At 39.1% G+C, this 121,992-nt stretch overlaps 1 protein-coding gene and 1 long non-coding RNA gene across 4 annotated transcripts in view; one reads left to right on the top strand and one right to left on the bottom strand.

The window, feature by feature from the left end:
- Positions 1-10,747, top strand: part of LOC121400388 — a 10,837-nt gene extending 90 nt beyond the window's left edge. The window contains exons 1-6 of one of the 3 annotated variants that reach the window (XR_005965709.1): positions 3,594-3,638; positions 7,464-7,721; positions 8,477-8,617; positions 8,930-9,521; positions 9,601-9,741; positions 10,057-10,747. This is a non-coding gene — a long non-coding RNA (uncharacterized LOC121400388). Of the gene's footprint in view, positions 1-3,593; positions 3,639-7,294; positions 7,360-7,463; positions 7,722-8,476; positions 8,618-8,929; positions 9,522-9,600; positions 9,742-10,056 lie in introns of those variants that run through there. The other 2 variants (XR_005965710.1, XR_005965708.1) reach the window with 2 other exon arrangements.
- Positions 10,748-57,414: 46,667 nt separating this feature from the next.
- Positions 57,415-119,474, bottom strand: mospd2.S (motile sperm domain containing 2 S homeolog). Its single transcript, NM_001095457.1, is given in 15 exon segments — positions 57,415-58,443; positions 60,781-60,883; positions 64,116-64,245; positions 65,774-65,870; positions 66,577-66,673; positions 67,371-67,483; positions 81,049-81,201; positions 87,947-88,071; positions 92,141-92,179; positions 93,344-93,404; positions 97,555-97,709; positions 101,332-101,418; positions 104,320-104,475; positions 107,396-107,453; positions 119,452-119,474. Coding segments are annotated over 15 exon segments (1,530 nt in total). The 5' UTR covers positions 119,461-119,474; the 3' UTR covers positions 57,415-58,296.
- Between the last annotated feature and the right edge of the window lie 2,518 nt (positions 119,475-121,992).

The raw sequence follows: 121,992 nt of genomic DNA on the forward strand, positions 1-121,992 counted from the left end.
GCTCTGTATTTAGCAACTGTTTTTTTTTGCGGAATTACAATTAAGTGGAGCAATGAATCTCTTATTCTAGTTTATTTTGAAGTAAAGGGAAACTAAAGCTGCCCCTGAACATGTATCTGTGGCTGTGCATTGCTTGTTATTATACCCAGCCTGTCTAAGGGCATAATAATCCTCTTATTATAATATCTTTTATTAGTGTTTGTTATTCTGCCCCACTCATAGTTCTCATCTCCCCTGGATTTCCCTGTTCCCTTCCCCTCCGGACTTCTGTTATCAGACCTCCCAACAGGGCTGCCATTAGAAATCACGGGGCCCTGTATAACAAATGGCGCCCCCTGGGCCCCGCCCACCCTGGCCCCCAAGCCCCACCCAGATCTCGCCCACTCCACCTCACAGTTAAAAGCCCACACAGACATCAGCGCTAAAAAAGGTAACCCCTCCTCCACACACACACAAGTTATAAAAAGCTATTGATGGTCAGGGCCCCCTTGTAAGTTAAAAAAAAACTGTGGCGCCAGGGCCCCCCATAAAAGTTTTTTTTATAAAAAAAAATTGGTGACCAGGGCCCTCTACAAGTCAAAAAAAAAAACCTGGTGGCCAGGGCCCCCTATATGTTAAAAAAAAAACATTGGTGCCAGGGCCCCTATAAAAGTTGTGTGTTTTTTTTTTCAAAAAACATTGGTGCCAGGGCCCCCCTTACAATTTAAAAAAAAAATTGGGGCCCAGAGAATATTTTTAAAAGAAATAATGGTGGCAGGGGCCTATATTATTAAAATAAAACATTGGTGGCCAGCGGATAAAAAAAATAAAAAGAACTCGTGGCTTCAGGACTTCGCTTCGTTTCGTGGATTCTGGTCTTTTCACCACTTCGGCTGTTCGGGACTCTGAAAGGACGGCACGGCTTCGGCACTGTCAAGGGGAGCCCGGCTCTTTCAAAAACTGCAGCACTGCAGGGCCACTTGTACCCCCCTGATGGCGGCCCTGCTTCCCAACATATGGGAAATATGGCCACGCCCATTTCTGTGGCCATACCCCCTAATTAACCTGTTTATTTTACAAAATTTGGCAGGTTATGAAAGTTTGAACACATTTCTGTGTTTTTTTCCCAGTTATTAGTTTTGATAAGGAAGGTGAATTGCCCTTTAAAGGAAAACTATACCCCCAAAATGAACACTTAAGCAACAGATAGTTCATATCATATTAAGGGGCATATTAAAGAATCTCACCAAACTGGAATATACTGTATATTTAAGTAAATATTGCCCTTTTACATCTCATGCCTTGAGCCACCATTTCGTGATGGTCTGTGTGCTGCCTCAGAGATCACCTGACCAGAAATACTGCAGCTCTAACTGTAACAGGAAGAGATCACCTGACCAGAAATACTGCAGCTCTAACTGTAACAGGAAGAGATCACCTGACCAGAAATACTGCAGCTCTAACTGTAACAGGAAGAGATCACCTGACCAGAAATACTGCAGCTCTAACTGTAACAGGAAGAAGTGTAGAAGCAAAAGACACAACTCTGTCTGTTAATTGGCTCATGTGACCTAACATGTATGGTTTGTTGGTATGGTTGTGAGTACAGTGAATCCTATGATCCCAGGGGGCGGCCCTTATTTTTTAAAATGGCAATTTTCTATTTATGATTACCCAATGGCACATACTACTAGAAAAGTATATTTTTATGAAAATGGTTTATTTACATGAAGCAGGGTTTTACATATGAGCTGTTTTATGCAATATCTTTTTATAGACACCTACATTGTTTGGGGGGTAGAGTTTTCCTTTAAGCTGTGGGTCTAAGGTCTCCCAAGAGATATTTTTATCTTAATTGTTACAATTACTTATTCGCTTATTAGGGCACCTGGTGGCTGTTCTGGGCTCTCTGAAAAAAGTCAATTAAGTTAGAAACTTTGTATCTTTTTCTGGCTGTTCAGTGCAGGAGATGAGAGAGAAAGTCGGGACATTTCAGTAACAATTGGGGACTGGGGGTTGAGCTGGGTATAGCGGGACTGTTGGGAGGTATGTTGGGAGGTATGTGCAGGGCCGCCATCAGGGGGGTACAGGGGGTACACCTGTACCGGGCCCGGGGCTAAAGGGGGGCCCGGCTGTGCTGAAGACCCAAAGTCACACCGAAAATTTTATGTGGAGAAGTGCAAAGTTAGGGATTATCTGCAAATTCCACGATCAGTACACTCAATTTCAAGCTGTGACACAATGCACAACTGAAGTTTTCATTAGCAGTATGAAATTGGCAGACGATCCCTAACTCTGCAATCTCGCCCTGCCCCAGTGCTTTTCAGCCAATGACAGCGTCTCCCTTCCTTATGTCCCGCCCCTGTAAGCACACGGTTCCTCTTTGGGCTCTTTTCTCTATGGCACAGAGAGAGCAGAGTGGCAGCATCCTGGATCTTGCAGAGAAACAGAACATGAGAGAGACAAAGCAGTGCTGTGTATGTTGTGCTTAATATTTGCCTAACTATGACTCTTTGTAGTGTCATATATTTAACTACCACAGACCCTGTGTACAGTGTTTGCCTAGTGCTGGAATCAGTAGAAACCTGGATCCTGTTATATACAGTGTGTGCAATGCCAACTTTTTTCAACTTATGGGGGGGGGTCCTGACCACCAATGCTTTTTATAAAACATTTATGGGGCCCATGGTGCCAATAGTTTTTTTTTTAACTTAAAGGGGGGGGCTGACCACGATGCTTTTTTAAAAAACATTTATGGGGCCCATGGTGCCAATAGTTTTTTTTTTTTAACTTATGGGGGGGCCCTGACCACTGATGTTTTTTTAAAAAAACTTTTATGTGGGACCCCTGACGCCAATTTTTTTGTTTTTTAAATTATAAGGGGGCCCTGACCACCAATGGCTTTTTATAACTTGTGAGTGGGGGGTTTACCATTTTAAGCGGTTGGCCTTGGGGGTGGGCGGGAACCGGGGGGCCCAGAAAATTTTGCTGTACGGGGCCCCGTGATTTCTGATGGCGGCCCTGGGTATGTGTTATGCGGGCCGACCCGATACCCGCGGGTCGTCCTCGCACTGCTCCTCCCGCGTGGTGGGCGGGTTGAACTCTTCTCCTGCTCTCCCCGCCCACCACCTTCAAATGCCGGCTTCTGATTTTATAGTCGCGTCTGCTTGGGTCTAAAAAAGGACCCTGGCGCGGGCTGGAGCAGGGCGGGTTAGATGCGGGTCAGGAAAACCCTGACCCGCACATCACTAGTGAGCAGGGGTGCCCAAAAGGTACAGGGGGCCCCATGAGGTCTTAATTAATGAGTCATTAAAATGTATATTTGTAAAACAGGACAACCTCTGGATATTTTGGAGGCCCCAAAATTAATTTTCTGTAGGGCCCAGTAACATCTAGTTAAAGAAGAACCAAACCCTTGCTATTAAAAACCCCTACCCCCCCTACATAGAACCCCTTCCTGCTCCCCTCCCAGCCCAGGTGGTACCTTTGCTAAATGCCCCTAAGTCTTTACTTACCCCTCGGTGCAGATTTTGTCCATCGGAGTTCACTGGCGCCATCTTCAGGTCTTCTTCTGGCACTTTGGCAATTTCCGTGACTTTCGGAACATGCGCATTTGTCGCTAAACAGAAAATTGCTCCAACTGTGCAACGGGGTATCAGGTAAGTGAATGCAATCACTGGCCTAACTTTTGGCACACCTTTCCCCCTAGTGATCGTGACTTTCCCTCTCCTTTAATGATGCTGCTCTTCTTCCACAATGCAATTTTTTTTTTTGCACCCAAACTCACACATTCAAGTTCTATTTTCAAAAAGTTTAATGTCTGGTATTTCTGAATTTTAAAAAAAACTGGAAAATTCGATTGTAAAAGTTTGCCATCTAAAAGCTGGCGTGGTCATGTAGAAGTCAATGGGAGTTGTCTTCAAGCTCAAGTATTTAGTTGTTTTGAGGGTTTTTATCCAAAAACTTGATCAAATCGAGTTTTCGGGACATGAATTCGACCAATTCGAGTTTTTTTGGGACATGAACTCGATCATGAGAGTGTTTTTCATTAGAGTTTTTGACATTCTGATTTTTTCATAAATACCCAAACATTTGAAATTCGAGTTTATCCGAGGTAGAAAAACCCCTCACACAACTGCCAAATTTGATTCTTGAAATTTATGCCCCTACAACTCCCAGCACCATTTGGCATGCTTCAGTTAGGAGTGGGTCCTGGGAGTTGTTTAGTTGCTGGTTTATATGGTGAACAAAACATAAATAGGGTAGTAAAATAAAGTCTTAAGCTTGCTCACATCTAGTAACCTCTAGCAACCAATCACCAAGTAGATGAGCCCTGTATGCTGCCTGCTCATTGGTTGCTAGTATCTACTTACAATGAATGAATATAGGGTAATGTAAAATAAAGGCTTACGTTTGCCCACATGTAGTAAAACACTACAACCAATCATATGTTTGTTTTTAAACAGCTTACTAGTGAAATTTTTCTCCAGGTTTCTCCGTGAAAAAGACGCCCATAGACGCCAATGGGTGAAAAAAATTGTCGTCCATTGACTTCAATGCATTTGGCGAATTTTTCACCATTTCGTGAATATGGCGAAACAGGTCAGATTCACCCATCACTACAGCTGACACTTCATACTACCTGCTGATCGGTTGCTGTGGCTTACTAGACAAGCTGCAAACTTAGGACCACTTGGTACATTACACCGGAATGTTATAGATTTAACCACACTCACCTTCCAATAGGCCACCCCTTCTGGCTAAAGCCTAAATAAAAAGATAAATAATAAAAGTAATGAAAATAATGCAAATCTAGACTTAAAATGAAATGGATTAACCTGCTGGCGCTGTGGAAATAAACGATGTGTTTTTACAGCGATATAGTCGTTATGTGTAAAAAGGATAATTCCTTAAAGGATAAATAAACTTTAAAAATTAGTACATGTAAAATTGACGAGGAGGCTATTCTAAGCGCTTTTGCAATGTAATTTATTATTTTTTTTTTATTCCAAGATATACATGTACTGTTAATATGAATGAAATTTGTTACAACAGCACCACCTGCTGGTCAGTTTCCCACCAGTCTGACCAACAAGTAGTCAAGGAAGTTGTCAGGAGAAAGAAAGAGGCTGATGTTCTTCTGCTTAGGGAAAACATAAAAACCTTTCTCAAATCTTTCCAAAGCAGAAGAACATCAGAGCAGCCTCTTTCTTTCTCCTGAAAACTTCCTTGACTACTTGGTGGTCAGACTGGTGGGAAACTGACCAGCAGGTGGCGCTGTTGTAACAAAATTCATTCATATTAACAGCACATGTATCCCTTAATATCTTGGAATTAAAGAAAAACAATGAATGAATGTACATTACAAAAGTTATCAAAATGGCAACCTCATCAATTTTACACTCACTTGTTTTTAAGGTTTACTTATCCTTTAAAGGCTCAGTGGAAAGCCGACCAAAACAAGTCCAAAAAAGACTTGCTAGTCAATTGGGATATTGATATTGAAAAGGCTCAGAGAAAATACATCAGTTTGTTGCCATTATTTTAAAAGGTTGTCAGTAATTCTGAAATACCCAATGATCAGCCTTGCTATGTTTTGCAAAATTGTATCCTTATAATGGTAAGACAGAACAACAATTTGGGGGTAAACACAAAAGCAAATGATGGTTCCCAAAATGTTTAGGGAGGAATTAATTTGTCCCCAAACTGATGGTTAGTAGAGAGGATGATCCAAACCTTAAAGTGTATGCTTAAAAAGTTTGTGGAGGATGACCCTAAACTCTGAGATAGATGGTTACCCTACCTTCTTTTTGCATATAGAGAGGTACCCCAAGCCTCTTTGGGTTATTCACCTTTTGAATTACATTATGGAAGACAACCTAGGGGTATCCTTGACGTAATTCAAGAAAACTGGCTAAGTGATGAGCGTAGTCCTCAGTGTCATTGACTACATTGATTGTATAAGACAGAAATTGTACAAAATGTCAGAAATGGCACAGTAAAATTTAGCTGATGCTCAGTCAAATCAAAGTACCTGGTATAACAAACGTTCAAGGGAACAAACATTTAAACCAGGGGATGTACCTTTCATGTCTGTGGTGACAGGGAAGGTTTTTGGGATGCAGGAGGTCCCCACTTTTTCTCCATGTGGGGGTGACAACATCTTTTTTTTTTTTTAACAATTCTTTTTATTGAAACAAAATATATAGTCAGTTAACACATCTGTCATAGATACAATTTTTGTTCAATACTATTTGTATCATGTAAGCATTTTAGTTTTAAAAATAAAAATAAACAACAAAAGCAATAACATGGTGTCTGTGAGATTCTTCGGATCCTTATCATATCATTGAATGTCATTACAATACAGTTCTATCTCAGCATTCCTAGTTAACCACAGTGTATCTATCACCTTACAACAACCTTTATTACTTCGCAACATGTCACCGTTAAAACAATAGAAGTCTGTTCCTAACCCATCAGTTATTCACGTGATATTATCCACTATACTTGTTAAGTTTCACACAATGAAAAGATAGGAAACCAGCAGTCGGTCCCTTGACAATTGCATCTGCCCCCGGATTTTTTTTTTTTTTTTTATACAGGTTAAGGATATTGGGAACACAGTGTATTCAGTTAGTAAGTCAAGGCGGGTCTAGCTCAGGGTCCTGTTCAATCCACAATCCCCACACCTTATTAAATTTCTCAGGACAGCCCCTTTTCATATATGTAAGTTTGTACATTGGTAAAGATTTTTCCACTAGCTGTTCCCAGTCATGAACCCTGGGTCCACCCCTAGATTTCCAGTTTAGCGCAATCAATTTTTTAGCATACATACAGAGTATAGAAATTAGTGTACAGTATGCCCTCCTCGGAGATACGTCTTCTACCTGACTCAATAAAAGTACTCTGGGCTCAAATGGTAGGTGACAACATCTTTATGGGTACCCACAGACAGGGTAGCCAATGGGATAGTCCCCAGTGAACACTGAGGGGTGGGGCCCAAACCCCCAATAGATAGGACAGATGGTTGAAGGCAAGGCACTGTACTGTTCAACCCCCATATGCTGTAGCATGATTGGCAGGTTACCTGTTTGGTGGGAATTCAAATCTACTCTAGCCAATGGAATAGTCCCCAGTGAACACTGAGGGGTGGGGCCCAAACTTCCATGTGGAAACTCCCATAGGAGATTGGTTGCTTGGAGACTAGTTTTTTCATTTCTTGCATCTATTTTGCTTTTCTTTGATCGTTTTGGTTTTTCCTTTCTATTATTTTTTTTTTTTTACTTTTTATATGCTTTTGTACCATTGGAGTTTTTGTTTTATAAGTTACTTCATACAATATATTTTTTTTATCAAAATGGAATCTTCACATCATAGGTAAGTAAAGTTGCTTTTGTAAACTTGTTTATTTAGGACTGGTTTATAACTACCTCTGTTGTGTGCACAGTATTCTTACACAGTATTTTGTCCCCTTTTTATAGCCAAAATCGGGTTGCCCTAGTTTGTCCTCATTGTTTGAAAGTGGACAAAAACCTGACAACCCATCTACAGAGGAAATGTATGAGATTCAGCTCATCTGAGGAGATAAAAAATGTTGCTCAGACTGCCCGGAGACGCTTGTGGGACATCGCTGAGAAGGCTTCCATGTTTGATTTCCACGAAATCCAGAAGCTCATCTCACCTGTTGAATTCTCATACTTTTTGGAAAGCAAAGAATTCCTCATAATGAACTAACCCCGGTATGTAGGCTTCACTTTTTTTTCTAACCATCCGTTTTACTCCTGTGAGGAGAGTCCGTTTCACTCCTCCATAGGATTCTTACTGGTCTAATGATAATGTGTGTGGGCCAGTCTCTCTTCTGTCCTATTTGTTTCAGAGAAACTGGTGAACCGGTGGAATCGGTTCTTACTCTCATTATTTTACAGCGTGGTGACTGCAAAAGTGGTACAGCCTAAACGACCCATAGAAACAGACCATTCCCTTGCTGTGCCAGTTGCATCATCACCACAGCCATTGGTTTGTTTAGATGAGGAGAGAGGAGAAGAAGAAGAACACAGAGTGTGATCCCAACTTAGAGAAATATTTACTTGTATGTTTATGCTAGCTTAAACTTATTCATATATATCGATATATACTATGCTGATAATTCATGGAAAATATTAAAAGGCTGTAAATAGGCCTCTTTGCACTTTAAATGCCAGGGTTGGTTTTGAATCCCAGTCCAGGCCTGGGTTAAGCCATGCACTTTTAGATAGATCCACTCCCCCACCAGCCAAGGTTAAGCTCAGCTGCAACTCTCATACTAATTGGTTGAATATTGGTGGCAGTAACAGGCCAGCCACTTCTGGCCAGACCCAGAAACATGTGAAACTGCTAGAAGCATAGAACAAGAACTGACAGAAGCAATGTATTTACTTGTATTTTTGTTTTAGATTGTACTATTTCTTACATATTAATATACACTGAGTCAATCATTCCTTTGAAAATGATACAGGGCTGTGAAGATCAATTGGGCCTCTTAAAAAAGGCTCAAGATGAAGGAAGCTGGAATATACAATCGGCATCCATTGAACGCCCCACTCCTGACAGCGTTCACACATTTCCATATATTGGGTGTCACTAGGTAGAAACAGGGGTAAGTAACTTTCAAAACTGATGGTTTATGGTCTTCTACTTTTTAGACAAGCTAATCATTTTCATTTTCGTTTAACACCTCTGCTGCTTATTGAGGCCTCTAGTTTCATCAGGTTTTATTAACTTACCCTTCACCTTTATGGGGTAGCTCTGGGGAGGGGTGGCAGAGAATTTTGTCAATACCCTAATACTTTATTATGTGCCCTATTATCCAAGCACACTGAAGGTAATCTCCTAATGTCTTTGCTAATGCAGTTCTATGCCTCTTATCTTTAAAATATCTATTTTTTTCCCCGTGTTTTTTTATTTTAAGGTGGAAGCTGTAGCTAGGTTCCTGTATTTCATGAAACCGCAAGAAGTGAACCTAGAATTTGTGAAAAACCTACACAAAACCAACGAGTTTTTCACAAAACTGCAGGCGATTGTCACGCACCAGACTGTGTTTAATTATTTAAAGCATGTGTAGCGATTTGTCACCTTTCAGATCAACAACACAAACATGGGCTCGACTGATCCGTCCATATACACTGCCTGCAATAACTTTATGAAAGCCACGGACGCCCTCCAAAAAAGACTGAGTAAGGGAATATCACGGGAAGTTGTCAAGAAAAAAAGGAATATCACGTGACCTATATTAACATTTCCTTTCAGCCCTCTGCTTTTTTAGAAGCATTATAAGTAACTTTTTCTTTGATTATTGTCAAGTACAATTCCTTAACCGGTACAATGAAAACACCGGAAGGATGACACCATCTTTTGCACATAGCAAAAGACACATTCCTTAAAGCCATTGATGCAGCTAAAAAGGACAAAATGATCAAGTTAAGTTTGAGATCTCGCATTATCTTGAGGCGTTGCTGGTGCTGAAACACTTGCAGAGACCGGGGGTGGTTCAGAATATGACAGTAAGTAAATATTGCCATAAAGACTTTTGGTGACCTTTCAAAAGAGTAAATCATTCTCTAAAAAAACCCTTACTCCTAGGTCAATGAATGGAAATCAAGAATTCGCCACAGATACGTTAGTGGAAACATTCAGATCAATTTAAACATCATTGGCGTGACAGAGCACAAAACAGCCACTCAACAAGTGGCTGCTTTCTCATTGACAGAGGAGGAAGAAATGGTAAAATCTTTGTAAATTTGCATTGACATTATTGATCACAACTGTTGGATAGCATAGTGATTATATTGTTACATTTGGTTTACTAGTGGTTCATAGTGTATTATGAGCATGTAAGGTCAAAACTGGTGCGTGACGGATCTCCTAAGGACATTTTCTTCTTGTCAACAACTGGGATGAAGCTTTACAATGTTTCAAATGACCAGTGGCTAAACCACCAAAGGTGAATTGCCAAGCCTACACATGTAGAAGGTTTCACTGAGTAGTGTCTTATTACTGTGTATGGAGACACTCACAATTTATCTGTTTTTATTTTAGGTTCAACATACCAAATGTGTCCTCCGAGAGGCACCTTTTTGCTAAATATTTGGCACATTCCAACGCGACAGCAGAGCGGTCCTACCGAGAGAAAACACTGGATGACATATGTCATGCCTCCCTACTGGTCTCAGGAGCAGGTGCAAGCAGAAGACATGACAACCAGACACCTCAATGAAATACACACAGCTTCTGTTTGTCTTTAATTGTGTACCCATACATTTACACACAGAAACGTAACTTTTCTTTTTGAAGAAGTGTAGAATCCCCAACCAGGGATGAAGAACCTGCCATTACATCTTTCAAAAGTGAATGCGACCCAGTGGACCACCAAGAGGAAATCCAGTATGCCTCCCCCTGCAAAATCTGTCTCCTCTCTCTTTCTCTGTGGTGTCAATCACTGTATCCCTGGTGTTCCTTACTTTTCTCTCAATTTCTTTCTTTCTTAACTTAACTTAGTGCTGCCTATGGAGAACTGGAAGCTCACTGGCTGATGCTGGGCTGTAGCCTACAAGAATTGAAGATATTGTGGTTTCCACTTACATGATTTAAAAAGTTACTCCACCATTAGATTACGGCCCTTAATTCCATTGTGCCAAATATGCCTATGATTAAGGGATTGTATCCCGAAACGCGTAGGGCCGTTTGATCCCTGCATGTGCTTGCAATAAAGCCTTTTTTCCCTCTTCAAGTGGAGTGCCGTCCATTCCTTTGGCACAGTTCGAGTAAAGCGGTGGGGACGATGCGGACAGAGCACCCCTGAAGAGGGGTTGGAGCTGCCATAGGAGGGGGAGGCTGAGCGGTCTCCTAGGAGAGACCCTTAATTCCATTATAGTGTGGGGTCCTATCTTGTTTAAAGATACCAATAGTTAGATCCAACAAGTGGATCTTTGCTCAATCTTGCCACCAATGTACTGTGCCATATCGAGAGGATCTGATTGTTTTGTCCCCCAGGCTCCTGATTGGAACATAAGTTGGGTCTTGGGACACCCATTGGCAGAGGACCAATCATCAACCACTTCAGTCCTTGTCTAATGGGATTTTCTAACCCGCCTAAGGGTAAGGGCACCCATCTGCTAGAATTTAAATTGTCGGCAGGATGGCACTCAGAGCACTTCGTCTCACAAGGAAACTTCGGACGACTTTGAAAAGCCAAAGCGACCTGACTGCCATCCCTCCGAAGATTTACATTCTAGCCAGCAGGAAAGACAGTTCAGGGAGATTAGCCACCCGAAGAAGAAGTGATTTGTTGCTGGGCGACTAATCTCCCGAAATAGCAACGTGTGCCCTGGCCCTAATAGATATTTGACAGATTTTCTGGTAAATATCAGTTAGGCAATCTGGAAACCCCCATAGACTTTTTTTGAAGGGGCTAAGTGTGCAGTAGTAGCCCTTTAACGCTCACCCTTTGTAGGTTTAAAGTCTGTAATACAACTCGACATTCAGGCTTATGATGTCAAGGGTGCTTATTTACTAAAACTGTACAAGTCTGCCCCAGTGCAGTTACCCATAGCAGCTAATCAGCAACTAGCTTTCATTCGTTTACCATTCAACACAGAGAGCAAACCTATCATTGGTTGCTATGGGTTACTGCACTGAGGCAGCTTTGCAATGGTCCACGTGGAGATTAATCGCCTTCTACAAATCTACAGGCCACTAATCTCCAGTAAGGGTCAGGGCACACAGGCAGATTCGGGAAGATTAGTCGTCCGGCGACAAATCTCCTCTTCTTTGGGGCGCCAAATCTCTTCTTCGGGGCGTCTAATCTCCCCGACGGGATGGCACTCGGAGCGATTCGTTTTCCGAAGTTGCCCGAAGTTTCCTTGTGAGGCAACTTCGGAAAATGAATCTCTCCGAGTGCCATCAGGCAGGGGAGGCAGTTCAGAGAGATTAGTTGACACTTCCGGTGATGGCGCCTGAGAGAGCGGGAGGGCAGGAGTGAAGCTCTGCGCTTTATCACTTTTAACAGCTATTAAAAATCGGCATTGGACTTCAAATACTTACCAGAAAAGGTTGGACTGTCCTTGTCATCCGTGGTGAGTCTTCCGAAGGATTTTTGCTGTGGTCTGGTGCGGCTGAGGAGAGTTGCAATTGCGACTTGCGACCAGTCAGTGATTCGGATGGCGCTTGCAGCACAGTTTCGGAGATGGAGGCCTGAAAACCTGCAAGATTAAAGAGCACTGGATTTTGACAAAAATTTACGTAAATATAAGTTTATACTCATCGCTTTAATAAGAATTGTATAGCCCTATTGAAGACAAAATGGCGGACAGTTCTTTTGAGTGAGCATTTACCTCAGGATAAATTTGTTTGCCAAGCTTCGTGTTTTGCTTGGTTAGGAAAAGCTTGGAAACTTGTGTTATACCATATAACTAAAGAAGTAATACTGCAAAGTAAGTGACATTTTGTGAAACTGATAACATCTGTTGTGGAGACACGGCTATTGGATTAACGCTCGAATACTTTTCTAACAAGGAAATAGTTGGAGATTTACACTGTATAAGAGTCTAACCTCAAGTAATATTTTATTCACATGTGGATTTGGACTTTTCTCGGAACTTGGAGAGGCATTTCAGTTCGGTTCAGTCATTGTTAAATACTTTGCGACGGAGTGTTGGTGGCACAAGATGGCTGACAAGGATGTATAAGATGCATTTACCTCACGATGTCTGTGCTCTATAAAACTCATAATTCTAAGCGGGACTTATAGTTCATGTACTGCTAAAGTTACAAAACCCAGACTGCAGGTTGCTTGAGAATTCATTTGGAAAGAATATTTGTTTACCAGACAACTTTATGACGCAGTTGTTGGTGACACAAGATGGATGATAAGGATTTATAAGATGCATTTACCTCACGATTTCTGTGCTCAATTAACCCTGCAAGTCTGAGCATAACTTATAGTGTTTGCATTGTAGACACTACAAAACTTAAGTTATAAGCGAGCTGTAAATTTATTCTGAGAGACTTTTTGACCTTTGCCCTATAAGTTTGCTGATACTTCTACCTAGCCTGAGAGGTTTCTCTGCTATACATATAAATATCTCGCTCTGAGGTTTCTATACTTTGTTCTATAAGAAACTTACCGAATATTTCAATGAGGGAACATTGAATAGGAGAGTATATAAAAAAAAAAAAGACAAAAAAAAAATTAAAAAATTAAAAAAAAAAAAAAATATATAAATAAAAAACAACAAAAAAAAAAAAAAAAAATGGATACTTCTCCTGCTGCCTCTCTTTTCTCTACAAAAAGTAATGGGAAAACATATGAGCGAAATAAACCGAAATTTCCAAAAAATTCGGAAAATGACAATGGCACTAATAGAAATGTACAACAAAAATCTACTGAACATGCTACTCTAGCAGCTGAGGTTGCAAAACTACTTAATCCGACGATTGAAAATGCTATTCAATCTGCTATTGGCAAAGCACTTGAACTTTTACAGGGGACCATTCACAATTTATCTGAGGGTCTTACCTCCCAAACTCGTCAGATACAGGAACTACAACATTTGGTCTCGGATATTCATGATGATACGATTTCTACTTCGACAAGATTGGATGACCTTGAGAAGAAAACAAGGGATATGCAATTGAAGATAGATGACCTTGAAAACAGAACAAGAAGAAATAATTTAAGATTTATAGGATTCCCGGAATCTTACAAGATAAATGACATAATTTCATTTATTACTGTAACAATCCCAAAAAAACTAGGGATTGACCAATCTTTACCGAATATAAAATTGGAAAGAGTTCATCGTATTGGCCCATTGAGAGAACAGATGCCTCTTAGACCAAGAGCAGTTATTGCGAAGTTTTTGGACTATTCTGAAAAAGCCCTATTGCTTCAAGCCTATAAAAAAAATCATACTTTGGAGTTTGATGGTTTTCGAGTGCTTATTTTTCAAGACTACTCAGTTTTGTTATCTCAAAAGCGGAAAGAGTTCAGCACAATCTGCCAGTCTTTATTTAAGATGAACATTAAATTTGCACTTACATATCCAGCCGTATTAAAGATCTTTTTGGCTTCAGAAACTCACACTTTTGAAAATCCTAAAGATGCTTCAAACTTCATATTTCAACTCGAGAAACAACATTTACCTACTTTTAAGGATAAGCCGAAGGATTCAAGCTTTAGTCTTTCGGCTAAAGAAAGAAGACAAGAATTGAAAACTTATTCACGCCAGTCTCAGAAACTTCAAGACAAGACTTCAACTACTAACTTGAGATCTAGATCCAGATCTCCTATTTCGCAGGAACAATTGATTTCTGAATCTGCAATGACTTAAGCTGGCTTGATTTAATTATTTGAAGGTACTATTCTTTATAAGTGAAAAGTGATGCAGACTTTACCCTGTCACTTTTCTTGATAAGAGAGTTTACACTTTCTCTCTCTTTAGGAAAAAAGTGAAGTCACTTAACCTAATGCTTTTACTTTTGGTGCTTTATTTTATTATTTTAGGTTGGTTGTTAGTAACTGATGTAAAGGCACTGAGTTTTGAAAAATTTTCTGTCTTAAGAAATGTTCATATTCAAATTATTACTCTTATTATTATAAGGTATTTGTTTATAAGCCATTTATTCGTAAGTTATAGGTGGTTTGTTAAATTTTTTATCAGGATATTTTATGTTTTTTTCTCTACTTTTTTGCCATGTTTTTTTGAGAACATTGACCTGTACTGATTTTTTAATAATTTTTTTAGACCTGACACTTTTACTATTTTATTTTAAGTATTTTGGAACCTTTATTTTACTTCTTAGGATATGTTGCAATGCTTAACATAGTCACATGGAATGTAAATGGGCTCAATTCGTTCATTAAAAGAAAGAGAATTCTAGCTGAGCTAAAAAAAAATAAATCTGATGTGGTCATGCTTCAGGAGACTCATCTTTCAGAGGAAGAATCTCAAAAATTAAAAAAAGGATGGGTGGGCCAAATAGTATACTCTCCTGCAATTAAAAAAAAAGGAGGTGTAGCAATTTTGTTTCATAAATCCTTAAATTTACAAATATTGAATTCAGAAAGTGACACTGACGGTAGATTTGTAATAGCTGAAATACTGTTGCAAAATAAGAATTGGTATATGGGTTCATTGTATGCTCCTAATTCAAGTAAGGAAGAATTTTATTCTCAGATTGCGCAAAAAATAGGATCCTATCCGCAGAATAGGTTTATAATTGGTGGAGATTTCAATGAATCTTATTTATGGCCTCTAGATAAAAGTGGTCCAACCCAAAAACAGCCTTTTAGAAAGTCCAAATTATTGTCCAATTTTGAAAATCAGACGAAGTTAGTAGATCTTTGGCGAATGTTAAACCCAACAGAAAGAGATTTTACTTTTTTCTCTCATCCTCATGGGATAGGGACTCGAATTGACTATTTGTTTTCCTCAATTGATGTACTTAATAAAACTAGATCAGCTCATATTGGGAATATTAATTTGTCAGATCACGCCCCGGTCTTAATTGAGATTGAATTAGGCCCTTTACCGAAATCTTACATTCCCTGGTCATATCCTATCTTTCTTAAAGACAAGCAAGAGTTTAATGTAAAGTTGAAAGAGAGATGGAATTTATTCCTTCGAGAAAATATGCAATATCAGGATGAGAAAGCTAATTTACCATTATAATGGGATACATGGAAAGCTGTAATCCGGGGTGAGATCACTTCTTATAAAATTCATTTTATGAGAAAAATTAATAAAGAATTCATATTCCATTCTAAAGCTCAGAAAAAGGCTTATTTAAATTTTATTATGCATCCATCTAGACAACATAGTGAGGAGTATAAAGAATCTTTGGATAAACTTAAATATTGGACTAACCTGAGAGATCAATCTTCATTGGCTTATTACAAAGCTAAATTTAGTAATTTGCATAATAAGTCTAACAGATTCTTAGCTAATATGTTTAAAAATAGTAAGAGTTCTCATAAACCAATGTTGATTAGAAACCATTTAGGTCATTTAACTAATCTTCCGAAAGATGTGGTTAATATCTTTAAATGTTATTTTGAATCTATTTATTCCCCTTCACAAACAAATGACATTGAAAGCTTAACTTTTCTTTCGAAGGTCGATTTTCCAAAACTCTCTGAAGAACAGTTAGCTTCGCTTAATCAACCAATTACTACTCAAGAAGTATTATTAACCATTAATTCACTTAAAGATTTTAAAGCAGGAGGGCCTGATGGATTCACTTCTCCCTTTTATAAAAATATGAAAATGGAATTTGCCCCCTTTTTAACTGATTTATATAACGAAATTTATTGTCATGGGAAAATTTTAGATTCTAGTTTGGTCTCCCATATTAAGTTAATTCCAAAAGAAGGTAAAGACCTTTCTCAACCTGCTTCTTTCAGACCTATTTCCTTAATAAATATTGACTTTAAGATATTAACGAAAATAATAGCTGATAGATTATCTTTATTACTGCCTACTATTATTTCTTCTCAACAAAATGGTTTTGTGAAAAATAGGACTGGGGTTAAAAATATACGTACTTTATTAAATGTCATTTATAAAGCCAAGAAATCTAGGGTTCCATGTTCAATTTTGAGCCTTGATGCCGAAAAGGCCTTTGATAATGTTTCCTGGAAATATCTTTCTGAATGCTGTGACAGATTTGGCTTTAGAGGTCAATTTATTGGACTGCTTCATTCCATATATTCAAATCCTAAAGCGAGAATTGCTGTAGTTGGTGAACTTTCTGAAACATTTGGTTTGTATAGAGGAACTCGCCAGGGTTGCCCTTTGTCCCCACTTTTGTTCAATATTTCTATGGAGCCTTTAATTAGATTTATGGACTCTTCTGATTTATTTCAAGGGTTGATGATTGATGGCAAACATATTAGGTCATTAGCATATGCTGATGATCTTCTCTTAATTGTTAGTAATCCTACACTATCACTTAAGAACATTTTTAAATTTTTTGATTATTATAAAACTTTTTCGGGGTACTTTATAAACTCTAGCAAAACAAATATTTTAAACATTGGTAATGTCATTCCAAGACAATTACTTGTTGACCTTCACATTAAATCTCCTTCTGGTACATTGAAATATTTAGGATTGCTGGTCTCTTCTGATCTCTCTAAGTTATATTCATTAAATTATAACCCATTAATTCAAATAATGAATACTCTTTGTAAAAAATGGATGGATAGCCCATTAAATTTAATGGGAAGAATAGCATTATTTAAGATGTTGATCTTTCCAAAAATTGCATTTCCTATATTAAATCTCCCACTATTGTTAAAGCACTCAGATGTGCAGAAGATGGATCGAATTTTAAGTAATTTTATCTGGCATAACAAAAAAGCAAAAATTTCTTTATCTAAACTTAGGAAACCTAAATGCTTAGGGGGACTTAATGTTCCAGATTTTAGAAAGTTTAATGTTGCTGCAAATACTAGATATATTGTTGAATGGTTGTCTGGTAGAGAGAAATTCACAAATCTAGATTTGGAACAATTTTTAGACTCAAAAGAGCATATTATTTCTTCTCTACATAGAGGTTGGTCAGAGCAAAATATTGATATTAAAAGAAACCCAATATATAGAGATACATTCAGCACTTGGAAAATTTTGTGTAAACAGAATAATTTAAATTTTAATGTTTCACCTTTCTTATCTCCTTTTTTTTTGGGAGGTTTTCCTAAAAAGGGAAGAAATATTGTCTCTCATAGGTGGAGAAGATTTGGTATTTTTCAAATTAGTCATATTATTGATCCAGTTTCAGGAGATCCTCTTTCTTGGAACAAAATTATAGAACAATATGGTCTTTCTGAGAAAGAGAGGTTAAGTTATTTGCAAATTAGACAAGGTTTTCAACTAATTGATCACAAAACAAAGTCACAACTAAATCATCATCAGTTTTATGATTCCGTAGTGCAATTAACTGAAGATCTCAGACTAAATAATATTTCATGGATCTCATCACATCTTCTAAACCCTATTTCTAATGATTTTGATCCACTTGATAATTCCAGTAAAAAATGGTCCGTGTTTTTAGGGATAAACATTTCTTCCAAAGACCTTTTGAGATTGTTTCAAAATTTTAGAAAGAATGTACTTTCTGAGAGCTGGAGAGATCAGCAATTTAGATTCATTCATCTGGGTTATGGTCAATTGTTTCAAGAAAATAAAAATTCTCAGAAGGTTTCTTATTGTCCGAAATGCAAAGAGCAAAATGTTGACTTTTTTCATTATATGTGGGTATGTCCACTTATCACAACTTTATGGGAGAAAATTTCACGTTATATAAAAGGAGTGGTCACGTTAGATATATTGTTGAAACCCCAATATGCACTGTTAGATCTTAAAGATTCGTTTCAGTTATCACAGAGTGATTCTTCTGGGAAGATTACAGATGAAATACTGTCTTTCTGTTGGCTGGTTATGGCTGCTACTCGAAAGTCTATTTTTCTGTTTTGGATTAAAGATAAACCCCCTTCTTTGAAAGATGTAATTTCATATTTACATAAGCTATGTATGCAAGAAGCTGTTAGATTTAGGATGGATGATTCTATTCAAAGAAATAAAGTTAAAAACAGATGGTCCCTGTATATTTCATCTTTAGATGTTTCTAAAAAAGATTTTATCCTTAAACTGATGGGACAAGATGATCGCTAATGAATGAATTTGGTAATAGTGTGTTAAAACTATTTGTACTGACTTCCCATGTCTTAATTATTTTTTTTTTTTTTTTTTAAAAAGTACGGGTCTTTTTGTTTTTGTTTTTGTTTTGATTTGTTTCTGGTTATTTCATGGTTCAGATACATGAAAACATCTCTTGAATTTTACTCATATGAATTGTTCTTTTATTCCATAATATGATTGTTCATATATTTAATTCATTGTATTTTCATGAAAATTCAATAAAAAGAATTTTAAAAGAAAAAGAAAAGAGAGATTAGTTGCCCCAAAGAAGAGGAGATTTGTCGCCGGACGACTAATCTTCCCGAATCTGCCTGTGTGCCCTGACCCTGAATGCAGTAAAGTGAAACGCCGGTGGTAAAACCCGCGTTTCACTTCAGTCATTCGAAGACACCTGAAGTTCCCTCTTGAGGCAACTTCAGTAGATCAAAGCAACACATGGGTTTTACCACCGGCGATTCATTTACAGGAGAGTAGTCGACTGCAGAAGAGGAGATTTGTAGCAGCTGATTAATCTCCTGGTGTGCTATCACCCAAGCTACATGGGTCTAGTTTACTGAAAGCACAATGTATTGCTTGCTATGATTTACCTATGCTACCTCTTAGGGATATCCCTTCCAAACTAAAGGGGAGTTGTAATCCTATGTTCAACATGAGCCAAATAAATATTTTTCTTATAGTATTCTGCCAATTCTATTGAAACGGTATTTCTATTTTGTTACATCGGCATCTGTTTCTTTGCCTAAGCACAGACTTCTTATCTCTTTCACTTATGACACAGTCATTCCAGACATCCTGTCTGATAGGAAATAGACATAATCACCTGAGCACCAGGAAGTGGACTGTTCCATGCATGCATAAAAATTAGGGATGCACCTAATCCAGGATTCGGTTCGGGATTCAGCGGAAACCCTCTGCCCGGCCGAACTGAATCCGAAATCCTAATTTACGTATGCAAATTATTGGTGGGGAGGGAAATCACGTGACTTTTTGTCACAAAACAAGGAAGGAAAAATGTTTTTCCCTTTCCACCCCTAATTTGCATATGCAAATTCAGATTCGGTTTGGTATTCGGCCAAATCTCTCACGAAGGATTTGGGGGTTTGGCCGAATCCAAAATAGTGGATTTGGTGCATCCCTAATAAAAATTCCAGTAAATCTCGCAGAAGTATAGTATATTATTACTATTAAGTATTGGGCAGTGGGTATTTCCCATTTATTCAGCTCATGTAAAACAGGTTAATAATCCCCCTATAACTGCAGAATTTGTTTATATCGAGCTTACTATCTTTCACTGGACAAATAAATTTGTTAAGAGGAAGAGAAGATGTAATTTATAATGGAAAATAAAAAAAATAGGGATTTTTTTTAATGAAAAAAAATAGACAGTACATTTTTCAAGTCCTATTTCTTGTGTTTATTGTAAGCAAAGGTGTTTGTATGGGTAACTACTGTACCTTTAAGTATATTTTTGTTATTTAAAGCCAGGGACCCATCACTTGTATTTATATCACATTTTATACTGAAGAGAGACCGGGTGCAATGAGAAGAGCACCCCAGCTTTATGCAAGGCATATGTTTATGTATAGGGAGGTTGCAAATAGATAAGGGTAATAAAGTATCATTTGCATCTAGTCTTAAAGGGCCACTGTCATTTGGTACAGCCATCCCAAAAAATGCACTAACTCTAACTGTACACTAGTAGCCAAGGGCACTGGGTGAAATGGGTGCTGTGGCTCTTGATAAATATGGTTTTGCACAATGGGGGAAATTTTGATGGAAAAAATGGTCTTAAATGGGTGATTTTTCAAAACTAATTTATTAAAATGGTTCACTGTGACTATTCAGAGAGCAGCATCGTATCACATTTATTATTGGTTTATTTTCAGTGAAACTGAAGATTATCAGCAGGAACTGTGCCCCGTCACAATTTGAAAAGAGCAAGTTTAAAACCTGCAGGTACTTACAGAACCAATAACATTCATTATGTTTAGCACTTGTTTATGTTGGACTTTAGTTGCCTTTTCATACTCATTGTTCTGATTGTACAAGAGAAATGGTATTGGTTTTTGTGCCAATAAATGATTTTTGAGTCCTAAAAAGGTTTTATAAATGTAATGGGTAGGTGCTGTAACAGCGAAAATAGTGAAATAAATAAGCGACTGTTTGTGTGAGTGCAGAAATGGCTTCTTTCTCATCCCCCTGCCATACAGATGTTCTTTGTGCACATTGCGCTGAATTGTAGAACGATGTACAGATACACCTGCATCTGCAGCAAGATGTTCTTGCAGGTCTTTAGAGATGATCTTTGGGTTGTCTGTAACCATTCTCACAATCCTCTCCTGTATTTTTCTTGGCCTGCCAGACCTGGGTTTTACAGCAACTGTGCCTGTGGCCTTCCATTTCCTCATTCCATTCCTTACAGTTGGAACTGACAGTTTAATAAACCTCTGAGATGCTTTTTGTAGCCTTCCCCTAAACCCTGATACTGAACAATCTTTGTTTTCAGATCTTTTGAGAGTTGCTTTGAGGATCCCATGCTGTCACTCTTCAGAGGAGAGTCAAACAGAAGCACAACTTGCAATTGGTCACCTTAAATACCTTTTCTCATGATTGGACACACCTGCCTATGAAGTTGAAGGCCTAAGTGTAGGACTACACGAACGATTCCAGCGCGTCCCGACGCGCTGCGACAAAACGCATGAAACAAAAATAAGGTAAAAGAATTGACGCATGGTGTCATAGCATTGATCCGATGCAGCATGACTGTCATATGCAGACGCAGCGTGCAGCGAGCAATGCTGCAATACCATGCGACAATTCTATCTCTTACCTTATTTTTGTTGCATGCGTTTTGCATGCGTTTGATCTGCATCAAGTCAGATCGTGCCGGAATCATTTGTGTAGTCTTACCCTAAAAAGCTAATCCAACCACTTTGGTGTTGCCAGTAATCAGTATTGATCAGTTACATGCATTCAAATTAGCAAAATTACAAGGGTGCTCCACAGTTTTTGCACAGACAGTTTTTCACATTTGATTTAAATTTCATACAACTGAATACTGCTTCACTAAATATCTTTATTCAGAAAACACCCCAGTACTCAGATGTTCCTGGGAAATGAAAGATGTTTTTAAAGACATTAGGCGGGGGTGCAATGAGGCTGTGACCACAAATTTCATACAGACAAATACAAGAGTCCTCTGCACTCAACCCATTAACAATATATTTAATACAGAGACATTTTGTGCTTACAGCTACAAACAATATATATATATATATAGCATTTATAGCAACTCCAGGATTTTAGTTCAAAGCAAAAAATGTTGTATTTATGTGAGTTTCTACAGCTTCCTTCTTCATAATCCCTTCACTTCCACACAATGTAATTAAGTCTGCAAACTGTATCTTTTGTTGCTAATCTCCAAAAACAGCTGGTTCTATAAACTTCAGCTCTTTATCCCAAAAGCGCGGAGACGTTAATGAAAAAGTAAAGGCGTGAGACGGTTAGAGATGAATAAACCACTGCAATAAAACCAAACACAATGAGAAAGTGGGAAACGAGTTTTGGTGGCAAGTGTGACATCCCTCGGAGCCAGCAGATGGAGCCGGAATACTGCGGTCGAACTAACAAAGTCATTTATATGAGAAATAGTTCTAAAAAATCACTTATTTGTAAGTTAGCAGATTCCAAGCATATAGCGCATGCATTCCTTTAATAATCACAATGTAAGATCTGCAACATATAAAGACCTTATGAAGGTTTAAATTTGCAAGAATGGCAGTTTCTCCTCTATCATTCCAAAAAAACAGACAAATGAAAAGCACAAGTGATGTGGTAATTGCCTATTGACTCTGTTAAGTCGACTCCCTCCTTAAATGGATACTCGGTGAGACTAACGATTGGCCGCTCCACCGCATTACTGTTTGCACTTTAATCAACTGCCCATTTGGAATGAAAGTGATGCTTGACAAAGCCGGTGCCAGAATTCGCCCTGAGATGTATTGACCGAAGGATATCAGGCTGACTTAATGGAGAAGGACAAATATACCGCAGACAGGCAATCAGATACTGGATTTCATTCGTCTGGCCGGAGCAGTAATATGGAGGCAGTGTTGTCACATTACAGCTTCTTTATTGGGTCCACAAAAAGCAAAGATTTTCAGATCAGGGCTATTAAGGCACAATTCATTACAGTCTACAGTCATCCATAATGTTCATTTTATTTCACATTTTTTACAATTCTATTTGAAATCAATGTATTTATTTTAATGTTTAAATATTTGTCTTAAAACAGTCATTATTCTGACTAAAGGCCCCCATACACGGGCCAATAAGACCAAGTCGGCAGCTTATTGGCCCATGTGTGGGGCCATCCGACGGGCTTTGCCGAAAGTCGGGCGGATCTCGATAGGGCAGGATAAAAAATCCAGTCTGTAACGTCAGCGTATATACAATGCTGTATACAAGATACAGCATTTCTAGCCTTATTCTATTTTAGACTTTACTTACCTTTTAAATAAACCTGACGCTTCTGTGCGTTTGGGCCCTAGAGCCCACGATCGGATCAGCCCAATATTGCCCACTTCATGTGGGCATATCGGGGAGAGATCCGCATGTTTGGCGATATCGGGCTCATCTGAACACGGGCTCTAGGGCCCAACGATCGGATCATAATGCAATAATCTCTACGTCTATGGCCACCTTAATTTTGGGTATTATAGGTAATTTGAACCCTAGCAACCAGATTGATGAAACTGCAAACTGGAGAGCTGCTGAATTAAAAGCTAAATAACAAAAACAAAAAACACAAATAAAACAAAAAAATTGTCTAAGAAGATCAGTCTCTCCATCATACTGAAAGTTAATTTATAGATGAACAACTCCTTTAATATATCCTAGTATATAGTTAAAATCAGGATATTCCTTTGGTCAAAACCAGTGCTCTCTCCAGTATCTGTGACCAAGAGCACAGTCACTCAAATGGAAACATTAATTAATTGCAAAAAAATAGAGATAGCAAATATTAAATACTGGCTTGGAACAGCGTATAGGACTTGACTGCCCCGACTAAAGGGTCTAAAATGCCAACACTATGCCGTTGCCATGTGATAAAATGTATGAACTGCTGAGCAGACCTGGGCCTTCGCTTGAATGCAATATATGCAGCTGCTGAAACTGCAGTTCCCCTGGATGCATGTTGAGAGGGCAAGATGTTTAAGTGCTATAATTCAGTTGAATAAATACGGTAATATTGAAATGAAAATACAGTATGCACAAACGCTACGTGCTTATTGGCAGGCACATTTCATTTGGAACAAAATGTTGGGAATACCTTCAGCAGAAATCTGTGGCGAGGTCACGTATCTCCTCTCCAATAGCGGCACTTGCCAGAGTAGTACACTGAGCTCACAACTCCCGTAGATACAATACGCACATAAACTCTCTGAATTTGTGCTCACCAGAGAAACTCCACTGAGACCGCTATCCTCTTCCAATTCTGACTGTATTCAAGCACACATAGGGGCAGATTTATTAAAATGTGAAGTGGCTAACGCTAGCAACTTTTCGCCAGATTTGCCACCCGCAGGGACATCGGCAATTTACTGTATATACTCGAGTATAAGCCGACCCGGGTATAAGCCGAGGTACCTAATTTTACTTACTAAAACTGGGGAAACTTATTGACTCGAGTATAAGCCTAGACACAACTAAGACCATTAGACAAGCAGGTACCACCATCACCACCTCCAAAAATGTAAAATAAAAAATGATTTCCATTGGCTGCACATCACAGACTAAAGAAATGCTGCCCCCTGTCTCCCAGCAGTGCACATTACGCTAAAGCTCCAACTACGCTTTTCCTTCTGGGAAACGCAGGGAAGGTTTCTCTTTGTGACTATAAATGGGACAGAACCCATTGAAACACATTCGATCTCATACCCCCCCAAACAAACATCGCAACGGTGGGAGCAGCAGCGTCATCAGTGGGGAATCTACATCAAAATCCACATGATCTGTAACGTCAGCGTATACAATGCTGTATACAAAATACAGCATTTCTAGCCTTATTCTATTTTAGACTTTACTTACCTTTTAAATAAACCCAATAGGCTGGGTTTCTTCCAATAAGGATTAATTATATCTTAGTTGGGATCAAGTACAAACTGCTGTTTTTATTATTACACAGAAAAAGGAAATCATTTTTAAGAATTGGATTATCAAATGGCCTTTCCGTAATTCGGAGCTTTCTGGATAGCGGGTTTCCGGATAACGGATCCCATACCTGTACTTCTGTTAATTATGTATTGCACCAGGTTAATTTTGCGGAAACCAACCAAAAAGATGAATTACTGCCCTAAGTAACAAGACTATTGAAATAGACGGTGAAATCGCCAGAGGAATTCTCCGCTGGGAAGATTTATCAGGTTTATCAACTGTGAAGATTTCATTTTCCTCAAGCAAAAAATAAATTTCCTTTCTCTGTGCTTGCTGCTGGCTACATGACTAAAAGTGAGAACTCTAAATTGCAGAGTCCCCAATTGTGTGTCCCTAATAGCGGAGGTTGGTTTGAAGAATATAGTCAACAGCTTCAAACATATAATTCAATTATTTCTTGCCTAAGTCTATGGAGGAATAAGTCAATCCTTGCCTCTTGTCTGCAACACATTTCATTGTTCAATTTGAGAACATTTTGATTACAATCAAGTTAAAGAGCTGACATTATCTTTGACCTTCCTCTGAGAAATAGATCTGCGTCTCTTCCGTCTTTCACGATTCATCTTGTTTTACTTGCGCTTACAGGACGCAGCACAAACCAATTCCGTAAGGGCATCGTTAATCTTAGTCCTGGGTCACAAGGAAAATACTTCACTATAGTTACAATAGACATAAAGTAATAAAATAGTATTAAGGTGAAGAGGTGACAGTGACCTGACAATAAAGTTCTATTTAAGGGTAGGACTACACGGACGTTTTCTGCGCGTTGCGACAAAATGCCGGTGTCAAATTGCATGTGACCGAAATAAGGAAAGCGATAGAAATGTCGGATGAAGTCGCAGCGTTGATCCGACGTGACACAACTGTCAGATGCAGTCTGCAAACTTGCTGCTGGGTAAGTTGGGGGGGGGGAGGTGATATCACTCCAACTTGCAGTGTAGCAGTAAAGAGTGACATGTAACAGTAAAGAGTAACATGACTTGCAGGCACCTAGGAAACTAACAATATGTCTAGCCCGTGCCAAATTTTAAAATGAAATATAAAAAAATCTGTTTGCTCTTTTAAAAGATGGATTTCAGTGCAGAATTCTGCTGGAGCAGCACTATTAACTGATGTGTTTTGAAAAAACATGTTTTTCCAACAGTATCCCTTTAATAGCAAACTTCTTATTGGTTGCTGTGGATTACTAGACCTGGTGCACATTTTGTGACATTTATTACATTAAATGAAATATTTCCTAATATATGGCTGTGGTTTGCTTATCCTCTGTTACATAGACACCATTTATTTGTAGCTCAACACTTTCAAAAGACCCAGCCTCTACTTTTACATCAGTTTTGTTACATTTTACAAAGGCCATTGGTGCCATTTACGAGTGTTGCTCCCAGTAACATATACAGTATATCTATACCTATATGTCACAGTAAGATCACACTATGGGGCACATTTACTAAGGGTCGAAGTGAATATTCTAATTCAAAAACTTCAAATTTCGATCTAATTTTTGGGTACTTCGACCATCGAATAGGCCTAAATTCGACTTCAACTTCGATTTGAAGTAAAAAAATCGAAAGTACTGTCTCTTTAAAAAAGTTTGACTTCGACACTTCACCACCTTAAACCTGCCGAATTGCTATGTTAGCCTATGGGGACCTCCTAGAACCTTTAGCCAACACTTGGCTAAGTTTTTAGAAGTCGAAGTAAAATCGATCGATTAAATCGTTCGATTCGAAGGATTTCATCGTACGATTCGAAGGATTTCATCGTACGATTCGAAGGATTTCATCGTACGATTCAAAGGATTTCATTGTACGATCGAAAGATTTGACTTCGACTGAATATGGCCAAATTGGATTAAAAAAACTTTGAATTTTGAAGTAATGCAATTCGATGGTCGAATTTCGAAGTTTTTTGCACTTCAAAATTCGACCCTTGATAAATCTGCCCCTATTTGTCTGTTACCATTTTTCAGAGAGCAAAACATATCATTTACTAAGAAAGTTGTGGAATAACTGACGGCTAAGCAAAGTGTAATGTATGAAGGCAGAAGGACCAGCGCTGCAATTTTTCTTTTCTGGTTGCTATGGCAACATTGAATCAATTGTTTTTAGATTTCAGGGCACATAGTCATTCCCTGGGGCGCCTTGCAAAATCTCAGCATATGAATCATGCAAAAGGCAAACTCCATTTAAGAACCAAAAAAGTAATCTAAGTGTATTAACTATTGTGTTGTATTATACAGAATTTTCCGTTTTCATGAGCCTATTTTTATATTAATGAATATGGAGATGCAAAGCTCATGCATATTTGCTGCATGGGAATTCTAACTTTAGAATTCTAACTTTCAGATAATCCCAAATATTTAACAAGTTATTTCCCAAAAATACAAATAGATTCTAGGGCTGTGCGTTCTGTATATTATGTATGACTATAAAAGTCTGTATTGGATATTTGGTCTGAAGATGTTGGCTTAAAGGGATACTGTCATGGGGAAAAAATTTTTTTTTTCAAAATGAATCAGTTAATAGTGCTGCTCCAGCAGAATTCTGCACTGAAATCCATTTCTCAAAAGAGCAAACAGATTTTTTTATATTCAATTTTGAAATCTGACATGGGGCTAGACATATTGTCAATTTCCCAGCTGCCCCTGATCATGTCATAGGGATTGCTTCAAAAAAAGTTGACAAGTCCCAAAAAACGCTGGTGTCTTTTCCTTTTTTAAGGGTGATAGGCTGAAAAAGATTGTAAATTTTTTGGGGGGCAACCTCCCCCCCCCCCTACATTTCCTAACATATGGCACCTAAACTATACACTGAGCACATGTATAGGGCAAAATAACACCTCTATTTTATTTTATGAAGCTTTCCCAGGCTTGTGTAGTGTAATGTATTTGCTGCGACATATACGTCGATTGTACGTTAACTGGGCAAATTAAGCATCGCTAGCGTAACTTCGCTTTGCTTGACGAATTAACGCAAATTCACTACCGTTCGCCTCCCTGAGCGCAACTTCAGATTTTAATGAATTAGCGGTGCCCTGGCAAAGTGCGGCGAAGGTGTCGCTAGCGCATTTTCCCTGCTTAGTGAATTTGCCCCTTGAACTGGATCTATTTTTGGAAACTCTACCTATGATGTAGGAGACAGCACCCAGGCATGCCCTGATTAAATATTGGAGTGCAGCACATGGGACTGTATATAAATAGTGTGAAAGCTGCACTCTATTAGAGCTGGGTGCCAAGAACCAAAAAGAATCCAAAAAGATTCAATACATACAATGAAGGTGGTCCAAGGTTAAAATCGAAAAAGACCCCAAACAGGAGCAGAAACATTGGTGTAACTTATGGAATAAAGCTCTTTGAGTATTACAGATATTTGGAGAGTGGAGATGTATTAAATCTTTTTGGTTCTAGGCACCCATCTCTAAAGGAGTGCAACTTTCCCACTATTATATAATTTACTATACAAATGACCCACGACAATCCAGAACATTGATTAATCATTTCATCTATTTTTCAAACAATGCCCCACCCAGTCTATTCTGTTTAATGGAGCCTAAATAATATGAAGCATCTTCATGAGCCCTAATGTACGCAGGAGTGCAGGGAAAAATGGGAATTATATGTAGGTAACATATAGAGTAGCTAATTTTTAAATACTGATGTTTCTTTTCCTTAACCATGAGAAAGGCCCAAAATACTTGTCAAAGGATACTGTGAACTGAAGTGAAACCAACAATAAATTCCTAATTTATAGAACACTTCCACTGGGATCCCCAGCCTTTCTATATGGCCTTTCTACATTTCCATTCTTGAGTAACTCCAGACATTGACTGTTTTGGAGTAGAATTTATTCTATAGCCAAGGGGTTAACACTGTACTTTAATCCTAAGGAGCACCTTGCTTCCGAATCCAAAGGAATCGATATGCGATTGTCTGTCACAGGGAGGATTCTGTATGTACTTATTGTTCATAAACAGAAGTGACACATCAAAGCTGGAACACTACGGGGGTTATTTACTAAACTCCAAATGCTAAAATCATGAAAAGGTCGTGATTTTTTTTTTTTTTTTATAAAATCGGACTTTATTAAACCCAGAGAATGGAAAAGGTTGCATATAAGTCAATGGGAGAAGTCCCAATGATTTTTTGATGTGCGCTGGGTTTTGTGCAATACCCCGAAGTTTTAGGAGTTTTCAGGCAAAAATCTGAGTTTTTGGGTGAATAATCCGAAAAAATCATGAAAATCTGATTTTTTTTTTTTACAGCATAGCAAATTTTCGGGAAATTATAATAATAAATAAGTGCAAAAAACCCGAGCGGATTTGATCATAGTTTGTAGCAGAAAATATTGAGCTAAATTCGGACTTTGATAAATAACCCACTAAGGAGGTTATTTACTAAACTCCGAATGCAAAAATCATGAAAAATTCATGATTTTTTTTAATTAAAACCGGACTTTTAAAAAATCCCGAATTATTCGGAATTTATTAAACCCTGAGGATGAAAAAGTCAGAATCAGAAAATCCGGCATCTCAGACCTGACGAGGTTGCATATAAGTCAATGGGAGAAGTCTCAATGATTTTTTGATGTGCGCTGGGTCTTGTACAATACCCCGAAGTTTTTGGAGTTTTTGTGTAAAAAGCAAGAAATCTGAGTTTTCGGGTGAAAAATCCGAAAAAACCTTGAAAATCTGATTTATTCCTGGGAAAATTTAATAAATAAGAGTAAAAAAACCAGAGCGGATTTGATCGGAGTTTGTAGCAGAAAATATTGAGATAAATTCTGACTTTGATAAATAACCCACTAAGGAGGTTATTTACTAAACTCCGATTGCAAAAATCATGAAAAATTCATGATTTTTTTAAAAATAAAACCGGACTTTTAAAAAATTTGCCCATGGGCAGTAACCCATAGCAACCAATCAAATTGTTGCATTCATTGTTCTTTCTGCGGCTGCCTGAAAAAAAGTCAAGCACTGATTGGTTGCTATGGGTTACTGCCCATGGGCAAATTTGCCCAGTGTTGATAAATGAGCCCCACAGACTAGTGATGTGTGGGATGGAAAACCCAAGAGTCCCGCTGTGGGCTGAGTACCCCGAAGTTTTAGGAGTTTTCAGGCAAAAATCTGAGTTTTTGGGTGAATAATCCGAAAAAATCATGAAAATCTGATTTTTTTTTTACAGCATAGCAAATTTTCGGGAAATTATAATAATAAATAAGTGCAAAAAACCCGAGCGGATTTGATCAGAGTTTGTAGCAGAAAATATTGAGATAAATTCTGACTTTGATAAATAACCCACTAAGGAGGTTATTTACTAAACTCCGAATGCAAAAATCATGAAAAATTCATGATTTTTTTTAATTAAAACCGGACTTTTAAAAAATCCCGAATTATTCGGAATTTATTAAACCCTGAGGATGAAAAAGTCAGAATCAGAAAATCCGGCATCTCAGACCTGACGAGGTTGCATATAAGTCAATGGGAGAAGTCCCAATGATTTTTTGATGTGCGCTGGGTCTTGTACAATACCCCAAAGTTTTTGGAGTTTTCCTGCAAAAAGCAAGGGTGAAAAATCCAAAAAAAACTTGAAAATCTGATTTATTCCCGCAAAGAAAATTTATGGGAAAATGTAAAAAACCAGAGCGGATTTGATCGGAGTTTGTAGCAGAAAATATTGAGATGAATTCTGACTTTGATAAATAACCCCCTAAGGGTCAGAAGGAAACCTAAATATTCTTTCTATTTTTCTTTTTGCCTTTATTTATACCGTACTCTTGATCTCAGGAACAGAACTTATTCAAAATCCACAGGCAATGAAAGTTTCTAACGCAAATTGCAAGCATGTCCCCGTCACATCCAATCACTCGCATTACTGAGCATCTCGTTAATATCTGGGTTTTCTGTCTTCTCGTTTAGTCATGAGATTTACATAATGGACTCATTTTCCCATCCAGAGACTCGTCTCGGCACAGGAAAAATATTCTAGCTCCCTCCTGACGGGCCGGAATTGATTGATAATTGCGACAAGATATTTTAGGAGGAGTGTGAGTTGCTGCACATTGTTCTTGTTTAAACCTGTTTAAACACACAACTGCAAAAGAGATTAAGGGGCAAATTCACTAAGATTCGTAGTTGCGCCAGGCGTAACTTCGCCGCACTTTGCCACACTTCGCCAGGCGTAGTTTCGCCAGCGCTTCGCAAATTCGCTGAAATCCGAAGTTGCGCTCATAGGTGGCAATCCTAAATCCAACACTTTCCATAACAGTTACAGAAACTCAAAATAATTATCCCCCTCCTGTCATTTGAAGTTAGAAGTTGCTTGGTTCAGCCTGGTGAATTCATTTGGTTTAGTCCATTTGAAGGTTACACAAATGAATTACTTCACATAGTTTGTCTGCAATCTAGTTGTTTTTTTAATTGTAGTAAATTAATTAATGACGTCATTTCTGGTAAATGGATTTAAAAAGCCACGTGACACATGTAAGTACCATGCCTACGACTACGTATTGTGGATATTAAATGTGGCAGGAGGTTTGAGGGTTTTAACTGGCTGATATAAAGTTTATTGTTTTTACATACGAGTGGACCACGGAGTGATTGCCGATTTTGTCTTCAAGTGTATCTCACCTTCAGCTACGGGTTTGGGGCAATGCACCCGGCCACTCGTCCTATTGGGTGAGAGCTCTCCCCTTTACTACTATTATGCCTTTTTAAAGCGTCAGCAAACCCAGAATCTGGGGTTTATAAACCCAGGTGATCGTGGATAAGAGGCAGTGTCGGACCCACCAGAAAACCTTAGACTGTGGGCCCAATGGCAAACCCTATACTTTGGGCCCACTTTCCAAACTATTATTCCTCCTCTCATCACTCAACCTCTTTATTCTCCTAGTATTTTATATGTACTAACTATACTATTCTTCCATTATTAAGACTTTTTTCCCATAAAGAAATAGGGAATGACCAAATGGTTAGAAGCAGGAGGGACCACTGACACCTGGGCCCACCGGGAGTTTTCCTGGTATCCCGGTGGGCATTGGCGTAACTAGATATTACGGGGCCCCACAGCAAATTATTTTTCAGGCCCCCAAAATGTTTAGAGGTTGACTTGTTTCTCCAATATTTATTGAAATTGTATATGAATTAGGGCCTCATGGGGCCCCTATACCTCCTGGGCCCCCCTGCAGCCGCAGGGTCTGCTTCCTCTATAGTTACGCCCCTGCCGGTGGGCCAGTCCAACACTGATAAGAGGTGAGCAAGATACACTCATTTTTTGTAGCAGTTATCGCTATGTTATAACCAGTTAAAAGGAGTCTGTTTTATCCTGTAGATTATAAGAAGGGTAGCGTTTGCCACCCTCATATATGGAATAATGCAGAGACAGATTGGCATGGTTAAGCCACCAAACTATTGTGTTTCATCCAATTACTGTAAAAATGATGTGGAAACAGTTCAGGTTGTTGGGATATGACTTTTATGTATTCAAGTCCAGTTGGCAAAGTGCTATTTTGGATGGAATATTGACTCAGCCCACAGCGGGACTCTTGGGTTTTCCATCCCACACATCACTAGTCAGTGGGGCTCATTTATCAACACTGGGCAAATTTGCCCATGGGCAGTAACCCATAGCAACCAATCAGTGCTTGACTTTTTTTCAGGCAGCCGCAGAAAGAACAATGAATGCAACAATTTGATTGGTTGCTATGGGTTACTGCCCATGGGCAAATTTGCCCAGTGTTGATAAATAAGCCCCAGTGTGTCTTTCAGGTGTTTGTGATCCTGGCCAGAGCCAGGCAACTGGGCCAATGGCGCTCTCACGTAGAATAGACCGGGAAGATAGAACAGGGTCGGTAAGGGAGGGGACCGGACATGGGGTAGACGGCAGAGAAGGTACGTGCCTGGCGCCCCCCAGCTTTACACACTAGCCACATGCCTACTCTGCCTACCCCTAGTTCCGGCCATGATCCTGCCTTTGCCTACACCGGGGTAACTTGGAAAATAGTGTTAACATTATTTATAGAACAGAAACCAATTAAACCTGTCTTGTGATATGAAGAAAGAGTATTAGGACATGTTGTTCAGAATGCTCAGGACCTGGGGCTTTCTGGATAACAGATCTTTCCGTAATTTGGATCTTCATACCTCAAGTCTACTAGAAAATGATATAAATATTAAATAAACCCAATAGGCTGGTTTTGCCTCCAATAAGGATTAATTATATCTTAGTTGGGATCAAGTACAAGCGACTGTTTTATTATTACAGAGGAAAAGGAAATCATTTTTAAAAATTTGGCTTAGTTAGATAACATGGAGTTATGGAGAGACGGCCTTTCCTTAAATCGTAGTGTTTCAGATAACGGATTTCCATAAAACGAATCACATGCCTGTAGTAGCAGGTAGTGATGTGCGGGCCGACCCGTGGCCCGAGGGACTCACGGGTCGGGTGGGTTCGGGCCGACCCTTGGACAAAATGCGCGGGTGACCTATTACTGCCGGCTTACGACTCCGGAATTTTTAGACTTCTGCCTGCCCCGCCCCTTTTGTGACTTCACTGTGGGGCGGGCGCGGGTCTATAAATAAAGGGGAGCAGCGGGCCCGGGTCGGGTAGGGAGCGGGTTAGGATCGGGTGCGTCGACCCGCACATCACTAGTAGCAGGAGCCCCCAATTCCTTAAGTGAGATGTGTCTGTGTGTAAATATAAAGCAACGTTCCTATGACAGTTTTCATGTTGGGGCTTAGCGTTCATTAGCAATGGCGAGATTTGGAATTTACCCGTGTAAATGGTGCGTTTCCTGTGCAGCTCACGTAGCCCTTCACTCACCTACTCCTGAACGTTCACTTCCCTCACTACGTTGCACCACCAAGCAAACAAAAAAAAAGCTTTTTTTCATGAAATAATGAGATAAAACACAGCACTTTTATATAAACTGATGCTGCGTCTTTAAAGGGGTTGTTCACCTTCAAATTAACTTTTAGTATGATGTAGAGAGGGATATTCTGATACAATTTGCAATTGGTTTTCATTTTTTATTATTTGTGGTTTTTGAGTTATTTAGCCTTTTATTCAGCAGCTCTCCAGTTTGCAATTTCAGCCATCTGGTTGCTAGGGTCCAAATTCCCCTAGCAACCATGCATTGATTTGAATAAGAGACTGGAATATGAATAGGGGAGGCCTGAATAGAAAGATGCGTAATAAAAAGTAGCAATAATAGTAAATGTGTAGCTTTACAGAGCATTTGTTTTTAGATGGGGGTCAGTGACCCCCATTTGAAAGCTGGGAAGAATCCAAAGAAAAAGGCAAATAACTCAAACTATAGCAAATAAATAATGAAGACCAATTACAAAGTTGCTTAGAATTGGGCATCTCCATAACATTTACCTTAAAGGTGAACCACCCCTTTAAGTTGGTGGTGGTTCACCTTTAAGGTGAACCACCACCAACTTACCTAAGGACCTTCATACCTCCCAACTGTCCCATTTTCAGAGGGACAGTCCCTCTTTTGACAGCTGAACCTGCAGTCCCTCGTTTGTACTAGAAAGTCCCGAATTTCTTTGCACTGAACAGCCAGAAAAAGAAACAAAGTTTCTAACTTAATTGGCTTTGGCAGAGAGCCCAGAACAGCCACAGCAGCAGAGAAGATACTTTTGTGACAATTGTAAGATAAGCAAATAATAATTGTAACAATATAAGCTAACAGTTCCCTTGGGCGAAATAGGGTTGGGGCAGACGAGCGGATTCAGGGAGATTTAGTCGCCTGGCGACTAATCGCCTTTTCTGGGTGGCGACAATCTTCCCGAACTTCCTTCTGTCTGCCTTCCGTCTGCTTGAATGAAGAATCGCCTGCACTAATGCACTCGCAGCGCTTCGATTTCTGTAGTCGCCCACAGCAACTTTTTTGTCCCTCTTTTTATTTCCAAAATGTTGGGAAGTGTGCTAAGGTGGCAGTTTAAATTTAGCATCCAAGGGATGTCTGTCTTAAAAAAAAATTCCACCAGCCTGTCGACAGACAATTGTGACTCCATCTGGTGGCGCTGAGGGTCCTGCAACGGGATACCTTGCGGGTTGTAGCCACTCCTGATGATGTCACTTCCAGTTTGCAGCAACTGCACTTCCTGTTTAGTGGTGGTCAGCGGATTTACAGATGCGCTTGTGGGTCTGGCTCAGGTCCTGGTTTCAATAATTAGTTCCGCACAAGACAAAGCCGAGGGGGGACAAAATGAAAATCAGTTGAACAGTATTACGTATAATTCCAATTAGATTTCCCTTTAGTCGCTATTCATTCACAGGCAGGCACCTTTGTATAAACACACTTGAAATAATGATGTTTCGTATTTATAACCCTGACCCACAGATCTTCTCTCAGCAACTCAGCCGCCCACTTTCTTCTGCACTAATTTACTTTCTGTACATGAGAAATAATAATGCATTGAATTATACCGCAATTTACACATTTTATGCAAGAAAAACCTGTGTGAACAATACACGGTATAATGATATCAATAAGATAAGGGCGCCAGAAAGAGGCTTCCAGGCATAGAAAGGTCAGATACGTGTATTTATCATCATAATCAAGGGAAAACATTGCCTTATTTGCATCAGTTTTGACCCTGATTATTAGCTTTAAGCAAGAATTCTGGAGTCACTCCCACTCAATATTTCCTTATAATACACAAAAGCCATGAATATCTTGTAAATTATATAGTGAATAAAGTACCCCCTCTTGTAAAATATAAGGATATTATAAGTTACCGAGGAGTTTCATGACCATATAAAAGTACGAGGCCGAAGGCCGAGTGTTATTATACAGGTCATGGAACTCCGAGGTAACTTCTAATATCCTCATATTTTACAACTGGGGGTACTTTATTTATTATAATACAAGTTTCGGTGAGTCATGTGACAGAAATGACATCAGAACTCACCGTTTATAACTGATGACATCAGAACTCACCGTTTATAAAGATATAATACACAAAAGCCATGAATATCTTGTAAATTATATCCTTATAAACGGTGAGTTCTGATGTCATTTCTGTCACATGACTCACCGAAACTTGTATTATAATAAATAAAGTACCCCCAGTTGTAAAATATGAGGATATTAGAAGTTACCTCGGAGTTCCATGACCTGTATAAAAACACTCGGCCTTCGGCCTCGTACTTTTATATGGTCATGAAACTCCTCAGTGACTTATAATATCCTTATATTTTACAAGAGGGGGTACTTTATTCACTATATAATAATCCCTTACAATAATATATAGTGAATAAAGTAGCCCCTCTTATAATATCAGGATATTATAAGTTACCGAGTAGTTTCATGACCATATAAAAGTACGAGGCCGAAGGCCAAGTGTTTTTATACAGGTCATGGAACACCGAGAGTTTGGGATTCGGCCAGGATTCGGCCTTTTACAGCAGGATTTGGCCGAATCCTTCTGCCTGGCCGAACCACAAATTAGGGGTGGGGAGGGAAATCGTGTGACTTTTCGACACAAAACAAGGAAGTAAAAAAATGTTCCCCTTCCCACCAGTAATTTGCATATGCATTGCATATATCGGGTTCGGTATCCGGCCGAATCTTTCACAAAGGATTCGGGGGTTCAGCCGAATCCAAAATAGTGTATTCGGTGCATCCCTACTTTATTTATTATTATACACAAGTTTCAGTGAGTCATGTGACCGAAATGACATCACTACTCACCGTTTATAACTGATGACATCAGAACTCACCGTTTATAACCGATGACATCAGAACTCACCGTTTATAAGGATATAATTAACAAGATAATCATGGCTCTTGTGTATTATATCATTATAATCATTTCAAAACTGTATCTTTAAAAAGATGATTTTCTTAGGAGCCTTGCACCAAACGTAGCCCTGGAGATAGAAGCTATATATATCATTCTCTGCATAGTAACCACTAAACTGTTGTGCGCTCGCACTTTCAGCTCCTCTCTAGAAATCTCCCCGTTCTTTTAATGCTCCGCTTTGCTCGGGAAAATGTGTGAGATCGGCTGTCAGATTCCATCTGTTTAGATGAAGACGTATGGCAAGAAGTAGTGCATCACTTTAGTTTATTTATACTTATTATTTATGTTTATTATGTTAATATTATGTTTATTATTATGTTTAAGTTTATTTTCAGGTATTTGTGCAATTAAGGGTTTTTACTGTTGCTCCCAATGCTGATCATTACAAAGGGGTAAGGAGTAGGGAGGCTAAGTGAGTCCTAGGCAAGTCCTTAAAGGAGAACTAAACTCTAAAAATGAATGTGGCTAAAAATGCCATATTTTATATAGTGAACTTATTGCACGAGGCTAAAGTTTCAGCTTGTCAATAGCAGCAATGATCCAGGACTTCAAACTTGTCACAGGGGGTCACCATCTTGGAAAGTGTCTGTGACACTCACATGCTCAGTGGGCTCTGATTGGCTGTTGAGAAGCTAAGCTTAGGGCTCGTCACTAATTATCCAGCAGAAAATGAGCTTCCCTGGCTGTAATATAAGCTGATGCTACAGGTTTGCTGATTATTCAATTCTGATGCTAATTGCACTGGTTTCTGTGCTGCCATGTAGTAATTATCTGTATTAATGACTAATCAGCCTTATATTGTGACATTTCTATTCTATGTGTACTGTATATTGTGAGTGGCTCCCTAAGCTCAGTAAGTGACAGCAGCACAGAGCATGTGCAGTGAATCAGCAGAAAAGAAGATTGGGAGCTACTGGGGCATCTTTGGAGACACAGATCTTTACTGCTAAACGGCTGTGGTTGCCTTGGGCTGGTACAGAAGCACAAAACATAATGTACAACATTTCTACCTACTTCTTTAGTTTACCTTTATTTCTCCTTTAAGTGTGGCAGTAAAGAGGAGTCTGTAGGCGTTGTTCACCTTTAAATTTACTTTTACATATTCTGAGACAATTTGCAATTGGTTTTAATTTTTTATCATTTGTGGCTTTTGAGTTATTTAGCTTTTAATTCGACAGCTCTCCAGTCTGGTTGCTAGAGCCCAAATTGCCTTAGCAACCATCCTGTGATTTGAATAAGGAAATGGTATATGATCCTGGCTACAGGATCGGGTACAGAGGGTGGTTGTTAATGGGACATTCTCTACTTGGAGTAAGGTTCTTAGTGGGGTCCCTCTGGGCTCAGATCATTAATGACTTAGGGGAGGGTATTGTAAGTAATGTATCAGTGTTTGCAGATGACACAAAACTATCAGCCCAATTAATTCCATCCAGGATGTGGCACTTGCAACAGGATCTTGACTAACTGGCAATCTGGGCAGCTAAGTGGCAAATGAGATTCAATGTTGATAAATGTAAAGTCCTGCACCTGGGATGTAAAAATATCCACTTATACCCTTAATGGGACTGCACTAGGCAAATCCATTATGGAAAAGGACCTTGGAGTCCTTGTAGATGATAAACTTGTCTGTAGCAAGCAATGCCAGTCAGCAGCATCAAGGACAAATAAGGTCTTGAGTTGTATTAAATGGGGCAGAGAGTCACGGGAGGAGGGGGTCATTCTTCCACTTTATAGAGCACTGGTAAGGCCCCATCTAGAATATACTGTATAGTTTTGGTCTCCATCACTCAAACAGGACATTATTGTATTAGAGAGGGTACAGAGAAGGGCAACTAAGCTGGTAAAGGGAAAATCTTAGCTATGATGAAAGACTGGCCAAATTGGGGATGTTCACACTGGAGAAGAGGCGCTTAAGGGGTGATATGATAACTATGTATAAATATATAAGGGGATCATATAATAATCTCTCTAATGATTTATTTACCAGTAGGTCTTTCCAGCTGACACAAGGTCACCCATTCTGATTAGAAGAAAAGAGGTTCCAGCTAAATATTGGGAAGGGGTTTGTTACAGTGAGAGTTGTGAAGATGTGGAATTGTCTCCCTGAATCAGTGGTACAGGCTGATACATTAGATAGGTATAAGAAGGGGTTGGATGGTGTTTAGCAAGTGAGGGAATACAGGGATATGGGAGATAGCTCATAGTACAAGTTGATCCAGGGACTGGTCCCATTGACATTTTGGAGTCAGGAAGGAATTTTCCCCTCTGAGGCAAATTGGAGAGGCTTGAGATGGTTTTTTTTTGCCTTCCTCTGGATCAACTGGCAGTTAGGCAGATATATATATATATATAAAAAAAAAAAAAGTTGAACTTGATGGACGTGTGTCTTTTTTCAACCTTACTTACTATGTTACCATGTTATGCACCAGACAATGCCCCTGCCATGAATGTGTGCGCAAAAGCTGCTGCTGCGCATGCTCGAGCTAGTGCTGTTGCAGCTCATACATGAGCGAGCAATGATTCCGCGCATGCGCTCCCGAGTGATGATGCCGCACATCCGCGTGAGATGGGGATGGGGGGCGAGCTGGCCGGCTAGGCTGCCTATGGCGCCAGGTCGCCTATTCTTTCTAGTTTACAAATAGGGGTCACTGACTCGAGCAGCCAAAATACGATTGCTCTGAAAACCTAAAATTACTCTTTTGTTATTTTTATTTCTATTCAGACCCTATTAATATTCCAGTCTTTGGTTCAAACCATTCCTTGGATGTTAAGGTAATTTGCAACAAGATACAGTAGCTGAAATTGGGACACAAGCATACAAATGAGTCCAGTGATGTCACACACATGTGCACAATAAGCAAGCCGGGAGCTGTGTCATTAAGCACATGCATGTGATCATGTGATCTCATTGTTGGAGAAGCTGATGCTACAGGGCTGATCATTAAATTGTATTTCAGTGTGGTATTTCTAGAAAACTTCAGTTTTACTTTAACATTTAGAAGGGCAGTGTATCTCCTTGTTCTACACAAGTGCAATCAATAGGGCTTGTGCTAAACATACTTGTTGCCAATCTTTTTAGTCAAATAGGGAAACTGAAGATACTCCATGTTTGTTCCTTGCAAAGTATGCAACCAGTATACAACCCTCCTCTCATCTCTCTTTGCTAAGACTGTTTTGGTAGCATGGCAGGCCCGGACTGGCAATCTGTGGGTTCTGGCAAATGCCAGAGGGGCTGCTATAAAGTGCCATAGAAAGTCAGTATTTAGTGGGCTGGTGGAGGCTGTTTGGGCCTCTGTGTAGGCTGATTGGGCCTCTTTGTACCTGAAATGCCAGGGCCTATTTTGACTCTCAGTCCAGCCCTGAGCATGGGACCCTTATGTACGGAGATAATTTACCTTGAAAGGACCAAACATGGAGCAGCTTTAGTCCTTTTTTACGTTTTCTTGCAAGAGATTATCCTACTGACAGGCGAAGTTTGCCAAGAGATAAGGAGTCTTATGGGAAAATATATGACAATAGTCAAATAATTTCAGCCATTGTTCCCATGGTCAGAGTTGCACCCGTTGCAATTTCATTCAGTTCATCAAAACAGATGGGGCTGAGCTTGTGTTTTGATGCAAATTGAATGCAAGTTATGTCTAGCCAAGTCACTTCCAGAGTGCTTGTTCAAAATAGAATTTGCATCCAATTCTTTTGAGCCAAGTCTGGTGCGCCTATTCACACATCCCATCAGAGCACTAAAGCTATTGCCAGGCCCAGAATTTTGGTAGCTTGAGAGTTGCCAGGGTAGTTACACACCATTCATCAGAAGAAGCAGGCTGGATGCATCAGAACCATGTGGAAGTGCAGGAGGTTGTTTGGATACAAGAACCCTAATGAATTACATCAATGTGTGCTCTCCATTGAGCCTATTTTAGAGAACCGTATTTGCAAAAAGAATCAAAGAACAGTCTGTATCTGTATTAAAGTGACTACAGAAGCCTGAAACATGTCGGGAGAACATTTGACCCAATGAAATGTTTTCAGCCACTTTACTAATGCAACAGCCTATACTTTGATTCTTTTTGCAGGGATTACATGTTTTCCATTCTGCTGTGGGCACAGAGTGTTGTTCCATCTGTCAACTAAAGTCAATACAAATGTCATTTCTCTGATCCTTGTTGTTGGCAGAAAGGGAAGTTGCATTTTGTGGAGTGAAGAAAGTATTTCATTATGATCTTTGAATCAATAGGGAAATAGGTTCTTTGCAGAAACACCTCATCCTCTCAAGAGTAAATGAGTTGCAATTCATCTGAACGAATCCCAACAGACATTAAGTGCTAGTAGAATGGAGCAATAGAATCAATTCTTTTCCCTGGCAGATAACACAATGGTAGACATGCCGCTCTCTGAATTAGATTTATCCGTTTTTGTTTCGTTTTTTTTTTTTACAAAACAGCTCTTAGATTTTTTGTAAAAGCCATAGCTCATTAAAAATTACTAGGGGGCCGATTCACAAAGGGTCGAATATCGAGGGTTAATTAACCCTCGATATTCGACTGGGAATTAAAATCCTTCGACTTTGAATATTGAAGTCGAAGGATTTTAGCGCGAATAGTGCGATCGAATGATCGAAGGATTATTCCTTCGATCGAACGATAAAATCTTTCGAATCGAACGATTCGAAGGATTTTAATCCAACGATCGAAGGAATATCCTTCGATCAAAAAAAGTTAGCCAAGCCTATGGGGACCTTCCCCATAGGCTAACATTGAGTTGGGTAGCTTTAGATGGCGAACTAGGGGGTCGAAGTTTTTTCTTAAAGAGACAGTACTTCGACTATCGAATGGTCGAACGATTTTTAGTTCGAATAGTTCGATTCGAAGTCGTAGCCCATTCGGTGGTCGAAGTAGCCCAAAAAACACTTCGAAATTCGAAGTTTTTTTTACTTCGAATCCTTCACTCAAAGTTAGTGAATCGGCCCCTAGGTGTTACAGGTTTTACAAAAACATTTTATATATAGTATTAAAGTTTCTGCAACTAGGTACTAAGGCAGGGCCCCCAACTTTTTATATCCACCCTGAGCCACATTCAAATATTAAAAGAGTTGAAGGGCAACACAAGCATGAAAAAAGTCCTTGGGGTGTCAAATAAATGACTGTGGTTGGCAATTTGAGCCCCTATATGGACTCACAGCCCACAGGAGACTCTGTCTGGCAGTAGACCTGGTTTTTATGAAACCAAAACTTGCCTCCAAGTAATAATCCAAAAAGTAAGCAACTGCTTTGAGGCCACTGAGAGCAACACCCAAGGGATTGGTGAGCAACATGTTACTCACGAGCCACTGGTTGGGGATCATAGTACTAAGGGAAACTCAACAACTACATGAAGGCAACCAGTTTCAGGGCAAGGTCCTTTGTCTTGTTCAGTAAATAGACTTCAGGTCTTCAGGACATCTCAGCAAACCTGACTACCGTTAGATCCTTAGCAATACCCAGTTATGGGGAAATGTTTTTCAGGCTGTCCATAATACGGAGCTCTTTTGATAAGCAGGAACTTTACACAATATTTTTTTTCATCAGTTAGTTTTCTCATTATTGCACTAGGATTCAGAATATGTATTCAGTATTTGCTGTGATTTCTTCTGTCAGATTTTAGTGTTCTTCATTTATGGGTTCTGACAGTAAACTTGCTTATTAATCAGGAACTTGAATCAACTCCAATCTAATTCTGCAGCAAAGCTTAAATTTATTCTACTGGGGCAAATATAACACATTTAAAAGCTGAAAGACGACCAGAAGAGCGACTATTGGATTTCAGGTGCAGCAGATGTAACAGCTGTTACTACCGCGAGTAACCAGATTAAGTGCAAAACAAAACTTTAAATGGTGAGCTGAAACTGCTAGAGTTTCTGTCATTTAGCGGAGTGTGAGAGGTTAACTTTAGCTTCTCGGGCACTTTTCTGGTTCAGAAATGAACATATTGAGACTTTCACGAAGGATTTAGAGCAAGTAAACCATGTAAAACAAACTGTTAATAATAATAAATGCATAGATAACTTGGCTTCCAAAAATCAAATGCAAAAGAGAAAGGCAAAAGAAAGTTATTGTACACACATGGTCAAAAAACACAGCAACTAATCTTACCGTAGACTTCCTGATATAAGGGCCAATATACCTTTAATTATTCCTGTTAAGCTTAGTTGGCATCATCCGCCATAAACTTTTGGAAAATGTATGATGTCATCACTCTGATGGAAGATTCCATAGACAGCCGACCTATTCAGGTGTTCATGCCCTTCTACCCAGTAAAAACAGATCATGGCCAGTGTCCCATGTCTACATCTTCTAAGAGAATTAAAGCACATTATAACACAATTACAACACAATTATAACACAATAGAATGGACATGGTATGTCAGTAGAAAGATTGAGGTTGGCCAATGTGACCCACTTGCAGTTTAGGCAAAGCTAAAACCACAAGCTGAGTCAACACCACTTAAGCCAATAGGGGAAAACAACAGTACCCAGTAATATTTTTATTTTGCAAATACAAAGACAGAATTAAGAAATAAGTATGCTGGCTATTTAAAGTAATGATGCCAATCCTAAAATAAGATACAGTGTTGGCTGTTTGGCTTAAGTGCAGAGGTTCCCAAACTTTGGGGCTGCCTTCCCCGAGGCAATGGCAGTATAGCCCAACGCCAGTTACTGTGAGAAATAAGGAGAATAAACATTTGCTTTACTAGATGTGCCTGAAAACCAAGCTTGAAGGCCAGTTAGGGTAATTTTGGGTGAAAATGTTGCTCATCTTGATATTCTTGGAACCATAGCTGAATAACTGATGCACCAAATGAACTTGAACTGAAAGTGTAAAATAAACCCTGGTTTAGTGTATCCCAAGGGCCCATAGTTCTAGCAATTTTTATGAAAATTGAGTGATATATTTATTATTTTGTTGTGGAAGTGCAGTCCCTATACCTGCACCACTGGAGCCATGTCTACAGATTTGGTTTGTTAGGTGCCCTAGTTTTGTGCAGGTGTGCATACAACATAGAGAATGATGCATTGAGTACAGTTATTTCCATACATATAATAATACAAATGTAGGAGGGTAAAGGTTTTGCTAAACTTTAGGTCCTTTAGTCCCCTGGGCATAATTTAGTCAACTAGATTGAGTCCTTAGTTCTAAAAGGGAAGCTGTTTCCTTTGTCCTATGTGAAAATATTCTGGTGGCAGTTGAGTGACTGGCGAGTAGATGTCCCTATTATATTTTATAAAAGGCTAAAGGTTTTCCTATGCTCCAGTGAATGTGTTAGCCAGCTAGGCTGGGTCCTTTTTCCCAGATGGGAGGTGGAGTAGTTCTCCAGAGGTTATAAAAAGGTATGTCCACATGTTTGGCTACTAATTTAAAACCCTGGCTGGTTTTGAAAGTACAAACTAGCCAAGGTACGGATTTGGGCTACTTTTTGGGCCTTTGGCTGGTTTGTAATTTGGAAACCAGCAGGCCCGGATTTGCGGCAAGGCCGCATAGGCCCGGGCCTAGGGCGGCAAAAAAATAGGGGCGGCATGCTACCCAGCCGCACTATGGGGACGCGTGCGTCCCCATTCAATTACAGCAGCTGCGCCGGCGTTTTTTCGCCGGCGCGCTGGGAAGGGGAGGTGGGCGCTAGGACCGCGCGGCCGCCTGGTCAGACCGCGCGGCCTAGGGGCGCCCCACATTGAAATCCGGCGCTGGAAACCAGACAACGTTTTTTCTATCCCTAATGTGCCAAGCCTGCGTCTCCCAATGCCTGTTGGGTAATGTCGTTTTTGTTTAACAATATGCCAACTGCCAACTTTAATGTAAGACTACAATACCCAGCAAGCAATTCGTAGAAGTCAGGAGTTATCATATTTTGGACTCTCCGTTGACTTATATGCAACCTCGACAGGTCTGAGATGTTGGATTTTCTAATTCGGATTTTTCCATCCTCTGGGTTTAATCATTTCCCCAAAAAATCTTAATTTTTTAAAAGTCAGATTTAATTTAAAAAAAATCACGAATTTTTGAGTATTTTGCACTCAGGGTTAAGTAAATAACCCCCTACGTATGCCTATTAGGGTACTTTACGCTATGGCAATCACAATAAACGTTGCCTTTTTTTCTGCTCCAGCGTAGAAAATGTTTATGAACAAAGCAGCCAAGTCGTTGCGTTCTGCAATCTATTGCTTTGTGTGTAAGTCTCTACCTCCTCATTTTTCAGAAGTTTTGAGAGGAATATTTAGAATACCTAACGGATCTCATTAAATCTATTTAAGGGCCAATTATTCACCATGGGTATATTTTTCTAGATGCTCCATCTGTCACACGTTTCGATTTCATGATCATTAAATAAATTCAGCGGAGGGATTTTGTTAAAAAAAAGTTCTACCAGAAATATATTTGCAGTTGTAACCACTTATGATATATGATGTAAGTGACAGAAGATTGAGGAAGATGTCGCTTCTTTTTAGCAGTTCGCCAGGTCTGAAGTGGCAAAATCAACTCTGGCAAAAGAGGTAACGTTCAGTAAAATCCTCACTTTAGTGAATTTGCGGACTAACGACCGTTCGTCAGAGCAAAACGTCCCCCGGAGAGAGAGTGTGAATGACCGCTAGTGACGGTCTCTAGCCCGTTAGTAAAATGGTGATGTCCATGCAGGTTGTAACGCTGGCGAATTGTCACTAGCGTTAGCCACTTCGCCCGTTAGTAAATCTGCCCCCAAGTCCGCAGCTTATCTGCCCATGCAAAAGGCCCTCCAACTGGTCTACCTGACTGTTATCTGGCCAAAATTGGGCAGAAGTCAATTGGTCAGGTTTGATTTTCACATCAGATTGAGGATGGCTCCAGCTGGTTGATTCAGTTGTCACCCTGACAGCCCCTATTATGATAGTTGTAATCCAATCATTTGGCATTAGGACCCGATATTGTCTACCTTTGGCCGGTTAGGCTGGTGGAAGGGTATCGGAAACCAATCAGAAGTGGCTGCGCCTGCTGGGCCTCTCTTAAGAGTTTTTTTTTCAGGGGAGACCCAGGGCAAATTATTATGTTATACCACTGGCCCCAACCTGAGCTGCTGGTTTAATGGCTTGGCTGTTAGAATGCCTGGCAGACAGGGACAACCCTAGCAATGTCGTAACTTGAACGTGCAGAAGGGGTAAGGTCTGGTGAGAAAAGTTCTGCCTGACCACAAACCCACCACCACTGTCTCCCTCTCTGCCTGGATAACACTGCTAGTTTTCAGCTATATCTAGTTTTCAAACATTGGTGACACGATAAGATTCCGGGGAGATTAGTCGCCTGAAGTTTCTACATGAGGCATCTTCGGGCGACATCGCTCCGAGTGTCATCCCGCAAGCGATTTACATTCTAGCCGGCAGGAAGGCTTTTCTGGGAGAAATAGTTGCCCGAAGAAGTGGAGATTTGTCGTTGGGCAACTAATCTCCAAGGAATCTTCAATTCACTATAAAATCTGAATTTTTAGTGGGGAAAAAAATTTGTTTTTTTTTTTTTAGACTTATTATTAGGGATGCACCAAATCCAGGATTTGGTTCAGGCCAGTATTCGGCCTTTTTCATCAGGATTCAGATTGGGGCGAATTCTTCTGCCCGGCTGAACCAAATCTGAATTTGAATATGCAAATTAGGAATGGGGAGGGAAATTGCATGAGTTATTGTCACAAAACAAGGAAGTAAAAAAAGTTTCCCCCTTACCACCCTTAATTTGCATATGCAAATTAGGATTTGAATTTGGTATTCGTCCGAATCTTTCGAGAAGGATTCGGGGGTTCAGTCGAATCCAAAATAGTGGATTCTGTGCATCCCTACTTATTATACACTGAGAATACTCATTTATCAACACTGGGCAAATTTGCCCATGGGCAGTTTCCTATAGCAACCAATCAGTGATTAGCTTTTTAAAGCCAGCTGTAAGTAGAATAATGAATTCCGCAATCTGATTGGTTGCCACGGGTTACTGCCCATGGGCAAATTTGCCCAGTGTTGATAAATGACCCCCTCTATCATCAACCTGTTGAGGTCCTGTAAAAGTCAATGACAGAGGTACTATTTGCAATTTGAAGATATTATGGTCTGCGATGGGTATCGTACGATAATCTGAACATTTCAGGCTTTGATGATTTGATGAAAAATTCTGACATTTCAGGCATCAAATCTCAAAAAAATTGTGATTTTTTCACGATACAATCCAAAAAAGTTGCGGTTTTCATTCAACAATCCGAAAAAGTTGTGTATTTTTTATTTTAAGAAATACATGTTTTTTTTTAACAAAGAAATCGACAAAGACACAGTAAGAGATTCATACATACAGTATACCATACATTCAGCCGAAATGAAAAATTCAAGCAAAAGGAAATGATTAGCTGAATAAACAAACTTGTGCAACATAATGAGGTCTCAGGGTTCAACTCAAATGAGACAGAATGAAATATAGAGTCGGCTTCTGTCTCTCTCTAAGGAGGGTCTAAACAACCGCATGTGTCTCCCCAGCCTCCAGTTCCACTGCTGAAGCTTCTCTGTGGCCTGCACTGTTGGCTTTCTCTGTATTGACTTGATGAATTGTAGGCATGGGATTTACTTTGTGTTATGCTTTAAGGCTATTTGTCTTCATGCTCCTATTAGCAGATGTAGCAATAAAGCAGGATTGCCACCAAACGGCTCCACTTTAACTCAAAAATAAAATTCTGAACATCAGAATAAACCAAAATAGTAATTGTTCTTTGTTTGCCCAGTAGTACAACAATTTATTGTCTGTGTTTGACAAATGAATGAGGGTGAATCTTTGCTCTAAACTGTTTCTAGTGCTTAGTGCACAGGTAAAAACATGATATGGGGGCAATATGTTTGTTTTTTGGCTGCTGCTGGCTCAGGTACAGATTTGGGTGCAATATTGTGGATTATTTGGCTGCTGCTGGCACAGGTACAGATTGGAGCAATATGAGGGATTGGCGGCTCAGGTACACGGGGCACAGGTACACAGATGTTTGGGACAATATGATGGATTTGTGGCTCCTGCTGGCACAGGTACAAATTAGGGGCAATATGATGGATTTTTTGGGCTGCCGCTGGCACAGGTACAGATTGTGGGTAACAATATGATGGATGTTTTGGCTTATGTTGGCACAGGTACAGATTGGGGACAAGCAGAGGGATTGACTGTCATTGGCACAGGTTTTTTCTTCCAATAGACAGCACTCCAATAGTATTAAAACCGTCTTTATTGTTTATAGGACAGCAGCACAAATGCAACGTTTCAAGCGCCACTCCACTCTTTGTCAAGCATGTGGAGTGCCGCTCGAAACGTTGCATTTGTGCTGCTGTCCTATAAACAATAAAGATGGTTTTAATACTATTGGAGTGCTGTCTATTGGAAGAAAATATTTGTATGGTGGAGAACCCTTGTGAACAGGTCTCTGGAAGTGCACCCAAGGACTAATTGGCCAAAACAGCAGGTGCGGTTTAATTGTAATTGCATCTGCCATTGGCACAGGTACAGGGGGCAATATGAATGGTAAGGTGGAAATGGTAATGCAGGACCCGGTGGGGGCACTGATGGAAGACCTTGTCTAGGGTGCCAAAATAACTTGGCCCGGCCCTGATGGGAGAAGTCCCAATGATTTTTTGTTGCACGTGTTTTTGGAGTTTTCTGGGGCATTTCTGGTAAAAAATCCAGAAAAATCGTAAAAATCGGATGAAAAATCTGAAAAAAAATCATGAAAATCCGATTTTTTGCCACAAAGCAAATTTTTGGGAAAATGTAAAAATACATACGCGTTAAAAACAAGAGCGGATTTAATCAGAGTTTGTAGCAGAAAGTACTGAGATAAATTTGGACCTTGATAAATAACCCCCTAAATTTCCCAACATATGCAAATTGACCTAAGTGCAAGAACACTAGTGAATTTACAGTAGGGGGCCCATTTACTTAGTTCGAGTGAAGAAATAGAGGAAAAATAGTTCGGATTTTGAATGGTCGAATATGGCTACTTCGACCTTCGACTACGACCTTCGAATCAAACGATTCGAACTAAAAATCGTTCGACCATTCGATAGTCGAAGTACTGTCTCTTTAAAAATTTCTTCGACCCCCTAGTTCGCCACCTAAAACTTACCGAGGCCAATGTTAGTCTATGGGGAAGGTCCCCATAGGCTTCCTAACAATTTCCTGATCGAAGGAATATCCTTAGATCGATGGATTAAAATCCCTTCGAAACGTTCGATCGTAGGAATAGCGCAAAATCCTTCGACTTCGATATTCAAAGTCGAAGGATTTTACTTCGACGGACGAATATCGAGGGTTAATTAACCCTCGATATTCGACCCTAGGTAAATGTGCCCCCTAGGTGTTCTCTGCCCGGGAGGAAACTTTGCATTTTTAGTGAATTAGCGTAGTCATATCGCATTTGTGCCTGGCGAAGTGGTGCGAAGCTGACGCTGCCGAAAATTCGCCCGTTAGTGAATCTGCCCTATAGTATTTAGAAAGACTGTCACTAAGCACATAATAAAACAAAATAAGCCTTTAATTCATTTCACTCTGCTGTACTTACATGCAATCAAATGATTTCTTTTCTTATTCCTAACACATTGGCTAAAAAAAAGCTGTCAACAGCCTGAAGACATTTGGAAAGTAAATGCAGTTGGCACCAGTGGTTTTGCTTAGACTTATGATTAATTCTCTCTCTCTGAACATGTTAAGGTACAAGATGCACCTGCAGGATCCCTGCATAGAAACAGCTTCGGGCAGCGGTAGTTATCAACAGTCAATTCATTAGAAATCAAAAGCAGAATTACTCATTTCAAAGTCTTGGTCCTTTCCTTCTGGCCAAATACAATATAATGTTTTAAAGGGCATGTAAAGTCTAAAATAGAATAAGGCTAGAAATGCTGTATTTTGTATACTAAACATAAAAATGAACTTACTGCACCACAAGTCTAATCAAACAAATGATTTATGATTTCAAAGTTGGCCACAGGGGGTCACCATCTTGTAACTTTGTTAAACATCTTTGCAAGACCAAGACTGTGCACATGCTCAGTGTGGTCTGGGCTGCTTAGGGATCGTCATAAACAAAGCTGCTTGAGTTCTGCATGGCTGGGAAGTAAGGCGGGGGATGGCTGGGAAGTAAGGCGGGGGGCTCCCCCTGCTGTTCATAAGTATGATTGTTTCCCTGCAGAGCAGTTAGGGACTGTCTGACAATTCCTATCCACAGCAGTAAATGAAGGGAGAATTTCACTGCATACAGTCGGGTTTCTTATAAAAACGGTACACATTTTTTAATTAAAGTATATTGGAGATATGTTTCTTTTTCATTAAAGAAAGTTAAAATGGGGTTTTATTTTTTTGCCTTTACATGCCCTTTAAGGTGAGGAAAGTCTAAATAAAATATGAAAGATAAAGAAATAAAAAAAGGAAAGATAGAAGCAACGTGAGTTATAGAAATTCAGTTTGGACTCAAGATGGAAAAATTCCAGGTCACTAAAAGAGACATATCTACATATAGGGGTAGATTTACGGTTAGAATTAGAATTTTTGGGGTTTTTTTGTTGTTTTTTTTTAGTCAAAATTTACAAATTCAAATTTAAAACCACAAACTCCAATTTGAATGATTTTATCGACCATCGATAGGTGGACAATTCTCCACCTAAAACCTGCCTCGTTCATGTAGAAGTCAATGGCCGAGGTCCCTTGAACTATTTGAAGATGTTAATAGTAGTTATGAGCCAAGTTTTGCTTCAAAAATGACGCCCCATAGACTCCAGTGGGAGTAAAAAAAAAAGTTGCGCCTTTAAAAATTATTTTACTCAAAAAGTTGAGTTTGGTTTTTTTTCCGGGGGAAAACACGATTTAAATTAACAAATGCTAAAGAGACTCTGATGAGGCTTAATGAGGTAATAACAGACTACTAGTGTTGGGGTGTCCACTAAAATAACGAGGTATAATCAAAAGGGGGGCACAAGGGACTTATCCCCACACTACAAAAGTCTGAAGAGATCTATAAGCAAATAATACTGATTAAATATCAAAGTAACATAAAAAGCAATTTTTATTCACCACCATGCCATATAAATACATATATTCTATCTGAGAGCACTGAACGGAGCTTATAGCTGTCACTTTGATTAATTACATTTCACCTTATTCTCTGCCTTTACAGATACTCAGAAAGGTTACAGTCATTTCCAATGCAAACACAGAATTGATTTCTGCCACTAGGTAAGACATAGTCTCTCTTAGCATTTTAATGTCGCTGTATAGGTCATACGCAGAGCAACAATGTGCGCGCTTATTGTTATAGTTCATTGACTGTGAATAAACAGAAAACACACATACATTTGCATTACCATTAAAAAGCCTTATAAGAATTATATGTCTTATATTAGGGATCTTAGGATGGAAACAAGGTCTATGTTGGCGGTTTGTAATTTAGGATAATGTAAAGTGATGGATGTGAATTTTTTAAACTGTGTACAAACATCAGTTATATTATTGGACATGAAGCCAGGGCTGGAACTAGGGGTAGGCAGAAGAGGCACCTACCTAGGGGGCAAAAATAGGGGGCACTGAGCAGGTACCTGTTAAAGTGTCTTCTGCCTACCCCCAGTCTGTATTCACTGCCCTCTGGTGCATGCAAGGTTGGGTGCGCTGGAGTTCAGCCATGAATGGAATCTTTTGGCGTAATGTGTCAGCGCCTAGAGAAGTCGGTTCCATAGAAGAAGCTCTATATAGAAAAGTCCAATTTGCAGTATCCAAGGGATTAAGAAAGTTCATAGTTGTATCCAGGCAAAAGGATCCCGTTATGCAGCAATCAGCAGAGTCAAAGTAGGAGGTCAGGAAATGATGAATCAAGGTAAGATAGCAATTTTAGGAGCACCCAGGACATTGGGCCCCACCATCTTGTTGACCTTCTGAAAGCTGGAACGGTTTAAGTCAAATTTATATTACTGTTTGGGATCTATACGTGCTGGAAAGGTTTTAAGAAAGCTAACAAAATGCTAACATGATCTGGAACCAAAATGTTGCTCATTTACTGGTGTGTTTGGGGTCGTTGTCTTGTTGAAACACAACCATCTCAAGGGCATTTCCTCTTTGGCATAAGGCAACACGACCTCTTCAAATATTTTGTATTGATATTATGTATTGAAACTGATCGATGATGCTTGTGCCACCGGATTTTCAGGCTTCACAGTATACTGTGACTTCAATTCAGAGTGAGGGTTTTCTGACAAACTGTCTGTGGCCCCTAGACCCAAAAAGAACAATTTTGCTTTCATCAGTCCACAAAATGTTGCGCCATTTCTCTTTAGGCCAGTCAGTGTGTTATTCTGCAAATTGTAAACTCTTCAGTCTTTTTTTTTTTTTTTTTTTTAACAATGGGACTTTGCGGGGGCTTCTTGCTGAATGTTTGACTTCACATAGTTGTCCTCTAATTGTAACAGTATCACAGGGAACTTTACTCCTTCTTTCATCATCCTGGAGCTGATCATTGGCTGAGTCTTTGCCATTTTGGCTATTCTTCTATCCATTCCAATGGTATTTTTTCCGTTTTGTTCAACACCTTTCAGGTTTTGGTTGCCATTTTAAAGCATTTGAGATCATTTTAGCTGAGCAGCCTATAATTTTCTCTACTTCTTTAAATGTTTTCCCATCTCTAATCCACTTTTTAATCAAAGTACTCTGTTCTTCTGAACAATGTCTGGAAAGAGCCATTTTACTCAGATTTTCAGAGAGAAATACACTATAACCAGCAGCACAACATTTGCTCCTTCCTTTCTTAAATAAAGGCTGTAATTGACACCAGTTTTTTCACAGAATGAATGAGCTCACTAATTGAAAACAACACTGCTATTATTTGGAACAAGCCTCAAATAATGATTCAATTACACAGAAATATCATGCATGCATGTCATGACTGTTGGGTCTGTTGGTTTTCTATTATTCTACTACACCTACTAGTGAATGATTTGCCATGTAGGAATATAATTTCTACCAAAAACAGTTTTTGATCAGGTTAATGATGTCAGACTGTACACAACTGCATATTTAAGAGCCACAAATATAGAAGCCGGAGATCTTTCTTGGCACCATAATTATGCAAGCCCATAACTGTATATTATTATAATATATAGGAACATTTGCTGTATTCTTCGCTTTCTCATTGAACTGGGTACCACTTTCTTTTTAACAGCTTGGTTCTCTAGACTTGACAAATTTTAAATTAATGGGGGGGGGGCATCCTTATACCTACATCCCGATTTTATTGAAAGTGGAACAATTCACATTTCTGATAGCTGAAGCTGGCCATAGACTGAAATATCCGCTCATTTGTCAAGGTCGCCAAACAAGTGGACCCCTCCCCAATATGCCCACTTTGAGGTGGGTGATATTAGGCTGATCCCTAGAGCTGACTGATCATATCACAATGATGGGGATACAAGTTTTTGGGGTGAGGAGTGCACCAACAAGCCCATGCGGTCATCTCCTTAGTGAGATTTTTAAACCAGCCCATCAACATCGATTTCTCAGGTAGGTCTGTTGAAGTGTCCCATACACAGGTGATTAAGCGGCTCACTCAAACGAGCGGATCTATCCCTGATATGCCATTAACGAGCAAGGCTATATTGGGGGTAATCTGATCGTTCGGGCGTATGGCCGAACGATCCGATTAAAATGCGAAATGGGCTCTGGCGGGATCGGTCGGGTCAAAATCAACCCTGACCGATCAACCAAACGACCGATCTCCGCCGGATGAAAGATGTCGGCACACACAATCCGAAAATCGTATTAATCCTCGACCTATGGTCTTTGGTCTATGACCACCTTAAATGTTGAATTGAATGCAATGTGTGCAGAGCGTTAGACTATCTTTATTCTAAATGGATTGGCCATAGTTCTGTAGACAGAGTCCTCTCTTGTTACAAAAACCTCACAGCTACAGAAAAACCATTTGAATTCATTGGTGAATCAACAAGCTCTTTTCTCGGCTTTTACAAATAAGCACAATTAAACAAATGAGCTCTGACTGTCCATATGTCTGCTCCAATGAATGATGTGCGACTACTGAGAAATTTCAATATAATTGCTCTGAGTTTTGGCAGATCTTATTATTCTACAAGCGATGGAGATGGAAAATGATTTGCCATCAGGGCAATTATGTATAATTCTTTAAAGGGAAGTATGACTGAATGTCAGCTAGAATAAGTGAATGACTACTTATGTTTCATTTCGCTGTCAAAGTATCATTCTACGGAACGTTTGGATCTCTCCATTTTATCTTTTTAAAATTGTTCTCTTAATTTAAAAAAAGGCAAAGTTACAGATGTTTAAAAAAAAATCTATCTATCTATCTATATATATATATATATATATATAATTTTTTTTTTAACTGCGACTGTCACATAGGAATCAATTACAATCACAGTGGTGAGTGAGGAAGGAAGGGACAGGACATTTTCTTGCAATTGACACGCTTCAGCTATCAATATAGTACCTAGTGGTGTAAAAAAAATGCATTTATATGCAATAAATGCATTTTTTGCACTCTGCAGGCGTTTAAAAATCACACAAATCAAACAAAAGCGTAGTCAAGTTTCAGGCAGAGGTCGGTTTCAGGCAGCAAAGGTTCGAAGGTCCAGGAAAACAGGCAGAGGGTCAAACGGGAAAACGAACAACCAGGGCTTTAGTGGAACAGTAGAAACTGAAGCCAGCTTGGGCAATGAGAGGAGGAAGAGGAAGGTATTTAAGGGAACCAATTAGGAGCAGGCTGAGGAAGGACAGGCACATCAACAGCCAATAGGGGAATGGACGCACCATTACGAGGTAATTACACCTAAGTGTTTTGGCGGGAGTGTCTGTTATGACGCGCGTCGGCGTTTATGCACCGGCGCCTATGTTGATACGCGCCAGCACACGGCGGATGTTGCACCTGCTTTCTGTGCAAACATCACATGTTCTGGAATCTTCAGTGGTCAACTTCAAGAAGACTGTTGTTCCTGGGGCAGGTGTAGTCTAACTGCAGGATATTATGTTGAATATGTGGTCAATGGAGAACGGAAAGTCTTACATAGCTGTATTTCTGTATAGCCCTCACCCCCCTACCTGAACCACATCAGTTCGCCCCCTCCCCCATCCATCCTGTATTCCTTGCCTGTTGCAATAAGCAACTGTAACACAGTTGAGTTGAAAGTTACCACCTTGTATTCCTTAATATTCTCTGCCAAGTGACTGCAGACATGGAACATACATAGCTGAACCGAAGTTTGAATTGTCTTCAATTGTTCATGCTCAGTGTCGGTGATAGCTTACAGGAGAAAATTCAAAACAGAGCCCTTCCAATGGAGTGCTACCCTGTTTTTTTCCCAACAGGAAAGAAAATTAGACAGATTTGCCGGGGGGGGGGGGGGGCTGTTGTGAAGGTGAGAGGGTTCAATACAAATAATATTATGTGAACCTTTTGTTCTCCTGTAATTGAATGGTTGGGTTTAATATGCCAAGATCTTGGTTCAACAAATAGTTTAAAAAAACTATAAACACATTATTTTACCAAAGCAGCATCTTGACTTCAGCTTCAAACAGTACAGGTATAGGATTAGAACGCTCGGGACCTGGGGTTTTCCGAATAAAGGGTCTTTCTGTAATTTAGATGTCCTTACATTAAATCTTCTTAATAATAACTTTAACATTAAATAAACCCAATAGGATTGCCTCTAATAAGGATTAATTATACTGTATCTTAGTTTGGATCAAGTACAAGACAGTTTTATTATTTGTTGTTGTATTATCTGCTTAAAATGGAGTCTATGGGAGATGGCCTTACCATAATTTGGAGCTTTCTGGATAACGGATCCTATGCCATACCCTGTAGCTTGAATTGTGACGTCAGGTTATGCTTCCCCCCACTCTCGTTCTTAACATCTAAAATGGTGGCATTTCAAAATCTTTGATGGAGGTTTATTGGTAATGAACCTCACCCCTAATTATACAGGAGAATGTAAAAACGTGAGCCCTTTCTACACTACAAGGCCAAACAAGAAAACAAATATAAAGGGAACAATGTGGTCATAAAATCCCCAATTGCTTGGTAATTTTGCAAAGGTGTGTTTTAAACAAATGTTTTTACCTCCCAGCTGCCACCTCAGTCCTCCGTAAAGGACATTCTTTTACACTTTAGCAGTTCACTGGACGACTGTCACTTGAGCACCCTTTAACTGACAGTGGGCACATCTCCCTGTCATACTCGTGACAGTAACCATCTTGCTGCCTTCCAATGTACATGTTCTTCTGATTCAAACCTGGCACTTGCTTCTAATTGCTACTACGCAGACTGTTCAGGTTGCTTGACAGTTTCATCTGCACAGAAGAGCAAAGGCTTAGTCATAATACACACATATACAGGTATGCATGTCACAGAGTTTAAAAATGATATGCTAAAGATAATATCGTAGCACAAAAGTACAGTATAGATTTATCACATTCATTAATTTCCTTTTTGATAAGACACGGAGAAAGGAAAGGAGAGCGTATCAGCTATACCTTTATCGTCCAAATTACAGGGGGGAAATTTAGATAATTCGAAATTCAATGGCAACTTTAGGAATCAATACACTGAGACAACGGATTCAGTAAATGTAAAAAATTTATATTTATCTTTGTCCAGAAGTTCAGGATAGAGGCCTGCATCGGGTTTGTACTCATGAAAAACCAGCAGAGCAGTCGTTAATGTCCTTGACAATACAGGCAGTACATGGGTACCCCTGCCTCGGGACCCAGGTAAAGTGTGAGCTCTAATACACCCCTTAATTTTCCCCTGACCTGATTTATCTGCCTTTGAAATCAAATCCAGCCCATGGTGACATCACTTCCTCTTTCACAGTTCCTGGGTCGGTAAGAAGGTTAAAAAAATACTAATTAATAAATTGCATACTGATGTGATAATCAATAGCACATATGTAAAAAGATAAGGAGCAAAAAGCCCAACTGCACCCCTTAAAGGTAGCTTAAACTATACAATTTTTCTTATGATGGCCTGCCCACTTAAAAATTAAATAAGTTTGGTAAGTAGGTTAACCCATTGTGAGAAAAGGGTCTGGAAAATAGACGTAGAGGCTCGGTGGAACCAGGACTCTTAATCATAGTTCATTATCCCAGACTAGCCACATTAACAACTGGTTAGGAATATTGATTATCACAAAAGGCTATGGATAATGATCATTTTTCAAACAATTAGGTTTTTTCTTGGTAATTAGACAATGGCGTTGAGTGATAATCAATCCCAATTAGATTTATTCAAAACAAAGGCTTTTGATCAAATGTGAGTGGATTTATTATTTGTGATGAGAAATTCCGAAGCAATCGACCCATAATAACTTTTTGATGAATTCGCCCCATTCCCAGGAGATCCTCTTTAAAATATGTATTGAATCTAGACTTTTGTGTAACTTTAACCTGAACCCTAGAAGGAGCAGTTCTCCTTAAATACAAGTTTTATAATCATGTATAGTGATGACCAGTATTCCAAGACATTATCCTCCTCAAGGCCACCAATGACAAAAACACAGATACAGGTGTGAAAAAAATTTGTATCTCCTAGTTATACAAAAATATAAGATGTCATCCAACCAATCATAAATAAAGGGACCATGACACCATATAGTATCTTAAAAACATTTATTTACATTATGAGTAGCAGCAGGAAAAGGAGGGGCTGAAACCTGAGGTTATAATTGGCTAGATGCACTATATGCATTCATCCTTCAAACCAAGTAACAGCAATGTCCTATCAATACAATCCTTCTTAACAAATGGCCTCTGGAGGTTCCTGGGTTTTATCTATGAGAAGAGCAAACGAAAGCCAATGGCAACGTCACTAAGTTCTACTGTAGCACAGTATTGTATTAAAGCATCTAAATCCACTGATTCACGGGATCCCCACCATTGAGATATTCACACGGACTCCATCAAAGCAAATGTTCAGCACTAATTTATTAGTGATAACAGTGATTACACTGGACAACTGATGGCTCGAGGATTCATGGTATGTAAGAGCTATGGCAACAAAGATCAAATTTGGAAACTAGTATAGAGAAATAAGCAAGCTTGCTTAAAGGTGCGCAGTCGTCTACATGGTAAATTCACAGGTTCCATAAGAATTCTGTAGTGCATTCTTGTAGCCAACATCTGCTTAGAACTTAAATATTACCTTGAGAAGTATCCAAGGCTTATATTAATATAACGTTCAGGGTCATGACGGCAGCCGTTTCTAAGATCTGTATGGCCTTTATTATTAGAAAACAAAATCGTTCACATTTTTTGCAGCTACAAGTAGAGCTTCACAACTGAAACAACAAGCAAAGTTACACCAAATATTGGCATTATCGATACGTCTGGAGAACGCTGTAACTTCTTTATGAAACAGTTTTCTTAAATAACATAACACTGCTTCGAAGGCAACTTTGGTCATGTGGGGGGGGGCAGATCCATTATTCTCACAGGTGGTGTCGTAGGCAGCGGAACTGGTAGAAGAAGGACACATTTAACAGTCCTGGTGTTTCATCTTATACACTCCTGCAGCAACAATGGCAACCAGAATGGATAATAAGGCGGCTAACATATGCTGAAACCAGATACAGCGTCCAATCCGTGCTTCTAATCTTCTGTTCGTTTCCAACAGCTGATTCAGCTAAGGAGAGAATCAGAAATGGATTTAACATCAACCAATGAAAACGAGGATTTATTCTGTTAACTACCAATTCACTGCTGATGTGGCAACAGAAGTATAATAGACCCTACACTGTAAGATACAAGGATATCAGAAATAGTCAATGAGTTACAGAATGATATAAAGGCACATGGTTCCATGCTTAGCACTATTACCCATCATTAAATTTAGAGGTGACCTCTAATATCCTCATGTTTTCTAGGAATTATATTCTACAAGTGACAATAAGCATTAATGTAATGTGTATGCCATGTTTATATAGATATTAAGTGGGACATTCACTAAGATTTGTAGTTGCGACAGGAGTAACTTCGCCGCGCGTAGTTTCGCCAGCGCTCCGCAAATTCACTAAAATCTGAAGTTGCGCTCAGGGGTAGCGTTAGGTTGCGAAGTTGCGCTAGCGTTGATTCGTTAAGCGAAGCGAAGTTATGCTAGTGATGGTTAATTTGCATACGGCGCCAAATTCAACTTTCAATGGAGGAATATGTATAATCACTACAAATGCCTGGGAAACCTTCAAAACATCAAATAAAATTTTTATTTTGCCCTACACATGTGCCCACTGTATAGTTAAGTTGCCATGAGTCAGGAAATGTAGGGGGGAAGGAGGGGAGCCCCAAAAAATTTTTTCGATCTTTTTCAGCCTATCACCCATAATATAGAAAAAACGCCAGCGTTTTTTGGGACTTAGAAAAAATGTGAACTTTTTTTGAAGCAATCCCTATCTACTCTATTTCGCTTCGCCTGGTCTGAGGTGGCGAAGGAAGTCTGGCGTAAAAGGTAGCGTTCAGTACAATGCGCGCGTTAGTGAATTTGCGTAGTTACGTCCGTTGCGCAAATTCGCTAGGTGTAAGGGTGCGAACACTAGCGAATTTACGCCAGCGTTCGTTAGTGAATTTGCGAAGTAACGAAAATGCCCGACGCTAGCGAATTGACGCTAGCGTTAGGCGCTTCGGCACATAGTGAATTTGCCCCATAGTGACTTAGAGAGTTATTCACACCCTTGACCAATTCTACCATTTTATTGAATAACAAATCCAAACACTAAAGGTGGCCATAGAAATCTTTCCCCGATATGCCCCTAACGGCGTGGCTATATCGGGGGTAATTCTAACTTTCGGCTGTATCAAACCTTCCCGATCGATATCGTGGCCAGATATCGATCGGGAAGACCCGTCGGAAGCCCCCATATATGGGCAGAAAAGCGGTCAAATCGGTCCAAACGACCGATATCTGCAGCTTTATCTGCCCGTGTATGGCCACCTTAAGGGGCAGATTGATCAAAATGTGAGATAAGTGTTTACCACAAAAAAACTCACCTAGTTTCTATTGATTCCAATGGGATTTTTAGAAGTTCACTATTTGATTAATACACTTTTAAAAATTCCATAGGAATGAAAAGAAAGTGGGTAGGTTTTTTTGTGGGGAGCTCTAATCTCACATTTATAAATGTGCCCGTAAATGTTGCTCGCACTGCTGGGGCCAGCCATATTTTATTTGTTGCCTAAACAAGTCCAACCCAGTCAGCTGTGTTTAATGGAGCCCTATATAATACATATTCAAGAAATAAAGAAAAGATATACATCGCTGCAATGAACCCATCAGAAAACAGTTATGAATATGGGGAGCTGTGGATACCACTGGTTTGCAGAGATACCTATTTATACAAGACCTGTAAACTAGTGAGGCAATGGGCAGGACTTTTCCATTCCACAACGGTCTCTTCTCAACCAGGGCCTGAGCTTGAGAAGGGACATTTCTATCCAACCAGGGCATGAGCTTGAGAAGAGACTTTTCTATCCAACCAGGGCATGAGCTTGAGAAGGGACTTTTCTATCCAACCAGGGCATGAGCTTGAGAAGGGACTTTTCTATCAGTGAACTACGTCAGTTGGGGACAGCTTCAGCACAACATTATCCCACTAACAACTGGCAGGTGGTCAAGGAGACCAGATGCAACAAAGAGTTAAAAGTTATGTGTGCTGCAGCTGGTCCATAGAAACCTGCATCAAACCTTAACCCTATGAAGATGCGCATGCTACAGCCCAAACTTGAAAAATCCTCGGGTCTCATACCAGCCCCACATCACTGCAGTATCATTATTCCACTCCCAGGAAAAATATTTACTATGTATCAGGTGTTAAGTGTCTTGTTGATTTTGGATTTAGATTTTGTGAAATATTAAAAAAACAAAACAACTAATGATGAATATTTGAGCATTGTGTGCACTGTATCAGAGATGATTATGCATGCAGTGTGCAGTGATTGGTCAATGAACTGACCAATCTGAAGCATATACCTTAAAATGCAAATCGTCACTGTCTGATATAGTGTGGTTTAAGGTGTTTGATTTCAGGATTAATGACGATGGCTTGCTATTTTCAATAACATGGCATCTTAACCTGTGTGAGAGAGAGAGGGAGGGAGAGACAGGGAGAAAAAAGGAAAAATTCATTTATTTCAATTAAATACAAAATATACATTGAAAAATTAAATTGATTTCAATTCAATACAAAACTTGCCGTACATTGAAAAATAGTACAGATTTTAAAACTATAGGCAGATATCTAAAATGTGCACTGAAGGATCCTAATGGAATTGATTTGTTCCGACTGTCAGGAAAGTGTTTTAATGAAATGTCATATTTAAACACCATTTCTTGCTTAGACAAATGTGCCAATAAAAGGGCAACCACATTTGGGAGTTTTAACCTTGAAAGCAGAAAGTAAGTTGCAGGTAAAACTTAGTCCCTGTGCAAAATGTATAATAAAGCAATAGAATTCTTAATGAATCAGATAAAATTGAGCATAGGACTGGCCAGATATGGGATGACTTTGACGTAGTTGTTCAGCTTAAATATATTGCAATATATGGACAAACAATCCCTGATTTGTTTAAAGGGTAAGGCATTTTTTAGTAGCTGTATGCACAAAATGTCTCTGTCTTAAATATATTGATAATGGGTTAAATGCAGAGGACTTCTTGGCTGTATGGGTTAAACTACACAGGAGATTTTGTAGCTCAGACTATATTTGATCTTGCCATGCAACACTATGAAATTTGTTGAATCCTACAAAATCCAATCCCCTACAGCTATAATGTAAAGTCGGATGGTGTAGTTTGTTCATGCATCTACATCAATGTGTTTCAATTTCAGATTTTATATCGTCAGATTAAAGGGATCCCGTCATCGGAAAACATGTTTTTTTTCAAAAAGCATCAGTTAATAGTGCTACTCCAGCAGAATTCAGATTTTTTTATATTCAATTTTGAAATCTGACATGGGGCTAGACATTTTGTCAATTTCCCAGCTGCCCCTGGTCATGTGACTTGTTCCTGCACTTTAGGAGAGAAATGCTTTCTGGCAGGCTGCTGTTTTTCCTTCTCAATGTAACTGAATGTGTCTCAGTGAGACATGGGATTTTACGATTGAGTGCTGTTCTTAGATCTACCAGGCAGCTGTTATCTTGTGTTAGGGAGCTGTTATCTGGTTACCTTCCCATTGTTCTTTTGTTTGGCTGCTGGGGGGGGGGGGGTAAAGGGAGGAGGTGATATCACTCCAACTTGCAGTACAGCAGTAAAGAGTGATTGAAGTTTATCAGAGCACAAGTCACACGACTTAGGACAGCTGGGAAATTGACAATATGTCTAGCCCCATGTCAGATTTCAAAACTGAATATAAAAAAATCTGTTTGCTCTTTTGAGAAATGGATTTTAGTGCAGAATTCTGCTGGAGCAGCACTATTAACTGATTCATTTTGAAAAAAATGTTTTTTCCCATGACAGTATCCCTTTAAGACTCAGAGTTCACATCCGACAGTCCTGACACATGGGATGGAAAATGTTCCATGTAGCTTACACAGCTTTTTGTATCAGTCCCATTATAATTTGACCTATGTGACTAGATACTGTGTGACCTGTAGGATTAAATCTGTCGGTGTGACACAATCCTACAAAATCTCCAGTGGAGTTTAGCCCTTAGGGACAGAATTCCATTTGGTCAATTACTTTGCCATGCTTCTATTTATTCTTCTACTGTATCTATTTCTCTGTTCAAGGTGAAGTCTGTAAATAGGGAAACCATTTTTTTATGGTTTGAGAGGTGTTGACACCTTGCAATAATGTTTCCTTTACAAGGATAAAGTTATAGACAAATATTGTCCTTGAAAACATGGATTATCTTTATTATTATTCTCCCCCTCTCTGATTCTCTGTTATATCACCGATTGGGCAAAGTTGCCCATGGGCAGTTACCTATAGCTGCCAGTGTTGATAAATGGGCCCCAGAGGCACCGACGATTAGGCTGATGGGTGCAATGTCTAAGGACAAATCATTCGGTGATACAGGGAAATATAATTCTGCAAACTGTCCATGAGACCATACGTGATGAAAGCTGTTTGATATTTGTATTTGATGGAATTTTTAATTATTTACTTCAGTTGAACTATGGCCCACGTGCTCTTAAACCCCAAATTAGAGCTGCTTTATGGTTGAATATATCAGTGACCCTTGTAAGATGAAAGAGGACTAAATGGGAGACAAAATTAATTTTTCATCGGCTTGAAACTTTAAGGAAAACTATACCCCTCAAACAAAGTAGGTCTCTATAAAAAGATATTGCATAAAACAGCTCATATGTAAAACCCTGCCTCATGTAAATAAACTATTTTCATAATAATGTACTTGTTTTTAGGTATGTGCCATTGGGTAATCATAAATAGAAAACTGGCATTTTAAAAAATAAGGGCCGTCCCCTGGGACCGTATGATTCACAGTGCACAGTATTCATTTTGGGGGTATAGTTTTCCTTTAAGCAAATGTCTAATTTATAGGCTCACTAACCCCATATCAAAATTGAACTTTCTTGTCTTACTAGGAGCTATTATCAAAAGGTTGTATATTCTCAGCAACTTATCACCTTAAAAAAGGACACAGCGGGGTACAATCTCCAATTTGATATATTTTATTAATTTAAAAAGAGAAAAGAAAAGTACTAGGAGCTATGCCAGTCTTCCCTATGTTCCCTTTAAACTGAAAGGAGGAAACGGATCCATCATTTTCCCTACACTTACTGGCCCAGTTCTAAATGTTAAATTGTACTTTAATAAAAAGGGACAACCATGTCATGAGAGTATTGGTTGATTTTTTAAAAAACCTAAATCTGGTCGCCATTTATTACCCAATATAAACAAAATGGCTCTCCAACGCAAAACTATCTTGCTTAGACAAACCTTTTAACATTCAATTAGGAACCACAGGCATAACTAAGGCCCTAATTAATGACCAATTTCAATATATCTTGGTAGTATGGCTCAAATTTTTGGGGACCTAAACTTGAATTTGCTGTGGGGCCCAGTAACATCTCTGACTGAAACACACAGATAATGCAGAGCAGGGCCTTTTTTGGAGATTCCACCTATATAATCAATTAGTCCTGCAGTCAGTGACACAAGAAATCTAAGCAAGACCTGCTGAGCTGACAGTCAAATATTATACAGTATAAAACTTTAATCTGTAAAATGGCAAAAAAAAATAGCAACAATAAAGTGAACTCTAAAAAAACAAAAATTAGGGGGATTAATACTTCATATACAATGGAAAATATATTCATGACAATATATATATATATATACCTATGCTCCATAACTTTACTCCTGGGCAGCTCCTTCCAAAACTGTGCAAGTTCTTGTGTGCTGGCACTGGAGGGCTGTTCCATTTCGGCCGCCATTACTAAGAATCTGTCCTGAAGAGAGGCTACAAAGGCTGTTTTAACGACGAAAAAAAAAAAAAAAAGGAAATTCAGTGCTGGCGTTATTGTCTGTGCAAATTTATGAAAAATGATTACAAAGTGGTAACACATTCATCGATTACATCTGGATAGCTGAAAGAGGATGTGCTGTCTAACAACAGTGCTATCAATCAAATGCTCATCTTCCAATGGAAAGGTCCTGACACTTTCCACATTATTAAAAATAACGGCTAGGAAAAATAGCTCTAAACTTTCTGCCTAGTATTTTTTTGCATCAAAAGAACTTTCTTTCCAAAATAATCACACTAATTTGTTAGGGTGTCCATGAAGTGTCAAATAAATCAGCTGCCATATTCTGATAATGGCTCTACGTTTTACAATTCAATAAAGTAGTATAGAGTAGAGTAATAGAGTTGTTTTGTGGAATTTGGGTTGTATAAAATGTGAAATAATGGCTGAGCACAAGTATTTGTGTTACTTTTAGCCAGAAGCACCAATGTTCCAGCGAATAAAAATGGCTTGGGATGCTGTGCTTCAGACTTAGGGGCCGATTCACTTACTTCGAGTGAAGGATTCGAAGTAAAAAAACTTCGAATTTCGAAGTTTTTTTTGGGCTACTTCGACCATCGAATGGGCTACTTCGACTACGACTTAGAATCAAAGGATTCGAAGTAAAAATCGTTCGACTATTCGACCATTCGATAGTCGAAGTACTGTCTCTTTAAAAAAAACTTTGACCCCCTAGTTCGCCATCTAAAAGCTACCGAAGTCAATGGAAGGTCCCCATAGGCTTGGCTAACTTTTTTTGATCGAAGGATATTCCTTCGATCGTTGGATTTAAATCCTTCGAATCGTTCGATTCGAAGGATTTTATCGTTCGATCGAAGGAATAATCCTTCGATCTGTGCTAAATCCTTCGACTTCGATATTCGAAGAGATCTATTGTGAATCAACCCCTGTATGTGCTTTGCTCATTTAATGAACAGTTATGTCCCATGTGGCCCCTCTTAAAGTCACTGACTAACTAAGAGTTAAAGAGCTAAAAAGCAGGAAGTGAAAGATTTGGGTGAATACCGAACCTGAATTTGCAAATTAGGGGTGAGAAGGGGAAAACATTTTTCACGCAATTTCCCTCCATGCCCGTAATTTGCATATAAAAATGAGGATTTGGTTCGGCCGAGCAGAAGGATTCGTCCGAATCCTGCTGAAAAAGGCCGAATCTCTAATCGAATCCTGGATTCGGTGCATCCCTAGTTCTGTGAGACATCCAGTCACTCCAGACTTTATACATTACATTTTTGGCTAACTAACTATATCAGAAACATTTTTTATTTTGCACAGCCTATATATTTACCCAGATTTTATTTTTATACTGAGCTGTTCTTTTACTAAATGTGCCCTATAGCATATACCAAAAGCAACTCTAGACCTAAAACTGTACTACAGATACATTTCCAAAAAGACAATAGATCTCTAGATTATACTTTAAAATGCCACAACCATATAAAATGCAACAACTTTTGTGGTAATTGGTCAACTCACCTGCGTGCAGAGACACAACAATATCAACCGTCGATCCTGGTTCACAACTACTGTTACTTGGTTTGACTCTGTATTTTTCAGGAGCAGTTGTCCTCACCTAGGGGGTCGGGTTATTAGCTTGTGAACTTGTATATCTACTTTGTGAATACAGGCACAGTCATAATAAAACACTGATAATATATGTATCAGAAAGTAGTAGTAAGTGCCAGGAATCCAAAAAAAGTGCCCCCCAGGAATCATATGATTCACGGTGCACACAAACCATGGGCACACATACTTGCTAGGTCAAGAGCCAATTAACGGACAAAGTTCTGTCTTTGCTTCCACACTTCCTGTTACAGTTAGAATTACAGGGATCATAAAGGTAAAAGATGTATAACAACATTATATATATATATATATATATATATATATATACATATATATACATATATATATACACATATATATACACATATATATATACACATATATATATATACATATATATATATACATATATACATATATATATATACATATATATATATACATATACATATATATATATATATATATACACACAAACACACAATCCAGGAGTTTTCCGCATACCATTTATCCTCAAATGACCTGGGTGCTAGCCACAATTAGTAGGACTGAAAGTTGACCTGTTTTTAATCGTAATAATAAATATGATATTTTAAAATTTTTTTATAAAATGTCAATAAATAACATAACTTCTTAAAAAAAATCAACATATTCTGTACTGTGAAAATATAAGTGGGTTTGCTCAAACAGAAGGCTTCCAAAATCTACAGTACCTTAAATGCCACTGTGTTTTTTGTTACATTACTCAGCACGATGATACATTTTCGCTCCCCACTTTCCTTGGACCCAAAATGCAGCTCTTCTGCTGGACTAAAAGAGAGCAAACAAGATTTTTAAATAGCTCTTTAGATACAGCTCTATCTATTTGCAGATTGCAAACGTACTATAGTGAACACAGAAACTTGTGCACAGATTCCATCAACATGAAAAATTAGATGTATGTTTGTGTATGTTTAATTTAATAATGTTATATGTTATTGATATGAGTGTGTATGATAGGAGGATCCTGCAATGCCACTGATTATTGCTGGAATATTCTTACATTATAAACTATTCAAATGTGTGAAATTCGAATTTACTATTCCACCCTTAATCTTGCTTGGTTAGAATTGTTTTATTCTGTTTCGTAACTTTTTTAATTTCTGAGTATTTTGTCACTACATCTAAAACCTGCTGAGTTCATTTATAAGTCAACGGCAGAGGTCATTTTGGAGATGTTAATAGCCTTCCTGACATTCAAGTTTTTTTTCGGGAGAAAAACTTGATTCGCAAGAATCAAATATGATTCGAATTTTCAGGTCGGAACCATTCAATCGAATATTAGACATTCCAATCTTTTCTTAATTAACCTCCCAGTCGAATTGTGAGTATATTCGAATTTAAAAAAATTCACATGAATTCGAAATTCGACCTTTGATAAATGGGCCTCTGAATGAAAAAAAATCAAGAAAAATTAATTTTGATGAAAGTACATATATACACAACAAAAACTGTAAAGTCAAGATACCTGATATGCAAGAAAGGCCCTTTAAAAACTGTTGATGCCTTCCGGTTGTTTTTTTGCTTTATATCATTTTTGTCTAAATCCTCCTGTTTAATTTGGTCTTCATTGATGCTCATCTAGGTGGAGAAATCATACAAGAATTGCAGGTGTTCATTTATGTTCAGTATTGGCTTCAATTAAAGGATAAGTCACAGAAGATTAAACTCATCAATAAAGTAGAAGTACGATAAAAGTTAAATTTTCCTAAACCCCTAGCCACACATATTAATGTTTCTGCTAGGTCAGTTAAGGCAATGACACTTTCGGTCCATAAAGTGACTAACGTACTAATAAATGTCATCGGTGCTTTCTTTAGCAAAATAATTTTTGTTATGTTGGGCTGCAAAGAAAAGGTCTCCATTCACCCTTCATGGTTATTTACAAATTCCTTAAAGGGCACCTGTTGGGTAAAAATGTTATCCCCAACCAAAGGTGAGGGCTAATAGAGTCTGCATTCCCGTTGGGGGATAACAGTAGTTTTTTTTATTTTTAAAAATGCCCACCGCAAGCACTATGCTACTTGCAGTGGGAGGGAGATCCCGGTGCGAGCAGCCATATTGTGTCAATTGCCTGCGCATAAGGCGCATGTGATGTCGCACATAATGAGCAATTCGTGGCACAATTTCATTATGTGCATGCGGGTGATCGGACGTGGCTGCTCACACCGGAAAACTGATAAGCCCTGTAGTATACAGTATACGTAGCTTATCTGTTATCTACTATTTGTCTTGTGCTTGAATGGCTGCCCACGTGACTACACAGCAGCTTGTTTATATAAACTATAATAAACTTTCTGAAGCAAAGACCCCAGTTATACCAGTGCAGGGCAATAATACATAATTTATTAATTACTTAAAAAAACTTTCATTTTTTGAAGTTATTGTTCCTTTAATATCCTTTTTAAGGACTGAAGCCCAAAACTGCACTGCATACTCATGGGGAGGCCTTACCAGGGACCAATAAAGAGTCAGTTATATTCCATCCCTTGAGTCAATACCCTTTTTTATGCAAGACTTTATTTGCTTTAGTGATGACACTTCCTAGATTTACACAACTTGTTATCCACAAAACTCCCCATTTAGTTGAATATGCATCCAAACCAGAATGCGTACTTTCATTAATTATGTGGCAAAAGATACCATTATTATATGTGGCAAGGGATACAAACCACTTGCATATGTAACTTGGAGAGCATGCACAGGTTTCCAGCTGTAAGTACAATAGTCGAGGATAATGCCAAACTCTAAAAGGAATTCAGTCATTTCCATATTGTCCAGTTCTGCATCCATGTACACATGTACCCAATGTAAAACTTGCTTGTAAAAATAAGCATAAAAGCAATGTTTTCGCTCAAGGTAATAGGGTGCAAGTCTTTCACCACTAAACAAACTTGGGCATTCAAAGTATTAAAAACACTCCATATTTTCAAAATGAAAAAGTCTTTATTTAAACCATGGACATAAACCACTACAAAGAACCAACATTTTAAGCATCGGCAGCTCCCAACCACTGTGTCTGGACTCCCAATACAGTTTACAGAACAAACACAGATATGTCAAACTGCGTTAGCTTAAACAAATCTTGAGACTGCCCCTGAATTCTGTTTTGTGGTTAAAACAGCATAAACTTATTTGAGGTGGCAGCTATCTGCAGTGTTCAGAAGCTTCCAAGTAGACTTTGCCTTCAACATTCTCTGGAATTTGGTAGTGATAGATAAAAAGGGGGATTTCACACTTTCAGAAAACATATCAAAACATTAACTGTGGCAACTATGTAGAACAGAAAGCTTTAGGAACGACTATAATAACAAATATGTGGCCAGTTTACAGATCTGCCCGTTAGATCAAATGCATTCCCAGGTCATCAGTCCATGTACCGACAGCTTTAGACATGAATTTTTATCTACCAACTAAAAGTATGATGTATTTAAAATTTTTAGTCTGGTCTGCACAGCCTTCCTAGAATGCTTTGAAATAAATCTCCATTTTTAAAAACACTTTGCCAGCATTAAAATATAAATCATAAAACAAAACAATAAAGCAGTAGCACGTGTGTTTTTTTGTATAACGTGTTTGTGTTAAAACATTTTAAATTATTCTTCCTTTCCATCTGCATGTATAACAAGAAATTTTCAATGCCCGATGTAGGAGCAAAACAGGGCTAAATAATGCTATGTTATGGATGGCAATAGATACATTATTAGAGGTGTTCAGTTTCCTCTGTGCGTCAGACAAAAAAAAACTTGTAAGCGTTTTGGGGTGAAATATATTTGTGTATAGTGAGGTTTAGGGCATTCTATACCTGTAACACTCATGGTAACAACACTTAAATAATTAAGACCCCACCACCACCCCATTGCATTGTTTACCTCTATGAAGTAGTAGGAACATGTCTCATAGATTTTATGTTTTGTACTACTTTCATGAATGTTGCCCCAAAAACCATGCTGACACCACCCAGGAAACCTGTAGCTCTCTGTAGGATGCCAGCAAAACAGTAAGTAGATAACCCAACAGGGAACTACACTAGATTTTTTTTCTAGGTTTCCCCCTCCCAACATGGACCACTGAGGTCCAAGCTAACCTGGTCTTGAGAAAGGAGAAACCAAACAAGCATATTAAAAAACCTTCTATGACTAGTGTTGATTTGAGGGAAGATTTAGTAACTGTTCAGCAGTTTATATTTGGGTTGGTTGGGCCAAGATGGAAGGTAATGATGTAAATGAATAAGCAGAGTTTAGCAACCGTACCTCCTGATGTGGAGTTAATGTGTGAAGCACAAAAATATAAGCAGGGAAGAGGAGAAATGGTCAGTTTGGGGTATTTTCATGTTTCAGTAATTAAAGGCAGTTAAAACTATTACAACATTTCAAAACACAGCTGGAATAACATCCTTTTAGTGATGAAGCAATTTAGGAAAAGTTTGTGTGTGTGGTGGGGTTATTATTATAATAAATTAATTTAGCTGCCAGGTCATGCGACCACAACAGTCCGCTCAAAAGATACATTGCAGCATTGTAACTTTTAACACACTTATTAAGCTAGGGTTAGCAACAGCATGGTTCATAGCTCCCATCCATCTGCCAAATAACAGAAACCTTGAGTTTTAAAAGCTCACATGATCTGTATTTGCACTATGTTTAAATAGAGACTAATATTGCGTTACTTATACTCTTTTGTTTGCACACAGAACGTTTACCAAGATTTGTGTGAATTTGAAAGGGACATTAGATTGTAAGCTCCGCTGAGGCAGGGATTAATGTGAATGGTGTACAGTAGAACATTTTACAGAGGACCGTAAAAAAAAAATGGTTTGAAATCTGGGAAAACGGAAAATCAGGGGAAATGTATTATGCATAATATATAGGCAGGTCCACAAAGAAAGTAAAATGAGGAAAAATTGATATAAAATTGAGGTTTCACTGTATAGTATATGTAAAACTCTTTGTATGATGTTGTTGTTATATAATAAAGCTTATCATGCCCAGAACAAATAATATATGTACAACATAGAAACAGCAAAATATGAAAGTAGAAAAAAAGATTTTCATCTAATTTAGGGGCCGATTCACCAAGGGTCGAATATCGAGGGTTAATTAACCCTCGATATTCGACTGGGAATTAAAATCCTTCGACTTCGAATATCGAAGTCGAAGGATTTTAGCGCAAATAGTTCGATCGTTCGATCGAAGGAATAATCCTTCGATCGAACGATAAAATCCTTCGAATCAAACGATTCGAAGGATTTTAATCCAACGATCGAAGGAATATCCTTCGACCAAAAAAAACTTAGGCAAGCCTATGGGGACCTTCCCCATAGGCTAACATTGAGTTCGGTAGCTTTTAGATGGCGAACTAGGGGGTCGAAGTTTTTTCTTAAAGAGACAGTACTTAGACTATCGAATGGTCGAATGATTTTTAGTTCGAATCCTTCGATTCGAAGTCGAAGTAGCCCATTCGATGGTCGAAGTAGCCCAAAAAACACTTCGAAATTCGACGTTTTTTTCTTCACTCGAAGTTAGTGAATCGGCCCCTTAGTCTCTACTGAGTACATACTATACATATTAACCCAGGAGGCACATATGTCACACACAAAACAAAATTGCTTGTTTGATGCCCCTTTTGCCCTTATTATGATGTAAAACCATTATTGGTCACTATGATGAACCTCTAATCCTCATCATTTCCATAGCTCTTTTAGTAACATTTTATATTCTATATTGCCAAGTAATCAGATTTGATGCTTTTCAAATATAAACTTGGTCTGCAGCAAAACCCACAGCCCTCTTCTGGCAGTTGTTCTGTGAATACACATCCCAGATCTTTATATAGTCTGGTGGATTTACTTTGTTTCATATCCGTGCGGTTGTCAAGAACAAAATGGCACATATTTCCCTTGTTTCATTTATCACAGGATAACTATATATTTAAAACAGTATTGCAGTACAAAATTTACACACTATTAATGCATGAATATATTTTTTAAGGAAGAAGGAAATTAAGAAGAAACAGTTCAATCTACAATATTGTAGGTTTAAACATAACACAGCAAATACATTTCTGTCTGGCTTCAACAGAAACCGTGCAAGAGCATTGAGACCATACTTTTTATGCTAAGAAGGCAATGAGCTGTGCTAAATAAAGTCAATATGTGACATACTTAACAATTTCAAATATTATTGTAGTTTGTAGTATCATAAAATTAAAAACAGCAGTGCGGGTGTGTGAGCCAGGATTTTGTAAAGGGAACATACCCACGGTGCATCATCAGCAACAGGAGCCAGAGATACAGTGGGACATTCACTAAAAATCGTAGTTGCGCTGCGCCGCACTTCGCCAGGCGTATTTTCGCCAGCGCTCCGCAAATTCACTAAAATCCGAAGTTGCGCTCAGGGGTAGCGTAAGGTTTCGAAGTTGCGCTAGCGTTAATTTGCCAAGCAAAGCGAAGTTACGCTAGCGATGGTTAATTTGCATACGGCGCCAAATTCAAATTTCAATGGAAGTATTCATAGCAGCACTACTACAAGCCTGGGAAACCTTCAAAAAATCAAATAAAATTTTTATTTTGCCCTACACATGTGCCCACTGTATAGTTAAGTTGCCATGAGTTAGGAAATGTAGGGGGGAAGGAGGGGAGCCCCAAAAAAAATTTCGATCTTTTTCAGCCTATCACCCATAATATAGAAAAAACGCCAGCGTTTTTTGGGACTTAGAAAATGTTTTAACTTTTTTTGAAGCAATCCCTATCTACTCTATTGCGCTTCGCCTGGTCTGAAGTGGCGAAGGAAGTCTGGCGTAAAAGGTAGCGTTCAGAACAATGCGCACGTTGTGAATTTGCGTAGTGACGTCTGTTGCGCAAATTCGCCAGGCGTAAGGGTGCGAAGTTTCACTAGCGAAGTTACGCCAGCGTCCGTTAGTGAGTTTGCGAAGTAACGAAAATGCCCAACGCTAGCGAATTCACGCTAGCGTTAGGCGCTTAGTGAATTTGCCCCTCATTGTGTTCATTGATTGCTTATATTTGCTTCATAACCATTGGTAAAATGACTTCATTTCCATGCAGAGGCTCTCTCCACTAGCTGGGAGAATACGGTGCATAATATAGTGAATAAAGTACCCCCTCTTGTAAAATATAAGGATATTATAAGTCACCGAGGAGTTTCATGACCATATAAAAACACGAGGCCGAAGGCCGAGTGTTTTTATACAGGTCATGGAACTCCGAGGTAACTTCTAATATCCTCATATTTTACAACTGGGGGTACTTTATTTATTATAATACACAAGTTTCAGTGAGTCATGTGACAGAAATGACATCAGAACTCACCGTTTATAACTGATGACATCAGAACTCACTGTTTATAAGGATATAATTTACAGGATATTCATGGCTTTTGTGTATTATAACAGTTTATTACACAGTATAGATTTTACATGTTATTCTTAAAATGTACATAATCAATCAATTGCATTTTCTACAAGACTAATGGCTTGACAAACGCTGTATGGTCTTTGTATGTTTAGTCCGGGAATCATGGAGCGTGAAGCTTTCAAGCTATTAGTGTTAGAACATAGAGGGGCACAATACATTTCTGAAATATGTTCTATTTGAATTTGGAAATATTAACAGATGTTCACAAATATTATTATTGCAGGCCTTTCTCTAGTTTCTATAAAGGTGTCACCAACTCTTCTTAAGATCTTATTTGCCTTATAGATTTACTTTCTTTATATCCTTCCAGCACCCCCTTGTCATTCCTAAGGTAGTCCTACAAGTAGCAATATGGGTACAAATTGCTCAGCGTTCACTACAAGTATGGGTCCATTAGCAAGTCAAGTTTTTACAGACCATCGTGTAATTCGACTGGATTTTAGTCAGTACGTATGGATATAAATTCATGTCTGCTGATGCTTTCAAAATAACCAAAGATCTACTGATCAGATAACCCAGTAACTGCCCTGATATACACTTTTAATGAGTATTATACAAACATTACATAACAGTCAGTGACAGGTAGGCAAACCCCTTCAAAGAACATCTAGTATATGCATTCTCAGCACAGTAAATTCAGTGATTAGACAAAGAACCATGACTTGCCCATTCCTCATATAGGCAGACATTCTATTTAGTCTTTAAAGGGAGATGTTCACCTTTTAGTATGATGTAGACATTGATATTCTAAGACAATTTGCTATTGGTCTTCATTTTTTTTCTTTTTATGGTTTTTCAATTATTTAGCTTTCTGTTCAGCAGCCCTGCACGTTGGTATTTCATCTGGTTGCTAGGGACACATTTACCCTAGCAACCAGGCAGTGGTTTGAAGGAGAGACAGGGGTATAAGTAGGAGAGGATCTGTATAGAACAATAAGTAATAAAAAGTAATAATAGTGATAAAATTGTAGCCTCACAGATCAGTAGTGCTCACCTGCCAGGTCAGTGACCCCTGTTTGAAAACTGGAAAGAGGCAGAAGATAAAGGCAAATAATTAAAACATTTAAAAAAAAATAATGAAGACCAATTGCAAAGTTGATATGCGTAGCACATTCTATAACATACAAAAGCCTAACTTAAAGGTGAACCACCCCTTTAAGAGAATAACCTGTTTAGAAATGAAGAACACCAATATACAAACAGCATTAAGTTAATAGTTTTTGAGTAAATATCACATTTCTTTAGTGCAAGCAGAAAAATCTTCATCCTGAAAAACAAAAAAAACACAGTTGAGAAATATATCTCTTTATAGATCTATATATATATATATATATATATATATATATATATATATATATTTTTTTTTTTTTTTTTTTTTAAGTTTTGTATATATATATATATATATATATTTTTAAATTCATAAATAAGTTGTGAGCAATGCAGTGAGTTCTTAGCATTCCATTAGAAACTGAACTACACTTCCATGACATTCCACAATAGTAGAAGCTCAATAACTGCTGGCAGCACATGATGACTTTATTTTACTGTAAATAACAAATAAGTCAATTAATTTATATTCTTATACTACGTTGTTCATTGGGGCATGGCGGTTAAATGGGGGTTTATTTAGGTCACATATGAGAAAGGTACTTGCAACACTGTAAAAGTTCAAAGATACAAAAACCCTGATCTTTCACTGAAGATGGGGCATAACAGCAAAAGAAATATTGCAATTGTTACTGAAGCTTAAAATAAACCACCAAAGGAGAAAAATGCAATTTAAGACATGATTAAGCGTGACACATTACATTTTTAGGAGGCACACTGAAAATCAAATATCAGGATAGGGGTTCTAAACAGTAATTAAACGACTGAAAGATCACTGGGTGGTTGAAATATGGACAGATTATAAACAGAACACCCTTTAAGCCAGGGAATTAGATTTTTTTTTTTTAAGTGAAACCGAATTTTTGCTATAAATCTTTATGGTTAATATAAGACAACAGAAAGGCCTAAAGCTCTAGGATTTCACTAACTACAATTATTGTTAAAGATCCAAAAAGTATTTAGAAAAAATTGTGTGCATAAAGCCATAAGTCCATTAAAGCCATATTAGCGGTTTACTGGTCATTTCTAGAACTGATAAATATTGCCTTTACCAATTAAAATAGTGTTGCACTGCTCATAAACTACTCTGAACAGTTATCAGCTGGGACAGGTATAATATCGGTGTCTAAAAACCAACTTAAATCATGCAATGCTATGAGTCAAACACAGTTTTAATCACTGGCTTTAAAGGAGAACTAAAGCTTAACTAGAGAAGTAGCTAGAAATGTTGCACATTATGTTTTGAGTTTCTGTACCAGCCCAAGGCAACCGCAGCCCTTTAGCAGTAAAGATCTGTGTCTCCAAAGATGCCCCAGTAGCTCCCCATCTTCTTTTCTGCTGATTCCCTGCAAATGCTCTGTGCTGCTGTCACTTACTGAGCTTAGGGACCCACTCACAATATACAGTACACATAGAATAAAAATGTCACAATATAAGGCTGGTTAGTAATTAATACACATAATTACTACATGGCAGCACAGAAACCAGTGCAATTAGCATCAGAATTGAATAATCAGCAAACCTGTAGCATCAGCTTATATTACAGCCAGGGAAGCTCATTTTCTGCTGGATAATTAGTGACGAGCCCTAAGCTTAGCTTCTCAACAGCCAATCAGAGCCCACTGAGCATGTGAGTGTCACAGACACTTTCCAAGATGGTGACCCCCTGTGACAAGTTTGAAGTCCTGGATCATTGCAGCTTTTGAGAAACTGAAACTTTAGCCTCGTGCAATAAGTTCAGTATATAAAATATGGCATTTTTAGCCATATTCATTTTTACAGTTTAGTTCTCCTTTAAAGCCAAACACAAGGGTCTGCCCCATTTGCCTAGGGCCCTATTTTATGCAGCACTGCAAGCACATCTTTCTTTATGACTAGATGCTTTATTGGGTTGGCTTTTATATGAGGTCAAGAATCTGCTAAATATTATTCTAAACATATGGAGAAAGAATAAACATTGTTTGCAATGTGCAAACCTTCAGGAGGGCCAGAAAAAATGGTGGTACAAGTTGGAAATCACTAAGGTATATACCAAGAAAGATATCTATCATTGCCTAACCAGTTTAATATATATTTAAATATATGTTTAATATGACATTTTTATGGTTTTTCAGTCATGGCCAGAGTGCAAAGTAAATATTCTCTATGGTCTGCTGTGAAACTTCTTTTAGGTTACTGCTCTGGATAACAAGATTTGTGCTTCCAGAATACTCAGGACCTGGGGTATTCCAGATAATGGATCCTTTCATAATTTGGACCTTCATACCTTAAGTCTACTTAAGAATAATTTAAACATTAAATAAACCCAACAGGCTGGTTTTGCTTCCAATAAGGATTAATTATTTCTTCGTTTGGATTGAGCTACTGTTTTATTTTGAAAGTAAAATCACTTTTTAAAAATTAAATAAAACGGCGTCTATGGGAGACGGCCAACCCCATAATTCAAAGCTTTCTGGATAATGGATCCCATACCTGTATAACAATATTTTTCATGTGTCGCATTTAAATAAGCAGATTTGGATCAGAATTTTGTTCCTTTCTTAGAAATATCAAAACTTGGGAAAATGCCTAAATATTTCATGTGTATATGGTTTAGACTAGAATGTAACTGAAATTATTGTACACAATTGTTTGCAAAGAAACCTCTATCCCCTTTAAAGGAGAAGGAAACCCCCTGGGCGCAAAACCCCTCCCCCTCCCCTGTGTTGCCCCCTCCTCCCTCCTGGCGGTCTTCTTCCTGCTTTGACCGGCGTCTTCTGGCGCATGCGCAGTAGGAACATTTACAGATATGGGTCTACTGCGAATGTCACAAAGTGAAATCGGAAAACTTCGTGACATTCGGCGCATGCGCAGTAGATCCGTACCTGTAAATGTTCCTACTGCGCATGCGCCAGAAGACGCCGGTCAAAGCAGGAAGAAGACCGCGTGGGAGAAGATGGCGCCTGTGAACTCAGTGGACAGGACCTGCGCAGAGGGGTAAGTAACAAGTTAGGGGCATTTGCCCAGGGGGACAGGTAGGCCAGGGGGGAGGGGTTTTGCGCCCAGGGGGTTTCCTTCTCCTTTAAGTTTGGACTTAGTGTGTGGGAAGTAAATGAACATAGAAAATGTTCTTTTATCTTTAAATTCATTTGCACAATGAGACTTTACCATTGCATTTCCTGATCACATGTCACTCATGTGACAAACTTTCAGCAGTGGTGTTATATTCGGTTCCTCTTCGGCCAGACCTTCAGACAAAGCAGTCGCTAGCTGAAACAGCAATGCAAGTAAAGCAAAGTCAGGATTTACATGAGCACTAACTAAATGTTTGGAAACATTTAAAAATGATATAATTATAGAAATGTATTTGAAACTTACAGCTTAGACAGTGGGAAGAAGTCCAAGATCTTTTCATTTGGTTTTCATTTGTAAGGAAAAGAAAATGGAGGAGCACATTACAGTGAATATAATGAAAAGGGGACATGCGCTGAGAATAGCTGGGAGAGAGCTAGGAGTAGCAATAACCGCAGAAATGTAATAAAGATGTAGCAAGCTGGTCTCTCCTGTTCTCTTTGGCTTCAAGCAGTATTTCTTCTTATGACATGGTTTCTTGAGTCTACGTGGTGATCAGTAGCTGCAGGGTGTTAGATACTGAAAGTAGCTCTGTATCAGTTTACATAATGTTAAAGGATTAATGTCATTGGGTTGCAGTTTTTATTATACACAGACACAAACAGGTTATTGATACTGAAGTAAAGAAGCCAATCAAATCTGATTTATATACCAGTCAGCAAAGCAGAGTTTTATTTAGCACACGGTTAAAGCTACAGCCGCACATTGTGCTCACATGTCTAGGACAATACATTTAAAACACTTTTATTATTATAAAAAAAAGAAAAAGTAGCGTTGACAAATATCAACCAATTTATTATTTTTATTTATGGTATGTTAATTAGTATGGAATTGTGCCCATTGGAATGCCATACTTGAAGTGCTTATGGATTCCAGCAGTCCCAGTATGGAGCACCTCTATAGGTGTAGGTAGGTGTGTGTCATGTGACATACTTTACATGGCAGGCCCAACATGTGCAGGTATGCCCACCATTCCCAAATATCTGCACCTGTGAGCAGTGGGTATGTTCTTGCTGAAATGATCGGAAAATAAAGTGCATTCTGCCTTTAAAAAATGGCAACCTGTCCATCTTTGCACATACCGTATATACTCGAGTATAAGCCGTCCCGAGTATAAGCCGAGGTCCCTAAATTTACCTCCAAAAACTGGGAAAGCTTATTGACTCGAGTATAAGCCAAGGGTGAGAAATGCAGCAGCTTCTGGTAAGTTTCAATCAAAAAATTGAGGGTTTCTGCTCCCATTGGAGGTGCCGGCGTCTCGGATTTTGGATGCCGGCGACCATTCTTGGAAGCTCTCGAGTATAAGCCGAGTTTTTCAGCCCCCAAAATATGCTGAAAAACGCTACCTCGGCTTATACTCGGGTCAAGCGCAAAAACGGTCGCTGGCGTCTAAGAATAGTCGCCAGTGTCTAAGAATAGTCGCCAGGCGCCTTAGAATAGTAGCCGGCATCCAAGAATAGTCACAGGCATCCAAGAATTTATTCTTGGATGCCTGTGACTAATCTTGGATGAGCCACTGTGCTGCCTTATAATAAAATATAACTACTGTATCTAGTATTAAACTCCACTTACAGAACACAATCCCCAAAATTCACAAAAATACTTAGAAGAAAATGATTTTTTTTTATTGTGTGGCATCACCCGGCAACATTTGTTTAGGACACAAAGGACTGCACAAGTTTTTGGGGGTGGGGGTGGAGGAACCTTACATTCAACATTAAGCTCAATGTGCCATTTCCTTCTACATATATTTATGAAATTTGTGGCACAAAGCAGCCTAGTAATTGTAATGGTAATTCCAGTCATTGGTATTTCTGATCATCTGTCAGGTAAATATTTTCATTATTAAATAACTGTACAAATAAGATAAAAAATATTTTAATTAAAAACTTCCTCCTGATTTTTTTAATAACCAGTTGCACATCACAGGGCACAGCAAAGCCTTTGGTTTAGAAAAACCTTGTAAAATGGCTTTAAAGTAGAAGGAAAGGCTAAAGTAAGCTTTATCAGAAAGGTCTATAAAAATACACCAGTAAACCCTCAAAGTAATGCTGCTCTGAGTCCCCTGTCAAAAGAAACAGCACATTTCTTTCCTTCTATTGTGTACTCATGGGCTTCTGTATCAGACTTCCTGTTTTCAGCTTAAACCTCCAGGGCTAGGGCTTGAGCATGCTCAGTTTGCTCCTCCCCCAAACTGCTGTTATCTGAGCCCAGAGCTATAAGTGAGCAGGGAGAGACTGGCAGGAATTGATGTCACACCAAGCTAATATGGCAGCTGCTATCCTAAACAAACAGAGAGGGATTCTAGAGCTGTTTGCTCAGATTTCTCTTGTCCTCTCTCCAGACTATTGGAGCTCTATCCAACTCAGGGGAATCACACGTTTGTTCCCTGGTGCTCACAAGCACTCCTTTCCATGGTCCGTCATCCTCCTCCACTCCAGGAGGTCTCTGTGGGGAAGCAGCACTGAGGTGTTGCTCCACACCTCCTTTTAACTACCACATACCGGTAGTTAATTACCTCTAACTGCCTTTAGCTTGGCAGCTGCAAAACCCTTACATGGAGCAAGGGATGGAAGCCCACCCTGCTCTTCTCCATCCACTCCAGGGACCCTTAATCCAGTTTTTACTAAACTGGTTTACCACTTAAAACAGCTTAACTAGCTGCAGCAATACACATTTCCCTGGAGTTTCTTATTTCACCAGCCTAATGCTGGTGAAATACACATGATATTGTGCAATATATATTATATATATATATATATATATATATATATATATATCTATATCTATATCTATATCTATATCTATATCTATATCTATATCTATATCTATATCTAGTCGGATAACAAATTTTTAAAGTCTTGCAAAACACCAACTGCTAAAATATTTACTATTCATTAGAATTCAGTGCCAAAGAAGTACATATCCTCTCTTTATTAATTCACCTAAAGTACTGTATAGAATCATTCATTTTAGTGTACATTAAATAATTACTAGCCAATTTTCAGTTGTTTTACATTAACCCTCTTATAATAAAACGCTTACGAAAAGTCAACAAAGGGGAAAAAAAGTAAATGTACAAGTTGCAATATCATATTGATTCTAGTGACACTGTATTGTGAATTTTAGAATGGACATAAATGAAATGACATTCGACATGACACTTGTAAAACAAGCAACCTTGGTGCAACAAAAAGGGAAAATTGCAAATTTAGAGTTTAGTAAGAAAATCTGGAAAGTAAATGATTGTTGGTATTTGCAAAGAAGAAGGTTACAGGGCAGTTTTATATTCACACAAATGAATTATGATAAATATATACCAAGGATATGCTAATAATGCATTGATTTAACCCCAAGAACACTCTCGCTTCACATCTCTTGAGATTTAGAATACTAACCTAGTAAATACCTTTGTAACCTATGTATTTACATTGTATAATTACAGGAGATACATTTTGAAAAATGATGCTAAAAAGACCTTTAGCAGAAAGGTTACCTTTTTTGGCACGATTGAATCGACTGAGTCACGGAGATCTGATTCGCTCAGTTTGCTTTCAGAATCGTCTTCACTTGCTATTGGACCATTCTCACACAACGGCGTTTGAAAGTCATCGTCGGGTAATGGAGGATAACTGTACTTGAAGGGATCCTACATTTTTCAAAGAAGAAAAAAAGGTCAGAAAACACATCAGTGTAATCAGATTACAAAAAAATGTTTTCTAAATGCAATGCATGCACAAAATGCAGAATATGCACCAGAAATGAAAAAAGTTAGTTAGTCCTTTAGTTTAGTCCCCTCCTGCCGATCCTAATTCAGTCTCTCATCAGTCTAATCACAGGAATGAACTTGGTGAAATCAACATCAGATCTATGTAGAGATGCACCCAATCCACTATTTTGGATTTGGCCGAAACCTCGAATCCTTCTCAAAAGATTCTGTAATCCTGAAGGGTGGGAAGGGGAAAGATTTTTTACTTCCTTGTTTTATGACTAAGGGGCACATTTACTTGCTCGAGTGAAGGAATAGAATGAAAAAAACCTTCAAATTGCGAATGTTTTTTTTGGCTACTTCGACCTTCTACTACGAATCGAACGTTTCGAACTAAAAATCGTTAGAATATTCTATAGTCGAAGTACTGTCACTTTAAAAAAAAATTTGTCCCCCTACTTCGCCACCTAAAACCTACCGAACCTCAATGTTAGCCTATGGGGAAGAACCCCATAGGCTTTCTAAGGTTTTTTTGGTCGTAGAAAAATCGTTCGATCGATTTGATTTGAAGTATTTAATCGTATTTAATCGTATTTTTTTTTTTTTTTTTAAAGTTTTTATTTAGAAATTTTAAATTTAACAAGACAAACATTTGCAATGTCTCACAGCAGTACAATCACATTAAATCAGTGAATGCATAATAATACACAAGTAAGGAACTACAAATATCACATAGCTGCATAAGGGGAGCATCAGGTATCACCCACATTCACAATCAGGGAACTACTGTATCCGGCAAGTCAATCCATTCGCCCCAGATTGCCCGAAACTTACCAGGGCAACCTCTAGCTAGATATACTGCTTTTTGCAGTGGCAAGACATCATTAATCAAAGATTTCCACCTGGCCAAAGTGGGGGGATTGGTGTCTTTCCACGTGAGTAAAATAGCTTTTTTAGCAAAATATAACATTTGCAGATAAAACTGCCTACGGAACGGGGGAAGAGTGAGAGGCTCAGTAAGTCCCATGAGACAAAGTTCCGGTGAAAGAATATTAGGAAGCGCAAAAGAGTTCTGAATAAAACCCAAGACCTTCCCCCAATACCTCTGCATGTGAGTGCACTCCCAAAAGACATGATACAAAGTTCTTGCTTCAGTCCCACACTTATAGCAGGTGTCAGGGGTACCCGGATATATCCTAGCTAGTCTATGAGGCGTCAGATATGTCCTATGAAAGAATTTAATCTGAATGAGCCTGTCCCAATTTGAAATATTGAGTATCGGAATTTGCTCCAAGGCCTCATTCCACGCCTCCTCATGCAATCCTGGAATGTCAGCCTGCCATTTTAGGCGCATCCTCTCTAAGTGGGAATCCAAGGGTTTTAATAGAATAGTATATATCCAGGAAACCACTTTCTGCAGATCAGGTCTCCTCAGATATCGTTCGAGGGAGCACTGTGTTATATTGAGGGGTCTAACCCGAAACTGCGTTTGAAACGCATGGCTCAATTGTATATATCGGAAAATCATTCTAGCTGGTAGTTGGTGCTCCTCTTTGAGGACCGGGAAAGATTTAAGCTGCCCATCCTCAACAATTTGTGCCAGATACTTAACGCCCAAAGTCCTGCATCAGTGAGCTGTTTAAAGTGCGGAAGGTTTAGATTCTCCCAGAGGGGGGTGCCCGGAGACCATGTGTCTGGGCGTGGGTATGTGGGTATAACTTCTTCATATACATAGCATAGATCTTCACGACTGGAGTCATGGAGGCGGTGAACGGGAAGACAGAGTGCGGACCCCTATATAAATGATTGGCCAGTGCCTCCAACGAAGAGGCACTCGCCGCCTCAACCATCAGGGCTGGGTTAGTCAGGTCCGGTACTAGCCACCAACGGGCATATGCCAGTTGAGAGGCATGATAATACAGCAAAAAATTAGGCAGTGCCAAACCTCCCTTCGACGTTGGGGATTGAAGAGCTGCTAAGCTAATGCGGGGAGCCTTATCCGCCCAAATAAAAGAGCTGGTAACTTTATCTATTTGTTTGAACCACCTTTGGGGTAAATAAATCGGAGCATTATGTAATTTATAGAGGAATTTCGGCAAGAAAATCATTTTGACAATGTTAACTCTCCCCACTAAAGAGAGAGGCAAATTGACCCAGGAGGTAGTTTTCTTGAGATATTCCTGGAGAACCGGTTCGAGATTATCTCGTATATAGTTAGCAGGGTCTCTGGAAATGATTACACCCAAGTATTTAAAGGAGGTGGTCCATTTCAATTGAGATGGAACTTGGTCCTGAGCGGCAATTTCATCAATAGGGAATATAGTGGATTTACCCCAATTTACTCTGAGCCCCGAGTAAGTCCCATATCTGTTTACCACTTGAAGCAGGGTGGACAAGGAAGCCCCAGGATCAGCCAAATACACCAACATGTCATCGGCATACAGGGATGTCTTTTCCTCTAACTGGCCCCTTTGCAAGCCTACAATCTCCCTATTATTACGGATCTGGATAGCCAAGGGCTCTATAGCTAGCGCAAACAAAAAAGGAGACAGAGGGCATCCCTGCCTCGTACCTCTATGGAGCTCGAAGATCTGTGAGAGATACGAGTTAACTCTGACTTGGCCCAGTGGTGCCTTATAAACCGCCTTCACCCACCCAATAAATCCATCACCGAAACCAAAGCGGGCCAGCACCTCCCAAAGGTAAGCCCACTCCACCGTGTCAAATGCTTTGGCCGTATCCAGGGAGACCACGACTCTGGAACCCATATTATCATGAGGGGTTTGCATATTTGAATATAAGCGTCTAATATTAACATCCGTAGCTCTCCCTGGCATAAAGCCAGTTTGGTCTGGGTGAATAAGATTTTCAATAACCACTTTAAGTCGGGAAGCAAGGACTTTGGTGAAGATCTTAACGTCTGCATTAAGCAATGAGATGGGGCGGTAGGAGTCACAGCACTGATCAGGTCTGCCTTGCTTTAATAACACCGTTATCACCGCCTGGCTACAAGAGTGTGGAATGACACCCGTCTCTGAGGTGGTGTTCCAGAGAGAGGCAAGAATTGGAGCAAGAGATTTTGTGTTTGCCTTATACCACTCAATTGGTATTCCATCAGGGCCAGGGGACTTGTTGTTGGGGAAACTAGCTATCGCGTCAGCAATTTCTTCCTCAGCTATGGGGGCATCGAGGGCTATCACTTGTTCCAAAGTCAATTTAGGGAATGAAATGGGAGCTAGGTACTCCGACATGTCTAAGCTAGAATCCATTCTAGAGCCATATAATTCCTTATAGTACTCCCCAAAAGCATTAGCTATGGCCTGCGGGTCCTGTATCTCTTCCCCCAAGGGCAGAACCAGCCTAGGGACGGCAGTCACTTCTTGTGGCTCCTTGACTAACATAGCTAATAACTTCCCACTCTTGTCCCCCCTGTCATACCAAGCTGCTCGCCTGTTAATTTCGAATTGAGAAAATTTATCAGTGAGCAGGAGGTCAATGTGTCTTTGTGCGAGCGCCATAGCCTGTCTATGTGACAAACTATCTTCCCGACTCAGGTTCCCCTCAGCTGTTTGGAGATCAGATTTGGCCCCGTCAAGTCCCACCTCTAGCATACTGCGTTCCCTTTTAATAAGGGAGACATAAGTTCCCCTAGTCCATGCCTTACAAGTATCCCAGACCACTGTGTCCTTAGCTGTACCCGTGTTGGTATCCCAAAACTCTGTGAGCAAAGGCTGGAAACTGTCCTGAATGGACTGGTTATGTACCCACTTAGGGGCCAACTGCCAGCTGCGCGCCTGCCCAGGCCCTGGAAATGCAAGAGTTAATTGAAGGGGCGCATGGTCTGAGCAAACCCGGTGTAGGTATTCAGCCGAAAGCGTGAGGCGAAGAGCCGCCTTGTTCACTAGGGCCAAGTCTATACGGGATAAGGCCGACGTTGCTATGGTAAAACAGGAATACTGCCTAGCAGTGGGATGCTTAGATCTCCAGACATCTATTAATCCAGCTCCCCCTATCCAATTGGGGAAAATCGAGGTGTCATGAGGCAAGGGCCTAAGCCTGTCAATAGAAGGGTCCAGGACTGCATTAAAATCCCCTAACCACATAGTCGGATGCGACCCCATATCGGCTATGCGAGTCAGGATTTCATCCAAAAGTGTCACGGAGAAAGGAGGAGGGATATACACATTAACAATGATAAAACAGTAGCTAAATAGTTGACATTTAACTGCTATGTACCGACCCTTTAGGTCTGTGTGCAAGTCCGCCACCCCAAGGCCCATTCCTTTTCTGGTGAGAATCGCTACACCCCTCGAGTGGGAAGAGTACTCTGCATGGTAGAGACTGCCCACCCAGGCCCTCCTTAATGCTAACACTCTCTGTCCCGTTAGATGCGTTTCCTGGAGCAGGCAGATGTCCGCACCGGATTTCTTTAGATAATTCAAAACTATTGACCGTTTAACGCGGTCATTGAGCCCCCGAGTGTTCCATGATACAACTTGTATCTTCCGTTGTTGGTTTGCCATGGGTAATCTCAAGTTTGGTAGACTAGTCGGGTAACCGGGGGGCAGAGACCTGACAAATAGATTCCCCCCCTGCAGCCACATGCATACACATAAATCCTCAGTGTAGTAGCAAAACAGAATAGCAGAAAAGACATTGCAAAAACACACAACCCATTTCCAAAGCGGAAATTTCCTCCCTCCCGGTATCCACCCTGAACATGGGGATACATTCGTCCCATAACTCTTAAACTTCCCTTGGAGATTCTTGGCCAGCGGCCAACACTTAGAGAAATAAGTCTCTGTAGCAATAAAGTCACTGCGCGAGGAGCTCCTTCTGTGAGTCTCGAGCTATTGTAGCTACCCATATACACCCCAGTATGATAGCCATAATCCAATGATACTTAACAAAGAAAAAAGAAAAAAGAAAAGCAGCCCACCCCCAGCCATTGCAAAAGAAGTCACAGAACAAAGGGTAAATCCGGATAATATGGCCCGTCCTGAGGAAGAGGCCCCAACGTTCAAACGGCTTCCATAGCCAGAGTCAGGGGGGGGTGAAAACTGGCAGGAAAACTGGGCATTAGCAGAGGAACACAAAACAATACGACCTGAGTGGATGACCCAACTGAGTTAGGTGCTGGATCAGCAGGAAGGGGGAGGCCGGCGTTCAAGCCATTGTATAATCTCTTTCGGGTTGTCAAAAAAAAGAGCCTTTTCCCCATCCAGAATCCTCATCTTAGCTGGATAGAGCATAGCATACTTGATCCCTTTATCACGTAGTCTGCGGCGTGCTTCCACAAAAGTACCTCTCTTCTTCTGGATCGCAAGCGAGTAGCCCGGGTACAAGGATACTCTCGCATTTTGATAGAGAATTTCACCTTTTTCCCTGGCCACTCTGAGCGCCGCATCCCTATCCCTGTAGTTAAGGAGCTTCAAAATCAGTGTTCTTGGCGGTGCACCAGGAGGTGGCTTCCTGGCGGGTATGCGGTGGGCCCTTTCCACCACAAAATGCTGAGAGAAAGCATCAGCTCCCAGAGTCTCCTTGAGCCATCCCTCCACAAAGTCCTCCACCTTTGCCCCTTCACAGCCTTCCGGTAGGCCCACTATTCTAAGGTTGGATCTGCGGTTACGATTCTCTAGATCGTCTATCCTGGAAGCCAAATCAGCAGATTCCCGTTGCAATTGCTGCAAACACTGCGGAAGGGGTCTCACCTCATCCTCCAGGTCACCCACCCTGCGCTCCACCTCGGTAGTGCGATCTCGGACAGACTGCAAATCCTGCCGCAGGAGGGAGAGATCGATGCGCACTTCCTCTATTTTGGAGGTGAGCGTAGCGCTAGTGGTTGCCAGTGTGGCGGTAAGGGTAGCTTTAGATTCCGCTATTGCCTGCAGCAGGAGCTGAGTAGAATGCGGCATCAGGTCTGCATCGGAAGGCAGGGGCAGAGTCGGACCCGCAGGCTCCGTCCTTGGGGAAGCGCCGCCATTTTGATTAGGCCCTCGTGGCGAAGTGGCCGGTTTCGTGTAACCGTCAATGCGTTTCTGGGCCGCTTTTCGCATTTCCAGGCTCGGCAGGTATCACCCCACACAGGAAATCCACTTAAGATCCACCAACAATCGTGGGGTCAAGCAGGTAGCAGTCAGGATCGGGTCAGGATCACGGAGCTATCACGCAGCACGTCTCCCTAGTTCGGCATCCCAGCCACGCCCCCTATTTAATCGTATTTAATCGTTCAATCAAAGTTTTTTCGTTCGATCTTTTCAAACTAATTGTGGTAAATCCTTTGACTTCGAAGGATTTTCCTTCAGCAGTCGAATATCGAGGGTTAATTAACCGTCGATATTGGACCATATGTAAATCTGCCCCTAAAAGTCACGTGATTTCCCTCCCCGATTTGGATTCAGTTCGGCGGTTGAAACATCCCATTCCATAATCAAATTGAGCCCACAATGAACTAGCCATCAATTCTGCTTCACCAGCAAATGAATGTCACAATGTGAAAATTCCATTTTCAATAGGAAATAGAATAGAATGTAAATTTTTATACAAGCTTAATTTGCAGGAATGTTGTTAACTTCGGCTAAAGTTGAATCCGAATCCTGCTGAAAAAGGCCGAATCCTGGATTTGGTGCATCCCTAATTAAGACCAGGGGGCTTCAAGTATGAAAACTGAAAGGAAAACACTTACAGTTCCTCCCATGTGTGGTGGCAAGTATTCAATGCTGATGTAGTCCTGAACTTGATTCTTATTCACAAATTTCAGCACATTTATAGCCTCTGGACCAAGCCAACTTTTCACAATTTTGAAGGCAGCTTATAAGAAAAGAAAGGAAAAGTAACTAAACAAACAGAAAACCAAAAAAGCAGCAGATTTAATACATACAGGAAGGATTATTTAGAAAAGGTGGGATGTCAATATTTAACACCCCATTTTAACCAAGTAGAAAGTGGAATTCAAATATTATTCATAAAAGAGCTAGATATAAAAAGCGGTCTCTAAACAAATTTCACAAAAACTGTAAAACAAAAGAAATTAAAAATGTCTCATTTCGCGAGATGGAGACATACATAAACGTATTTCTTTTTATGGGTGAGAGCCAGTTGGTAGTAAAAAAAAATGCATCAGTGAAGAGTGAAAGAAGTATGTACTAACTACATAATCAAAACATTTATGAATTAAGGAAAATTGTTTAATACAAATACAAAAGACAGCCAAATCTCATGTTGGTTATATATTGTAAATTTTATTTTAAACAGTACATATCATTAAAAGATTCAGAGAATCATGAGAAGGATCTAGGGGTTTTGTAGATAACAAGTTGTCTAATTCTGGGCAGTGTCATTCTGTGACTACTAAAGCAAATAAAGTTCTTGTATAAAAAAGGGCATTAACTCAAGGGATGAAACATAATTGTGTCTCTTTATAGGTCCCTGGTGAGGCCTCATCTGGAGTATGGGGGCAGTTTTGAACTCCAGTCCTTAAGAGGGATATAAATGAGCTGGAGAGAGTGCAGAGACTAAGTGCAACTAAACTGGTTAGAGGGAGGGAAGAGTTAAATTATGAGGGGAGACTGTCAAGGTTGGGGTTGTTTTCTCTGGAAAAAAGGCGCTTGCGAGGGGACATGATTAGACTTTACAAGTACATTAGAGGACATTATAGACAAATAGCAGGGGACCTTTTTACCCATAAAGAGAATCACCGTACCAGAGGCCTCCCCTTCAGACTAGAGGAAAAGAAGTTTCATTTAAAGGAACAGAGTAGGGGGTTCATCACAGTGAGGACAGTGAGGTTGGGGAATGCACTGCCGGGTGATGTTGTGATGCTGATTCAGTTAATGACTATAAGAGGGACTTGGATGATTTCTTGGACAGACATAATATCAAAGGCTATTGTGATACTAAACTCTATAGTTAGTATAGGTATGGGTATGTCGAATTTAATTAAAAGTAGGGAGTGGTGTGTGTATGGGGCTGGGTTTTCATTTGGAGGGGTTGAACTTGATGGACTTTGTCTTTTTTCAACCCAATTTAACTATGTAACTATGTAACTATGAGAAATCGCTATACGCATGGAAAAGGGACAAAAGTCAATATTGTATGACCATGATCTTCAGGCCCACAGGTATTACTGCATTAAATCAGGTCTGGTTGTGCAGTGGAAATCACAACACAGTTCATCAATGCATCCACAAATGCAAGCTAAATCCCTGACGCGCAAAGAAGAAACCATATATAAACATAATGTTTCTAAAAACATGGTTGTATTTAACGGACGCTCAAAAAAGTAAGAGAGGAAATATGCCAAATATCTGCTATGCTTTCAAATAAAAAATAAAAAAAAAAAACTTCCTTAAAAATGTATGTAAAGAAGCACAGCCTTTCCCTCTAAGTTATCCAACTTTACTAGACTTTCCTCATAATCAACGTATTGTCCCACTTCCTTAACTCGGTTCCCCTGCTTCGTACAGTAGAATAAATCATGAGACCCTTTAATGAAGTTGTCTGAAAGCATAGGAAAAATATCAAGCATTTATTTTGCGGAGCGGATATCTCTGCACAGCTGATTAATTGCAGCTCACGCTTTGTTTTATTAAGAAGCAAATTAAAAGATGGACACGTTTCTAGCTTTGCTCAGCACTCCAATATAGGTTTTATAAAGTCCGTGTTTTAATGTGTTACGGTTTGATGTTCCAGGTATGTACAGTAGTTTTCTTATTGCATTATTTTTGCTGCTTATCTCTGTTTTTATTGATACATTTTTTATGGGTAAAAACAAATTATTATTATTCATTCCTGTACAGAGGCTGTGGGTCTCCATGGCAACATTATACATGATAGTTTATGTAGGGGTATAGGGATTGGCCCTCGTCTGTGCTCACACTGTTGCTATAGAAATTTTATGCAGGGATGGATGTTATAATCAATATAACCTTAACAACTCCAGCAGAATTGTACGAAGTACAAGTAATTCCCTAGGCTAGTACAGGCATTGGATCTCTTTTCTGGAAAGCAAATATCCAGAGAGCTCTGAATTACGAGCAGGCTATCTCCCATAGAGTAAATTTTAAGCATGTTTTTTTTTTCATATTTCTCGGTAGTAATAATAAAGCAGTACTTTGTACTTGATGGCTACTAAGCTGAATCAATTCATATTGATGAATCCTATTAGGTTTTTTTTAATGTTGAAATGCTTTTTATTTGGAAAACCTCAGGTCTGAAACAATCCAGATAACAGATCCCATACCTTTATTGGCTTATGGTATCTCATTCTGTACAGGCTATAAAAACCTCAAGGAGTTGTACCAGGTATTAAGAGTGCCATTTAGAGCCTACAGTTGTTTGGCTTCCTATACTCAAGTGATGCCATACCATATATTAACCCCCCAGATTCTAAGTGATATAGAGTGTGCAGTAACAGCCTATGTATATTGATCAAGTATGAGTGAGAGCAGCCATATTGGAAATATAAGCCCCAGATCACTATGAAACAGTGACCCTAATGGATAAACAATCATGAATACCCCGCAAATCCAGAAGACATCATTTGCTTCAATTTAACCACATAGACAGTGGTGGGTGGCTCTGTTTCTTGAAACAAAAATCAAAATGAAAAAGAAAAGGAAGAGAATAATATAACGTATAAAGTGGTCTTTTACCAGGGTAACCCCCAATCCAAGAGTTTGCCAATCATTTTTTGAATATGTAGAAAATTTTAATATAGGAAGAGACCATCCACTAGTAAAGCAGTAGCCAAAGTATATGTAAAATTAAAAAGACTTTATTAAAACGCTAACATGTTTCAGGCTTATGTATGTCCTAATAAAGTCGTTTTAATATTACAAATACTTTGGCTACTGCTTTACTAGTGGTCTCTTCCTATATTTGAATTTTCTACATACTTTGGTTCACTTACCTTTTTTTTTTTTATAACATAAGATCTCTCTCATATTTTACATTGCGACAAAACATGTATTGCTTTCTTCAATCCATAATTGGCTGAAATAATGTCTTTTTAGGCCAGGAAGGGTGAGCAATTTGTCCCTATCTGATGAATCTAGCTCCTTAAAGACGAGAGCTACAAACAGATAAGTAAATACATTTGGCTAAGGCTTTGGCCAGGCGAGTAGAATCAGCCTGCTGAAATCCACAGGACAATTTCAGCCCCCGATCACTAGCAAACTCCTGTTTTGTATTTGTGTCCAGAACAGTGAATTTCTAGACACAAACAGTCCAGTATTTGTGTCCAGAACAGTGAATTTCTGCAAAGAAATGTGAGATTCTGCATTTTGAGAATTCATGTGAATTTTTTGTAAATTCAAATATACACACAATTTCGACTGGGGGTTATTTAAGAAGAAATGTGAATGTGTAATATTTGATCAAATGGTTCCCACCCGACAATTCGAATCATATTTGATTCGTACAGATCTAGTTTTTCTCCCGAAAATAATCGTGAATGTCAGGAAGGCTATTAACAACTCCAAATGGCTCAACAGACCTCTGCATTGACTTGTAAATTAATTCGGTAGGTTTTAGGTGGCAAATATTGAAATTAGGATTGTTTCCATGGTCAAGGGGATTAGGGGGGATTAAAACTCGAAATGTTTGAATTTTGACACTCGATAATGTAAATTCTTGATAAAGCTCATATGGTCTAAACCTTACTGCTAGGCTTCTTAGCAACCAAGTTGCAAAGATTTCCTGGTAGCTAGTACCAATTGCACATTGCCAATTTCCATGCATCTGTACAAAACGTGAAAATGTAGAGTCCATGATGCCTGGCTCTCTGTAACATTAGCATCAGAAATGGAGGCAACGACTTAAAAAGGAAAAAGCTCCTATGAAAGCTGCACAACGAAGGCAAGTAGAAAAGTGTACTTACCATTCAATATCCATGGCATTTCAAAGACTACCATCTTAGCTGAAAGAGACAAACCAATAATTTTAGGTGTTTAAATACTCTCTTTCATAGGGTGATGTAAATGTATTTATTTATTTTACAAGTAAAATGACAAAAAAATGTAGTTCTAAAAAAAAAAAATGAATTTCATTTAGAATGCCTAACATATTATACATACATAACTAATATAACTATATAATATTGTATTCTCTTAATTTGCCAGGCCAAATACAACCTGTACATCTTATGTAGATGTAGGGTGGGGCAGAGTTATGAAGTTCTTTGAATGTCAGTGTCATTAATTTGAATTTAATTCTGAGAGGTAGTTGGAAGCCAGTGCAGGGATTGACAGAATGGCGAGGCAGAGGAGGAGCAGTTGCTGAGGTGTATGAGCGTCGCAGCAGTGTTTATTATGGACTGAAAAGGTGACAGTCTCTGGAGGGGAAGGCCAATTAAAAGAGATTTACAGTAGTCTAGACGTGATAAGACGAGAGAGAGTGAATAAGAATTTTGGCAGCATCTTGGGTGATCGTATTTTGGATATGTTCCTTAGGTGGAAGTGACATGATTTAATTAGTGACTGGATACGAGGAATCAATGACAGGGCAGAATCTAGGATAACCCCAAGGCACCGGGCCTGGGGAGAAGGGGTGATAGTGGAAGTGTTATCTTATGATGGATACTTCCAGGATGTTACTAGTGTAAGTTGGAGGAAAGAGAACCATTTCAGTTTTAGAGAGGTTTAATTTAAGGTAGCGTTGCGACACCCAGGTAGAGATAGTGGACAGGCAGGAGGAGACGTGAGTTAGGAGTTCTGGGTTGAGTTCAGGAGATGAGAGATAGATCTGAGTATCGTCAGCATAGAGGTGGTAGTGGAAACCATACGAGCTGATTAATTTGGAGAGGGAGGAAGTATAGAGGGAGAATAATAAGGGTCACAGGACAGAGCCTTGAGGAACCCCATGCTAGATTATATATTTTGTTGTGCTTAAAGAGTTGAAGCTTCATCTCCAGGCTTTAAAATCCATATGCTTCTTAGGGACAACCAATCAAATTTTTCCTTTCATCCTCTAAAACTTTTTATTGCTAAGCATATGTATCTGTGGTTATTTTACAAACACTGTTTACCCAGCTATTCTGATCTATACATATATGTACCCATATCATTTTAAACATGCTACTTACACAGATATCTGGGGTAGTAGGTCTTAAAAGAGTTGATAACAAACCGAACAAAATCCATATCCTACAAAGAAATTCAAGGTATTTCGTTTTATGATTATATATTACAAATATGTTGCAATATAGAGCAAATATGAAATGTCAAATTCATTAGTTGGTCTAAGGAGACAAAACCGAAGATATGATCTAATTATAAACCAACTGTCCAACTTAAGGCCCGCAAGCTTAAATATTCAGTTTTTTTGCATATTCAATAAGTCATTGTGTTTGATATATGAAGTCCAACATCGCTTAATACAAAGTTCCTTTGCACACATTCAAGAATATTAATGAACATAATGCATATTAGTGAGCACACATTTAAATATTATTACTAGCTTAGTGGGTTAATGTGCACTGTAAACAAATCTTGCCTTGATCCTGTAAGCCATTTAATCTTAATAAATTAGTCAAATTGGCATAACCATATGTATGATTTTGGAGGCAATGTAATTAGCAGTTTCTGAAGAACCAAGCTACAGTACAACAATATATATAAATCAATACTTAAAGGAAAACTATACCCCCAAAATGAATACTTAAGCAACAGATAGTTTATATCAAATTGAATGACATATTAAAGAATCTTACCAAACTGGAATATATATTTACATAAATATTGCCCTTTTACATCTCTTGCCTTGAACCACCATTTCGTGACTCTATCTGTGCTGCCTCAGAGATCACCTGACCAGAAATACTACAACACTAACTGTAACAGGAAGAAGTGAGGAAGCAAAAGGCACAACTCTGTCTGTTAATTGGCTCATGTGACCTTACATGTGGTTTGTATGTGTGCACAGTGAATCTTACGATCTCAGGGGGCGGCCCTTATTTTTTAAAATGGCAATTTTCTATTTATGATTACCCAATGGCACATACTACAAAAAAGTATATTATTATGATAATGGTTCATTTGCATGAAGCAGGGTTTTACACATGAGCTGTTTTACTCAGTATCTTTTAATAGAGACCTACATTGTTTGGGGGGTATAGTTGGAATATGTGGAAAAGAGTGGTATGATTAGTCGTAGCAGAAAGGCTACATACACAGGCACAGTAGAGGTAAATAGAAATCTCTTGACTTAGGTTCACCTTCCCTTTAGACTAGGGGAGGTTTCATGGCTCATTGATGTCTCAATATTCAAGTCTAAAAAGCCAATTGATAGCCCAGTTTTGGCTATATCCCCTTCCTCCTCAGCCCCACCTTTTATAGAAATTGCCCCCAGCCCCAACTATAACAGGAACTCTGCCAGCCTGTTTTCCTTGAATACTTCCATTACTAGCACTGTCCAAATCCTCTTCCCCCACCAGACAAAGGTCTGTCAAACGTATCTTATCCCTGTCTAGACCTTCAATATCACATGCCCCCCTCTCTATTGGCAACCTTTTCTGCCTCCACAATGACTGAATTGCCTCCTTTCTGACCCTATTGCTCACCCAAATCTACAATTCATTCTCTCCTGCTCTGTTGTTCTACCCTACTCCCCTCTGCTGCTCATCCTACACAATTGTTCCTTTCAGATCAAGCTCTGTGTGACACAGCTAGTACCTTTAAAGGGGATCCATCACCCAAAAAAAAAATATTCAGAATCCTATTTTATCACATTAGTCAAGTAAGATGAACTTTAATTACATTGTATAAATGATTAGAATCTTGTTTCCTTCAGTCTGGGAATTCATAATTATAACAAGCAGGCAGGAGCCATTTTGTGGACACTGTTGTTAAGACAAGTCTTGTATCATCTCAGAATCTTGTTTGTGCACCTGAATGGGGGACCCGATGTCCATCCCTATGCTCTGGCTAAACAATTAAATAGTGAAGCGAACTGGGGGGAATGTGGGAGAGCAGTGACATCTAGGAAGTGAATGGAAAGTGAAAGTAACTGTCTGCCCCGCCTCTATGACTAAGGCATAGAGGAGGGGCATACAATATTTGATTGACAGCTGAGATTTTTAAATGAGCTTACAACAGCTATTAATGCTTTAATAATAAAATAGAAATTGGATTTCATGTTAATTTGAAAAGGACTTTTATTATACAGATTTATGTGTCTGGGTGACAGGTCCACTTTAAAAATCCTAATATTAACCAAAGGTGAACACCTGTACACAGTTGATATTGGAAGGGTCAATATATAGAAAGTCTTTGCAGAATCACTAATACTGTATTTCTTATGCTACTAAGCTTCAAAACAAAGAAACAACTACAATAGCTGCCTTGATAATAATTCCCCATCGAGAATATAAAGTGAAACATTTCACCAACTCTACAAGAAGATGTCCTTGAGGCACTGTCCTCTTAATAAATACATTACTTCCACTTCAAATAGCAAAGCAGAAAAATAACCCACTTTATCTTGCAAACGAAAACACGGGAGGATTATAGATGCAAATCCATATTATCTCAAGAACAACCTTTTCTAATGAAAGCATTTGCAATGAAAACCATGTTTTATCATTTTTGAATTTATCAGACTTTTCATTATTATGCAGGGGATATTGTTGACTTGAAGAAGCTGAACTTTTGCAGATTACACAAGACACTTTTGTTTAGAGTTTGCCAGGGCATATTAAAGAGAAGATAATGGAACAAATGAGCAGTTATTTGAATTCCTCAAATCTATCTGAAATAAAAAGAACAACCAGTAATGATTTTGAGGGAACTGAAATGTGCTGTAATTGTATAAAGTAATTATCTGCAAAAAACAAAAAAAAGACTGATGCCTTTAACTTTAGGCTTCTGTAGCACATTTCTGAGACACCATTGGAGGGTTTAGGTTAAAGAAAGGCTGAGCATTGTGGACTAGTCTTAGCTGAAAATGATTATGATGATTATGTTTGTATTTGACCGTCATATATTATAATGTTGTCTGATCAAGAGGTTAGCCCATATTTGGCTAGTTTAAAGGAACAGTTCAGTTTTGCTGTGCAAAATAAAAAATATTTCCAATATAGTTAGTTAGGCACAAATGTAATGTATAAAGGCTGTAGTGACTGGATGTCTAACAGAACCGAATGGAACACTACATCCTGCTTTGCAGCTCTCTAACTCGGAGTTAGTCAGCAACTTGAACAGGGGGCCACATGGGACATAACTGTTCAGTGAGTTTGCAATTGATCCTCAGCATTCAGCTCAGATTCAAAAGCAGCAGTTATGACCCATGTGCCCCCCCCCTCAATGTTCGTGATACATAGAATAGGATACGAACATCCCACAGAGGTTAATTTTGGGAACACATTAAAAAAAGTAGGGTTAATCCCTCTTAACTTTTGATTGGTTTTAAAGAAAATGGGAGGGATTAATAGGGTTTAAATGCTGCATAGGACATGCTGTTTACAGACACACCTATGACTAAGCGCCGGAGGGTGCGAAACACTTAAGGTGGGCCTTGTGGGGTCTGTATGTATCTGAATTGTTACTGTGAATTTAAATAAAATATTTTTTTAACTGGAGAAAAAAGCCTTGGGACAGCTATCTTTTGATATAGGAATTTTTGCATATGATTGCTTGTGAACTGGGGTGAGTCCCTTAGGCTTCAATCAAGGTAGAAACCAGATGTGGACTCCCAATTGATGAGTACTATAATGATTGGTTACTGTCTGGTAACCAATCAGTGGAAACCAAGAGAACTGCAAAGCCGGAAGTAGTGTTCTGGCTATTATGTTTACTGATGCACCGAATCCAGGATTCGGCATTTTTTCAGCAGGATTCGGCCGAATCCTTATGCCTGGCCAAACCGAATCCGAATTTGCATATGTAAATTAGGGATGGGGAGGAAAATCATGTGACTTTTTGCCACAAAATAAGGAAGTAAAAAATGTTTTCCCCTGAGGGTCTATCCAGGTTAGGGGGGAGGGTATTTTTTTTTTTATTATGGTTGATTTCTCCTTTAAGGAAAAAGGTTTAAGGTAGGGGTGTATCATTATGGGAATATGGGAACACACCAGCCAGCAGCTGATACTGATGAAATGTGTGGGCACAAGGACTTAATCAATTACTTATCTGATGATAATAATGCTTACTAATGTCTTATTGCTACAAGAGTTAACATAAACCTCCTCAATGCCTACTTACTGCTCCTTAGTAAAGTGTCATGAAAGTAGTTTCTTTAGAAAATGGAACAATATACAGTTAGTTTGGGAAATGTGTATTAATAAGAAGAGTGTCTTACTATATTGCTTAATCCAGAGTCAAGCATGTCAAAAACAACAGTTAGCAGCTTTCCTGGTTCTCTCCTGGCATAGCGCTCCAACCAAAATGCCACAAACTTTTTCTTGTCCTCATTTGTTTTACCATCACGTACATGGAGCTTTACCCTGAGCCACACTAGAAATGGGGGAAAAAAAAAAAATTTCATATGAACAGGACTGCACTACATGAGATCAAAGATAGGCACACATGACAATACAGTATATCAGATAAACATGGCTATACATTTCTACTTACAAGAGGCTTGCATAAAAAAAGCAGCGCTATTAGTTTAAAGCAAATATGCCAACTATATGCCACTTTTCAATGATTGATTTGTTTTCGAATAGCAAAACATTTATATATAGGGATAGAAAACTTATAGACTTTAGATTTTTTATAATGTTCTTCAGATTTTTTCTAAAATAAACTTTACATTAAAAAGGATCTTGAATTTTGAAATAGGAAATAACCACAGTAAAAACCAGTGACACTGGCTATCAGAGAGCATTATCAGCTACAGGCTGGAAAGAGCCAGGACATTTGCTTATTCTTGAGATATACTAGGGGTCATTTATCAATCCTGAGCAAATTTGCCCATGGGCAGTAACCCATGGCAAATTTGCCCAGTGTGGATTAAGACCCCCACTGTGCTGCTCCAGTTTATGTTTGTAACGGGGAGTCAAAATTAATGAATATTTGTCTCTGTTTTTTGTAGGGATATATATTTATTAAAGTAGGATTCATTTCCATTAAACTTGTTCAAAATAAACCAGTACATTTTGTAGGTGCTTCTACACCTTGAACTTTGATTTTCTTTTGGTCATGTTCATCTAGTCAAGAAGTTATGACAGACAGAGGAGAGAAGCGAACGCTAAATAATAATACATTCATTATTCAATGTTGCAATTAAAAAACCAAAGTGAAAACAACAAGGTACAGTGCCATGATCCTTTAAATACATATTTTTTACATAACTTTGGAATTCCCCAACATAGGACATATTCGCTTATGCCCATGTTATCCCTGATCATGTCCAATTACAGTAGAACCCCCATTTTACGTTTTTAAGGGGACCAGAAAAAATGGTGTAAAAACCTTTGCTAACCTTTAGTAAATTGGTGAAATGCCTAAAAACAGTAACGCTGGAGTAAATCTGCCCCTTTGTCCTTAAAGTAGAAGAAAAGTTACTAAGTAAGCTTTATCAAAAAGGTCTATAATAATCACTAGTAAACCCTCAAAATAATGCTACTCCGAGTCCCCTGTCAAATGAAACAGCACATTTCTTTCCTTCTATTGTGTACTCATGGGCTTCTATATCAGACTTCCTGTTTTCAGCATAAACATCCAGGGCTAGGGCTTGAGCATGCTCAGTTTGCTCCTTTCCCCCTCCCTGCTGTAATCTGAGCTCAGAGCTATGAGTGAGCAGGGAGAGGCTCAGGCAGAAATTGATGTCACAGTAAGCTAATATGGCAGCTGCTATCCTAAACAAGAGACAGTGCCTAGAGCTGTTTACTTGGGTATGGAAAAGCATTCTAAAGAACAAAAATGGCATTCTAGCTTGCACTGTTGTGGCTGATCTATTGCCAATAAACTGCCTTGGTAGCTTTCCTTCTCCTTTAAGCTCTGGCGGTACCTTTGTTCAGGGGAAAACAGATGCATTGTGGTGAATATATTTTGTAAAAAAAAATCCTGTACACTGCCAATGCTATAAATAAACACAGTCAGATTTATATTTGTAATGATCAGAATCACTAGTTCATTCATCTAGGTTTGGTACAGTTATAATCACTTGAAACAACAAAATATTTGTGATACTGTAAGAAATTAATTTATAGTTATAAAGTGCATATTATGTTTTTTTAAGACACACTGCCTATAATTGCACTCTTGTTTTGCATCCAGTGTTTACTGCTGGTTTACAAAAACCCTATTGAGTCTGTAGTTCATGTCACCAGTTAGTCACAAGGCTTCAGGGAATGCATGAACAAAGGCACAGTTCTCAATGCGGGACCCAGCCCTTGTTTTCTGACATGCCAGCATTAATATCTATGAAAAACCTTGAGTCTGTATTTAATCATTATTAATCCAAACTTCAAACAAACAATTAACAACATCATGACAGTTTCCTTATTTCCTCTTTTTTAGCACATGCTACAAAATGTGAGAAGTTTCAGAGTGAATGTGCTTCCTTTTTTTATAGTCCTAATCATAAAAACCTTGGATGAGTTACGATAAAAGAGATCAATTAGGGACAAAGTTCATCTTCCAGAACTTTTGTGACTTTTGCACAGGGCCCAAAGGCTATTTTGTAATTCACAACACATCATTACAAGAAGATTTTGGATTCAATAACGACACAGCATCTTGTGCATTGATGTGTTTCCTTTTGTTTTGTAATTCTAGAAACCGAATTGCTTCTCCACAAAAAAATATATATATATATACTTTTGATTAGGGATGCACTGAATCCACTAATATGGATTCGGCCGAACCCCTGAATCATTCGTGAAAGATTCAGCCAAATTATATGCAAATTAGGACCGGGAAGGGGAAAACATTTTGCCAAAAAGTCATGCGATTTCCCTCCAGCCCCTAATTTACATATGTAAATTAGGATTTGAATTCAGTTTGGCCAGGCAGAAGGATTCGGCCGAATCCGAATCTTGCTGAAAAAGGTCGACTCCTGGCTGAATCCCAAACCGAATCATTCGGTGCATCCCTCCTTTTGATAGCATGTAGGGGTGAATATAAAGTAGACATCGATAAACATTTCAATTACTGCCCAGATGGTTGCCCGTGTTGAACATATTGATGACACAGGCACTTTCAATGTGAGTCATTTCCAATTAGATGCCATGAAGGCACCAACCCAAGCAGAGTATAAGACTAGAACACAAGAAGGAAGACTCATATATGAACCCCTTACATCTCAATGCTTCATCCAGTCTGCTGTGATGATCTGTGCTCAAGTGAGCCTACGGACGCTCAGAGACCTGGAATTATTACTTGGAACCCTGGATTTATTGTCCTTGTTGCCAGGGTGGTAATTCATGGGTTCCAACAGCAGGTTGCAGGTAGAAGTTTCCGGAGCGGGTATAGACGCGGGTCGGCAGTTCTCCGGGGTCACAGATCTTCTCAATATTGAGTTTTACTCCTTTTTTTCCTGTTTTACTCCTTTTTTTTCTGATCACGCCTACTTCTAATGATATTGCTTCTGGTTTACAAGGACAGCACTTCCCGTTTCTTGATGGTCAGCGGGTTGCGGATCAGGTTATATATATAAGGTGCTTGCGGGTCGGGTAGCGGGTCCAATCGGGTAATTCGTGCTCGGGTTTAAAAAATTGGTTCCGCACAGGACTCTACCTTAGGGGCTTCATGGGAAGAAGGTACAAATAGTGTAATGGAGGAGTGGTTTTTTTTCACCCCTATTATATACTGTATATTACAAGTGATGCTGCATTTACAGTTTGATGAATGAATGTTCCTAATTATCATAAGTTCAATAACCTCTTACCAGCCAAAACATGGTGTATTACAATGACACCGCTGTAATGATAATTCAACCGCAGTAAAAACCATTGCTAACCTTAAAAAAGGGGTCCACAATTCTGGCGCGCCGGCATCCAATTCGGCTGCACCACGTTAATTATTCAGCGGCCCAGTTCAGGATAGTCCGCACCCTGGTTCTGGGCCATGGCCCAGCGGTTGGGGACCCCTGCCTTAAAAGACTTATGAACAAAATAATTATTATCCTTACACAATTTATTTCCTTCTTTGTCGTATCCATGCAGATAAGTTGCTCCAGTCTCAAAACACCACTTAGGAATAGTGGATTCACTCAAGTCTGCAAATAAATCAAAGGAAACATAAGCAAACTGTTAAACACGGTGCTCAAATAGGACCTGCTTAGCTGTGTACAGCTCAAACAGGACATTCTTAGTATAATACAGGATCATTTGGGTAAAAATACCCTTTTGAATGAATAGGTTTTTAGTTTTGTAGGATGACCAATGATTTTCCTATAATGAATAGGGATGGGCGAATTTTTTCGCCGCAAAAATGACGCCCATAGACTTGTATGGCGTCGCGCGTCAAAAAAAACATGCGCCAATTTTTTTTGCTGCAAGTCAAACATATTTGATGCACATAGACTTTAATGGGCATCGAAGACATTTCGCTGGCGGCAAATTTTTGGCAAAGCGAAACAGGTCAAATTCGCCCAAGCCTAATACCGTATATACTCGAGTATAAGCCGTCCCGAGTATAAGCCGAGGTACCTAATTTTACCTCAAAAAATTGGGAAAGCTTATGCAGCAGCTTCTGGTAAGTTTCAATCAAAAAATTGAGGGTTTCTGCTCCCATTGGAGGTGCCGCTGTTTTGTTTTTGGATGCCGGCGACCATTCTTGGATGCCAGCGAATATTCTTGGAGACTATTCTTGGACGCCGGCGACTATTCTTAGGCGCTGGTGACTATTCTTAGACGCCGGCGACCGTTTTTGCGCTTGACCCGAGTATAAGCCGAGGTAGCGTTTTTCAGCATATTTTGGGGGCTGAAAAACTCGGCTTATACTCGAGTATATACGGTAGTGAAATATTAAATTTAAGATAACTTTTAGTAAAAATGAAGGCCAGTTGTAAACTGTCTTACAATATGTCTGCAGCACACACTGCATAACTAAGGTTATTTATTAAAGTCTGAATGCCAAAAACCCAAATAATTCCCCAAAAAAACTCCTGCAACTCAGACCTGCATAGTTCCTGTAGCAGTCAATGGGAGAAGTTCCGATGATATCCTGATCTGTGCTGGGTTTCGTGCAATAATCCAAAAATGGTTTTTGGGAAAAAAAATCTGACAATTTAGATTTTTTTTTTTCACCGTTTTTTTTTCCCCGCACAGGAAATATTTCGAAAAAATGTATTGATAATTAAGGGGGAAAAAATGTGTGCGGATTTGGACGGACAATTTTGGTGAAAATTATCAGAAATTTTCGGATTTTGATAAATAATAACCTAAAAGTTTATTTAAAGGTGAACTATTTCTTTGTGCACACAGAATATTGTGTGAAATCATATTTTATGTTTAACCTCCTACCCCAAGCTTGCAATCACACACTACGGTCAATTTCATCAGAAGCCAACAAACCACTAGTCTGTAAGTTATTGGACTGTGGAATGAAACTATATCTATATAGCAATATATATATAATATCAGACACGCAAAGCATCAGTGCTAACCGAGCCAATAAAAAATTAAGCTTTTTTTAAACACTATGGCAGATGACTTTGCTGTAGTTTCGAACTTTCTGGATAAAAGGCTTGTGTATAATAAATCCAACTGAAATTTCCATAAATATAATAAACTATGGATATTTAAATATTCCTTTGGAAATCCTATATTTAGAGGAAAACCACATAATACAAATTACTTTTTTTTTTTCTATAAAACTACGCTTATAGTTTTAAATTTAAATGCTTCTACATGCATTAAAGGAGAACTAAACCCTAAAAATGAATAAGGCTAAAATGCCATATTACAGATGCAGCCACTTTGGTTTGTCTGTTTGACACAGAATAACTAAACACAGATATCCCATTTATCTCATTTAACACAGAAAACTGTGTCACAACATCCCATCTAATTAAAGCATTCACCATTGTGAACAATGGTGCTTTGGTATGCTAATGAAAAGGTTAAATGCATTAAATGAGTTAAGATAACTTTAGATAACACAGTTTCTTCAATTAACTCTGAGTCATGACGCATTTAACTCACAAATCCAAGTGGCTTCATCTGTATATACTAAACTTATTGCACCAGCCTAAAGTTTCAGCTTCTCAAAAGCAGCAATAATCCAGGACTTCAAACTTGTGCCAGGGGGTCACCATCTTGGAAAGTGTCTGTGACACTCACATGCTCAGTGGGCTCTGATTGGCTGTTGAGAAGCTAAGCTTAGGGCTCGTCACTAATTATCCAGCAGAAAATGAGGTTGGACTGTAATATAAACTGATGCTACAGGTTTGCTGATTATTAAATTCTGATGCTAATTGCACTGGTTTCTGTGCTGCCATGTAGTAATTATGTGTATTAATTACTAATCAGCCTTATATTGTGACATTTCTATTCTATGTGTACTGTATATTGTGAGTGGCTCCCTAAGCTCAGTAAGTGACAGTAGCACAGAGCATGTACAGTGAATCAGCAGAAAAGAAGATGGGGAGCTACTGGGGCATCTTTGGAGACACAGATCTTTACTGCTAAAGGGCTGTGGTTGCCTTGGGCTGGTACAGAAACACAAAACATCATGTACAACATTTCTACCTAATTCTATAGTTTGGCTTTAGTTCTCCATTAAGTGCAAATCATTTATAGAAAGCTGTTCTGTTTTACCAAAAATATCAAGTTTTCAGCATTAACAAAAAAAATCTGTTGAACTATGCAAGCAAATAGGCATCAAGCATTTCTAAAATATAACAATTATGTTCTCCTCAAATCCAAATTAGGGAAGAAGCACACCAGTTCAGCTAGGCAATGCCTTTAGCACATTTATTTGCAGAAGTAAGCTTGTGCGTTCAATACTTCTGCAAATAAATGTGCTAAAGGCATTGCCTAGCTGAACCGGTGTGCTTCTTCCCTAATTTGGATTTGTTGCAGTGTTGTGCTTGGAAGCGGCCTGGGATATGGATGCACCCGGCAATAAGTGGTCTGCGGCAAACTCAAAAGTATTGCTAATTATGTTCTCCTACCATTCACACCAATTTCTTTCCTCCATTTCAGGCTTTCATCTATCATCTTCAGAGCATCCTCCGTTACATAGTGCCTCCACATCAGGTAGTTTTCCACCAAGGCGTCGTCGGTCTGTAGTCTGTCCACATCACGAGAATCATACTTGTCAGCCTTATCTATAATTTTCAAATGAAATCGGGGGAAAAGGGTTTATATTGTTATATTAAAGGGATACTGTCATGGGAAAAAAAATTTTTATATTCAATTTTGAAATCTGACATGGGGCTAGACATATTGCCAATTTCCCAGCTGCCCCAGGTCATATGACTTGTGCTCTGATAAACTTCAATCACTCTTTACTGCTGTACTGCAAGTTGGAGTGATATCACCTGCGTGCTCTGTCAAAAGAAACACCACATTTCTTTCCTTCTATTGTGTACTCATGGGCTTCTGTATCAGACTTCCTGTTTTAAGCATAAATCGCCCCGCCCGGGCTTGAGCATGCTCACTTTGCTCCTCCCCCCTTCCTTCTCTGCTGTAATCTGAGCCCAGAGCTATAAGTGAACAGGGAGAGACAGGCAGGAAGTGATGTCACACCAAGCTAATATGGCAGCTGCTATCCTAAACAAATAGAGAGCTTCCAGAGCTTTTTACTCAGGCATGGTAAACCAGTCTACATAATAAATATAGCATTATAGCTTGCACTATTGCATCTAATCTATTGGCAATAAAATGCCTCCGTAGCTTTCCTTCTCCTTTAATTGTAATGCATTATATGGATTGTAATGGATTTAAACATAAGAGTCCACTAGCTCAGACTGTGCAAGGATCTGATTGTAATGCTGCACAGACTTTAAAAAGGCAACCAATGTTAAGTGAGGGGAATTACTGCTGCCTCCTTCCTGCTAATCATGTTCCTGGGGATAATACTAATGATTAAAGAAAATACTTGCACTATGCTATAGCTATGAATGAAGCACAGCACTGTTTAAAAATCACTTGGAGTTCAGTTATGGTGTCTTTTCCGAACATGAAGAACATTCGTTTTAGAGTGACTAAGAAGTCTTTGTAAACTGAGCAATTACCGGTACATTAAAATAGTAGGAGGATTACTGAATGGGGAATATTTGCTTTTAATAAAAAATAAAAAAAAACACGTTTTAATCTAAATTTATAGTTCATTGTTGGAATTCATCATGGGATAATATTGAAGCCTTATGCAGTAGCTAACCTACATGCACCATTATTACAACAACAAAAATTTTTTTTTAAAAATTACAACTATTTGTTTAAAATGTAGTCTATAGGACAATGGCACTCCTGTAATTTGAAGTTTTCTAGATATTGGGTTTCCAGATAAGAAATCCCATACCCATGTAATTAAGAACTTCTTTTGTATTTAGAATCCATAATGGTAGCACAATATACTTAAAATTATTTCTTTATGTAACTGGACAAGAAAATTGAAACTCAAATTGGTGTAGTGACATACATACGGTCTATGTTTTGGATGAAAAAACATGCAACGTTTTTATGTAAAGAACCAGCAGCAAAATGTAAAAAGGTTTTTGTATGCATGTGTTGTTACATACTGAGTTTGCTCAAGTGGATTGAGTATTTATATTAACTGGGGGGGGGGGGGCTGGGGTTTTCTGGAAAAGGGATCTTTCCATAATTTGGATCTCCATACCTTAAATATACAAAAAAATCAATTAGATGTGAAATAAACCCAAAAGGGTGGTTTTGCCTCCAACAAGGATTAGTTATTTCCCCGTTTTAATCACGTACAAGGTAGAGTCCTGCACGGAACCGACCCGTACCGCAAACTTAACCAGCAATTTGACCCGCTTGTTTTCACTACACGATCCGCAATAGGCCAACTAACCTTCCAACTTGGAAACTGGAAGTGACACCACATTTACCTGGAAGTGATATCACTCCGGTGCCGAATCTTCCCAAAACAATTTAAAAACTCGGTTTTCAGAAGGGCTGCCCTGGTCAAGACAGTCTGCCTGGTTTTCCAGAAAAGGATGCAGGATCTCCCATGATTGACATGGGGATAAGCCAATCACTGATTGCCACACCATAGCCCCGCCCATGTAACGTAGCACACCGTGCCTGAACAGATCGTGAGCCACACAAAGGTGGTAACCATAACTGTATGGCAACTCGAGAGAAACTGAGACATCATGGGGGTTATTTATTAAAGTCTAAATGCCAAAAACCCTAAAAAAAATCTTGGGTTTTTTTTTTTTTACTATAAAATCCGAATTTTAATTTGGAAAGAATTCTAATTTTTTGGGATTTATTATACCCAGAGGGTGGAAAAAGTCAGAATCTGAAAATCCGGCATCTCAGAACTGCCGAGGTTGTATATAAGTCAATGGGAGAAGTCCTGAAAATATCCTGATCTGCCCTGGATTTTGCTTGTATAGTAGAATCAGCTCCCAAACTTTGTCAATTTATAGAGCCTGGTGCACGTACCCTGACTGGCCACCTTCCAATCCTTTTCAAAGTATTTGATTGACGTACAGCACCAAAACAGGAAGATTTTTGTAGATAAAAATGCCTTTATTAGAACATTTGGCAGGACCTGGATAAGCGACGTTTCAGGCTACAGAGCCTTTTTTCAAGCAAAGGCATTTTTATCTACAAAAATCTTCCTGTTTTGGTGCTGTACGTCAATCAAATACTGCGCTGGATTTTGTGCAATAAACCGAAGATTTTGCATTTTTTTTAGGCAAACATCTGAAAAAAAAATCTGCGTTTTCAGGAGGAAAATCCAAAAAAATCATAAGATTTGTTTTTCAATGTTTTTTCCTGCACAGAAAATTTATTGATAAATTAGGGGGGGGGGGGAAACGTACAAAACCTATGCGGATTTGGTCTGAGAATTTTTCAGATAAATTTGGACTTAAATGGTTCTCCCCCTGAAAGAATCAGAGAGTCACACTGTGCATTGCTTGGTCTCTAGAAATGGAACTACCGTATGTTAGTGTTGCAGCCTATGAGAAGTTATTTCTGTACTGTAGCTGATCATATAAGTCTAAGCAAAGCCACGCAGGAATGTTAATATTTGTCATAAACAATACTGACCTTGCAGATACTCCTGAGTAAACCTTTTTCTTGTCTCTTGAATTTGCTGCTCCTTGTCCTGTCACAGAAAATGTAGAAGCACACATTCATTAAAAGGCAAAATAATGTGTTATGGTATCTTCATAAACAGCATCAGATTGCCTGGGACCAATCCAAAGAGACCTTATTCACATATCAGAAATAAGAAACAAAGGAAAAGTTTAATGCATAATTACACACTTTAATGGACAATAAATGTAACCTAATTCCCTATTAATTACAATGGCCATTATGTAACTTTTCATACAGGGCCAATAAGTTACTCATGACTTTATGACAAGCAAGGTTACAGAATAAAAAAGAGGACCAGAGACCCTGCTCATTAGAACTTACAGATATATTTGGTAGTCACTGGTTTATGAAGTGCATGATTACAAATAAACATAATATAATTAGGTAGCTCAGGATAGAGTCCTACGCGGAATCAATTTCTAAGACCCGACCCGAACCCACAACCCGCATATTTTCCCACTTTGATTCGCTACCCGACCTGGTCCAGCAACTGCCGTATCCGCAAACCGACACATAACCCGCCGACCAACATCAAACAGGAAGTGATGGTGCTGCAACCCGGAAGTGACATCATTAAAAGTGGGCAGAGACAGAAACAAGTTTTGTAAAACTTGAAAAGGAGTAAAATATAGAGAAAATTACACAAGATAAGAAATTTAGAGGAGACCCGCACCTGAAAATCCTCCCCTCATTCCATAGGGTGCTCGCTTTTTTTGTGGGAAACCCGTGGGTACTCTAGCTCAGGACACAGACATGTGTATTGTCAAACTTGAGACACCAGATTATTTTGTTAGTTAGTACAAGAAAAAAAAGAATTGCCACTAATACAGTATACAGTACAATACACAGCACAATAAGAAACGGACAATGAAAAAAAGCAGATTCTACAGATGAAAGTGCATGGTTATAGAAGTATACAGTGGTGCTTGAAAGTTTGTGAACCCTTTTTATTTTTATATAAATGTGATCTACAACATCATCTGATTTTCGAACAAGTACATAAAGAAAACCTAGCTAAACAAAAATGATGATATTTGGTCATGTATTTAATAAAATGATTCAATAACATCTGCGTGTGGCAAAGTAAGTGTATCCTTTGGATTATCATATAATTTGAAAGTGACATCAGAGTCTGGTGTTTTCAGACAAAGGGATGACAAATCAGGTGAGCGAGAGACTCTGTTTTATTTAAAGAACGGGGCAAAGCCTATTCACACATTTGTGAATGTGTATCATGGCTCCAATTAAGGCAGTGTCAAAGGACCTCAGAAAAATAGTTGTTGATGCCCATAAAGATGGAAAAGTTTACAAGACCATCTCAAAAGTGTTTGGACTCCAGAAATCAACAGATTGTGTACAAAATGAGGAAACTCAAGACTGTTTTTACTCTACCCAGAAGTGGTCGACCATCAAATATAACTCTTACTGCAAAATGTCTAATATAACGAGAGAGAGAAAAGGAACCCAGGGTAACTTCTAAGCAACTGAAGGTCTGTCTCACATTGGCGAATGTTGATGTTCATGAGTCCACCATCAAGAACCCTGAACAGTAATGGTATGTATGGCAGGGTAGCAAGGAGAAAGCAACTGCTCTGGATTAGGTTACTGGAAGAAAGTTTTGTGGACAGATGAAGCCAAAGTAGAACTTTGTGTGTTAAATGAGGACTTATATTTGGAGAAAGAATAACACTGCATTTCAGAACTGTATCCCATCTGTGAAACATGGTGGTGCGAGTGTTCTGGTTTGGGCCTATTTTACTGTTTCTGGGCTTGGACAGCATGTCATTATTGATGGAACAATGAATATTGAATTATACTTTTCAAGCAACACTGTATATTTGCATAATATTGTATTACAGAGCTGACTTGAGTAACAATATCAATTGTGGTGGTACAGGTTTGGGATCGGTTATCCGGAAACCAGTTATTCAGAAAGTTCCTAATTACTTGAAGGCCATCTCCCATAGAATCAATTTAAATCAAATAATTTACATGTTTAAAAACGATTTCCTTTTTCTCTGTAATAATAAAACAGTAGCTTGTATTTGATCCAAACTAAGATATAATTAATCTTTATTGGCGCCAAAACATGACTATTTGGTTTATTTAATGTTAAAATAATTTTTAGTAGCCGTAAAGTATGGCGATCCAAATTAAAGAAAAATCCCTTATCTTGAAAACCACAGGTCCTGTGTCTGGATAACAGATCCCATACCAGTACTTTTAAAGAATTAGGAATGCTGATTAATTTTAATGTCCATTTGCCTTATGGTAGAAATAAGAAAGGGCTAATGGTAATTTTTCCTGACTGGGCCCCAACAGGAGATTCTCAGCTATCATGGAAGACATGGTAAACATGAGAACGAGCCTATATAAAGTGACATCACAGATAAGTCCTTTGCTTTGAATGCCAGAGGTTTTTTTTCTTTAATCTCACACTTTCCAGACCAGAAATATGTTAAAAAAAAGGCTAAAATGATCATAGAAGCTGGCACTTGGTCAATGATGCCACAGGTTAGATGGGTTCAGAAAATGTTCACACACTATGCCAAGAACATTTTCATATATTATGACAAGGAAAAGTTCATACATTGTGACAAGTGTCTTGTGAATATGTTATGTCTAAAACAGACATGGCTGTCCGATCTTTATGGTGACTGTGACCAATTATATCATTAGATTTAATAGTGTGTCTAGAATGTGACCAATAACTGTGTTTCTTTTTAAAATATACCAGTTTAATATATCACATTTCCTAAAGTCTACACACAACCTTTAGACAAAATGCCCTATAATGTTCCAAAATGTTTCCATACCCTCCCTTCATATTTTAATTGCCTCCTGTCTAAGTTATGTCTGTCTCGCTGTTCCTTTTTTCAACTCATGCTGTTGTTTTCATTAAATGTTATATGTAGAGAATCCATGGGTAGTGATGGGCGAATTTATTTGCCAGGCGCGAATTTGCTGCGAATTTGTGCGATTCGCTGCCAGCGAATAAATTTGCGAAATTCCCGCGAAAATTCACTGGCGTCAAAATTTTTTTTGCCGGCGTCGAAAAAAAGTCAGCCGGCGTCAAAAACGGCAGCGCAAAAAACGTTTTTCGGCGAAACGGCGCAAATTCGCCCATCACTATCCATGGGTTCTTCTGCTTGCTGAAATACAGTTAATAAATAAATATTTGGACAGAGACAACCTTTTTCTAATTTTGGTTCTGTAGATTACCACAATGAATTTTAATGAAACAACTCAGATGCAGTTGAACTGCAGACTTTCAGCTTTAATTCAGTGGGTTGAACAAAAAGATTGTATAAAATGTGAGGAACTAAAGCCTTTTTTAACACAATCACTTCATTTCAGGGACTCAAAAGTAATTGGACAATTGACTCAAATGCTATTTCATGGGCAGGTGGGGGCAATTCCTTCCTTATGTCATTATCAATGAAGCAGATAAAAGCCCTGGAGTTGATTTGAGGGGGGGGGTGCTTGTATGTGGAACAGACAACATGAGGACAAAGGAGCTCTCCATGCAGGTGAAACAAGACATCCTTAAGCTGCAAAAATAGAAAAAACCCAACCCGAGAAATTGCTGCAATATTAGGAGAGGCAAAATCTACAGTTTGGTACATCCTGAGAATGAAAGAAATCACTGGTGAACTCAGCAACACAAAAAGACCTGGACGTCCATGGAAGACAACAATGGTGGATGATCTCAGAATCATTTCCATGGTGAAGAGAAACCCCTTCACAAGAGCCAAACAAGTGATCAACAGTCTCCAGGAGGTAGAGTATCCATATCCAAGTCTGCCATAAAGAGAAGACTGTATGAAAGTAAATACAGAGGGGGCACTGCAAGGCGCAAGCCACTCATGAGCACCAAGAATAGAAAGGCTACATTGGACTTTTGCTAAAAAAAAAAAAATCATCTTAAAAAGCCAGCACAACTCAGGAAAAACATTCTTTGGACAGATGAAACCAAGATCAACCTCTACCAGAATGATGGAAAGAAAAAAGTCTGGAGAAGGAACAGCTGATGATCCAAAGCATAGCACAGTTGTGTATAAAAGATTTGGGAGGCAGTGTGATGGCTTGGGGTGCATGGCTGCCAGTGGCACTGGGACACTAGTGTTTATCCATCATGTGACACAGGACAGAAGCACAAGAATGAATTGTGAGCTCTTCAGAGACACTGTCTGCTCAAATCCAGCTAAATGCACTCACATTGATTGGGAGGCGTCTCATAATGAGCCAAAACATAGAGCCAAAGCAACCCAGGAGTTTATTAAAGCAAAGAAGTGGAATATTGTAGAATGGCCAAGTCAGTCACCTGATCTGAACCCAATTGAGCTGCATTTCACTTGTTGAAGACTAAACTTGGGACAGAAAGGCCACAAACAAACAGCAAGTGAAAGCGGCTGCAGTAAAGGCCTGGCAGAGCATTAAACAGGAGCAAACCCAGAATCTGGTGATGTCCATGAGTTCAAGACTTCAGCCTGTCATTGCCAGCAAAGGGGTTTAAACCAAGTATTAGAAATTAACATTTTATTTTCAGTTTTTTAATTTGTCCAATTGCTTTTGAGACGCTATGAAGTGATTTTGTTAAAAAAAAGGCTTTAGTTCCTCACATTTTTATGCAATCTTTTTGTTCAACCCGCTGAATTAAAGCTGAAAGTCTGCAGTTCAACTGCATCTGAGTTGTTTATTATTGTGGTAATGAACAGAAGCAAAATTAGAAAAAAAGTTGTCTCTTTCCAAACATTTATGGACCTAACTGTACATAACATAACCTAGCTATTCTGTAAATCTGTAATCCACAAACATTACCTAGCAGGGTATTTTAAATCATCTAAACTAAAGTAGAATATATACAACAGGACAGGGAAAGGGCTAAAAATAACATATTTCATGCTGATGACTGTTGAAATTATATTCCAGTTTACAATTATGAACACAAACCACAGATACACATATGCCATGATTAAATCTGTTCTGCTCGAGCTGTGCAACTCTAATGTGTTGATATCCACGTGCTTTGTGTACACAGCTACTCTAACAACAGTGATAAATATAGAAAACAAGTTGGCAAGGAATGTAGGCACAACATAACTCCCATGACAATTAGATTAACTGCTGCAGGCAAATTTAGGCTTTAAAAAAAGATACAGTAAAGCTGGCCATAGACGCAAAGATCCGATCGTACGAATCAACGTACGAATCAACGTACGATCGGACTTTCCCATCTCCCAACCCGCCACTAACCATTCAGATCAAGTCTTACCATTCAGATCAAATAAAGTAGTTAAAGAACAGATCAGCCGATGTTCTGCCCCTGACAGCAATCGTACGATAGTTATGTCTGACAAAGCTGGTGACAGTCTCCCACTGAAAATCGTGCGATCGGCAATACACGCAGAGATATTATCGGCAGCCGACAGAAATTTTCTAACCTGTCCGATCGACCAAACGATCGATCTCCGCCGGACGAAAAATGTCGGGACTCTCCACACATGGTTCGAAAATTGTCCGATCGGATTGTTGAGTCTATGGCCAGCTTTAGTCACGCACACTTCAGTTTAAGGGCCATGGTACACAATGATTCTGGGTGGGTCGTTCCACGTGAGATAAAACACTTTTTATTGCATCCTAGTCATGCATATGCCAAGTGTGGGTATAGGAGGCTGCCACTGGAATATTCCAGGGGTTGTTTTCTGTAAGTGGGGCGAGCCGCTTAAAGGAAAACTATACCCCCAAACAATGTAGGTCTCTATAAAAATACATTGCATAAAACAGTCCATGTGTAAAACCCTGCTTCATGTAAATAAACCATTTTCATAATAATATATTGTTTTAGTAGTAAGTGCCATTGGGTAATACTAAATAGAAAATTCCCATTTTAAAGAATAAGGGCCGCCCCCTGGGATTGTAGGATTCACGGTGCACACAAACAAACCAAACATGTTAGGTCACATGAGCCAATTAACAGACAGAGTTGTGTCATTTGCTTCAACACTTCTTCCTGTTACAGTTAGAGCTGCAGTATTTCTGGTCAGTTGATCTCTTCATGTTACAGTTAGAGCTGCAGTATTTCTGGTCAGGTGATCCCTTCCTGCTACAGTTAGAGCTGCAGTATTTCTGGTCAGGTGATCTCTTCCTGTTACAGTTAGAGCTGCAGTATTTCTGGTCAGGTGATCTCTTCCTGTTACAGTTAGAGCTGCAGTATTTCTGGTCAGGTGATCTCTGAGGCAGCACACAGACCATCATGAAATGGTGGTTCAAGGCAAGAGATGTTTACTTAAATATATATTCCAGTTTGGTAATTTTCTTTAATGTCACTTAATATGATATAAACCATCTGTGGCTTAAATATTAATTTTTGGAGTAAAGTTTTCCTGCAAAAATCACTGCATCTATCATTGCCTTAAAGCACCAGTTAGACTTTTTAAGTTCAATCAGTTAATTAAAAGGCCAACATGTTCCCAGGGCCCAGATCTTGCTTTATCAGCTATTCCAACCAATGGCTTATCCCAAATCTTACCCTAACTCACCTTCAAAACAGGCATTTGTGAAGTATTGAATTTTGCAAATAAGCAGTCTCCATTTATTTTACAAAAAAGATAGTTAGTTTCAATACAAACGTGTAGAGCTGAACCATCAGATACACAGGTAGAAACAATAGAATTCTACCTGTATGTGACGATTCAGCACTAACAATGACCGATGTCCAGGTGCCTTCAAAGGTGCCCAATCAAAATTTTCCAGCCAGCCCGATCAATGAGCCGACTGATATCCAAGTCTTCTGCCCATATCGGTCAGCTCATCTCCCACCATTCATGGACTGAATAACATATAAAGATTTGTTTTGTATGGTATTATTGGTGCGTCTATGGCCACCTTTAGGGTCAGGTGCAGGTCATAGATTTTGAGACCCACTCATCACCTAATCATTACAATAATCTGAAGCAAGCAGTGTAATAAAATATGTATATTATAACTCTCCCCCTAAGAAAACCAAGCCTACATGAGAACCTTTGTTTGTAGTTCATAATAAAATATATATTTGATATATCTAAGCAAGCAGAGAAGGTATAGGTATGCCACCCACCCAAGCAAGTGATGAGATAGGCACTAGAGGCACTGTAACATTAAAAAAGACAAGAAAAATATTCCATTGCAACTTAGCTCTACGGAAGCTCCCATGCATGTTAATAAATACAAATATGCAGAATTATTTATTCTCATATGTTGTTGGCACTATTTCTCCTAATCTAATCTAAACTAATTCTGGTTGCTGTGGTCCAAATTCCCCTAGCAACCATGCATTGATTTGAATAAAAGCCTGGAATATGAATAGGAGAGGCCTGAATAGAAAGATGAGTAATACAAAGTAGCAATAAGAATATATTTGCATCCTTATAAAGCTTTGTTTTTTAGATGGAGTCAGTGAGCCCCATTTGAAAGCTGGAAAGAGTCAGAAGTAAAAGGCAAATCATTTAAAAAAAAACTATAAAAAATAAATAATAAAACTTAAAAATTTGTTTAGAACTGACCATTCTATAACATACTAAAAGTTAACTTAAAGCTGAACCTCCCCTCTCAGCACAAAGGTTTTAATAGTTCACAGAAATTGTCTTTTTCTGAGCACATGGCCAAAAATAGAAGGAACTTTTTCTCTTGGACATTCACTGTATCCTCAAAAATGCTAGATGCTTTGCAAATTTACAAATCAAACCACAAAAAAACAGTCCAGTGTGAAGTCACAAGATCTCCTACAATAATCTTTGAATTCGAGATCTTTCATCCTTTCATACTACCTCAGCACACTGTTGTATCAGCAGAATATATTCAGATAATGAGTAGATAGTGGCATAACTAGTTTGCCGGGCCCCACTGCAAAATTATTTTGCTCCTTGCCCCACTGTATACAGGTATGGGACCCGTTATCCACAATGCTCAGGACCTGTGGTTTTCCGGCTTAACTGATCTTTTTCGAAGTTTGGGTCTTTATACCTTAAGTCTACTAGAAAATCTTTTAAACATTAAATAAACCCAATAGGCTTGTTCTGCTTCCAATAAGGATTACTTATATACTGTATGCGCCAGATGCAGCTAAGCACCCAATTTACATATGAATATGAAGATGTTCATTCATCCATGTCATGGCAAATTCTTGGCTATCATCTTAGCCCCGTTGGGCGGCAATACAGTACATCATATCCAGAATGCCAAAGAGTTTGTAACCAAGATTCATGGCGTTACTCTAGAGGCAGAAGAAACAATGGGATCATAAGATGTCAATTCATTGTTCACATGTATGCCTACTACAGAGGCAATTGAGACTGTAAGAAATTGACTGCAGCAAGATAACACCCTCAGCAGCAGAACGAAGCTCAGTCCTAACCAAGTATATTTGTTGCTAGATTTGTGCCTTAACACCACATACTTCAAATACAAAGACCTTTTTTATAGACAGAAACATGGCTGTGCATTGGGTTCTCTGGTCTCTCCCATTGTAGCAAACTTGTACATGGAGGAAGTGGAAAGGAGGGCCTTACTTAAATTCCAGGGAACTACACCAAGTCACTGGTCCAGATATGTGGATGACACTTGGGTTAAAATCAGATCCAATGAAGTGGCGGCCTTTACAGAACACATTAACTCAGTGGACAATAACATCAAGTTCACAAGGGAAGATGTCCACTGGAACAAACTTGCCTTTTTTGGACTGTTTGATATGCATCCAAGAGGGGGGTAATTTGAAAACGTAAGTATACAGGAAACCCACTCATACAGATCAATATCTGTTGTTCGATTTCCAACATCAGCTGGAACACAAACTGGGTGTCATTAAAACTATGCACCACAGGGCAGAATGTGTGGCAACTGATACAGAGTCCAAAGACAAAGAGCAAAAACATCTTAGAGGAGCTTTGAAAGCGTGTGGCTACCCAGACTGGACCTTTGTCAAAACAGCAGCAACCAAGCCCAACAGGAACACCAAAAGAAATAACCGCCCGGAGACACATAGTAGGCGAAACATAGTCATCCCATGTATAGCTGGAGTGTTGGAGAAACTCAGGAGGATTTTCAACAAACACCACGTCCCTGTATTTTTCAAACCTAGCAACACACTGAGACAAAAACTGGTACACCCAAAGGATCCAACGACTAAGAAAAACAAAGCAATGTGGTATACGCAGTCCAGTGTAGTGAGGAGTGCACAGATCTATACATTGGGGAGACAAAACAACTGTTCACCAAGCGAATGGCACAGCATAAGAGGGCAAACTGTACAGGCAAGACTCCGCTGTCTTTCTACAGTGGAAGAAAGACTGCAAATATTATAGTATGCACCAGTGTGCAGTGTATGAAATAAATAGTGTACAATGCACAATTAAAATGTGCAATCCATAAGTGCTCAACCCAGCCACTTGCCTTCTAGGCCTACTTGACTCCCTGGCGCCCAGAATATACACCAGACACATATGACTGCTCCTGTTTTATGTCAAAAAAGTGGTTGCCCTGCACTGGATGGACCCATTGCCACAGACATTCAACCTATGGATTGTGCTAGTCAACTCACAACTGGAATTGTACAAACTCCCCTACCTAGCCAGATGCCCAAAGAAATTTTAAAACATATGGACTCCATTAGTGATGTGTGGGTTGGGATTTCCCCGACCTGCACCTGACCCTAACCCGCCCTCCCTTGGCCTGCACCCACACTTCAGAGTTGCTTTTATAGACCCGCGCCGACCCGCAGATGATGTCACAAAAGGGATGGGGCGAGCAGGCGCAGCATCTATTAAAGACGAACCCAAAAGTCGGCATTTGACGGTGATGGGCAGGGAGAGCAGGAGAAGAGCTCAACCCGCACCCACCCGCGAAGAAGTGTGCAAGGTCGGCCCCGAACCCGGTTGGCCTGCACATCACTAGACTCCATGGCTCAAATAGCCAGAGACAGGCATTGATGAAAATATTTTTTACAGTCTATCACCCTACACAGTGGCATAACTAGATGTTACTGAGCCCCACAGCAAATTAATTTTAGGGCCCCTTTCATATTAAAAGGATGTCTTATTTTACCAATATATATTGAAATCTCTCATTAGTTAGGGCCTCGTGGGGCCTCCTATAACTGCTGGGGCCCCCTGTAGCTTCTGCTTCCTCTGTAGTTATGCCCCTGACCCTAAGAATATTTTGAGAAACAGTATCACCTGGTGACAACACTTGAATGAAAACAATCGCTTACCCTGCCCAACCAGTAAATAATTTTGGTGCCACACTATGCTGCCCCAATTAAGACATGTGTAATTAAATTATGCAATTATGTCATTTTACAGACTGGAAATTCCTGAAATCTTTTTGCTGCGTCTTTCCACACATTCTTAATTAAACCTTTACTTCTGTAGCCATGTGGCAATATATTTAGAATCCTTATAAGCACTAGTACAATGTTACGTATAGATACATTTCCTTGTGAGATATGATTTAGTTATGATAAGAATCTGCCAGTGCTAGGTCTAAACACCTATAGGATTATGACCAGTATATTAGTATCTAAAATAAACTGTATTTTGGCTATTAAGTCACTTGTTTCTTGACTGACAATACTGAAATGTTGCTGGCGGTTACACAAGACAGCACTCTCCTGGTGGGTATACATTACTGTGACTATATTCTGCTTCTATCCTATAAAGCCAGCGATACAAAAACAGAGCCAATTTTTTGGATACACATTATGTGATCATATTATTTGTGTTTAAGTTGGGGAATGGACTATCACTGTCAAGAATGAACCCAGACAAAAAGAAACAAGGCTCCCTATACACCCTGCTAGTTCTAAAATCAACACCAACATGTCACTTAAGGGGGTGGTGGTTTCAATTAATTTAAATTCCTTCTCTTTATGGCTATTTAGTGTAGAAGTGAGCAAAAATGCTTACAAGTGTGTGCGCCAGTAAATCTCTTATTAAGTTAGTCAATAAATCCTCTGTCACTTCTTGCTTTGGGACTAGTAAAGCACTTATATCAGCAAAGCACAGCTATATATATATATATATATATATATATATATATATATATATATATATATATATATATAAAAACGAAAGAGCAATAGTCTGCACTCATAGGTCTTGTGATGAAAAAAAGTAATTTGTTCAACTTTAGGAGCCAAAACGCTGAATACATTTATTTTTTTCATCACAAGACCTATGAGTGAGGACTTTTGCTGTTTCGTTATTCTAAATATATATATAGCGACCCTCTTCCGACTTCTTCTTTCTTCAAATTTCCCGGGGCAGACGCATGCGCAGTAGAACGAAATAGACGACTTTTTAGTTAAAGTTCCGCTTTTCGTTCTGCTGCGCATGTGCAGCCGCACAAAGAAGCGGAAGCCAGAAGAGAATCACTCCGTGGTGCTCACTGGTATAACCCCGGGCCGGTGCAGTTTTCTGCTGATAGGAGCACCAGCCTCTGATAGGAGCACCAGCCTCTGATAGGAGCACCAGCCTGGAGTTTCAGGTAAGTCAATACATTCATTTGGGGTGCCTAACATGTGGTACCCCCAAATGCTGCAAGCCTTTCCTTCTCCTTTAACACATTTCTACGATCAGTTTATCCTATGACTAGTTCTACCAGGCTCTGCCACAGTTTAATCTAGATCTGCTTCCACTGGGCATTAGCACATTTTAAATATCAGTTTCTCCTATAACTGGATCCACTGGCAGTGCCACATTGTTATAATCACTTCCCTCTCTCTCTGATTCCACTGGCAGTGCCACATTGTTATACTCAATCCATTCTATGGCTGGATCTTCTGGGCACTGCCACTATTCATACAGCTGTATTAGTAATGGCACTGAGGCAGATCTGTACAATACATATACTGTATATAGATATATAAATAGATATATGTGGAAGATGAGACAGATGCTGCCAGTAGCCGGGTGACAGCCGCCTGCACAATATGGTACAAATGTCCCAGTCCCAGCGGGTCTCACACTCACCTCAGCCATCTCCACACACCGCTTCTTTCATCCAGCAATGCCCACTTCTTCCGGACTCCCTGACGTCACTGTAAACGTCACAGCAGGAACACGCCTCCTCCACTTAACGCAGACTCCTCCCTTTGAGTGTTACCCGAAGGGGTATAACGTAGGGAAGTGAGGCACAGACTGGCGGGAGGGTGAGGAGGAGCGGGAAGAGCCGGCGCAAATAGTCAGTGAGGCGCTACTATATTTCCTGCCCTATATTGATAGGTGCGGGCTCTTATTTCCCAGAGTTCCTTGCGGTGGTCGAATCAGCGGGAATTCTGATTTTTTTTCCTGTAGTAACTAATGTTCGGCGGCCGATAGCTGCTGTGACCAGTGAGAAACTGAACTCCCGCCAGAAATAGGCCACGCCCACCCAGATTTATTATCTCTGTCATAAACTGTGTGATACACTAAGAATGTGCTTCCTTGGGAGTTGTTCTAGCTTTACAATAAAAGACTATGTATTGGGGGGTTTAATATGCAGCAACTCCCAGCAGGAAATCATTGTTTTATAACTTATGAAGTAACATTTTATAGTAAGCGGCTAACAGGGCCTTATCCTTGTTTGTTTGTTTACACCTGTTTGCAGTATTGAGTTCATGGACTTTTTTACATTTACTTTTGACAAGTAAAGGGATTGTTCACCGTTAAATTATTATTTAGTAAGGGTTACTTCACACGAGGAGATTCGGGGAGATTTTGTACCTGAAAAAGTCTTAGAAAAACTGAACTGTTCGAGTCAAAACCTTTAGGGTTAAGTTCACACGAGGAGATTCTGGGAGATTTTGTCGCCTGGTGACTAATCGCCTTGACTTCTGGGCAACAATCTCGCCTTGTGTGTTCCCATCCGCTATAATGAAAAGTCGCCTGCGTGTTCCTTGTGAGGCAACTTCTAGCGACTTCAGAAAACGCAGCGCCGGATGTGCTTTAGCGCAGGCGACTTTTCATTCAAGAATTAGCCATTTTATAACGTACTAAAAGTTAACTTAAAGGTAAATCGTGCCTTTAACTTTTTATTCATCTGGAGCCAAGTTTAAAATCCGGCATTTGGAGCAGAGGCTTTCCTGTCCTGCCTTCCATAGCACCTGAATGATGTAAGTTAGTTTCCAGCTTTCAACTGGGGTCACTTAGGGGCAATCCTGGCCCCTCCACTGCCTTAGGCCTTAGGCAGTTTGCTGCTGCTGTAGCCCTCCCCTGCTAAAGGGATACTGTCATGGGAAAAAAAAATTTTCAAAATGAATCAGTTAATAGTGCTGCTCCAGCAGAATTCTGCACTGAAATCCATTTTTCAAAAGATCAAACAGATTTTTTTATATTCAATTTTGAAATCTGACATGGGGCTAGACATATTGTCAATTTCCCAGCTGCCCCAAGTCATGTGACTTGTGCCTGCACTTTAGGAGAGAAATGCTTTTTGGCAGGCTGCTGTTTTTCCTTCTCAATGTAACTGAATGTGTCTCAGTGAGACATGGATTTTACTATTGAGTGTTGTTCTTAGATCTACCAGGCAGCTGTTATCTTGTGTTAGGGAGCTGCTATCTGGTTACCTTCCCATTGTTCTTTTGTTTGGCTGCTGGGGGGGAAAAAGGGAGGGGGTGATATCACTCCAACTTGCAGTACAGCAGTAAAGAGTGATTGAAGTTTATCAGAGCACAAGTCACATGACTTGGGGCAGCTAGGAAATTGACAATATGTCTAGCCCCATGTCAGATTTCAAAATTGAATATAAAAAAATCTGTTTGCTCTTGTGAGAAATGGATTTCAGTGCAGAATTCTGCTGGAGCAGCACTATTAACTGATTCATTTTGAAAAAAATGTTTTTTCCCATGACAGTATCCCTTAACTCAACTTTATGCGCTGAAGGGGGTCCACAACGTCAACGGAGGAGTCCAGGAGGCTAGCGCAGAGAGCGCAAGTGTGCATTACAATGTTCTAATAATTTTCAAATTATTACTTATTTAAATCACCTTACAGGTACAGTATGTGTATTGCATCATCAGATGTTGATTATATCTGGGTGTAGCTAAAATATTTTTTTCAAGTATACAAAGTGACCCAACATTTATTTGTAATAGAAGGCGTGCACTCTCTTCATCAGAAATTAGTAATGTGGTTCTGCAGGTTCTGCTTGTTTTTTTTTTTTTTTACTAAAAATATATCTTGACTAATAATTATTAATGACAATTTAAAATGCTGGAATTCAATTCATTCTTTTATAATATCGATAATAATATAATAGTATTACATGTGAGAGTGGAATAAATGCTTTATTAAGTTACATTAGAACCCCCATTTTATGTTTTTCAGGGCACCAGAAAATAACAGTGTAACCTTTGGGAAATGCAAAATCAGGGAAATGCATTATGCAGTGTATTGGTGGGACCATAAAAATGAGGGAAAATGTTAAATCCGGGTATGTAACATAGAGGGTGTGTCAATCCAAAAACAATTAGAATATTGAATATTTCAGTTTTCTCTTTTATTAAACATGGCACCCATCTACCATTGTACAGG

Source organism: Xenopus laevis, chromosome 2S (assembly GCF_017654675.1).
Source record: "Xenopus laevis strain J_2021 chromosome 2S, Xenopus_laevis_v10.1, whole genome shotgun sequence".
Classification (NCBI taxonomy): Eukaryota; Metazoa; Chordata; class Amphibia; order Anura; family Pipidae; genus Xenopus; species Xenopus laevis.